Below are 143,418 nucleotides of genomic sequence, written 5' to 3'. Positions count from 1 at the left end.
AAAACAATAGCACATATAACGAACCTTGAACCATTGCTGGATTTGTTCGGATTTCTGAGAATGAACATCAAAGGATTGCTTGTTACTGCCAAAACATGCAACCTGCACGTCAGATAAGTCTATCCAGGACATGTTTTATGTTATTTTTGAAGTCTTAGAAACAAAATTTAGACGAGTTGAAGTCATCCAAGCACTTCGCTTTACAATTTGATAAAACATTGGATTGTTTAACAACAGAACAGTTGGCCGTGCCTGGACGGATTGTCGACGAAGAGAGCGCGTTATTGAGGTCGCACGATTTGAAAATAATTGACGTCTTACAGCCTGAACTTACTGATGGAGCACCAGTCAATGAGTCTTATGACGCATCTAATACTTTAAGTGCAGAAACTATAACAAAATGAATTATTGAATAGACTGATGCCGCACAGTTGGACATGAAAAAGCTGAAAGGGATTGGGACTGATGGCGCTGCCACAATGACAGGTGTTCGCAATGGTGTTGTCACTCGGTTGAAGGCTGTCTCACCATCATCAATCGGAGTCCACTGCGCAGCACATAGGCTTAATTTAGCTGCTTCGCAACCTGGAAATGCGGTTTTCTATGTAAAAAGTTTAATATCATTATTCGTTAGATATTTGATTTCTTTGACAACAACTGTGTCAGAACAGCTGGATTGCGTGCGGTACAAAGTCTTCTTCAGGAAAAAGGCAAGCTGACTGCACCTTCCACAACGCGATGGCTGAGTCACTGCAAATGTGTCCAAAAGCTCAAGTCTTCGTTCACGTCCGTGGTGTTGAGTCTCCAGAGACAAGGTGAAGAACGATTAGATGCGAAAGCTGTGGGGCTGGCGAGGATGATCAGCGAATATCGCTTCGTGTGTACCATGCTTTTGATGTGTGACATTCTTCCAGTAATTTCTCATCTGTCAAGATGTTTCCAATATGATCAATGAGATTACATCATTATACCAAGCATGTTGTCTTTCACCCTCACATCATTGGAGCAATTGACTGTCTCTGGCGGTTTCAATTTGCAAAATCTGCCAGCATTCCTCAAGCAGCTTGAAACTTCAGGTATAGAAATTAAGAAAGTCGCCAATTTAGACGAAGATTACTTCTTAGGAAGCGTGCGAAGTCCTTTTCTGCAACTCTTCGTCGTAAATGTGCAAGCGTGTTTTGCTGACCAGTCCATCCTGGCATCATTTAATGTCTTCAACCCGAAAAGCTTGCCTACAATCATAAACAAATCAAGCAAAAGTCAAACTGACAAAGAAATGGCTTACGGCAACAACGAAATCGAACTTCATTTCTCTCAATTTAGTGAAGCTCTCCCTTCAAGATCATCGGCAGAAGTCCTCAGCGAGTGGAGTGTCTACAACAGTTTATGATGGAGAACTGTACCGAAATGAGTTTGGGTCAAATCATCACTGACCTTAGTACCGATTCCACGAATGGCAGAATCTTTTCAACATGACTACTCTGGTCAAGATTTGCAGAGTGATTTCAATGCATACAGCAACTGTAGAGAGAACATTCTCGCAGTTGAAACTCATCAAAACGCGATTGAGAAATAAAATGAATGAGAAGACTTTGGATGCGCTACTAAGAATAGAAATTGAAGGCTCAGCAGAAGTTCATGATTTCCCCGTTAGAAAAGCGGTTGAACTGTGGTCGAAAAAGAAAAACCGACGGATTTCATTGTTGTAAATAAACTGTGTGACACTGTGTCTGTGTGTCTTGTGTCTAAGTCAGCCTCAGGGTCAAGTACAATAAAACACTAATTAGTAATTTAATTATAGAATCAGACACTCTGACTCGTGTACTGTACCACGTGTGACCACGCCCCCTTTAAGCCCGCAAACTCTTACCACCATCCACTTTTTTCTGGGCAGAACCCTGTTAACTTAACGTAAATTAATTGACTTAATCTAATAAATATTGTATATACACACATATCCTACGCTAATGTAAATTGTATAGTATTTATCTGTTAATAAATATTTTGCAGTAGTTTTGAATAGAATTCAATTGCCTGAGTACTTTGCACTTTTCTAATTGCATGCATGTACTCTATTATTAATTCTATATTATTCAATCACACACCGGAAATAAATTTGCAATGCATAGTACACAATTTGATGTACGCAGTGGATGCAACAGTGCAAATATTGACGAACAATCCAGTTACTAATGTGCACTCAAAAAAATTCAAAAATATTAGAAATTTGTATAATAGTAAAGAAGAGCAATTATAAATCACTCTACCTGCGGTCGAATTTTATTTGAAGTCGATTTGTGTTCGAGAAAGCAATGTTCAGCAGACGACGTTCAAAACTGAGGTCCCTTTGAATAAACGGTGCACGTTACTGCTCGAAAGGTGCGCAGAAAGACAGCACTTTGTCTAGGTCAAAACCGCGGTTGTGACGTGTCCACTAACTACCGAGAATCAAAGGTCGCGCCGCTAGCCTCGTACACAAAAGCACGTTCGCTCCAGCGGCTAAGTCGAAAGTGATTCCAAACATGGAATTCGCCCGGACCGGACAGTGCAGTAATAATCCCAAATCCATGTTCTTTTTTCCAACCTCAATATACTTTAATAGGTTGTTGAAAGCGAGAGGCAAACAAAACCGCATGTCCAGCAGCAGACACGCATGCAGCATTATCATTGCCGCAAAGGTAAGTTATCTTGGTACAGTAATTTATTACAAAAGAAATGTGGTAAAATTTTTATTCACACTTGTACGTAGCTGTTCGTTCCGTAAATGGTAGGGTTTCTAAGACAACACTCAAAGTTAACAGAAAGTACCGAAGAGGTCTTCTTGACAGTGACACAGCAGCTACTACCTAGACAACACATCATGGTCACACGGACACATTCTAGACCTTCTCCATTGACAGCAAATGAAGAAAATGCTGTACTTAATGCTACTCCAGAAAAGTCAGGCAGATGTCAATATCACAGCAGGAGCCAACTGAGTCTTGTTCGTTCAAATGCTTTTTAGGTTCTGAGTAGGACAGCAAGTCCAAGATACATGTATATTATTAACCCGAAGCGTAGCGAGGGTTATAGCAGTTGTCTAACCGCAACTAGCGACTCGATGGAAATACCAACCTGACGAAAACGACCATGTAAAAACAAATTTGGAAACTATAGTAGCCTGCGTTCACTCGTAAAGTGTAGCGTTTGTGTAATCTCGACATTATCGTCACATATGGCTGTTGGAGCTTGTCCGCCAGTCTAGGCGGAGTCACGTAGGACGTTCCTATTTTGATTACATGCGGTACTGATCACAACGTTTGAGTATATATATCTTCAAAGTCATAACTGAGAGTAGCCTGCGACAAAACGCCCAAGTGAGACGGTTTGATGATAAGACAATCTGTCCTGTCTCAGCCACGTGTATAAACAAGTGTTTGCTGTGACTCAGTCATCTGTTTAAACAAGCTTTGGAATGCTTGTGTCTAATTGTAGTGACGTCACCGTGGTCTTTTGTGCATGCTTGCAAGTGCATTAGGTGCTTGCCAGTACATGTGCAGCAAATGCTTGGTGCTGTTAACCCTATGCGTTGTTGCGATTGGTACGTACACCTGTGCCTCGTTGTTGAGGCTAAAATCAATCGTCGTGTGTTCTAAGAACACACACCAAGGTAAGTTTCCAGCTTTTCAGTGCGTTTGGAAGCACATTAGCAATTCTACTGTACATCTAAAGTGCCCGGAATTGAAAAGAGGTCAATTTCTCGTCGCCTAGCGTTAGCGCTCTATTTTATATATGAAATTCGCAATACAATAGCGGAATCGAGAGTAGTGTCGCTCAATTTGAATTGCCTTACGTCGCTGTATCAACGCTTTCCACAAGTAAAGAACCTAAACGTAGACGTCTGCTATCAGTCACGTGATACCGAAAAAGAGGTGGAGATATCGCTTTCAAAGTTTAGTGTGGACGCTCGCTATCCCGAACGGATCGCGATCAAATCACGATTAATTTCTAATCTAATGTAGACACGGATTTAAATCGAAGGGTACTGTATGCTTAATAGCCTTAGATAGTTGATGGTCAGTAGAAGCGCAGTTGGCCAAGAGGCAGATTTGGGAAGCACCTGATCTAACGATGTAATCTATTAATCCCAATTGATCAAATTACCACTTAATAGTAAATATCGATGCTGTTACTACGGTGTATGGATCGTAGCCTTGTGAGTACTTAGCACAGTCATTCTGTACTTTGGAAATTTATTAATTATTTATTGTTCCTGATCTGGTTCTTATCATTATGATATAGACAAAGTTGATTCTTTGATAGGATAGAGTTGATTTTTTTACAACACAAATTTAAACTATCTAATATGTCCATGTCTGATCATAGTAGTGTTGTTAAATATTCATATAATGTAAGGCTTAATACAATAATTATTATAATGTGGTTACCTAAAACTTGTTTTATCAAATGGAACAGCTAGCACAGTGGTTTTGTGTCAACGTCTTGTTTACCTTAGATGAATTTGGGGAGGGTTTACAGTTTGAAGCTTCGAACTTTGCTGTTGACAATGTGATCAGTAAACACCATCCTTGCAGTTTGTTTTTACTACAACTCAATTCAAATGTTTCATTGCCCTTCGGATGAGGAGAACGAGGAAGGCTGCCAGTCTGATGGTTACAGCATAACCTTTGATGATGACATCAATGAAGACAGCCTAGGCAATGATCAAAACAGTCAAATATTAGATCTAAGTACAGAGAGGGAGACTGACATCCTATTTCAGTGTGATGATAAATATGAGGAAGGGACTGCATCTGACAGGCTAGAGACTGGCACTGGTTCATTTTCATGCGATGAACCCAGTCTTGCTGCTTACGAGGATCTCTTGTTTCCTGGCTGTCCTCTAACAAAAAGGAGCAGCTCAGTTTTAGTAATGTTGTTCATTTTGCAGCATAAACTGTCTGCTCAAGCTTGTAAAAACATAAGGCAGGTTATTTCGGCTCACTTTCCATTAGGTCAACATGCTGTCACCTCGTTGTACTGCCTGAAATCATATCTTAATAAAACCTGTGCTTCTAGGAAACGAATGAAAGCATTTGTATGTCCTAGCTGTGAAGACTTAAGTGCAAACAGTGCAGACTAATTTAGCAGGGAACAATGTCAAGAAGCAATTGCAAAACCATATGAATTTTTGTTTTTTTTGATGTGAAAAATGCTCTAGCTCGACTGTTTAAAGGTTGAATTCATCAGCAGTGTTTAATTTTATTTTTTGTTTTGATTTGTGTGTTTTTAGGCAGTGAATTTTGTTCAAAACTTTCTCCTAGTTTAGAGAAAAGAAATAATGCTGATACGTCTGATCTATCAAGCGGCAAAAGATACAAAAATATGACTACTGGGTTATAATCGAAATGGAATATCACACCGACTTTGAACACGGACGGTGTATCTGTTTTTAGAACTTTACAAACTGGGTCTCATTGGCTTGTGTATCTTGCAATTAGTGAGCTTCCTCCTGAATGCAGGTAGGCAAAGAAGTTAAGTGCTAATTTGTCTACTTATTATGCGACGTTATAGATTTTCAATCAAGTATGCCATTGTCTGTGCTCTTTGGTTTCATCCACCGAAACTGCCTATACAAGCATTTTTACAACCTCTGATGAGTCAGCTAAATTGACTGTCCACAAATGGTAACATGTCATGTCTTGCTATTTGAACTTTATTAATTAACCCATTGTTCAGGTGCAAGAGAAACTTTCAAGACAGCTGAAGGATTGCAGCACTGCAAAGTTAATCTGATACAAATTACTTGTGATTTACTAGCTCAGACAATGGTCTTTTGCATGAAGCAGCACAATGGACAGTACGCCTGTCCTTATTGTTATAATTCAGGCATTACTATTGGCAGTGATCACCTTAATCGATATTGGCCAATTAAACACGATGCTATTGCCAGAATCCGTGCCTGTGTTTGTTATTGATGTGACAGAGGCTGTAGATCTACGACATCCAGTACGATTGACATTATTTATTAACAATATGAATGTATTTTACAGTTACATTTTGTTTTGATGCAGGTCAAGGGAACGCTGAATGTAGTATCTCCACTCTTAGCATTACCGGGATTTGAGGTAGTAGAGAGAACAGCTATTGACTGGATGCACGTAGTTTGCTTGGGTATTACTCGATCACTGCTTGACAGGTGGCTGACTTTTTCTGATGAAATCTACTTTATTGGTGAGAAGGCAAATACCTACATTTGTGTGTATACCTACTGTAAACTGTGCCATGTAAGAGTCTTAATTTTGTGCATGTAACTTTCCTCGATAAGAGTCCCCATTCAATTAAAGCACCAGACCACTTTAGTCGAATTCCACATATGCTGAAAAAATTTTTCACATGAAAGGGTATTGTTAGTAATCAGACAATTTATTGGTTGCCTTTAACAGTAAGATAATATTTTTGTAGCTAGTGAATATAGCTCATGGCAGTTTTACTGGTCTCTTCCAGTGCTGAGAGGAATTCTGCCAAGAGAATACTATATTCATTATGGCTTACTTGTAGTTGGATGTCGTCTCCTCTGTGGAATGAAGATATCTTTCAGTGATATTGATAGAGCACGACAACTTTTGCTGAAGTTTTATGAAAGACATGAACTGCTCTATGGTATGTACTACTCTTTTGAGATACCTTTGCACATACAGTCAAAGTAAAGGAACTTAGTTTGAATGCATGTTTGTTTGTGACCTAAGTTTTTTGTAGATGTTGCATGCACTGTGAAACTTTGCAGGGTTTTTGAGACACCATTTCAGCAAGGCATGCCACCTTGTTTGCCCAGGATCTATTTCAATGCTACTGTCTATTTTTTGATTTGATTAGATGGCAAATGTTTGCAATATCTCTGTTGTCTTTTAGACATATGACATGGTTTTTAGAAACTACACAGCCAAGTTTTTGTCTATTCAAGTATCTCCTAGATGCTTTTAATGGATGGCAATGAATATGGAAATAGTTATTCTTATCAAAAGACACTCAATCTATGATTAAGTGTATCAAGAGACTAATGGATGCCTTCTGTAACTCATTAAGTAACTAAACTATTTATTATATTTTTTGTGTAACATGGCTATTACATACTATGTAGCTGCTCTTACTGGTAGCACACCTGCCACGTTTTGTCATTAGATAATCACGTACAATTGTCGACTTGCGGAGACTATACTAGAGCATACTATTTACCAATTTACACCATCTGCTGTATATGAATACTATTAGTGTCATTTGATTATAATGTGTTACTCATTAATTTGATAGCGTTTTGGCATTTACAAAAATAAAGTATTTATTCAAATATTCTTGGACTATTATGTGGTATTTTTTTCTTTCAGTTGTTATGGAATCACAATGGCCAAAGTAGGTGTTTGTTTTGAGCGTGAGATATCATAGCACGAACTCTTTGCAATGCTAACACAGGTGATTAAATTTATTGCAAGGAAAATGATCAGAACCTTGCATGTTATTACTGTTGTGGCAGTAATTTTACACAGTGGGTAACTCAGAACTGTTATAAATGTACAAAGCTTTTCAGTTGCTGGTATTCAAAAACTATAAAACAAGAACAGCCATTTCTATTCTTGCTAATTAAATGTCTTTTTAGTTTAATTTCTTGTTGACTCAAATGTTATTTGAAGAAATATATAGTATGTCTTGTATCTAAGAGAACTAACTAATTAATGAATGAATAAAAATTTATTTAATTAAGAAAAATCTTGAAAGAAGGTACTAAAAAGTTTTGTTAGAATTTTTTTGTACACACCTGGTACAGTAACTAAAATCTGTGTATTTATGTGATTACTTATGTGTAGTGAAAGTAATGATATCCAAACAGTGGACACTAAGTTTGTAATGCGTGCTAGCTTTGTTTGGCTGTCATAGCATTGTATGTATCAAACAATGCATAGGTACAACATCTTGCACTATGAAGATGCATATCTTGCAGCATCTTTCAGAGTTTGTGGAGAGATCTGGACCATTATGGGCCTATTCTGGTTTCTTTTTTGAAAATGTAAGTGGAGGACTAAAAAAGTTTGTGCATGGGACAAGATTTGTGTCTAATCAGGTGAGAATTATTGGTATTTGAAGACAATTAACTATTTGAACTTGCTGATAATGTCATAATGTCGGTTGTATTGTAAAGATTGCAACTGCAGTATCATTGGTGCAGTGGATTCCACAATTGTTTCCTTCTGTAGAAGAGGATGTGCTTTCACCTGAAGCTGTAGCATTGATTCAAAAATATGGCATTTTTCAGTTCAGTCACTTAATTTGACATTCAAGAGTTGACATTCACAATCTTTATGGTTTTGGGTTTCTTTAGCACTGCTGGAAAATGTTACAGTACTTTTTGTGATCATCCAATAGGAGCTTTTCTTGATGACAAGTACATTGTTGCCATCAACAAGGTACTTCATAATGAAGGGAATTACCCAATTGACGGCGGAAGTCTTGTAAATAGAAAGTTATATGTGAATGGTATCATGGTTCACAGTCGAGCTACCCAGAAGTCTAAAAGAAATTTGTAAACTGTGTAGTTTCACGATGGAGATACAATTTTTTTGGCTATGTTGAACTATTTATTACTAATAGGGCCAAGCAGTATGCAGTCATTCAAAAGTTCGCACTAGAAGAACGGTCAATGCGTGTGCCTCAAGAAAATGATCTTTCAGATATTGTTTCTACATTTGGAGAATTCCAGGAGCGTTTGGGTGAACACTGTATGATAATCTGGTAGCAGTTTCACTAGGCAGCCTTGTTGCTCAAGGAGTTTGGATAGAGATGCATAGTTCTTCTGTTTTGTATTTGGCACCTATGTCCACTACAGTTGAATGTGATTAGAATGATATGGATTTTCATCTGATAGTATAAAATAAATGTGAAATTGCTGACAGCACTGTAATTGGTTGTGTTGTTTACACACACACACACACACACACACACACACACACACACACACACACACACACACACACACACACACACACACACACACACACACACACACACACACACACACACACACGCACACACACACACACACACACACACACACACACGCACGCACACACACACACACACACACACACACACACACACACACACACACACACACACACACACACACAAACACACACTAAGATTGACGTTGGGTAAGAAATATATCGACGTTGGGTAAAGAGAATTATGGCAAATCATGTGATATCAGGCCGGTACGAATTGGTGCTTTGTGATGTGTGTCAGTCAGTTGCCTCGGTCTGTTGGTTTCTCTGCTGTTTGTTTAGAAATGTCTGTTTGTCTGCTTTTGTTTGGTACGAACACAATTTGAAGTCTAACAAAACACGTATTAGAGAATGTTACATTATAATTTGCTTGTAAATAATTTATTATTTGTTTGTATTTGTGTCTCTGTGTTTATGTGGTTTTGTGTGTTTCTGTTTGTTCGACTGTTTGCTTGTGCACATGTCGTGTGTCTGTCCATTCATCCTTTTACGTGTTCATATTTAATTAATCTAAAACAGGCCCGTGCGAATAGGTGGTTCAGAAGTTTTGTACAAACCATCCCGCAAGAGTTGGAGGTCCACTTTTTGGCTGCGAAGAGTTTTATTAAACAGTAGGATAGCATTACTAAATATGCGGCAACTTTGCGTATATCAGCTCATGCAATTTATTAATTAATATATTTGTGGCCTTCTAAAATAAATTATCTTAGTAATAATGCATAATTGATATTGACTAATTAGCTACAAGAAATTACAACAAACTGACTTTTGAGAAAAATTGATGTATAGTAAATAGTTGTTACAAGTTATTTAACATTTACTACTATAAGTTTTAATTGGTGGGATACTTGATTGCGTCCGTTAAACTCGAGAAACACTCGTCCTTTTTATTGCTTTATTTTATTTGTTGATCGCGCAAAGAAAATGTCTAAATTTGAAATGTGCGTTCTATTAAGCTACACAGCGATAACTAACATTCATACAGTAGCAAGCTTGGTTTTGTGCGCTTTATTAAGCTACACAGCGCTAACTAATATTCATACGGGAGCAAGCTTGGTTCAAACATGTATTGTTCATCTCAACGTTAGCGTGCCATGATATAGCCAATTGCTTTGATATTTGCTGCACCATTGTCTGGTCTGTAGGAAGAAGCAGCATAATTTCCAGCGCTGTTTCTGGCCTGCTTGTGCGTGTACCGTGTTCCGAAACCAACGAAAGAGTCCGGACTGTCACAATTGTTTTCTTGGTTAGCAACAAGTCCCAGACGAGCTCGCCCCGAGACTGCAGACTTACCTCTAGCGTTAAATCCTTCCTAAAACGAAGGTGACAGGTCAAATCTAATTATATACATACATACCGTTTTGTAATTCCTGGTCTACAAATCGTTGTCTAGTCATTGAGCTGATATTGCAATTTTTCCGCATCAAACTATCAGACATTTAGACATCTACACTGTTTGCGAGCCATAAGTGTGAGAACTGGGGCACTGGGGCACGTGCCTCCTCAACTTTTCTAGCTGTCAAGTGACCTTATAGTCAGAGAGATGACAGACGTAGAAACTGATAACATTGACGTGACATACTGCACTACCACACTAATCTTAACTTTGGTTTCCTGGTTTTTGCTCTGCTATAGCATGCACATACTTATGACAAATTTAATAATACGTTTAGAGTTGTTGTGCAGAGCCACGCTCTCGACGGAAAATGTGTGGCCCTCAGCCAAATCTAGGTGTCTTTATATGATATGCCACTACGAGCCATAAAAATTTATACAACAACCTTGTATAGTAATAATGGCTTGTTTACATGTTTGTTTACAGGCACCAACTAGTGTTTGCTGATGGCAACGCTCACCTTGTTGCAATTTGTCTGCAGAGATGACCTTGGCAGTAAACTTCTCCACTTACTCTTACCAATACTTGTTCTTCTGTACTGTCCATCAGCAATAAGACTGTAGAGAGATGGTGCATTATAGTTGAAGGTGATCCACCTTATCTTTCCATCAACTTTCATTCCCAGACGAAGTTCAGTAAATGGTAGTGTCCAATACGAAGCCAGTTTCGTTTCCTTATCATCCAACGACAAGTTATCGGGCTGAAATGTTTTCTTGTTTGACCACAAATCGCTCTCGTAGTCAAAATTTTGCTGATTCCCATCTATTTTCATGATCAAAGTCCAACCTTCACTCGCATCGCAAAATGTCTGTTGTAGACAGAATATCCTAATAAACTCTCAATTCAATTATCTGAAATAATTGGATTGTTTCCAACCTGAAATGGTGGATCGTTAGCAGTTGGCTTAATCCAATACTGTCCATTGTTGGAAGATGATTTAAACTTGAATGCTATTTGCTTACATGACGACGCAGGCTGCAGAGCTGAATGTAATGTCAACCATTTTGTGCCGTCGCAATATTCCACTTCGTTTATTGTTTTGTTAAATCTCATCATTCCTGCTCAAACAAAAATTAAAGAAGTTTTTAGTTAATTCTTTGAACATTTTAGTTACGCCATTGCCTTCAATTACCTTGTCTCTTATCAGAGCACTCGTCTAGATCAAAATTGGCTGGAGTTCCACTTGGCCCAGTTAAACCCCTAGCCCCACGGTTACCAATTCTTCCTTTGTCGCCTAGGTATACGATATTATGTACATAAATAGATTAGAGTGTGAATCATATATTTAAAGTATTTAATGTTTATCAGTTTACTTTCTTATTATATTAGTACCTAGTTTATATTTAGAAATATTTAACCAATTTAATTTTAGCAGCACATCTAATTTGTGAAATTTAGATATCGTCTGCACACAGCTGGCAGTTGTGTCACTAATAGTTAGAAAGGCAAACAATTTGTAACGCTGGCAATGTTTGTATCAGCATCTCATCAAAGCTGCAAACGATTATTCTTTCCATTTCAATCGCTTTTTGTTTTACTGTACCTTTCTCTCCTTTCGGTCCGTATCCGCCAGGTGCCCCAGGAAAACCTTGCACACCTGATACTGATACTGTAGACACAATACCTGTTACAAATCGTATCAGTCACTGAATGTAATCGTGATCTTACAGGAACAGCAACCATTCTTGCAACTGCTGCTTTCCTACAAAGTAGCAATCGGTTAAAAAAAGAACTTATTTTAATAATAATTATATAGTTTCCTTCGCACTAATAGTGCAGGTCCATCAAAACAATCTAAAACAAATAAACCAACACCGAAACATAGACAATTTAACGCAGTCCAGATTAACTAATACACAAATAAAAGCGCAGTTATGGTAGTAAAGAACTTTTAAGTTGTTCCTTTCTTCAAGTCTCTGTCAGACCAAGAAAACAATTTTTTACAAGTCTCTCTCTCTGTTTTGTCATCCACGAGATTCCCCTCACCAGAGTATTTGCTGAGTGCAGTCCCTTTTATTAATCTACAATGTCTGTTGCTTAATTATCTTCTCGGACGCTTCAGTAAATGAATCACCCAGTCTTTGACTAATAGAATCTTTCTCCTTCGTACCAAGACTTCTACTTACTCCTCTTCTGTAAGCTCGATTGATCAAATTTCCCGTGCTAGACCCAGTCACATTCCACAAATTGCTACCATATGTCAGTATCGGGAATAATTTTAATACCATCATAAAGAGCATTTACAGAAACCGTGCATACTTAAATAAATATAATGATTACCAACACTCCTGAATCTGACGCTGTTGTAGCAGTCATCATTAGAGATAAGAGCACAAACAAGACTATTCCCTGCATGATGATCCAAGACAAACGCATCAAAGTATACCTCAGTAGAGTCACAGTAGAACTACTTGCTCGCAGGTTAGCAGATTCCTCTTACTGCTTACAAAAAACGGAATATGACATCATATCACATCAAGCTCTATTTCGGTCCAGTTTGTTTATGTGATTGAGATACGGTAGTTCGTCATTGTGGTACTATACAAAGGAAGGGTCGCTATCATTCTACGTAGCGCTGTATCCATTTCAATTAATAGCACGTGCACTAATTATGACCGTGTAGCAAGTCTGATTATAATTAGCTACGACATGTTTGGATGTGGTATGATGTTAATTAATTACGTGCACACCTTGACCTTTGCCACGGACTTCGTCTGCATCCTGGAAGTACAACACTGATATGTAGTGTAGAACAACTTCCAGGAAGTTCACTCTCTAGGACTAAGACGTCAGTTGCTAATGACGCATTGGATGTCCACAAGCTGGATGTCCACAAACTGGATGTCCACAAACTGGATGTCCACAAACTGGATGTCCACAAACTGGATGTCCACAAACTGGTCCTGGATGTCCACAAACGTAGGTAGAGTGATTCATTACCCGAGACTCGGATTTCCGGACCTCAAGTATAGTAGTCGTTCGTACGACAGTACGACCCGACGACCCGTCGACCGTATATATAGTTGGTTAGCGGAGATGCAAATGAAGCTATTCCGACCAATAGACGAGAAGTGGTGTCATTACTGACGAATAGACGAACGTAATGTCATCATGAGGCTCCATTTCTCTTTGTTTGGTAGCTGCTAACGAGAATTCGGCCATCGGGCGTCCGTCCTGTACATGGTGTTTAGTCCTTTGCTTTAAGGGTTTAGCACATACATTTGTACGTGTATGTTTCAACAACAACAACCAGGGCGAGGTGTGTAGCTGTACCTGACTTGTAACATTTTGCTTGTTCCACAGTGTTTCTGCGTAGTGGTTCTGCAGTCTGACAGCTTGAATTTTGGGTGTGCGTGGCTGAGCGGCCGTGGTGTTGCTGCAAAGATCACTAGTGTCGTCTTCAACAGAAATTTGGCGTTTGACGGGAATTTGCGAAGGAGAACGTGCATTGTCCATGACAGCGTCTGTTTGTCGGACAAAGCGGCTCGGCCGACCTGTAAGTACGCTAGTGCGTCTCTATTCATATTTGATTTACGGTATCCAAAGTCAGAGCGAACAGACGCCAGCTAATCTACATGTGCACGTGCATGTTTCCTACATTGATGTTTTGTTTTGGCTCTGGGGTCACCTCATTACAACAACCAAAATTGCGGTTAGACGGATAGCTGTTTATATACGGTACAGTGAACAGTAGGCGACGTCTAGCTAGAGAAGCGGCACAAACAACAAGAGGCCTAGAGAAGCTGCACAAAGAACGAGACTTTTACATTCTTGTGAGCTGGAAAATCGGTGGTGAGCTGCTTGTTTGGTCTCCATTTGTAACCTAGGTTTCCCACCAACAAACAGAACAATGATCACGCCCGTTACTTCCTCTTAAGGCGAAGATTGCCAGCCGGCCTAGCGTCGAGGCTCTCCGACTTGTAACCTTTGGCTTGTTCCATCATTTGGAAACAACTACATTTGTAACATGCATTTAGAAACTACGCCTAGCTAATCTAGCTGCATTTGTAACGTTCCCACATCTAATTTCTTTTTGGCTCTGGTACCTATGCCACGCCTAGAACCGGCCATAGTTACGACCTCAAAAGCTGCACAAACAATCACCTGCACAAGGAACCGACGAGCGAAGGTTGTAAAAATAGAAGCGAGGTCCTACGGGACGTTGGCTGACGGACTGCGTAGCTACCCGTTGTACACGGTAGCAGCCAGTCACGTGACTTACCTCAAGCTCGACCTGTGACCATTTCAATAAGGCTCTTATTTATTACCCACATCATACCATTCTGTCATACGATTTTGTCATAGCGCGACTAATTTACTTTCAAGGTGCATACCGGCCAAGGGTTTGCACTTCAAGTGATTCTTCATTATTGTCTGAAATGAAATCACCGTAACTAGTGCAAGTACTTAAAGACACAATTAACCATATAATTAATGTCTCTGACTCAACCTGGAAGTACTTCGATCGACCAGGACGAATCGATCGACAGCCGTTCTACAACCGTGTCTATTTGCAATTGGAAACTAGCCCGGTTTCTATGTTGCCTTGCCCAAGAGCAAACGCAATTAGAAGAAACTGTACCATCCGAGCTACGAGATATCAGTGAAAGTCTAAACAAGAATTTATTTGCTAACGCATTTATATCAACAATTAAGTCAGGCGCCTGATTTGTCTGACTGCACGTAGTAATACGGTCTGAATTCGCACACCCGTAGAATCTCGCGTGCGGCTAGTCTTCTACAATTCTTTCTCTAGTCAGTACGTGAATAGATGCCGACAACAGAAGGAAGCAAACATAATACAAATCTGCCAAGACTCCTTGCAGTATTGGCAAAGAATAATATCGAAGCAACGATCTCAGTTCATTTGCTACAAATTTCCAAGAACTGCATGTTACAAAATTAATGCTGCATTACATGTAAACAAATCAAAACCTTTCCAAGACTTGTGTTCTGCAAGAGACCTCGGCTTCCTACTAAAAAGTCTGGAATGATAATTTTCAATAGACGACTATCAAGCTGCTGTACCTGTAAGATGCAAGATTGAATTTATTAGACCTAAAATCACGCAGAATGAAGTTAAAACTGTGTTGCCCAAACATGGCAGCACAAATCATACTTTGTAACCAAGTTCAAACAAACGCTAATATCCTATCATCTGGCTGTCAATCTAACTCTCCCTCCATCACCACTCAGCCTTCCATTCAATTAGTTCATACAGCCAACCACTCAGACACCTCATCAATAGATGCAACAAGCCATGTTTAATACTATGCTGCTACAACTATAAGTGTTGCTTCATGATCGAATAATGTAGTTGTCTAGGCAGTAATCAATCATTTGCATAAACACAAAAAGTATGTGAGATGGACATAAACACAGTGGAACCTGTAAATTACGGCCACCAAAGACACTGTCCTCAACTGACCATAATTCTCAAGTAGTCTCAATAGTCAGACTAGCATTCATACATGTATTTTGCAAGAAACTCACCAACTACCCACATTTCCCAAGTGTTCACATTTTTCTGATGGATTGTAAAGACAGGTTCCTTAGTATACATTAATTAAATCTTTCAAGAATCAATTATGTCTGTAGTTGCGTCCTATGACTCATTAGCTAAAAACACAAACATGTACGTATGTACCGGTAGGTAGGTATGTACGTATGTATTACAGATGTATGTATGCATGAATCTGTGTATGTATGTATATATAATATTTATTTACTTATTTATAACATATCACGTGACCTTTGGGTCCTCTTATTGGTCCAATGCAGGTGTTATATCAGCGATAAAACACCCAACGTCAACGCTACAACAGCCGAGCTCAACTATATAACACCACTTCAAATGATTAAGGAACAATAACCATTTGCTCAATTAATTAAGGCGGCACTAAACGGTCAAGTTGATATGTTATAAATCAATTATAACATGGGTGGTCGGGATGTTGGCATAACAAGACACCTCATTGGTGAGCGCTTAGCACCTTGATAATTACACCTCGCCTGCCATCAATTGTTTTAGTGATAAGCCCCCCATGGCTTCGGACCTTATAACACGCCCACATCCCTACCACCAATGTTATAACTATTAGACATATACCCTGTCACCATTATAAAATGGATTTCCTCGATTAGATGATAGCATCCAGTAGCCAAGCATTTGCTTAGTAACACCAAGAAGAACACAATGGATTCAGTAGACCACAACACCATTGACAACATCAAACTGATTGACTCTAAGCAACACCAATACACCTTTCACACCACAAACCTAAACAAACAAAGTATCAAGATATACATAAACTTAATAGTGTAATCACCATCCGCATACTGCATGCCTCGTCTCTCTCCAGAACTGCTCCTGGATGGCCTACAGCAGACTGATGAGTTCAAAGTCTCCTCAATTCATATGGCCAGTATCTGTGCATGGGATTTTCAGCAAAACTCGTTCCTTCTTGCTCACAGAAGAGGCAAGAACACTTTCCAGTGTAATGCTTCATATGTAAGAGCATGGGTTTTGCTGGGAGATCAGTGCTCACTACAACAAGAAGTGCTCGACACCTCCGACGACAAATAGTTTTGTTACAAGAAACCTTAACAAGAGCATAAAAGTTATACTTATATACGTTTAAAATCTATGTGTATGCAAAGCCTACTAACCAATTCAAAGTAAAGGCAACTCCTTGCTTTATAGATAGATACTTAATTAAGTGCAGCAATAAAGCATCGACTGCACAAAAATTATACAATGCACTGCTCACAGTTTTTACACCTGCAGTTCATCAAGCCTAAAAGTGTTTGATAATTTTCAAGTACAGAGTCAGTTGAGAATGATCAAGATGTTTGAGGAAATGTGTAACCCAACAAAACTTGACCACGCTGTACTTCAAAACTCTGAAAACATTACATACAGATGTAAGCTGATTTTTTTGCATACTTGACCATTCTTGGCACAATCACAAATTAAAATTAATCATTTGAGTAGACTGGCATTAATAAAATATTTATGGTTAAGAATTAAAGTACATAGTTAATTTAATTCAGACAGTAGTATACCTTCACTGGAGAGAAAATTTAATTTCTGAGTCAAGTGATGAAGAAAAATCTTGATATCGAGCTTTACCTTTTCTGACCACAATCCATATAGAATCATATACCTTTTTGAAAACTTAACAATTGACAGATAATATAAATACAACACTGCTTACATGGTTAAATTAGTTTACTCTACCTCAATTTTGCAGGAAGCTCATTCACAACCAGGCACACTGGCCACAAGTTACCCTTACAACTTGAACGAAACACTGCAACTCCATCAGTATTCAAACAAAGAGAAACACTCCACTTGTTGCTAAGATAGCCTTCAGATTGAATCAGTTTCTGGTATTCTGTACCTGACGAGATATCACCACGTTTTGCTACCTGCTGATTGAACCTATCTTCCAAATGACTGTAGAAAGTTGACTCTATTAATCAAACACAACAAGGCCATCTATTCATGCACTTCAGTATTCAAAAATTTAGACACATAATATTACCCTCCAACAAGTTGATTAGTCTTTGCTTGACATCCATCTCATGGAATTGATAGGTTTTTGCACCAGCATCCTGACACATAGAATTCTAACATTGTCAGCAGGCTGTTTTGCTGTCAAGCTCTGATCGACAAACAGAACAGAACAGAGTCAACTTAATGTCAGCTACTTCAAATGATTGCATGAAATGGTTTTTCAAACGGGTACAAAGATTGAAAGCCAGTGTGGTTAACAGGAAAATGAGAACGCAGCAGTTTAACTAAGTCTTCAGTTGCTCTTTGGGTCAGCTTATGCTGCAATATAAACTGCATTAGCAGGAAACCACTGAAACTTTTGGTAAGAGGACAGCCTAAGAGCAACATAGATGTTGTACACTGCATAGACTAAATCATGAAGTGTTGTTACTATATATACTGTTAATAAATTTCTAATAACTTTCATGTAGCCATATGTGCTCTGCATTTGCCATAGGAGTCATAATTTATATTAACTGAAATTGACTAAAGTAAGACCACCTCAATATTAAGATCAGGTCAAGCCAGTCCCAGTGGCGTAGGAAGCGTGGCCGGCCATGGCCGCCCCACTTTTCAAAAAGTGGCTTTCCGCCAGCTGCTCATTGCCGGTAACTTCCGTTGTTAGTTGTGCCGATTAACTAGGTAAAATATTTCAGCATGAATGCGAACAAACTTAACGTGCGCTACATTGCTCGCTGTACAGCGCACAGGCGCGTCCGTTACATGCACGTGATCACCGCCACGTGGCCTTTTCAGATGGTGCTGGCTACGTGTACTTGATCCTGGCCTAAGACTCTGATTGGCTGCGTGGAAGGCGTGACTAAGCTTCGTTTTGGAAACACAAACGTTCTAGGCTGATGAGCTTCCTTTATGCTGGATACATCTATTTGACCGCTCATTGCAGCTGTTTACGATCTATACAGCGAACCCGGACACGTGTAGATGTCGAGCGGCAACACATGCGCAATCACTTCAGTTTTAGTAGACGCGGATTCTTTGGACTACAGTGGAAAGGTCAACTGAGTAAGTGATAAGTAGGGCTACAGGGTCTTAGGATTTGCGAGTCGGTGCGACCAGAGGCTGCATGCGTGTACAACTAGGACCACACTTTTGTATGTTAGCGCACGCTAAATGACCACGCCTTCTAACGCGCGTTAGGCCGCACCACTTTTTAATTGCTTCTACGCCACTGAGTCCTAAGGATGGTCGTGCATGGTAGCAAGGTTCCACTATACAAGCAACAAACTTGACCAAGCTTCACATATTAGTATTGTATATATTAATTAAAAACCAATTTACCACTTTAGGCTCATTAGGAAACCAGCAACACCAATCTAAAACTAGTGAAACCAATTATAAGTCAGCCACATTTAAGCCAATCCATAATAGCCAGCTAAAACTATTCACTTGATTTGAAAGACGTGTCAAGTGTAAAACAATGGCAGTAGCATAAAGACATACCTCAGGTCTGTGTTGACAAAGACTTTATAAATAAAACTGAGATTTGAAATCGATCCAAACTATCTCAAAGTTGTCTGAACAGTATTAAAGCCAGGCGACAGCTTAAACAATCCAAGTTGGTCAATGATCTCTAACATATATGTATAAGACTTAAATTTAATTAATTAAAGGAGAACTCTCACCAAATACTAAAACTTGTAGCAAAGAAAAATACAAGGACTGGTATCTTCCTGCAGGAAACCTATGGTCCAGACAACCACAGAAGCAGAGAATCAGTAACGAGTTGTTCAGACAATTCCCCGTATGTACACAAAGTCTTACTCTCTTGAAGTAACTACTTTAGGTTTAACCATACCAAGTGCTCGTAACTCACCCAAAATTCAGCGAGACATGATCTATGAACTAACCTAAGAAGAGTCTCCTTCTGAGGTTGTATTGTCACAGCCGATACTAGAGTGATAACTTTGGGATCCCAGTTTGCTTTAGTCAATAAATCACAACTTGACATCATATGTCTCACAACCCTTTCCTTGAAATGTGCAGATATCGGTCTTCCTTGCTAACCAACAATCAGAGGTACGCATATGCCACATACGGGTACTAAACATGCCTACGCAGATAATTTCAATGCTTTATTTCTTCGTTACGGTAAACTTCTGCAGTAAACGGTTGCAAAGGGTTGTGTCATGAAGTGACAGCTTTCATCTGAGAGATAGTTGATTTTGGTGAGAGTTCTCCTTTAAGTTAAGACCCCACCCCCTTCGCATTTCTTGTCCATGTACAAAATTCATAATGTGCCCAACACATTAGTATAAAATAGCATACATGTATGTACTATATGCACTGCACATATATGCATGCACTGACATTGCACATACCTGGAAACGCTGGTACATCAATATTGCTGTCTTGCTGACTCTCTTTTATCATGGTCATCTGTATTGTGACTATCATCCTCCAATATCTCATTAAAAATCACTGATGTTGCCACTGCCACTAGAAAAATTCCGAATTTACGGACACCGGTGAATCTGCCGCCTCAGTTTCGAATTCACTGAAAATTCTAATAGATGAACTGGAATTTCCTGTTTGTTATCAATTCTATCGTCCTATTCAGCCGCATCGTGTTCACCAGCATCCTGTTCTTCAACAGCATCGATTCTGCATTTCAACATTGTCCAAAAGATCATCCACCCACTCTGATGGTGACTGTCTACCACTTTGAGAAGGTGTACGTCCACGCTGCACATAAGATGGATGGACTGGAATTTGAGTCGTTGAGGAATGTCGCTTAGATTATCTAAACATGAAGTACAGCGTCTCTTTCTGGTAGACAAGAGAGAGGGTCGTTCCATTTCACTTTTGTAGTATACCAGCTAGGACGGAAACGAGTAGCAGAAGCTCCTTTATTCCGCTAGCCGCTAACGGTAATACAGAACTCGAAACTCAACATGTACAATGTCAGACTACGACATCCACGCATGCGCAGTTCAGATATCTAATCTACTACAACTTTCTCTGCGAACGTCACTGCCACTATGATTTTCTTTGGTTTGTAATATAAAATCCAGAGAAGAATCTGAATCTGTCGAATCCAAAGAAGCAATTCCAGCTCTCCGGTCAGCCATTTAGCACTGATTTAGTGCACTTTAGTTAGGCACTACCACGTGTTATCGACGTTGGCAGTTGCTGAGAGTATAATATACTAGTATTGGACACTTTCGGTTCATCGTTTAGTCTTAGACCAATGAATGAGCAACATCGTTTTGTAACCTCATGCCGCGCCAGCCATACGTTCTTGTTCGTCTACGATAATCGCAAGCTCTCTAACTCTGAATACTGGATTGACTAGTTAATAAAAGATCTGTAAAACTTTCTGGAAATTTGACGGACTACGATACACACCGAGAAACGGCTGATTACCAAGAAACGTGGTATTCTAGTTGTGCTTACGTTTGATTATCTAGTCACTAACTTTAGCTATATTTGCTAGACAGCAAAATCTACCGTCTCCGTTGTGTTTACGAAGGATGGGGTTAGGAAAATTGTCACTGGACGGTGGTATCACCAGCTGACTGAACAAGACGGGATCACTTTCCCTGATCCAGACTTTCTCTTTGAAGGACAGATGTTACAATGCTGGCACACTCCGGTCCATCAAAGAACAGATTTCTTTGCGTCGTTCTTCGGGTCGAATGGAATGGCAAAGACGGTACATGACTCTAAGAGCTGAAGGTTGCGGGCGGGAATATGATGACGCGACAATTATGAGACGCGGATAAGACGATTCTACCTGAGTAGAAGACAAACCGAGATGACACAGAAAGGTACAGAGAAAAGAAGGAAAAGAAGACAACAGAGAAAAATAAATTCAGCAACCTATGTAAGAGATTACATATATGTTGTGTGTGTGTGTGTGTGTGTGTGTGTGTGTGTGTGTGTGTGTGTGTGTGTGTGTGTGTGTGTGTGTGTGTGTGTGTGTGTGTGTGTGGATGTTGGTGCGATAGATCAGTTGGTTAGACAGTCTTATGGCGTGTTTACATCGGGAAACTTGAAGGCTCGCTTGTTCATGTCACAGTGATCGCGAGATATGGCATAATTTCCTTAGGCAAGGAACTAACACACATTTGCTTCTCTCGACTCAGGAGCGTAATGAGTTCCTGGTTATTGACTGGGGACCTAAGTGGTCGTCAGCTTTGAAGGTGACATCAGCCACGGGGTTTTGGTGAGACTTGGGTGCTCACACCACAGTTGGCTTCACAAGTCGGTGCTCCTGTGAGTGCCTGGCCCGGCTCCAGGAGTTTGCTAGCGCAGGCCCAGAGTTCCCTGAGTAGCGCACAGGGCCCAGCTTATAACATCCGGGGGTATAACCAGTGAAAAGGCTACCCCTGATGTTTAGATTTTATTTTTAGGTGTGTGTGTGTGTGTGTGTGTGTGTGTGTGTGTGTGTGTGTGTGTGTGTGTGTGTTTGTTGTGTGTGTGTGTGTGTGTGTGTGTGTGTGTGTGTGTGTGTGTGTGTGTGTGTGTACGAATGGCGAGATAAAGAACAATTTTGTGGAGTTGAAAATTTGCGATTTCAAGAGTTTTTGGCAATTTTGTTATGTAAATTTGTATATAAAATACAGTACTCAATACGGAGCATGCGCTGCATGTCTCCAAAACTTGAATTTTGATAACTAGTAGCCCTATAGTCTTGCTCTTGAACAGTTAAATGACCTGTTAGTTTCTATATTTATTAATGACACATGCTATTTGTTGTGTATTACAGATATACAGAGGGAAAGAAGTTATGAAAGCAATTCGACACAAGAAACTTTCTGAAAGCAAGAGAGCAATTGTTAAGTTTGATAAGAGCATACGTCTATTGACAGAGCGAGATGTGTCTCCATGTGCACACAGTGACAGTGAATTTGAAAAAGAGAACAAAGGAAGGGCTAACGCCAAGCACATGCAGCGTAAGAGAAAGCTGCAGGATAAGATGTGCTCTAATTGGAGGCAAATAGCTTATGACAAGGGATACCTAGTGACAAGGGATACCGTGTAAGTGGTAAGTACAACGTAAGTACAGAGAAAGCACACGTACAACTACCTCTTTCTGTAGTTATATTGTTAGTTTTGAAGATATACTAGAATGACTTTACCATTATTATTAATCACATGTTTGGCTTTCAAATAATAATCACTGTTTTCCTACAAATATTTTAATTTTACTGTCTTGTGTCAGAGTGGAATATAAGGCAAAATCTTTGGTCGGACATTGTGCTGTAGCAAAAGAGGTTGACTAAGCAAGGCCTCCAGAGTAATAACATGAACTGATCAAGAGATGAGCAAGCTATAATCAAGAGCATGTTCAACAAAACAACTTACTTACCAGCAAGTGGCCCTTCCACCGTTTATCCTATTCGACTGCAGCTCTTGCAATAAATGGTGTTTAGAGCAATAAATATGATATCACTCTAAAATGTCAGTTTGCACTTACGCATCTTGAGATCATCGACTCTAGATCTTGCCTGCTTCCGTCTGTTGTCTGGACTTTTAGGTCACTCATTGATTCCTAACCGTTCATGTAATCTAATATATAAAGCTCAAATTGTCTGTCTGTGTATGTGTATGTTCGCGTTTGGAGGCCACGTCTTTTGTCCGTTTGCAACCGAAATCGGCACGCACACTCGGAACGCACAGAGAAAGGTTTACGTAAAAGAATTAAAAAAATTACGCACCGGGTCTCCTTTCGAGGTCGACCCCCCGCGTAAAATTTCTTGATGACGCAAACGCTACACATTCCGGTTCATTCGAACACACGCCCACACCAGTTCTGTGTAGACCGTATGCATCGGCGTCCTTCGCAAAGCTTCGAGTGATCGAATATCTCTTGCCGACGAAACTTACTCTTCTAGCGCTTTCGTTTCTCTCCAAATTCTGATTGCATTTGCACCAAATCCAACCTACACGTTTTCTGCAGCAAGCGCTACACGGCGAGTGTGTCGATTTCTATCGAAACAAGCGCGAACAGCAAGATTCGAATTCATTCAGAACATCCGGGACCTCGCAACAAAGATTGCATGTGACGTGTCCACAGACTCATCTTTACACTACAGTATCTTGCCCGTACGAAGAACGGGCCATGGATCCTAGTAACTATTATGCCTTGAACATTTACAGTCATGTAGGTATGTCCGATCAAAGCAAAATTGTGGTTCATGAACCGACCGTTCTATTCCACTCTGCCTATCGCCTTGTGCATTTGAAAATCATAATTTAAAATGGAACTATAGTTAATTTTTGGTACGTTGACATGTATTGCTGTATGTGTGTTTCTACGTCAGAAGATTAATAAATTAATGATAGTTGCTTTGTCTCCCACAGATACAGTACACAGAACATCAAGTGATGGAGGTTTGATGTAACTCATTGATGAGGGTGACAAGATAACGCTTTACACAATAAAATAAGTATTGTAATTGGTTATGGTAATACAGGAACAGAGTAGGTGAAAGCATGATCAAATACATGATGGGTTACAAGATGCGTCTTTTGACGGTTCAAGAATAGGCTGATGTTTGTTTGTGTCTAATAGATGAAGTGAATACTATTGGTAATCCTGGTAAGAAGACAGCTGGAAAAAGTCGAAGATCAGGTAAAACAATGAAATTTAGTTAAGTGAACCCTGAAAAACTGCACGTATGTGGTTACACCAATACCTAGTAACACATTTTCTTTAGGTTATAATAATTAATTATGCCTTATTTTGGACATTCCTATTTTTCGTTCTAGTTTTGCACAGGCTTCATTCCCAATTACTACTGGTTAACACTGCATGCGCTATCTGTTATGGATGTAAAAAATTCCAGTGAGATAGAGATGGAGTTAGATGATGAAGCAGGTACATTACATGTAAATGCAATTCAGTTTTTCTTACTAAAAACATACTACATATAGTATGCAGTACAGGTAACTGGTTACACTAGTTAGTGCAAATCAGAATGTTGTCTTTCAACACATGTCCTAACTGTCTTCATTGCAGACATCGATCATAATCTGCATTATGAAAGCGACAATGAACTAAGTGAGTTTTGTTGTGCCATCAGATATTGACCTCCACAATGCATGCACATCACTGATCATACAAATGCATACTTTATGACGTTAGCATCTGTGTAATATATTAGCTGTTGCTGTAGCTTGCATGTAAAATGTTCTGTCATCTTAGTGAATTCAGAATATGACAATGACATTATTCCACAGACACCACCTGAACATAGCAGATCTAGCTATAGAAGTGAGTACATTTGTGTCATGCGCTCTAATATTAATATTTCTGCGAATGTGTGACTAATACGTGCATGTCTACGAGTTATAACTTTGTAGGTGAAGTTCATAATTACAAGTAAACTAAATATTTCATGACTCTAAGAAACATATATGTGTGCTAACTTAATTTAATTGTATTGTGAGGTGACCTGTGTTGGAATGATTATACAGTGAATATTGATAACTCCATTGTTGTAGCACAAACAAAGAAGATTAGTACTCTAACAAGACTTAGTAGTCAATCGTCAGGTGATGTAAAATAGCACCTGCTATACATCCTGTAATACATAATGTAGCTCGTGGCGATATATTTTATCTTTTTTTATGTTGATAACGTCAGGTGATGAGCTGCAACAGCTATTGCCGCCTGCACCACCAAATGGTTTTACTGCTTTTCACAGTGAGAATTATTTAGATGAGAGTTTTTCAAGTGTTTACGTAGTTAGTCTATATATTAAAAAGTGTTTGTAGACTCTTTCAACCTCAGTAGTCGTTTGTGATGTTATGTATATGAGGTGTATGATACACTCACTGGCATTTATGAAACAGGATGAGCAAAAATTAACTAGTGTATATTTATTTCTTAGGTCTAACAAGGGAGACTGCAAGAAAAAGTCCATCATCAGGTTACTTTGTTGAACAGTACTTTTTATTCTGTTAACTGTCTTTAAAGTCATGTCATTGACCAGATGATGAATTTCAAAATTTGAAAGTCACTCCACAATGCAAGACTAAGTTTAACTTATTTCAGTCTTGTCACCAAAGTAATGACTGCATGTGTGGTTACTTCAATGACATTAGTTGTTTAACTTTTATATTGCTTTGCAGAAACAACGTTTAATGCCACAAAGCCTTCAGGTAATGTTGTTTGCTAGTTTGTTTACTTGATGGTGTGTGCACGTCTGTTCCAGCTTGCATGGCAAGGATTGATAAGCAAAGCATCATATCTATGTCTGTATTTAGACTACATGTACCCATTTTGTATTATCTACTATATAGAATGAAAACTAGCACTTCGTAGATCTTACAGAACTTGTACCTGTTGGAAGAAACAGGAAGTCTTCTTTGTCTCTAGAGACTTCATCAAGTGCTAAACATTCTCTAATGAGGAGGAATCTGGAATCACATACCGTGAACGATTTTGTAGTTCATAACACCAAACCCTGGGCTGCACCTGCACCAAGAAGCCCCGGCATTCTGCACAAGTCGTTTGTCCCTGAGACAGAAGGATATGACACTGACTCTTATATATATTAATTCAATTTTGTTTTCTCCTTATACAGGTAATGGCTGTCTGTTGCTATCTAGCTTCTCGATCAACAGTTTATTTCATTTTGTGTAAAGTCTTTCAAGAGTGGGTTGCTATTAATAAATTGTAGTTGTGTTTCATAACAATATTGATGTTTGGAATTGTGAATTTGTGTTGCAGGTTTTGTATTTTTCTACAAGTCATTGGTGGGATCAAATTGTTGAGTTTGACACATTATAAATTAGAAGTCTGTATTACTTGGCAGACACGTTTTACAAATTCTATGAGCTCTAACCTGTATGAAAAGTTGGCATTGTTGGCAGATGGAAAGACAAATGCTTTCCTTCTTTATTATGTCTGTTTGTCAAGAACATTGAGATAGGTTTCATGCTTGTAGTTTCTGTTATCATGTTATCAAAACAATATAAAAATCATATTACACTATATATATATACATATATATACATACATACATACATACATACATACATATATATATATATATATATATATATATATATATATATATGGATATGCAGTAACTGTTCTGATCTCTATGTGTAAGATTTCAATGCTAGAAGCAACGACATACCAAGGCTTGTCAAGCAGGAAGGAATTGCCAGGAACAACATGAAGTAGCTGAGGTAATATTTAATTAATACTCAAAAAGACCTTGGATGTAATACAGTATACATCTTACCTAAAGGCATCTGCGTCTATATTTCAGTGTCACTAAATGTCAATTTCAAGACCAATCCTAAACAACAGAAACAGTGGAAGGCTGAATCTTGAAATATATACACTGAAAATAGAGGCAGATGCATGGCATTTAATTGTTTGTAGGATTGACAGAACATCTACTGAGAGAAAACAAGTGGTTTCTAAGTGTAAAGGAATTGCGACAGGCTGCAAGAGAAGAGAATATGCAGTTGGCTAATGGCTGGCAGTAATGGAGAACACAAGCCGAGCCAACAGGATTCAAAAATTCGTAGTCTCTAAACAGTGAATAATCATGATTGAGACTCAGGGACATATACAACCATGACATATCTGTTACTTATATACTTATATATATATATATATTACAAATTTATTAATATTAAATATGTATACTCTTTGATGAATAGAAGAAACTCTACATTTGTGTCATCAACTTAGGATTTGAATCATACATGGTATGATTACAGAGTCATTTCAAATCTACTTGTCAATCACACAGGGTATGATTTTAGAAAGTTCTGCACAAATCAGCTAGGGTATGATTTTAGAAAGTTCTGTGATCTGTCACAAATCAGATAGGGTATGATTCTAAGAACCTGTTGCAAGCAAACACTCGTGGTACGATTGTAGGAAGTCAAGAAATCCTATCCGCAATCCGGTATATGATTACACAGAGAGTTTTCCCTGTGTACGTACGGCTCACGTGATTTTCGAAGAGAAGGGTCACAAGGGTCATGCGATGAGTAATACGCTTCAGTCGAAACGTTAACACTGTTTACACGGTTGGTTGTTGTCTCGATACAAAGAGAGTGACGGAAAAGCTGGCAGTCAGGCCAACGGCAAGTCATCAAGCTTTCAGATAGGAGTACAAGAATTGACGTCACGATTGAAAAGTCTGGAATGGCAAATGGATCAACAGGTACTAGGAAAGCAGTTATGTTTTGCAAGTGACATAAGACTTACGATTTGTTACATGCAGACTTAGAACGAATGGAAAACAAACAGAAAACTAGAGAATCAAACCAGACGCCTGTTCTGCTTGCCAACGACGAAGTTCAAAACGATCCTAAATCGAGGATTGCTGCTACATTTACATCACAAGGTAGCAACGTTCAGCAGGGTTCAAACAACACCATGATCATACAACGTAATCTTCATTTTTGTGCTAATTTATCAAAACCATGGCTGATGGGCTTTGCAGCTATCATTGTTTTTAGTGCTATACTAATTCCACAAGGAATCGAATTCTGGAGTAGGCATCATTCCGTCACGTCTTTGTCTCTACCTCGCACAGATCCAGATTTTGTTGGGAGGAAGAAAGAAGTTGAACGAATATGCCAGTTGTTGTCATTCTTGGGACCCACAGGTAGCAATAGCGAGAATCCTAACATTGTGAATATTATTGGAGCTCCAGGATTTGGAAAATCAGCTCTTGCAATTGCTGTTGGAAACGAGTTACTGAAATGTGGTGTACGCGTTCACTATGTTGACTTAAGTGGTGTAAAAACAGCAAAGGATGCTATTGCCAGAATATTGCCAAGAGTCACAGACAAATTGGAATTAATCAATAACAGTGACTATACTCTTTGGGCAAGTAGCATCTACGCAAACACTGTTCTAATTTTGGACAACTGCAATGGTTTGATGGAAGACGAAGAGTCTATTAGAAATTCGTTCCTCAACATTTTGTCTAAAATGTCTTCAATGAATCACAGTTTGAGACTGTTGACGACGGCACGGTATGACTACACCGTGTTGGATGTGAAATCTGTGCCGTTTTTAGTCAAGGAACTTTCCACAGAGTCTGCAACACAACTTCTCTTTAAAATTTCACCACATACAAACTCATCAGCAACGGCTTTGTTTGCAAATCTGACCGGTAAAGTAGCTCTGGCAGTTAAAATAGTAGGTGCTTTGTTGAAAGAAGGTGAAACGGAGGATCGTTTAGCAGATGAATTGTTTAGGAGCCCTATAGAAGCTCTTAGTCCAAATGACTTTCGACCAGAGGAACGAATCAGAGTAGTCATTGCTTCTTCATTTCGTCGTCTTTCTGGTTACTTCAAACGATCTTTAGCCATTTTGGCTTGCATGCCCGGATCGTTTGACGAGAATGGTGCTGCTGCTGTTCTTAATGTTACGACAACTGCAGTTCGAAAGCAGTGTCTGAAACGTATCACGAGACGTTGTTTGCTAGAATCAAATGATCATAGTAAACGATATCACATACACACATTAATCCACGCGTTTGTAAAAGAAGATCTGGGTATACACGTGGATGGCAATCTTTTTAGACATCGATTTTTTCGTCATTATTTTCAGAGACTTCTTGATCTAGCTGAAAAATTTGACAACAATCCAAGAGATGTTTTAAGAAGCTATGATTACGACCAACATAACTTTTACCAAGTGCTTGTTTACTGTATGAATTCACATCTTGTTTCTGTTGCCGACGAGACTATAAGAGAAAGTGTTGTAAGACTCGCTGAACAGGCTGCGGATTTGTTTACGGTTCGTCTGTCTGGTAGTCAACTTTTCCGGTGGTATCGTCATGCCTTGTATTATGCGGCTGATCTCACAGATGACCGAAACAAGAAGAAGTACTGTAATATCTTACTTTTGCTGGTCTCAGCAGCAACGATGCATGTAAACAAAAATCGTAACATCACCGTTATTCTGGAGAGAGAAACAATATTGGTTCATCAGTGTAGCACCGAGGTGCGATTTCGAATGATTGAACGTATTTGCTTTAGCCGTTATGAACTTCACGTCGATATCCCAGACAATGTATTGAATTGCTATCATACTTACGCTCAACTGTTACGTCTTCCAGTTTCTGACGCGCGAAACTTCTGGTGGCTGGGACATCAATTCTACAAGCATGGGATTGATAACGCAGCTGTTGCTTGTTTTATGAAAACTGGACTTCACTTTGAAGATATAAACCTACGAGACCAAGTGATATATTTACAATCAGCAGCCAAAGTGTTTTCTAAAAATGGCCAGAAAAAGGAAGAAGCAATGGCTCGAATGTCACTTTCAAAGCTTGATATCCACAGATTTCTTCGCTATCAGGATTATTCTACTTTCGTGGACACTGGAATGCTACACCTTAGAATGAATGAACCTGCTATTGCTCTGTTATATTTTGATTTTGCCTACATTGGTATCAAAGATCTTCTGTCTAAAGATGACGAAAAACTTTTGAGGTTTCATTTTTTACGGGGCAAAGCCTTCTTTGCACTTCACATTTACCAAAATGCTACTGAACATTTTGAGAAAGTTGTGGTGCTATCGAGAAAGTTGTATGGAAATGACAGCGTAACGGCAACTTTTATTGAGGAACTTGGCGACTCCTTAGATAAACTTGGTCTTGAAAACGCTGTTGGACATTGGATAGAAGCGGCCACAATACTTGAAAAATTTCCGAAAGAGAAATATAAAGTTTTTCTTTTGTTTTTAAAGATTGGCAAGTGGCAAATGCTCAACAATTATCTCTTCTCCGGAGCTAAGTACTACAATAAGGCATATAAAATGATTCATGAACTAGAGGAAACTAACGAACACGTGCCGACAATTCCAACGAGCTCGACAACAGATATTCAATCACTTCCACCTACAATTACTATTTTTAGTGTAGTGAATTTAGTCAAGACATTACTTGAACTTTATCTTGGGCCTTCGCCTGATCAAAGTAATGATCCTGGTATGGAATTTTGCATGTCTTTGTTCGAGACTGCAAAGTGTTATGTACTTGAGCATTTCATTAGTTGTATTTTAGTTCTTGTTTTAGTGTTTTGCGGCTACATACGCATCTGCTATTGCCGGTAATCAATTACTTTCAAAGCTTACCAACATGTTGTCTGCGTATAAAATTAATTTCAGTCCTGGAAAATCTGATGGACTCGCTGTCACATGGCGATCTCATTTAAGTAGTTGACGAGTAAATAAACTATGCAATTGCTTACTTGGAGCAGGGACGTAGAGTGGCATGGGCTAGACCCGGCTATAGATCCTCATCATTTGTAGGCTTGGCCATAAAAATGGAGGATTGTAAATACGTGTAATTGCAAAAGCACTAAATTGTTAATATAGTATATACATGCACCACCTTTTTTCCAGTCTGGATCTGCCACTGATTCTACCGTATATCAGTCCATTAGAAGCCAATAAAGGAGGAGTGTCTGTAAAAAGTGGGCTTATTCCGTAGCATTTGTGAAATTTAGCCCCATTTCTAGAGGTCACGCTACGCCCTTGCTTGGCGACTTCAATTGTTTGGCTCAGCTGTTAATGGCCTTGCATTTTCTATTTTCGTCCTAATGTCTTTCTCCTTAGCTAATTATAACATTTGTATGTACAGGCGCGTAGACGTAGCCACGCTGTTCGTCCGGTTGATCAAACTATCAGGGGTGTAGCATGGCATTGACTAGACCGGGCGATAGCCCCATCATTTGTATGCGTGGTCATAAACATTGAAGACTGTATATACGTGTGAGGACCAAAGCTGTTTAGGGTATATAGACAACCCATTTCCAGTCTGGATCTGCTATGATTCTAAAGTATCAGTCAATTACAAGTCAATAAGAGTGAGAGTGTCCCATAGCATAATGAAGTTTAGCCCCCATTTCTGGAGGTCACGCCACGCCCTTGAGTCTATGCAGCAGCCAGAGAGTTGTATACACCTTTCTTAAACCTTATGTCAATATTAGATTAAAATTGCAAATAATTATTCAAGTAGCCTACTGATATACAGTGTGTATATAAGTGATTCCCCACAAACAATTCCCTTATCATCCCCAAACCAATATCGTCTTACAGTACACTAGGTATATCTCAACTATCAACATCCTGTACTTGAAGCTGGATTCTCTTGGAAGACATTCTTACATTATGTTTCCACGTTTCAATCGGTTTTCGATCATATTTTGAAAAGCTTGGCTAAATTTTAGACCGCTGACTGCTGATATTAGAAGCGACGGCTTTCATAGTTTAATTAATTCTAAATGTAAACCCGAGCCCTAAAGTCTTACCACCATTGGGTAAAAACAGAACACCAGCAGCAACGACTTTGTCTTCATGGTCAATATCTTTTTGTTCTTTACTTGCTTCTGCTGCGGCTCTGGCTCTTACAGCTGCTTTTGTCCCATATAATGGCTGTAATGAATTTGTGACTGTTATACTAGCATAGGGCCCGGCTTTTCCCGGGCAAATAGAGCTGGATTTACATTAAATTAACACACAAATTTACGTGCGGTTGATTTGCCCGTTCCCAACACGTTTAGCAAACAAAAACTATTTGAGTGAAGAAAACACAAAACTCCTGGATTATTTGTTCAACATACATTCTAGGTAATACTTCGACTGTTCTGTTGGACGTCGCCCCATGAAGAGAAGAGGTGTATGAAATGCGCCAAATATTACGTCCCCAGTAAGAAGCGACTCACTCTCTTCATACTGTCCGAGGCAATTCAAATTTGGTGGAGATCCAATGCGCCGTTTTAGGGAAATTCGAGCGCAAGTGAACTCTGGAAGACGGAGACACTTTACTGTCGACTTTCGGCCAATTCGGCGGGCACTCACGGTTCTTCATGCAAACTTTGAGCAATAACAGCAGCATCGATCGTTAATACAGTCGGGTTCGTGGACATCGAAAGAGGCTCTCTTAATTGTTAACTGGCACAAAGAATCGTGCGTTTGCATTGTGGTGTAAAATGCAGTCTTCATGCATAATTTTGTGGCGATCGGTCAAGCAGTTTGGCGTGATTGATGTTACAGACAAACAGACAGAATGGGCGATTACAGAATGACTCATTTTTCTGTCAGTGAAACAACCAGCTGCTGTTGCATCCTGGGCCAACACTTTTACAGAGCTGCCATTCCGATTCCTTGGTTTACGATCTATCATTGATAGTCTCTTAACTCTTCAACTTTTCCAATCAGTTACGCTCCACAACAGGTAAGGGCTCTGAGGCTTGGCTTAACGCTATCCTTACATTGGAAGTGTTCGCACTCAATTTTTGCGAATTTCGCGTGGCGTCCTTCCTTCGTTTGGGTTTGCCCATAGCTTTCTCCAGCTGGACAACGACATTCAATTGTGCATGGAGCTTATATGTAGATGACAGTGGATACCATTTGCTGACTTGTAAGACTTGTGGCTGGCCGGTATGGTCTCACGAATCGATTTTGTCCGTCTGATCTGATTATTTTTGTGTGTTGCATATTTACTAACGCAGGAAGCCGAGGAGTTGTTAGACAACTACAGACAACCGACCGGAAATCGTGTATTTTGACTCGGACATTGAAGACAACGTTGACCTAGATATCTTCCTTGTCCACCCTTGGAGTAGTGACATCTTTTCATCATCTACTGGTGTTAGTGGTTCTCGCTGGAGAGAGAAGAGCAGTCAGAAAGAAATATAAATACAGCAAACTGCAGTTACCAGGTCGCATAATTTCCACTGTAACCCTACTGGTAATGGAGCATTTTGGAGTTTGGGTATCGATAGGTGAAAACTCTTGTGCAAATTATCAAGGAAGTCATCGGACAAAGTGGAACGACTGAACGCTGCGGAATTTATCGACTTCTGGTCCAAACGCTTTTTTGTTCAGCTCCAGAAGTGTAATGCTAGAGTCATCTCTAAAAGGCTATCTTCGCTGTCTGAAGGTAACAGATGTGACCTCTTTACCACCCCGTACCTTAGCCACTAGCTGGTACTGGAGGCTTTGCTTATACACTGTAGCTTTTAAGATCAGTCCTTATTTTTTGCGCGAGTTTCAATTTTAGCTTGGTTTAGTTGATGAACACTACTACAGTATTTCCCGCGCAATCATCCGGTTGTGGCAACCAATTATCCGGTTGGGGTAACCAATTATGCGACTCAGTCAATCAATTATCTTCTTGGTGCAACCAATTATCCGACTCGGTCAATCCATTATCCGCTTGGGGCAACCAATTATCCGATTTCGTTCTGCCAACTGTATTTCGCGAATCAGATGTTGCGTCGATGGTTTGTTGTTTAGTACTTTGAGTCACTGTCAAGAACTCTGTCAAACCCAGGCAGGTTGTTAATATTAGCACCGTGAGAAACGCTACGTGACGATCGATCCCGCTGTATCCGCAGCTGAACAGCTCTGCTCTGCCGTCTTTCTACAAGATCTTTTCGAAACAACTTTATTGACTTGAGAGGAGGAACCACTGCACCACCGACAGTGACACTGGTCATTCAGCTAGAAAAATCGCCTAGTGAGAATACTCTGAGATCTGTCGCATGAATGAAGATCTCCTAGCCTTTATTGCACGGTATTGAAGCCAAATCGCCACTTTTCATGAGGATATAAGCTCTACATATGTAACTACAACCTGAAGACCAAATGCAAGCGCCTCATGTACGTGCAACGCCTGGTGTTAGCCTAGACATTTTTATGTTTTATGTCGTTGCTGTTAGGTGATGCATGGAGGTTGCTACCATGGACGTAAAATCTTGCAAAAGCACTTAATTTTCACTGCATGTCTACCACGTGCGAGCATTTGTAGAGGCAGACATCTACTGTAGTATAATTATATACACTTCTGTTCTGCTCACCTGTCAGTGAGATCATGACTATTATTGATGGTTCTGCTAGACATAAAATTTACTTTAGCGATTAACAAGTGCTTATGCTTCACTAGCTAGGTATGTAGGTCCCTCACAAACGAGAGACTACATACAGTAAACAGACGAGAACATGCACATACACAACAAACAGAAAACACTACTTAGTATTTAGAATATGAGTGTTCTACATATATTCTAATTTTGCTGATTGTGCAGATTTGACAGTAAGTACATGATGAAAAGAGTTTAGAGTTGAATCCTTTGTTACTTTTTGAGTGCGTCAGCACTCAAATGTAGCAGAAGTTTCCGTCTTGCTGTGACAAGAGTCTGAAACTCTACCGCAACAACAGGACCCTGCTCGCTCAATTTTTTCTTTATATGAGCCTTTAGACTCTGAAAGCAGTTCTTGAACGGATTAAGGGTGCAGCTTTAGGGAGGAAAACGAGCAAGTTTACAGTCCTTTGGCTTATCGTCACTAAATCTTGCTTCCACACCGCCATGGCATGGGGCATTGTCAAAGACTATGTACCGATTCTGGCCATTACCAAGTACCATTGACTACCAAAGTCACTTTCAAAGAGTGATCTTACAAACTGGTCAAATTGATCTTGTCTAGCTCCACCTACAATTGTTGTACTATGTATGGCTCCTAGACCAGGACAAATTGCACACATTAATGTATTATTGGGCGTTCGTTGATTTTCAGCTACTCTTCTGGCAAGAAGATTTCTACAGACTTACCTCGTGTTCTAGCTAAGTGCAAGCCGTACCCACATTCATCCACGTAGCAGAACTGGCTACTTGCTCATACTCCCTTTGCAGCCATTCTGCGTGCCTTTCTTGCTTCTTTATTTTCTAGAGAATTTCTTAGCCCTGGAACAAGTTCAATCCTTTAAGGTGATGAAATGGCCTTCCAACTTCCTAGCGATAGTTGACGTAGAGCTTTAGAGACTTCTGCTGTAATAGTAAGGTTTGCATTTGAGCTAGAGTCAGGTCTGGGCGATCTTCGATTGAGCTCAACAGAAATTCTACAGCTTACTGGTTGAGTTTGTGCCTCTCAGTTCTCCTCGTTGTTTGGTCGTATACCGACGTTGGCTGCAAATTCAATATGCGGTATCTTCTGTAACACCGTAGAAGACTGCCATTTCTCGGTATGATAATCCCCGCTGGTCGGCATTTATATGCAAAGCTCTTACTTCATGCTGATGGATTTTCCTCCGCGTTTGATTGTAGCGGGAGCAACGGGGACAACATCAATACCAAGCACTCTAGGACGCAAGAAGCATTACCGCTATGCCTAGCAATGACTAAATTATTGACTCGTTTGGTAATCTGTTAGGTGCTAAACAGCGCTTCTCTAACTATACTGCTCCTAATTGAAATCATTAGTCGGATAATTGGTTGCAACAAGCTGATATTGATTGGCTGAGTCGAATAATTGTTTGCCTCAACCGGATAATTGATTGGCTATTGGTTGTCCTAATCAGATAATTGGTTGACTGATTCGGATAATTGGTTGCTCCAACCTGATAATTGCGCGAGAAATACTGTAGCACGGACTTGGAAAAAATTATAGGGGCACCTGGCATTTCTGTGTGTAGTCTAACTTTGGCACTAAAATTTTCTCTAGAAAATCCAAATGTTTTTCAAATTTCTTTATTTATGGATTGCGCCATTGTCCGTATGCAACATAGCTTGAGTTCATGATTGCAGCTGTACTGACTATCTACTGCGCATCTAGTTTGTTTTGAAGAAGGAAGACAGCCATTTTTACTTTTCTTGTCTTTGTAGACGCTCATCGCTCTTAGATGGTAATTTTTGGCATGCAATCTAAGAACGCTCTGTAGTAGACAGTGAAAGCAATTTTGTGGGTCCCCTTTTCAACATTACGGAAAAGGGGCAAATCATATGTTATTTGCCTATTGATTTCGCGCATGTCATCAATATTTGAATTATTTTGCCATTTTCTGAAATAAACAAACTTGCTCAAAAATCACGTGATACTAATAATTACAAAACAATCCTGCTGTCTAGAGATAATCTACAAACGATGTTGCATGGCCGTTTCTTTTTCCTTTTGGAGGGCTAAACGATGAGCTATTTAATGAGTTACTTTTCGCTAGAACAGAGCTTGATACAGAGCCGTGCCATGCCTAGTCCCTTGCACAGCTCCTGTCAACGCGCGCGCGAGGAGTGGAGAGGGGGCTTTGCGTGCGAGAGGGGGCGGGCGGTGCGTGCGGGACCCGTTCCCTCTCCGCTTTTTCCACGCGTGTCAAGAGGGGCTGTGCAAAGACACTATGCCATGCTATCAAAACGGCACGGAATTTTCCCGGATTAGTTAACAATGCATGCGCGAACTTTGGAATTACGAGGTTAGTTTCTGTCTGTATTCAGCTATCGGACACAGTGAAAACAAGCCGCCGACGTCACAGAAAAACTGAAGATCTACTAGATTTAGTGGAGCAGCTGCTAGATTTTGTCTTTGCAAAGTCTGAGACCAGCCGTTGACCTATACTCTATAGTAATTAGTAGTGCAAATGTGCAGTGCACGCGTTGCATGTCTCACCTGACATTGTGCTTGCATCAGGGATGTAGCTGCTAGTCCTGTTGGTCAGGTTTCAACCGGATCACTCTTCAATATTTGTACTTTCACCAACGGACCATTCCAGCAACTGCAATGGGGCATAGCTGATTAAATAAATATTACTTAATTACTCTGAAACAGCCTCATATCAGGTGCCTGCAGATTTGCAAATTAGGACGCATACAGCTCGTGTTCATTGGTTTTAGAATACTAGATAGTAAGTGAAACCAAATGGTGCTGTTTCTGTCACCTCCCTTATTTGGATGCCTCATCACCCTATGAACTTTTTTGCTTCCTACGAGATCCTTCTGGAAGTCTAAGAATTACTCGTGTGCTGCGTCATACTCTGCATAGACCCAATGCATAACCTTTTTGTTTCTAGGAGACCCTTCTGAAAGTCTAAGAATTTATGTGCTGCATCGTACTCTGCACAGACACAACGCATGATTTTATACCTGACCGCATTACTACTAGGGCGTCGATGACACTCAAGACGTTGCATTCTGTCACTTCATTACTAGTTAACATGAGAAATTATCTTTTTGTCTGTCTGCACATTCGCGTCTGTGCGTCACAATCGGACCACTCCAAACTGCCGGCTACGTCCCTGTGCATGGCTACTTCTATTTGCAATTTATGTCTAAAGCTGGTCAATTTCACTATGTTCGTCAATTACATGAATTTTGGCTGCTAATGACAATTATTTAGAGTGTTAATGCAACCTGCATGTTGATCCTCTACTAACATCATAACTAATCAACTGAAGCACAGCCAAATTTGGGATTTTAATTGAGATATGCTTCTACCACTATTTTATGTGTTCAGTTGTCTTTCTGTTGGTAGGTCATTCTCTTTGTATATTTTCACACACACACACACACACACACACACACACACACACACACACACACACACACACACACACACACACACACACACACACACACACACACACACACACACACACGCTGTTATATTTATCATTGATCTGGCTTAGATTTAACTGTACGTTTTGTGTGCTCAGTGGTTAATTGCTTTCTACGTGTCTTCTTCCAAACTTGGTCTGTTTTTAATGATTTTTGTTTGCCAACGTGATGCAATACTAACTAGTTTCTATTAGTTGCATAGGTTTTCTAGGATTTGTTAATACCAGAGTTATTGTTCTTAATATCTAGCTGTGTTGGTGAGCTAGCAATGTTTGTTATGTTTCCATAGGTACAGATTCTAGCAGTGGTGCCAGTTGCGAGAGAAAGCTTGCATTGGAGAATCAGGTAGGTGCACAGTTAGCAATTGACTTATTCAGACATTGTGGCTAAGTTTGAAATTTGTCACCAGACTAAAATAGGCAAGAAAGCCAAGTTGTCTAAAGTAGAACTTGCAAGGAGAAAGAGGAAGACATTCAGTTTATGAAGAGTCTACAGGTTAATTCAATTGTGTTCAAAGCTAATCATTTGAATTTTATCACTTTTGTGTGTTCTAGAGAATTACTCTAGCAATTTGGGCAACGTAAGCAAATCAAATACTTGTTAGCTTATTGTGTGTCAATATTATTAATTCAAATATGCTTTGATAGACACCTTGTTGCAGCTACACAAGAGAGAAATTGGCTACCGAGGTATGTAATATAAAATAGTTTCATATTTGACTGTGACTGGCAGTTACTTTACTCTCATTCTCATTGCCAGGCTACACCTCCTGACCACAATTTAACGAGTGTAAGTTGATTTCATTTTTTGAATTACTATTAGTTAAATTACAGTTTGTCGATCCATTTACAGACTGCTATCAGAGGTGATCTTTGGGCCATTGTGAGCTGAACTACAAGACCAGAAAACGACTTTAACAAGGCTTACTGAAAAATTCACGGAGATCCACACGCTTCTGTTTGTTAGAAATCAGAAAAATTTAGAACAATAATAGATATAATACCAACTGTCAACATTAACATAGGTTGTGTTTATGTGGCATATGGCTCATGATACAAAGCACTCTTTATATGACAGTCCAGCTGTACAGACACAACAACAGAGACAACAGCCACCACCTCCACTTTTGCTGCTGCAAATGGTCACAAATGGTCACAAATACTGAGCCATTGTCTGGCGGCGCATGCTATTCTATTGCTGATGCTTCTGGAGAACGTATGTGCATTGTAGAAAATTTGTAATACTGAATAGATGGTTAGTTTTAGGTATGCTTACTAGTAATAACAATAATATAGTACATACTCAACTATCTAATACTTGACAGACGTTCATTATAGTAAAATTGAGTTCTTACTGGAAAGTATTAGGAATTTTGTAATAGCTGACTACAGTATGTCTTGTAACATTTTGTATTTTTCAAGGAGTGTGTGTTGGGAATCGGCTCTTTGCCGTGACAGCTCCCTATCTGGCAGTGAAGCTTGTATCGGACAAGGCTAAAGACAGAGGACAACTTGCGAGAGATCTTCTAGATGTACTGGTAGATAAAGATCGAGACACAAGCAAGGTACTCAGTTACAGGATCATCAGCTAAGACGTCACTAGTGTCTAACATTGTTCATCCCATTCGGTGTAACCAATTTTGTTCTATTAATTAAGAGTTTGTTCTTTTGATTATATACATGTAATATGGTGTTACAGAGGTTGTTATGCAGAAGTTTTCTTTACAAGCAAGAGAAACACAGCACAGCGTCTACCAGAATATGACCACCACACTAAGCGACAAATGTTTCTCAATAGAAGACAGTAGTCTTTTAGTTGACATGCACGTAGTATGATTGGCTTTGTGACTGGAATAGAAAGCAGAATAAATATATGTACTGTTATTTACAGTAAGCAACAGTAATTTATTTATTTGCTTATTTTTACTGCGTATTCCCGCCAGTGATCTGTCTAGTATTCACTGTAAATCACAGACAGACAGACAGACTGATAGATTTACACACAAGTAGACAGACAGACAGATTGACACACAAGTAGACAGGCAGAAAAATGGACATACACATACACAGACAACCAGGCAATCAGATTACAGTCGTTGAGTGATTGGAAGTTGACGATTGTAACCAAATTGAATTAATTTCATTATAGCTCCAAGTTCTCTGATGCTCATCTTCAGCTGCTCTTCACTCTACTTGAGAATGTCGTAATAAATCACTCGGTGTTTTGACGATTACGCATTTGTGTGTCTGTTTATGTGCTTTAGCCATCCAGGTATTTACAAGTGAATACCAGTAGGATTACATGCACCATTATTCCCCAGATATCACGCGAGTTGTTGGGTGAATTCTGCCGTTATTGACCTAATACCACGCGACTTCCCGAGTGTGTGTGTGTGTGTGTGTGTGTGTGTGTGTGTGTGTGTGTGTGTGTGTGTGTGTGTGTGTGTGTGTGTGTGTGTGTGTGTGTGTGTGTGTGTGTATTATCATGAGACAGTACTGAATTTTAGTCTTTACGCCTTGTGATTGCGAATCCGCCAAGCTTGACGGTATTATTTTCCACTCTAATATTGAAGGAAAACGGGAAACTTGCAACGCAAAGAAATAGAGTTGCTACGTTTAGGCATACCTTAAAGGAACATTTCGGCCACATACGCTAGAAAATTGCGCCCAGCATACACCTTTGATTGTTGGCTACCAACATTCAAATTGAGACATTTGACGCATTCGCAGAACAAGATATGCTTACGTACGCTTTTAACTGATTAAATGATAAATTCTATCGGACGCGTTTGTAACTTTTTCGATCGGGACTCCAACTTCCCGAATATCTACAGTAGATCACAGTTTGCAAAGCGTGCTGTTTGGTTCAGTAGCTGAAATACTAATGCACAACTTACTCATACTTATCAAGCGGGCAACGCTTTTCTAAAGTGACGCTGAAGAGGGTTTTTTCGCTATCACGTGTAACATCACGTGACATCGAAAGCACTCTGTGAAGCGCGCTGGACGCCGAAACAGATCCGGACGCCAATACCGCTTGCCTCTCTAGCCTTTTAGTTGTGTTCATGTGCGACAGACCACGTATGAACAGCTGTTTTTACTACACACCGAAGGGGGCCCTGTTATAAAAACTGGACTAAACTGTAACTTCGCGTTGCAGTTCTGGTCACCTCCATCAGCACATGCAGTCATTGCTTTTTGCTGCAAATGAACGTTAGCGCGCGTCTCTGAAATGTTGCGTTAACGCAAATCTCCGAAATGTCTCTTTAAGAATGAAAATACATACAGACGAAGAGAAACAAGGCAAACGATATATTACTACCGGAGACCATTTACAGAAAGAAAACCGAAGTCATAACCATGTGTTAATGTGATAATGGTAGGCATGATCGCAATGTAAACATTTTATACTAAGTCTCAATTGAGGACTTATTCAATTCGTACAAACAGACAACATGAATGTATGTATATGCATGTATTTATCTATTAGAGAGTCGTCATCAAAATCTGTTGACATATACCATCGTGTATCTAACACCATTAAATGTTTAGTATGCATGCAACATTATACCACTAATCATTAATCATTAATTAGCGCATAGAGTTTAGGAGAAGCCTGTCGTCTACCCTTGTACACGAGGCTGCAGTTACCTTTAACTATAAAACACTGTTACACTAAGAGACTGTAATTACTGCTAGTAGATAAAACAGACAACCTGTATAGTGTAACCATCAACTGGTTACTCTGCAGAATTGGATTCACGTTACTGAGGTCCTCCAAAATGTAGCTACGAGGGTCCAAGTGCACCCAGGCCATCCTGCTATAGACGTAGTTTTGGACACAAACATCAGTTTGGGTACCGCTGAAAGCGGTCGGGCTCGCTAACCGTCTGACGTAGATATCTGGGAATAATAGTAGTAGTAATTCTTGTCTGATTTGTTATCGAGATAATTTTAAAAGGTTAGGATATCCTATTTGCTACTACAATCTGTACAGTAGTAGCTGTCAAATATATCAGTCGTTCACAGTAGTAGTAATAGTAGTAATAGTGGTAGCAGTAGTAGTAGTAGTTCAATTGCTGCAATTGAACGTCTTTCTGTCATCGTCAAGACACAGCCACATGCAGCTTACTCGGCTTTCACTCATGGAGTAAGCAGTAAATAGACCTATATGGCCAAGACCAACAGCAACTTAACCCAATTTCTGCAACCACTGACTAAAGCAATCGACTCAGATCTAATTCCTGCATTAACGGGTCAATCCGCACCTGGTGAAACGATGACAAAAGTATTTGTTCTTCCAACTCGACGAGGTGGACTTGGAATCATCGATCCTTTGTCCCTACACAGAGAGTTTACTTACTCCTTGAAAGTTGCAGAGCCTCTTACCAAGCTCATTCTTCAGCAGCAATATCAAGTAACTGAGAAGGTTTTACAACAACAAAGCGTATTGAAAGCCTCAGTCAAACGTCAGAAAAATCTTGTAATCAGTGTCACTGATGACGAAGTTCCTGCCAACCTCAATATAAATCTCAAACGTGCTGTTGATTTAGCCAAAGAGAAAGGTGCTTCTGTGTGGCTGACAGCTCTACCTATAGAAGAGCATAGTCTCCTTCTGACAAAATCTGAGTTTCACGACGCACTATGTCTACGCTATGGCTGGCGACCAAAATTTCTACCTGATTTTTGCCCTTGCGGAGACCATTTCTCAGTTGATCACTCACTCTCATGTCCTACCGGTGGATTTCCAACACTGAGACACATTGAGACCCGAGACATTGTGGCTAACCTATTGGATGATGTCTGTCATGATGTTAAGAAAGAACCAATTTTACAAAAACTGACTGGAAAGATACTGCCTCAGAAGAGTAACAGACTAATGATGAAGCCAGGCTGGACATCTCCGCGTGCGGTTTCTGCGGTGGTAGATTTCAGAAAACATACTTTGATGTTAGAATCTTTAATCCTCATGCTCAGTCATATAGATCATCAGCAATATCATCTCTGTACAGGAAACAAGAGCAAGAAAAGAAACGTAAATACGAGGCTCGAATCAGAAGAGTCGAACAAGCTTTTTTCACACTACTGATATTCTCTTGCACAGGAGGAGCAAGCAACTTAAACATCAACATTCCCGAAACGAGTATCATCTCTTGTCTCAGAAAAGCAAGAAACGGCCTACAGTACAACACTGTGCTGGGTCAGATGTCGACTAAGCTTCGCATTACTTCGATCTGCAGTTATGTGTATCAGGGGGTGCAGATCCAAAACAAAGCACCCAATCACTAAAAACAGTATATTCTTGGCTTCTGCTGAGAGTAGTTTGTCTTACTGTTAACTACATATATCATATCTCTAAATATGCAAAATGTCGCTACCTAGTTATTGTATTTGCCTTACAATCGTAATAGTAAACTTTGTGGACACATTAGTGTATGTATATTTTATTCATAGTATATGTACGTAATACTTTTATTCAAATACACTATGTCTTTCAGTAGTAGCAACACCTATCAACAAGGACATACTCTTGGCTTCGGCTGAGAGTAGAGTACACCTTGCAGTAGTTAAATTTGGAATTAAATATGTGTTTAAGGTAATCGCTTTGCGTATGTTGCCTACAGTATCTTTGCTTAATTATTTAACTTGTATGATAGAGTTTGATTTTCAAATACACCAGTTCTCAGCATTTATCAAATACCATGTCTTTTAGTAAGAATAGAAGTAGTAGTAGCAGTGTGTATGTTTGTGTGTGTGTGTGTGTATGTTTGTGTGTGTGTGTGTGTGTGTGTGTGTGTGTGTGTGTGTGTGTGTGTGTGTGTGTGTGTGTGTGTGTGTGTGTGTGTGTGTGAAAGTTTAGTGGCGAATCCAGGGGAGAGCCCAACGAACCCGAGCCGTGCTGTTTGCTATTAACTTGCTGTTAATTTGCCAGACTGAGAGACAAAATGCTGCTATTTGCTATGGTTCAAAAGGTGATAGAATATATAAGCCTGAGGGCTGATTTTACATCAAAAATATTATTGTTTTTGACTCCGTCAGCTTCTGTAGATGCATTGTTTTATCTCGCAAATTTTAACTAATATAAATTATTAAGTATTTTGCAAATCTGGAAGGGTTGGGGGCGTGGTTGAGCCCTTTCCCGCGCGTGTAATAATTAAAAACGTAGACGTCAAGCAAGTAAAGAAACTGTTAAAGTTGTAATTTATTGACATAAATAAACACGTAAGCCTACAAGACACCTTATAGACACTTAGATTGGAGTATAAAAGTCGCTATAGTCTTGGACCATCTGAAATGTTTATTACATTTTGCGTAGTCAATCAATCTTGATGAATATATTGGACAATAATTCCTTAAAGTTATATTTTTGCCCAAATGTGCTCTTTTGGCGTGTACTAGAATTACCAGTATACAATGACAAATCACTTTACCCTGATCTAAAGCTAAAAACAATCCCTTCAATTATTATTGCTCCAACGTTACACAACTTGTGGCGAGGAAACCTTACCCTACAGGGACTTTAGCAGTAGAAACAGCTGTTTCGTTCGTTAAGTATGATCGCCGTCTCAGTTAATTAGCTTAACCAATGTCCTCTACTACTCTAGATTTATTCATGCTTGGAATAAAATACGCGCGTGTACTTAACAAGAGCAATCTAGCAACTAACAAAAAAATTTACTGTTGCTCTTTGTTCCCTATTGAGTTCAAGATTACATGGTCGCGTGAGGGTCCGGATGACAGTCCTCCAAAGAGTCCCTCAAACAGTCCCCCAAAGAGTCCCTCAAACAGTCCCCTAAAGAGTCCCTAGTCTTGATTGAAAACCAAAGATATATAAAGAGTAGGTACAAGAAACATTACCAGTCGCTTGAATTCTGAAATGGTCACGAACAACGGTGGGAAAGCGCTGAGATGGCCGATCCTCGTTGGGAAACTACAGTGAGACCTCGACTGGCTGAACTGAGCAAACTTGTCAATCCGCAAGCTCTCCGAGCAGCTCTATACTCCTTCAAACTTCTCGATAAGAGAGAATGGAGAAAGATCTTGCATATGAATAATGATCAAGAGGAAGCTGCAGAACTGCTTCTCGTTGAGATTTTGCCACGGAAGGGTCCTGAAGCTTTCAACAAATTTCTTGATGTTCTCCGGCAAACTGAGGGACAGAAGTATATAGCAGACACCATCTTGACAAGCCATCATGAAGTAAATGATTAGACTGTTTTGCTGATTAAATTTGAAAAAACTTGTAAATGTGATTCAGTGCATACGCTTGCGCGTGCTCGCGTGTGTGCGTTGTGTGTGTGTGTGTGTGTGTGTGTGTGTGTGTGTGTGTGTGTGTGTGTGTGTGTGTGTGTGTGTGTGTGTGTGTGAGTGTGTGTGTGTGTGTGTGTGTGTGTGTGTGTGTGTGTGTATGTGCGCGTGTGTGCGTGTGTGTGCGTGTGTGCGCGTAAGTGTGTGTGTGTGCGTGTGTGTGTGTGCGTGTGCGTGTGTGTGGGTGTTTGGGTGCGTGGGTGGGTGTGCGTGCGTGTGTGTGCGTGCGTGTGCGTGCGTGCGTGTGTATGTGTGTGTGTGTGTGTGTGTGTGTGTGTGTGTGTGTGTGTGTGTGCGCGCGCGCGCGCGCGCGTAGGAATGTTCGTACGTGAGTGTGGCTTGATGCATGAATGTGGTAATTCCAGCCGCAATGACTTCTATTTTAATAAAGGTAACTGCAGAAGTACACCAGAAATTCAATACCTCTGATGTGTTACCTACACCAACAAACCAGACGCAGTGCCAAGAGTCTACGAAAGAACAGAGCCATGACGAAGTAGCAAAGTTGGCAGACAAGATGACGATCTGTGCATTACACTGTGATCGTTCAAAGAACGGATATCATCCTGCAGCCACTCAGGTAAATCCCGTAATTCGTTAATGACAGGAAGTTTGAAACGTTTCTACATTTAGCAACAAATTAGATATTTTATGTTTGTATACTTTCTCTAACCAAGTCAACTTGTGATCTTCAGGATGATTTTTCTCACCTAATGTCATGGAAAACATGGGATATAAATTTGCCTTCCGATAAATTTCTTCGAGGCCAAGTGAGTGCAACTCTCGATTATCTAGTTGTAGGAGGATTTCAAGGTGAAGTCCACCTTCTCCCTCTTCATGCCAACAAGAGCACATGGACGACATTCACCAGACCTGGAGGCGACATCAGAGCTCTCACCTGTCATTCTAGCGTCTGCTTCACTCTGATCTATGATAAAACGACACAACAGACTCTCATAGAAAGTCTCGACCTTTGCAATCCAGAGTCCGGTTGGTGCGAGGTCGCCGTCCTTCCAGACGAATTGCAGGTGCGCGACGTTGCCATAACTGTTTCTAGACAGTATATTTATGCTCTAGGCGGCAGAAAGTGGTCGGCATCTAAACATGCTGTTGCTACTGCTCGTGTTTTTGATGTTACGACTGGAAAATGGGACAAACTTCCAGACATGAAGGAAGAACGGTCTTCTTCCTCCGTCGCCATAGTCAACCATACCCTGTTTGTTGGAGGAGGAAGGTACAATGATGGAAGTTACAGCAACAAAGTAGAGGCTCTAGATCTTGATGAAAGTTATGGTAAGAGTGGAGAGTGGCGAACGGTTACACCCACTGAAAGGTATGATCCTACTCTGGTTCAGTTCAATGGCAAGCTTCTGGCTCTTGGCGGTGCGGAGACCTGCACGTGGCTTAGCCCTACTTCGTCGACGCAACTGTTGGACGAAACTGTACATCCTGTGTGGCTCTCTCTTCCCAATTTGACGCATCATTGGATGTCGCATGGCGCCGTTTCTTGCGGAAACTTGCTTATCGTTGCTGGCGGTCTGACTCCAGCACGGTATCTCATTGAAAGCACTAAACTCATGTTAACCTGATTGTGTTGCAGTTGTGCAATATCTGTAGTCATAATTAAATCGAAAACTGTGATAGTAGATTGCAGAAATTTTGTATATTTTATAGCACAATTACTCAAGAGTGTCTAGAATGATCTTCAAGTTTTTGAAAAAATCTGCAACAATGATTAGTAACTGTAGTATATGGACACAGAAAACTGAGTACTTTATGCAAGACAGTTGTACAGTGTAAATTATATTGTATGGACTTGAATTTTGTGGTAAAGTGACCGTATCGTGAGCGCATGCGCAGTGAAGTACCTGAGTATTGAGTTGTGTTCATTACACGGATTTTTCTGAGAGCCTGAAATGCGACAATTATATTATTGTAACCTATGAGGTGTTGTTTTATCTCATTTGAATAACAACATAATAAAACTACAACGTGCTCTCTTTGCGTCGCCGTCTTGAAACGATAAAAACTGTGTCTAGTTATCGACTCTGGCTTAATTCGTACTGAACTGTGGCTGTGTCCGTCTGTAGCTCGTGATGTCAGTTGTCTCTACCCAATAACCGAATTGTATGATAACCGATATGCAGGAATGTGTGTTTAAGTAACCATTAACAGGTTGCTCAAATAGAAAGTTTGCGTAATTTGCAAAGTTTTCTTAACGAATTTGTTGACAGTTTAAACTTCTAGAGTGCGTAAACATTCAGTAGTTGCGTTTAGCGATAATAGGGACCAATTTATTCGTTAGACTACCATAGTCTCGCTATCCATGCTCCTTTCAAGAGCTAGGCATCAGTGCGTCTGCTTGTTATATCGTTTTCTGCTACCTAATACATTGGTTGCTGAGCGATCTTTTCTTCTTTTCGTCTTGTTACTATAAATAACAGCGTTAATTGTTTGTTTTGCTACTCTACTGTTTGCTTGCTAAGTCATCTATGCATGGACCAGGATTACTTTAACTACGCGACGTGCTCTGTCAGACGTCCACATCAAACATCGATCAAATGAAATGAATGTAGATCGAGCCATCATCGTCTATACATCGGAACTATCTCCCTCGACAGCTGATACTGAACACTCAGTAAGCACTCAAGATCGGCAGCCACAATTGACATGTAGTTTACTGACAACGGGACAGGACGTTTGTGTGAAACATCTCACAAGAGTGAGGCGCGATCTTCTTCGCACGGGTGTCAAGGACTCGCATCAGTGGCAATTTTATCTCTATAAACCATTGATCACACAACTAATTTGATCACTACAAATATATCATTAAACTTCATAACAGAAGGGCACAATGAGTATTATAAGCTAACTCTAGTAGCACTGATATATTGCTTCAATGAATCATGCAATAGCTTGCTGGAAAAAGCGTTTGGTCCATGGTACATATATGCGTAATACAAAAATTGTATTAGGATATAATAGCAATATGTTTCACAATGAAATGTAAAATCAATAACCAAAATGTCACAAGCACAATCATGCACAGACTTAGCTAGCTAGATTAACAAACGTTACTAAACTAGTTGACTTACTGAATAGGGTTACGAGTAACTCGATTAGCTAGTTTACGTTTTTTGACTTGCCGAAATCGTGTAAACCGAGAGAGTTGGACTCTGCGACGCACATATTTCCTCAGTTGTCGCTTTTCTGAAGGCTGGCAAGGTGTGGTAACGTCAGCGGCTTGTTCTGCCGGGTTTGGAGGTCTAGCGACTCTAATGACGTTACGTTGCGAACTGAATCTAATAGAACGCCGATAATGGCTGGATTTGACTTGACAAGTCACCGTACGTCGAACGGCTTGCCGTGAATGCGACTTTGTTTTTGTCTTTGTCTCCATTGTTTTCGCCTCCATTGCTGGGAAAGTATTTTTCTTTCTCTGTTTTCTTTCTTTGCTCTCTCTGTCTCTTCTCCCTCTGTCTCTGCTCTTTCCATCTCTTCTCTCTCCATCTCTGCCCTCTCCATCTCTGTCCTCTCCATATCTGCCCTTTCCAATTCTGCCCTCTTCATCTCTGCTCTCTCCATCTCTGTTCTCCCCATCTCTGCTCTCTCTATCTCTGTCCTTTCCATCACCGCTCTCTCCATCGCTGCTGTCTCCATCTTTTTTTGTCTGGATCACCACTGTTCCCATCGTCTTCATCTCTGCTGTCTCCATTTCTGCTATATCTATCTTTACTCTCTCCGTCTCCGCTTTCTCTATATTTGCTGTCTCCATCACTGTTGTCTCTACCTTTGCTTTTTCTATCTTGACTGCCCCTATCTTTAGTGTCCCTATCTCTGTTGTGTCTACCTCTGCTGTCTCCATCTCTACTGTTCCTATCTCGGCTCCTCCTATTTCTGCTGTCTCTGTCTTTGCTGTTTCTATCACTGCTGTTTTCATCTCTATCGACCTCATTTCTGCTCTCTTCACGTTTGTTGTCTTTATCTTTGCTGTCCCTATTTCTGCTATCTCTATCTCTGCTGTCTCTATCTTTGCTTTTTCTATCTTTCCTTTCTTTATCTCTTCTGCTCCTTTTTCTGAGGTCTCTACCACTTCTGTCTCTGTCTTTAACCATTCCATCTTTGCTGTCTCTATCTCTACTTCCGCTGCCTCATCTGTCTGTATTCTTGCCGCTTCTATCACTGCTGTCTCTATATCTGCTCTCGCTATCTTTGCTGGTCCTTTTTCTGAGGATTCTATCACCGTTGCCTCAATCCTTGCACTTTCTATCTTTGCTATCTCTACCTCTGCTGTCTCTGTCTCTGTCTCTGCTGCCTCTATCTTTGCTCGTTGTGTCTCTGCTGGCTCTATATCGAATGTCTCTCCTGTCTGTAGTCCTGCCGTTTCGCTCACTGCTGCATCTATCTTTGCTGTCTCTATTACTGTTGTCTCCATTATCGCTGTTTCTATCACTACTTTTTCTATCACTGCTTCCTCTATTTCTGCTGCCTCCATATCGGTTGTCTCTATTTCAGCGGTCTCTATCACTGTTGTCTCTATTTCTGATACTTCTGTCACTGATGTCTCTACCTCTGCTCTCTTCATCTTTGCTGGTTCTCTTTCTGAGGTTTCTATCACCGCTGTCTCAATCCTTGCACTTTCTATCTCTGCTGTTTCTGTCTCTGCCGTCACTATCTTTGCTTGTTCTGTCTCTGCTGCCGCTATATCTGATGTCCCTGCTTCCTGTATTCTTTCTCTTTCAAATAAACTGAATACACAGTCAATAATCCAAGTCAAAGCTTTCAGTAAACCTTGTAGGACATAACATATTGGTAACAACATAGTTCGAAAAACCAACACAACCGTCGAGGAAACACCAAACACAACGACCCATACACAGTTAATAGTCCAAGTCCAAAATTGCAACAAAACTTGTGGCACACGACCTAGGATTGAGAGAAGATGTCGAAAAACCCACGAAACCGTCGAATAACCCCATAATACAACTAACGATGCACCGTCAGTAGTCCAAGTCCAAATTTGCAACAAACCTTGTGGGACACGAATTAGTACTGAGATAATAGCTCGAAAAACCCACAAAATCATCAAAGAAACACGAAATATAGCGAATGCTATAGCATTAGTAGTCCAAGTCAGAACTTGCAACAAAGCTCGTATAGTCACTCGTAGACTCGCAGATACTTGAGGCCACGCCCATCTAAAGAATCTTGTCGTTATGTCCCATGAGTATGACAACGCCATGACGCCGCCGATGAAAGCAGGCTGTGCAACCGACCAGAAACAGCGTTTAAGCTGAAGCCAATAGCGTACTGTTACATAGATGATCAAAACCGCTGCTATTGCCCCCACTATGAGCCACGCTGCTGCGTAGATTGCAAGAAGTGCAATTGATACCCTTTCGTATAGAAACTGAGATGAGGTCGCGGTGACGTTCCAAAGGTTGTTGGAAAGCGGTTTTATGGCTTGCCAAATATCTTCCACCGTCACTTTAGCCATGTCGGTTAGCGTAGTCGTTTAGAGCCAATTCTCGATCCCTCTTGCGACGTCCAAGTAAAATATGAGAGATTAGTTGGGGGAACTAGCCTCGCGGAAAGTGTTGAAGATTTCTGGACAAACAAAAATGTCACGGGAAACAATAAAAAGCCTACTCAAATCGAAGTTATTGCACATGCGCGAGATGAGTAGCGACACAAGCGGCTCTTTATCTGTATATATAACGTCAAGCCTTATAGTTGCCTTAAAGCTATATCTGTAGAACTTGAATACACACTATTTGTATGCCAGTTAGCTAACTTCATTTTTAGCGGCAAGTAGAAAAACGAAATCACTGAAGTCACGAGACAGGGAAGCGTCTCAGTGCAGAGTTCATTCCAAGGCGTGTGTCCCACGGCATCACGTTTTCAGCAATTTACAACTGTGCACGTGTGTGTATATATATATAGTTATATGCGATGTTAGACTGTCTCATTGTGCAAATAATTATTTATCTCTGCACGTAAACTACAAACAGACCGCGAACTAATGGCATTCCAAACATCCTATTGCTAATTCTAGTCTGTTGCTTAGCTAATTAGCCGAACCACGTTCGCATCTACTTGATCTGTAATTATCAACCTTCTTTCGAACCGTGTAAATCTTCTTGCTATACATAGCTCACGTGCTCCATGCAGAGTCTGGGATTTCCCCACGGTTTCTCAGTTTTTCAAACAGACTTTTTAGTTATCAGAATAAAGAATTATTAACCTGAGAACGCATGCGCTAGAATTACAGTAATAATGCAGATGATAATTAGAGACCTACGGCCAGACAAGCGACGGCCGGGCGGCAGCGCGCATGCACCCATTGCTAGCGCTAATGTTAATTAGCGTCGAGAACCCCACGTGCCATTCAATGTCTTTAGCATCCTTCTAATGCTCTTCACGTCAATTAGCAGGTGCCAGTAAGCGTGCAGCAGCTCTTCTCTGATTCGTGGTTTGAATTGAGTTGGCAGGCGCACGCGTGTATAATACCGACAATATTATACAAATTGCATTCTCCCATGCCTAATGATATGCGTAATAGCAGATGAGACTGATATGTCAGGTTGTCTACCAATACGCCTTGGTCTTGTAATCTCCTATGTTTACTGGTTAGCTAGAAGCTAATTCATGATGACGTATTTGCGTGTGCCCGTTTGTTTAAAAACGGAGTGACCGGGAACATCGTGGATTAGTGATAAGATTAGATAAAGAGGCTGGACGCAAGACTACACTGTACGTACTCCACAAATCCTTATCTCTACTGAACTATCACTGTTACATATCTTTGCTGTCTCTATCACTGCTGCCTCCATTTCTGCTGCCTCTATATATTTGCTGTCTCTTTTTCTGCCGCCTCTATCACTGATATTTCTATCACTGCTGTCTCTATTTCTGCTGCTTCTATAACGATTGTCTCTACTTCTGCAGTCTCTATCACTGCGGTGTCTATCATTGATGCTTCTAAATCACTGATGTCTCTATCACTGTTGTCTCTATTACAGATGCCTCTGTCACTTGTGTTTCTATCTCTGCTGTCTCCAAGAAGATCAAATACAACGAACCATACACCTTCAACAGTCCAAGTCAAACTTGCGTCAACCCTTGCGGGACACGACAATTCCTGCGGTCTCCATTACTGCTGTTTCTATCACTGCTGCCTCTCTATCGGCTGTCTATTTCTGCGGTCTCTATCACTGATACTTCTTAGCCTCGACACTGGGTCTTCCTTTGCTTTCGGTGGTCCTTCCACGCAAGGATGGCAACGGCGCGTTATCACGCGATGCTGTCTCCGTAAATGGAGGCCTAGTAACTCTCTTTGTTACGTGATAAACTAGTTTGTCACCTGATGTGCTTTGCAAATGATGATTGGTCGACTGTAAATCACATTTGAGTTACTTCTCTGAAACCTGGAGAGATCAGTAAACAATCGCTCACGTCACAGGTGTCATTTAGTGTGTTACAACAGCTTGTGCAGAATATCGTTTGGGCGCGTTGGCTGCAAACAGTTCCAATATTCTTCCTACATCGCAGCGAGTGAAGCTATATCTGTTAGTCGCGTGCAGCTGTTGCTTCTGGAGTAGCTTCAGGCTGCCATAAACCACGTAGAAATTTCACGCGTAGTCGTAATGGCTTTCGATTGATTCCTGGAGCGCGATGATAGTTTATTTAGAACATAACCGTACATATAAAGTAGACTAATTGCTATTGCGTCGTCTTGTAGTCAACGACAAGAGAGGACAGAGTCTGTGCGTTGCCTTTTTGCGCGCGAAATGGCCGTACAGTCTTTGCGCTCGTTTCTCTACGCCAAATAGACACTAAGCAGCATCGCAATGGTATAGTTATTGACCGCATTTCGCGACTTTCCCGTTTCAATACCCTTGCTATAACGGCATACCATGCTGCAAACGGAAACACACCTGATCTCTTTGAAACAAAGCAAATAATCGTCTGCTTTCCTAATGACATAATTAGTAAAGCTGCGTAATGACATAAAGAGTTACTAGGCCTCCCTTCGCTTTACGGAGGAAACAACACGTGATAATACCGTCCCGGTGCTATCCTTGCGTGGAAACACCACCGAAAGCGAAGGAAGCCCTAGTATATAGGTTAGATACTTCTATCACTGATGTCTCTATCATAGCTGTATCCGTCAACATTCAAAGTATAATCCCGCGAAAACCTTGTGCGATACGACCATTTCTTCGGTCTCTATCACTGCTGTATCCGTCAAAATTTCAAACCCAATCTCGCCAAAAACCTTGTGGCACACGACTATTTCTTAGGTTTCTATCACTGTTGTATCCGTCAAAATTCCAAGTCCAATCCCGCGTAAAACTTTGTGGGACACGGCTATTCCTTCGGTCTCTATCAATGGTGTATTCGTCAAAATTCCAAATCCAATCTCGCAAGAAACCTTGTGGCACACGACTATTTCTTGGGTCTCTATCACTGTTGTATCCGTCAAAATTCAAAGTCCAATCCCACGAAAAACCTTGTGGGACACGACTATTTCTTCGGTGTCTATCACTGCTGTCTCTATCACTGATAATTCTATCACTGATGTCTCTTTCACTGCTCTCTCTATTACAGATGCCTCTATCACTGGTGTTTCTATCTCTGCTGTCTCCAAAACGATCAAATACGGGCGATACCCCGTCAATAGTCCAAGTCCAATCTTGCAAATCTTGTGGGACTTGACTATTTCTGCCGTCTCCATCAATGCTGCTGCTATCACTACCGCCAACAGTCCAAGTCCAAACTTGTGACAAACCTTGTAGGACACGAATTATTACTGAGATAATAGCTAAAAAAACCCACAAAACTGTCAAAGAAACACCAAATATAACTAATGCTATACCTTGAATAGTCCAAGTCAAACCTTGCAACAAAGCTCGTATACTCACTTGTAAACTCGCAGATATTTGAGGCCACGCCCATGTAAAGAATCTTGTCGTTAGGTCCCATGAGTACGACAACGCGATGACACCGCCGATGAAAGCAGGTTGTGCAAACGACCAGAAACAGCGTTTAAGCTGAGGCCAATAGCGGACTGCTACGTAGATGATCAAAACCGCTGGTATTGCCCGCACTAAGAGCCACACTGCTGCGTAGATTGTAAGAAGTGCAATTAATACCCTTTCGTATAGAAACTGAGATGTGATGATGGTGAAGTTCCAAAAGTTGTAGGGTAGCGGTGTTAAGGCTTCCCAAATATCTTCCGCTGTCACTTTAGCCATGTCGGTTAGCGTAGTCGCGTAGCGCCCGTTCTCGATCCTTCTTGCGACGTCCAAGTAAATGAGAGAGACTAGTCGGGGGAATTAGCCTTGCGGAACGTGTTGGATCAAGATTTCTGGATAAAAAATAGAGTCACGGGAAACAACGAAAAGCCTACTCAAATCTAAGTTAATGCACATGCGCGAGCCGAGTAACGACACAAGCGGCTCTTTAACATCGAGACTTAAAGTTGCACTAAAACTATATCTATAAAACTTGTACACACACTATTTGCATGCCAGTTAGCTAACTTCATTTCTAGCGGCAAGTAAAAAACGAAAGCACTGAAGTCACGAGACCGGAGAACGTCTCAGTGCAGAGTTCATTCCAACACGCGTGTCCCACGGAATCACATTTCTAGCAATTTACAAGTGTGCATGTGATGTTAAACGGTCTCATTGTTCAGCTAATTATTTATCTCTGCACGTAAACTACAAACAGATCGCGAACTAATGGCATACCAAACATCATATTGCTAATTCTAGTCTGTTGTCTAGCCGAACCACGCTCGCATCTACTTGATCTGTAATCAATCATCCACCTCCTTTCGACCCGTGTAAATCCCCTTGCTATACACTAGCTCAAGTGCTCCATGCAGAGTCTGGGATTTTCCCACGGTTTCCCAATTTTTCAATCAGACTCTCTACTTATCAGAATAAAGAATCATTAGCCTAAGCCCGCATGCGCTAGAGTTACAGTAATAATGCAGAGGACGGTTAGAGACCTACGGCCAGATAAGCGACCGCCGGACAGCCGCCGCGCATGCACTCATTGCTAGCGCTGACGTTAGTTAGCGTCGACAACCCCACGTGCCCGTAATTGTCTCCAGCAACCTTCTAACGCTCTTCATGTTAATTAGCAGGTGGCAGAACGCTTGCAGCAGCTCCTCCGTTATTCACGGTTTGAATTGTGTTGGATGGCAAACGCGTACATAGACTCACGTGTTCCAGAACCTGGGGTTCCAACGGTTACTCCGCTTTTCGAACAGACATTTCAGTCATCAGAACGAAGTGTTAGCTTATCCATATTTGGCAGCAAAAACACACTCACCAGGCCTCGGTCAACCCCGAACAGCATGCATGGAGTAAAGATCCAACAAGTCAACGGTATTGTGTCGGTATAGTATACTTCTATTTGCACATACTGTGATTAGTTCGTAATGAGTCTATTTCATAACACACATGCACTGCATGCCTCTCAATCTCGCGTAGCCAGCCCCTCCTGTTTTGACTCAAATAGCAAATTGATGTCCAGGATCCCATAAGGCACAAAATCATGACGACGATGTGTGATCAGATCAGTGAGCATTACACTGATCAGACAAGTTAGTATTTATACTATAGAAATGAACATCAAACATAAATGTGTTTGAACACTTAATTGTTTAGGCTCAAAAACTACTGCATTTCAACTTTTCCTGCTTTCACTTCTAGTTGCAATACATATTGTGACAAACTCTAAGTTGAATAACAAATGCGGTCGACTTGTAAGATGATAAGTTGGAAGTGTAACAAATTATTGCTTTTTGGTTAATTACTACTTTTGACGTATAGCATGTGCACATGGACACACAAACACAGTAAAGGCTGATTCACACTGAGCACGTAACGTAACGTTACGTAACGTAACGTAACGTAACGTAACGTAACGTAACGTAACGCAATGTAACGTAACGTGACGTAACGTGACGTAACGCACACAAGATCGATGTCGTATACCGTACCGTACTGAGTTTCGTAACGTAACGTTAGATGTAGAGATGGATTCAACGTTTCCCGATTGACGTAGACAATTATCCAATCATGGAACCGTGCGTGGGTGTCTCTCCTGAGCGTCTCACTGCTGTAACATGTCTATCGACGAAAGGCTTAATGACCTCGTACGCGAGTACCCATGTTTGAATAAACAGTAATACCACAGATGCAATTCAAGCCGTTCAGTTATCTCCCTGAAAGTCCACATCAATAAATGTTACCGCTATAACGATTAATATCAAATCAAGTTGACGGACACTGTCAGCTTGTTGGCACTAATTGCGTGCCAACGTGCACTTATTGTGCCAACGCGTGCAAGTTGTATAAATTCAAGTGAATTCATTGTTATTAATCAGCTAATGTTCAATCTATTTGTCTTCAGTTACCGTTATGGGAGCAATCGCATCTCTGACGACAGCATTCGTCCAACTCTTTGCCAGTTCAGGTACCCTGTCCTGATTGGGAAGCACCTAATTTTTAAAGACTTCTATAAATAATCCTTCTAAACAAATCAATTTATCAAACTTGCCTCAGGTTCCGTCAGAAAACCGCGTCGTCCCGCTCGCCAGACAGCTTTCGGAACAAACTTCTGCCAGCATTAATTGGTATATATCATTGACCTCTAGAGAACGCAGACAACTAACCTGTTTCAAAAGTCTTTGCTGTGCCTGACAGTCTTCTATGTACAAATGACACGATTCCAAAGACAAAACAGTCACGTCGGCTTCCCGTCCGACCTTGAGAGATCCTATGCGGTCTTGCCAGCCGATAGCGAATGCAGGAGTAGACGTCACGGACCTTAGGATCTCGTTCAGCGGCATGCCAACGCACAACATCTAAACAAATACCGCATACAATTTTTAAATTATAGAATTTCATAGGAAAAACTGGGTGTAGGTGTAGGTTTGTGCGTGCGTTTGTGTGTGTGTGTGTGTGTGTGTGTGTGTGTGTGTGTGTATGTGTGTGTGTGTGTGTGTGTGTGTGTGTGTGTGTGTGTGTGTGTGTGTGTGTGTGTGTGTGTGTGTGTGTGTGTGTGTGTGTGTGTGTGTGTGTGTGTGTCAACTGACAGACAAAAACTCACTTTAGACATAACTGTAGGAAGGTCGTAGGCTGGTCCTGCTTGACTGTCTGTATGTAGGTCTGTGCTCACAGTGTCAGGCCAAAAACCCGACTTTGCACATATCTAAAATGTACAAATATAGAGTCAATGCTAAAGGCTGCATGTAGCAATGTGTACCTCAGCAACTGTCCAGTTGAATGAACCCATACCGTGTCCAATATCGAACAAAACGCCTCGCTGTTTTGCCTCCCAAACTCCTAATAAACGAGAATAATAGCTATATAGCCATTTACGGTCGGATAACGGTTGCATGTCCTATACCCGAGTCGATGTGTCCAGTGTGCGGGTCAACAATACAAGATGAAAATCCATGGAAACAATGAGTGTAAATGTCACCACGCGCAAGACTAAAATATAATAGATAACGACTTACATCAGTAGCCGTTCCAGAACATGACCACAGCAAGGGATCAAACAAAATACATATAATGTCATTAATACCAACTCGTGAGTTTCTATGTATACTCGGCTTATCCAGCTCAAATGTATGTGTTACGGAATACCGAGTGCCAAAAGTTTAGTGTAATGACGAATTTGGTACTAAATACAATTGCAGATGTAGAAATCTTTAGTTTGTTCTTTGAGACAAATTACGTTGAACCCAGATTGGCTGCATCCTTGTCCTCTGAATTAACATGCTGCAAGCTAAATGTTCAAGTAGCAAGTGCACGTGGTCAGCTGTATATTCAACAGATAGTAGAGCCCAGATACAGCAACTGAAATTGCATGTTAATTAAATTGAACGCCTTCACGCTGTTCTATCTGTTATCATTCAAATCAAATAAAAAAAGGAAACGAGTGTCAGTAAAACTACGACAACTACAACGATAAATCAAACGTAAGAAAACACTGTCCCAAAGTTAATTAACCAATTTGTGTACATAATAAAAATTATACTCACAATTTTGTCTGTTTAACGGAAGCAGAATCTATTTCTAATGAAGGTAAACACTATGAATTTCACTTACATTAATTGGTTTCCCTCCGCGGTGCCATAAATGCTACTTACGTAGAAATTCTAATTTAGTTTAGCTCAGACAATACAGTACAGTACAGTACATCGTTTTACAAACAACCAGTGGTGTAGACCCTATTTATGCAACCGATTGGCGACTACAGTATTGTACAATACTGCTATGCTAAATGTACTATGCCAAAATGCATAAGCACGTCTAGAATTCTAAATTTGCAAGGAAGACCCTCAGCTAATAGGAGTTTAGGTGCTACTGGGCATGCAGCCCTATTCATATATGGTAGGCCACTGCACACAGAATCTTGTTGTCAAAAATTAAGAAAAAATACCTCAAATCATTAAACACGTCAATCTTTGTGAATTCTTATCATAAAACTTGTTAATTTTTGTGCCAACAGCGATTTTTACTGGTTCAAAACACTAAGCAAAACGATATTAAATAATCAACGCATGCAGGTTCGCTACAAACCTAAATGCTGACCTCTAAAACCACGTTACATTCACAGAGCACAATTATACCACCACTATAAAATACTAGAAAGAAGGCGGTCAACGGTTGAGTGGCCCTGACTTACATCAACGTATAATCAAAATAATATCATGCAGTACTGAGTATATACCACTGCTGTATGTGTAAGCTCTTACCTTCCGGGACATGACAATACCTCGGATGACTGACCAGTCACCGGGATTGACGAGAAAGCGTGATGCGTCATGATTGGAACACCGCAATTGCGAGCTGCTAGAATTGCTCTCCTACAGTTAATTAGCACAAATGCAGTAGGAGACTTGTACGCTTTCAACGAGTACTATAAGCACCTGTATGCCTCCACTTCATTCCTACCGCCATCTGCAACATCTTCTGCCAGCCTTATTTTGACTCCAACTACGATATCTCGGTTTGACGATATGCCATCGATACAGGCATCAGTTGACACTTGATTGAGGCTGTCCAATTCACCTCCTCGTCCCGCTCTGTCGATCAGAAAGCATGCCTCGCTGACAACATACGCGAATTGCATTGTCAGGACATAATGATACTTACTGTACGCATCCAGCTGATGCCAGACCATGCTGGGCAATGTTCAAGAATGCCAGTAACCTCGTAGAGCATTTTTCTATCACGTACTTCCTCAAGCCAAGAAGCGTGCTCGCTCCAGCACTATATACAAAACAAAATATCAATACAACGATATGATCCATTACACAGCGATTTCGCTCACTCAAACACACGAAAACATAAAAACGCGAAAATGTAAATACCAGCTAATATATTAAAGTATCAAGAATCTTTATTGTGCAATCCTTTCCTAGCTGAACCCGGCAAGCACCAACTACATGCATGACCTCGGCACCGGTTACACTATTGCTCCTACACATAAAAGAAATTTCGTATGCATATAAAATGACAATTTCATGACAAAATCTCTCACAGTGACACTGTTAGTAAAAGACAAGAATATGCTCTTTTGGCAGAATAAGACGCCCTAGCTTGACCTACAGACAGACTAACAAGTCTAGAAGCAGATCATTGACAGACACTTACGCGTGACCTGCATGAACGGCGTTTTCACTGCAACTGAAGTCACCGCTGCCGGTGCGTGTACTGTACGTACTTCAATTTAACGCGCGTTAATATCCCGGAAAACAATAGCGCGCACTCCTCCGTTGCTAAGGATAATTTCTCTAACGCCGATTGTTACGTTGACGGATGCCCTTGACGATGACCATTCACCAACAAACAATTCTGTGACAATTGACAAAAAGCTAGTCTGACCACACAGTCAGTCAAGGTTTTCTTCCTAACTAAAATTTCCATTTCACTATGAACTTGGAACAACAGCTAGCCGCTTTCTACCGACGTAAAGACAAACGTTTCGTCGAGAAACTGTGGGATCTCGTCGAGAACAGCAGTCTGGACGACGTAATTCGCTGGGGAAAGGATGGTACCTACATTGTCATCCCCAACACAACCACATTTGAAGAGCGCGTCCTCAAGGTCTACTTCAAAACCAAAGTCTATTCTAGTTTTGTCCGTCAACTCCATATGTACGGTTTCCGCAAGAGAACTCAAGACGTCGAGTTGATCACAGCGGGAGCTTGCAATTTTGAGCACAAACTGTTCATTCGAGGAAAGTTTGATCAGTTGCTAAGAATTCAGAGAACACAGCCGAAGAACAGAAAAGAGAGAGCTCTGGCTTTTAGCGCACTTCCATTCATGGGCAGAAGTCAACGCGTGTTTCAGAGACCAACGGGAACACTAGTGACCCAACCGGCCCACTGTTTGACCGCCAGATTCAACTATCAGGTCACTCCACCTGTCAGTCTACCAGAGATACTGGCAACTCAATTGTATAATCGACCGAACACGCAACCTGTGCCTCCAAGCAGACTTACAGCTTTGCCAGCAACTCAAGACGAGGACAACAAAGAGAACCGTCTGACCAAGTCTTCTAAGTTGCCACCACTTCTTGTGCTTGCTGAGATCTGCTCTGCTATTCTTACAAAAGGACACCCAGAGAACGATGAACAACGTCGTCAGTGCATTCAAGTTGCCAATGAAAGCATTCAACGGCAGTACAGACGAGAGCAGTTTCTGTACACGAGAAGAGCCAGTGTCAAGACTCCAGGAGTCATCACAACTTCACTCAACAGCACCATGTCGATACCCTTTATCCATCGAGCAACACAAGTCAAACTGGCTCAGCTGATGACCCACCCCTCAGATATCTATCGACGACCTCAAGGCAAACAAATTACACAAGACAGAGAAAAAACAACAACAGCACCCCATAGCACACTACAACTAACTAAGAAACTGACTACTGCAGCAGCAGCAGCAGCACAAAGCTCCAGATCAACACCATTGCCAGATGACAATCAAGAAGACGAGAGTCCGCTGGTAATAGACATCGACTAGGAAACTTGCCCGACATCAGTGTGGTTGCATCTCAAATTCAAGCCCAACCAAATGCAACCATTACAAATACACTGAAACAGCTTCAATCAGTGCAGATAATGTCGAACTATTAAATTCAACTAATAAGTTATAACCTAATGTAGAGCTGGACTCATTGTATATAGAGAATTTTACTTATTGAAACATGTACTAATCCCAATATTTACCTGCCAGCATCAACTGCCGTCGTCACACCTCGTCCCAAACAATAGTGATCCACATCAATACCCAAGGGCGTGGCATACTGGTATCCGTGCACGTGCAGATCAATCAACCCAGGGACGACCAAGAAACCTAAACTAAACGATCAACAATAGTCTTACTATATCTACGCGTTGTATACACCGTACCTGTGCAATCAAATGCTTCTTGGCCGTCGAGATCTCGTCCAATTTCGGCGATTCTGCCGTCTTCGATGAGCACATCGCACTCATCGTCCAAGCCGCTGCTAGGATCTATCACTCGTCCTCCTCTATCGAAAAAGACAAGCTATAAATGGCGACAATTGGACGTTCAGTGAATTTTTACCTAAGAAGCATTAGCCTCGAGTTCCAGACACACGTATGCGCTTTCTGTAATTAACTAATTAATAATATAAATAAAAATTAAAACGCTTGCACATTAATTGAGCATACGACATTTGTCAAACAAATAATTGTACTCTTAGCGCCCTAACTAGATTGGAACATATTAAACTGAGACTTCTAGTCACACACACACACACACACACACACACACACACACACACACACACACACACACACACACACACACACACACACACACACACACACACACACACACACACACACACACACACACACACACACACACACACACACACACACACACACACACACACACACTCGAAAGGTACTCCCGCGACTAGGAAGGCAAGCGGGGCTAGTTGACTTCCTTACGTCACCGTCACCGAACCTGCAGTCATTTTGTTTCACCGGTCAAGTTTAGCTTCTGCTGCATTCAGCTGGCAGCCAGATGATGGGAAAGCCTAAACCGGGCGGAACAATTAAAGACGGTCGGCAACTTTTAGGTTCTGAAACAGAATCAGAAGTGCAGGAGTTTCCACTACCGCCAAGAAGGCCATCGAGAATGAGGTAGGTACGAGGTGTCGTTTTATGTGCAAGTTAACAATTTAGGTCAACAATGTGCGTAAAGGGTCCCCGTAACAGGTAACTTCAGCGTTTGCGCAAGTCGTTGTCCAGGGCCTTTACGGTACAACGTTAGTCGTCACTGCTTGTGTTAATGTGGCCGTCTGGCGAACTGTAAAGTTTAGAAATGCTGTTCATTACACGGTTGTTCCGGCTGGGATGTTGTGCTAACATGTATACACGTACTGGCTTCAGTGTGTCGTAATTGCAGTAATACGTGTTTTGGGGAACGCAACATGAAGCCTTACATATTACAGGCACGGTAGGGCGGATACTACAGTACACCCTCGATTATCTTAGCCGGACTTCTCTGGAGACTGGTTAGAAGACCGGGTAATCAAGTGTCTAGATAATCAATCAAACGTTGGTGAATATCAACTGATTTTCCTACACTACACAGTCTTTTTCCACACTTGCTGCTGTGCATTCTTTTTACCATAAGAGTCATCAACAGCTGCCTATTTCTGGATATAACATTTATCTTAATTCATACTCAACATAGAGTGGCGAGAAAAATCCTGAACAGATGGCTGTTTCTTATATCTTCTTTGATCTTTCTGTTTCTTTGATGCAAAAGGCCGGGAGACACAGAAATGGTCCGGATAATCAAGGGTGTACTGTAGAGTAAGGGCTAGTTTACAATAACTTTCGCAAGCGAGCATCAGTCTAGCATATACCTTAAATGTAGTCAGACTCTGAAACTTATTGATTTACAGTAACATGTTTGAGCACCAACGGGCAACGTCTTCTCAGCTGATAAAAGTGTCTGGTATTGAAGGCCGTTCTTAGTGCACATGAAGCAATCACCACTACTGTTGCTGTATGCCTTCTTACCAAGATTCCCTGCTTTTACTATTTGTCGAGATCTTTGTTGTCCATATTAGACAACTGGATCCCGTGAGTGAAAATGCGACCGCCAATTGGTAGTTACAAACCGTACTATTCCCGGTTTACGTTACGTAGACGCTTGAATAGAAGTCAGGGCTAGTCGAACAGTAGGACGTTGACGTTCCGTTGGCAATATGCTGGGCTGATGCTTGGCTTGCATAAGTTACTGTAAACCAGCCTTAATTAATGCAAGGTAATATGTGATCTGTTATTCTATATGAGGGAGGAACAATGTGATGCGACCAAATCGCCTTACCAGTCACTGAGTGTCAGGATTTATAACCTTTTTCAATGGTTTTAGTTTCTATTGATTACCATGATACATTGATCCAAAAGTAGATACAATATATTATATATGTTACAAGGTGTTACAATGTACAACTGTTGAAACTGTTTTTGTGTGTGCAGATCGAAGAAGTCTGGTAGCCACCATTCTGATCTCTTTTGTCGAGACTTTTTACGAATTGTTATTGTGCTTGTCGTTTTGGCAATGATGGCGGCTATTGGCTTTCTTGGGTTTGTGTACTACAAGCTGAATGGCGAAATGGAGAAGTTAATGGAAGAATATGTGAAAGTTAAAGGTGATTGGACGGGTGAGGGACCAATGGCACGAATGCTGCAGGCTGCTGCTAAGTCAGTTGACTTAAATCAACTTACACAACGGCATGACAAGGATTGGGTATCACTGAAGGGCAAATTCCAACTCATACATAATCATGTGAGCAAAATGTGATGTTCTGATGTCCTGGTGCTGCATTGTGCTGATGACTGACATGTATGCACACACACACACACACACACACACACACACACACACACACACACACACACACACACACACCAGGGTTGCGCCACAAAAATGTCAAGGTGTATTGGATGACGTCATTAATTAAAATAATATTTTGTTTTAATTTATATCAACAAGAAGTACAGCTAACATAAGAAACTAAAGCAGCCAAACTTTTAGGGGTCGATGCACAAGTACAGTTTCCTAACTGCCACATAAGCTCAACTTGTTTGTAGCAAGCGAGACTGCATGCTTCAGTGATGCAAACATTTGGTTTCACCTACGACCAGATCGTAATGCATGCATCATCTTGTTTTCAAGCCCTTTGAGATAGCTACCGCTCTGGACTGGTTGCAATCGCTTTGAAAGTCAGACAGCATCCAGAACGTATCCAGTTTTCTGTTGTGAAACGAGACTAGACTATAGCTACAATGCATGATGCTACATCTATGTCAGACGTAGATCGAATCCTGTCGATGTCTATGCTCCCGTGGTTGCATTGGCTCTTTCTCCTCCTGGGGGGAAGACGACCGGCTGGACTCTTGAGCCTACTGAATCATAGACAACAACAAACGACTACCGCGTATGAAACAAAAGAAGATAAGTGAAGGGGCATGCACGCCGTTCATGCCAATCTGGTCTATAGTGAGGCATTTTTAAGAAACCAAATCTTTAGTTCACTAGTGAAATGAAATGAGGGGTGCTACGCCTTGAGATCACTGGCAACAACACACACACACACACACACACACACACACACACACACACACACACACACACACACACACACACACACACCTTCAGTTTTTAAGAGTGTAACTGTGCTTGTGCTGCTGCTCGCACTTTATTTTATAGCTAGGAGTGCATTCTGTATTGCTCGCCAACTGTTTGGAACGAGTACTGCTCGAACACACATGGAATAGAATGTTCATACATGATTGACTCTTGTGTAACGTGTCTTTGAGTGTTGGTTTATTTGATACATTTTTATCCGTACGTAGTTACTATGTGCACATACTCTACTGTCTAGACATCTGTGTACTGTGCCACATAGTGAAGCTGTCAGTGCATTTTCATGTTCACGTTATGTGTAGTAGCTGTGAAAAAGCCACCAACTTGCATACAACTTGCAGCTGGCAATGTCTGGCAGTCTGCGACAAGCTGGCAGACACACACGTGCAGCGAGTGGTGTGCGCACAGTGCTATGACATACTTAGTAGTTAGCTGGGTTGACCAGTCAGTGTCATCACTGCATTCTTGAGGTGAGACGTCAGCCATACCTTTGGATAACAGCCGAGCAGGGTGGAGAGCAGAGAATTGGTTGTCAAATCTGGTGCAAGCTATATGCAACATGAAATATGGAAAAATGCAATCATTCTTCTAGATCTCTTGAGGACGGGTCAGGAGAGCGGTTCATCACACTCCTGCCGTTTTTAAAAGTGAAGCTCTCTACACGTGTGCACGTGCGCGTATGCACACAGGCACAGCAGAGTAGCTTATATCACAAGTGTATTCTGCTTATCTGGTAACACAGGTGTTATGAAGTTGCCTATACCTTTTGTCTCTTTCTTAGCAGTGAAATGGTTTGCTCTTTGTGGGTCAAACTGTTTAGATGTGAAGGTGCACGGCAGATATTTGTGGTTACTAACTGTATTGCTTTGCAAAGTGGCATCTTGTGTCCCTTTTTGTGAGTCTAGTGGTGAATGTTTTGACTTCAGATTTTGTGTTTTGTAGTATTTCAGTAATTTGTCTTATCCTTGTTCAATTGTGTTATTAGATGTATTGATCGGTTTCGTTGTTTCAATTACTTGTGTTGCAAAATAGGTAAACGTGATTGGTTGACTGCATGGGGATTTTTGTCTGTATTTCCTCGTTCCTTTTTGAGGTTGATGACTATGTAGTCTAACTACTGTAACTCCTAGTCTAACCAACTACTACACATGAATGTCTTCTGTTTTATTTCAGCTAATTACTGTCAACTCAACCGTTTCTGATCTCCGTAAGGATGCTAAACAGTGGGCTATTGTACTAGACAGCACCAGCCAGTTGCAGAAAGTGGGAGGTAACGTTGACGGTTTGACACAAGAGGTTACGAAGATGGTTAGCAATGTAGAGAGGATCGACAGGGACCTAGCAGACATGAAGAAGAGCATATCCGTGTTAAAACGTGACAGTTCGGAAAGCACTAACAAATTGACAACGTTAGACGCTGGATTTAATTCAGTGAAGGTTTCCCAATAGTACAGTTGTACTTGTTGCAACATGGAGATGTACATTTGCTTATAGGGAGACGTCCAGACACACAAGTCAAAAATTGATGAGCTGGAGCATTCAAGCACCAAGTTGCAGCAGAGGACAGGCAGCTTGGTCTCGGTAGGTTTATGTAATTAGCGTCTTTCTATTCCGCATACATCAGTATTTTAAATGTAAAGGCCTTTTCATACTGTACTTCAAAACCCATTGAATGCGCATTGGTCTTTCATGTCTAATGAACCATTTACGGTGTGGTTTGAAGTGGATTCAATGTGTGTTGGCCTCTGCACGGGGCATCACGCCTACCCACACAGCTCTTCATATCAGATAGCACTAGAGCTACGCTCGCTCATTCTCTATTCTGTGCTTATGTCTTAGGTGTACATACTAAGCAAAGATAGAGATTTATCATAGCAAAGAGACTGGCAGCCATGATGACTGCAAGTATGGATGCACATTACACTGTAGGCATGTTTATGACAGTTACGTGGATTGCATTTTCCTTGTGTGAAATGGGTCAATGCATATTGAATGCACATCCATTTTACTTCTGCTGCAAAGTGGATTGAATGCAGTTTGATGCGCTTTAAGTGTGAAAAGGCCTTAAGATTATGAAACACGAAAGGATGTTACGAGTACAGACGTCTTTAGGCTGTTTTAGAGATTTTGTGAATTTATCGAGTTCTTTACATGAAATCTAGATTTGTCATTTTGAGCGTATTTTGCTTTTATTGGTTGCTGTTTTGGAAGCCCAATGTGTCTTGTACTGCAGTGGGTTGTGCTTCCCTTTGACTGCGATTATTTGAGCATGGTAGACACCATCACATGAAGTGCCATTTGCCGTCTAACATTAAACAATATAGTAATGTTTTATTGGTAGCCACAGGGTCCAAAGCACCCATTGTATTTTTATTTTGATGTTTTACCATCTTGTTCTCTCATCGTTTCATTTTCTTTGTTCTGTCGCTTTCCATTGGTTCTTGTGACCTCTTGTAGTTTGCCTTTGTTTAATTCTTGCTTCCATTTACTAATAAAGCCACACCAAAAAATTCGTGTTTTGGGTTGGCAGCTCATAGATATTTGGGTCAGTCAGTGGGGAAATTTTTCCCCATAAAATATTTTTTATGTGTAAAGCATGTCAAAACGACTAATTTCTACGAGTAAAATATGTCATAGTAAAACTACAGCGAGTTCCAAGACAGAAAGGCGGTTGTGCCACAACAGCAGATTCAGAGTTCACTTCTTGGCCTGAATCACAACAGCTGGCTGGCAAGTGCAGTTAATTCACTGGAAGGAAAACTTTGTACTTTTTCAGCTGTTCCTGGGTATGTGCTGCATCTGGACTACTGCAGTGACAACAAACCAGAGAGTTGAAGACGGCAAGCATAGTAAGCAAAATCAACATGGTTGCTGCAGCGAGTTGCCGCTGACATAAAGTCTTTGTCATGAAGAGAGCTATCTTCAATTGTCAACGGATATCGAGCCACAGGTACAGTCTACAGACTTCAGAACAGCCAAGCATCCTCTTCATCCTTTGACAGGCTGTTGGAGAGTTGTTTCCGTGACGTTTGACACACTCAACAACTGTGGTGTGAGACAGTTCGAACCTTGGCAGCATTCCACGCAGATTACTTGCCCTGCCATAGTTGAGCTTATGCTCTAACAACCCGGATATTACAGAGAATCGCTGGATATAATCTTGGTAGGCATAAACACGACCAGGACACACAGTACACGAAAACATCTTTGTTTTGGGGTTTTGGAAGACTTGTGGCATATATTGAGTAATATTTCAACTTGTTCATTGCTTTAGATTGCTTGAAATTTGATTTATCTGTCAAAACAGTCCTCAAACGTAGTATGGTTAGTGTGCCTTAAGGCAAATCGATAATAAAAAAATATTTGCAATCCTTGAAAAATCTGGGTCGGCGAAACACGATTGTTTAGGTGTGGCCTAAGTGGCTTATTATTATTTTTCTTGTGTCAAGATGAGGGTCTGGTAAGGTTTTTGCTGTATTGGCATTTTATGGTAACTTTTGTGCAGATAAATGTGACTGAAATGGATCTCACAATGCAGCAGATGTCTCATGAAATGAGTCGAGTTGTTGAAGCTATTGATCTCCTGCAAGCAACAGCCCATCATGGAAACGATTCACTAGGTTTAAAGCCGGTTTTAGCAAAGCTTGATGTGATCAAGCAAGGAGTATTGAGTAGTCAGGCACATTCTGAATCTTTGAAACGTCGTCTGACAGCTGTGGAAAAGATTGAAGCACAACATCAGGACGATATTGACAGCCTGGTAAGACTAAAGTGTGATCTGTTGTATGTAAGTGATTTCATGGTTGTAGTTGAAATTTCAACTACAATGTAGTATATTTAGGTGTATATTTAAGTCAACACACACACACACACACACACACACACACACACACACACACACACACACACACACACACACACACACACACACACACACACACACACACACACACACACACACACACATGACTAACACACACAACAACAATAACAACAAAATAGTAGACACAGTGTCTCCACGTTGTCTTAGATTATGCCAATGAAGTGATGATAGTAGATGTTATGTTGCTGGAAGCTGTTATGATCATGTTGATATGTAAAGTACTATATATATCTGGGTTTGTTCTTTAACATTTGCCTCTATTTCTAGACGTCTACTGTTAGCCAATTTAATTCATCTCTATTTGCTATGATGATTGGTAGTCAAATGACAACATCTCTCATGGAACAGCAAATGCACAACTTTACTTTACGAATTGGCGCACAACTTCAACAGGTTGGTTAGTGTTAGTTGCAGACTGTGGTTTGGTTGGATTCTAATTTTGTGAATAATCGCTTTTCTCACCAATTTTAATTTTAAAAGGTAACTGCAATGCAAAAAATAAAAGTTATTTTATGTTGGAAATTGATAATTCTAGTTGCATACATGACAAGAAAAATAGTTATAGATGTTTAAGTTAAGTCATAGCAGGTCAAAGTTGCTTCGGGTAATGGGTGTGGTGTGGTGTCCACATCACAGAGGGGAGACTCCACACTAGCGTGTACTGTAAACAAAGGAATCTGTGGCGAAAAGCATGGTTGGGTGCTGCGTGGCTGCAGCATGCACCAGTTAACGCAAGTCATACACAAGTGTGTTTCGATTTCCGAAGATCCCAAGCTAAGAAAATAGTGGAAATTGCAAACAACGTGGACAAGAGACGTCTCGTTTGTGTCGTCCAGATCGGGGTGACTGCTACTGAGTATGACGCATCCTACTGAGTGGACAGGAGTCTGTAGTAGCCACTTTAATTAAGCATGATAGCTTTGCGGTACATTCAGGTCTATTCAAGAGCTTGCTCTGGGTTGTAGAAGAGCAAAATTGAGGCCACCATTGCAGGACCAAAAGTACTGCAAATGGCAGGAGAGGTCACTCTTGAGGAGACTACTAGTGACTAGACTTGTGCATGGTGCTCCTGGTGTGTAGTGGATGTTGTTGTACGCATTACAGTGCAGTGTGAAGTCAAACCTTTGTCAACGTTAATTCAACGCACGAACGTCAACTCATTTGTTCTCTTTCTCACAGCATTAGCTAATTTTGCATGAACTCACCAGTGCACTGTTCATTATTGTCACTAGTACTCGACATTATTATCACGTCATTATTTAAGACAACCTCAAATACGTTTTGACAACATACGCACTCCACACGAGTATGTATCTGTCATACAACGACCGCAGCTACACCTGTGATGGTTGTTTACTTACTCGGATGTGCATCGATTATTTTTGCTAGTACTACTACTTACGATGGTAACAGGCTATCTGGTGGCCTGTCCTCTTTCTCGTTCACTTTCAAGACGGCAGACCATCTCTCAGCTTCAGAGATACTGTCACTGAGCTTAAACCTGTATGGTCTAATGACTCCCGACAGATCTTTCTCATCCTGTGATTCATGCAATGACAGAACAGTAATATCACTTAAAAACCTTTGGAGGGCTCTCCAGAAGAATAGCTGTCACTGTCGTCACCTCTGCCTTAGTAGCGTTGCTTTGGATATGAAGATGTAGTTATTTTACAAGCTGCAGACTATACAGACGCACACGGATCTCCCCTCTGACGTGCACACTACACCACGCCCGTTACCGGAACTTGAAGAACCGGAAGCAACTTTGACCTGCTATTTCTCAGCAAAGACTTTAACGTAAAAGTCTAAAACTGTTTTTCCAGTCATGTATGCAGCTAGAATTGTTGATTTCCCACACAAAGAAATAGAGTCAGTTGAAAGTAACAGCTAACCCAACTCACAGATTTCACTCTTTATTGATATTAGAAATAGTAATTTTAGTCTATGACAACAACTGAAAATTTGAAAATAGGTACACGGAAGAAGTAATTGTTAGTGTAGCACCGATGAGATTCATTAGAGGGCAATCACTGGTGTGCATCCGCTTGAACACAAGGCGTAACTTGGTCGTAAGCCTTGTTCACAATATGTGCTGTTTAGCTGAGTGGGGCACGCCACTCATCAGAGATAGACAGAAACAGAAACATTGTGAACAGATGGTGCACGGCAAAAACAGCAAGATCGACATGTGAGCAGCATGCCTCTCATGATAGGTTGGTGTTCTATCTTTGCAGAAAACCGCATGCTGCTGCTGAACTTGGCTCAATCATAATCTAGCATAAAATCATGTTGATAAGTTTATCCAGGTGCTGTAATTACCACACCTCGGGAAACAGACAAAAGACACACTGTCGCGAAATGTTTTTGTGAACAGACTGCAGCACGGCAACATGTTTGTGTGGCAGACGTCAACAGCCAGCGGTTTCCCGGTCCGCATCACTGAAGAGAACAGCACATATTGTGAACCAGGCTTTATTACGGAGAATTATTGAGTAAGGTGGTGATTGCAAACAGGGTTGGTAGTGTTATGTTATTATGGACATTGGTGACAATGTACTGTAATGAAGATATCAACAGTAGTTCCATTGCATATTATGTTTCACTTGTGTTAGTATTTGAGGCATCTATAGTACAACTCAAGTCTTAAAATAAATTAATGGACATCCTTTATGAATGGTTTTACCTGTACAACAAATATGAAACTTCTGTATTCATTTAATGTTATTAGCGTTAGCTAATGTAGGTTAATTAACTTTGGACAGACTCTTTGTTTTAGTTGCCATAGTAGGACTATGTTGCCTAGATTTAAGGATAATAGCGAATCAGGTTGGGTAGTAATTGATGCTGGCACAGAGGTAAGCCAGCTATGCAGCTGCTTACCTGTTCAGTGTGTAGTTGATTATCTTGTCATCTGCTGCTTTCCACTGTGCTTTGCCCTCTATATATTGGCGGGGTAGACGCAACTTTCGGGAATGACACTGCGCCAGATGGGTAGTCGCCGTTTTAGGCACGGCTGCTGGAGTGATGCACATCACTCCTGCCAATCGATCAAGCTTACTACTCCTGCCCAAGTTAATTACCCTCATTGATTTACATTGCTGTGTCTATGGTTTATTATAAACTAAGGATAGACAAAGTTAACTTCAGTTGCTTGAAATATACAAGTAGAATGAAGTTACAAACCACATCGTCAAATGTTTGATGATTTTTTTGTAACATAAGTTGTCTACATTCATGAACAGGACTGGGTTGTGTGACAGACTGTTCATATGTAAACATTATGTGTTGCAGTATTTGTCCTCTGTTCTTGGCATGATAAAGAGTGGTAACCATAAGAGCTCCAATCTGTCATCACTTATCGGAGCAACAGTCAATCGTGTTGTGGTGTCCATGAAAGACGAGATTCAGAGGACGACCGGCATCTTTCTAGAGGGAATGAACATGTTGCAGGCAACTATACTGCTACAGAACGAAACAATAACAACTTTGCAGCATGAGATTCAGAGAGTCTCTACTTCCGTATGGCGGCTGAGAGCTGAAGTAACAGCAGAGAAATTAGCAAACAAGCACGGTAAGTTGTTTTCTGTTGATGGTTCTTATGGTAATTTATTGTTAGATGTTTGTATGCCATATAATGATACTGAGTTTATTTGAGCTACTGCCTGTAGCAGAATGCTGAGAACCCGTTATAGACTGTGGGAACTTGCCACAGCTGACATAGCACATACATCACACTGCATCATGTATTCAAGCACTAATACAATGAAGACACTGCAGTGCAAGTTTCGGTGCACACACAAATGCACACTCGTAGAGTATCTGAGACGTTAGTCTAGAGTATCTAAGGTTGCTGCAGCAGTCTTCAAATGAGAAAACTAGTAACAAGAGCTAAGTCCCAGACTAACTAAATGTTTTATGCTTTCTAAGAGACTGGAAAAGATAAAAAGTAATGATCATGTGACAGTTTGAGCATGCACAGTTCTCACTGCCATTGCCTATATATACTGTAAAACTTGAGATAACAAAATGGACATTGAAACAAATTTGCTGATTTCAAGTGGAATGCGGCAGCAGTGGCTGTACCTAATCTTTTGCAGCAAGCATATTATTGCACATGCTTACATTGAATTTAATTTTTTTATTTCAGGTCAAGCTCAACTGGAAGATTGATTTTGGCCTAATCCGGTTTGCACAGATTTGTCAGTTGAAATCTAGGAAAAGACAACCTTATTCCCTTAGAAACACATAGTAGTCCTTGTAATTTAGTGTGTGTGTGTGTGTGTGTGCCTCTATGTGTATGTTTACCTCGCATGCACACACACACACACACACACACACACACACACACACACACACACACACACACACACACACACATGCATGTGCACACAGACAATCACAAGAAATGTAAATGGAGAAATGTCAAGCCCTCCACGTCATTCATGAATGACATCAAAGTTAAGGTCAGTTGCGAAGATAGCTCCCCTGCCTCTAGAGACAGGGCTACAATCCACTTGGAGTTTGGCCCGGAGTCATCCAGGGGCAGATCTGGGACTGGACACCAAGCCCCCCACAATACCGGTCTGCTGCATGAGTTTACTGCCAACCCAGCTGACCGTTGAGTTGACAGAAGCAATTGTGTGTAAGTTTCTTGCTTAAGGAAATTATGCCACAGCTCGCCATCACTGTGACTTGAACCTGCAACCCTGCAAAATCCCGGATGTTTTCATTCTCCAGATGCACTCTCTAACCAATTGAGCTACAGCATCACACACGACACACACATATACACGCACTACTATTAGCTCTGATAGAGAATGAATGACATACATTTTGTTGTTTAGTCGAGCCTACTGATGACAAGCCAAAGCTGCCCACTGAGACAAAGAACAAGACGGCTAGTCTTGTAACAGAGATGACAAATCAAACAACAACCGAAGCCGCTCTTGATGATATCCCTGTGGCTATCTCTGAAACAGTATCTGACGAACCTGTCACTACTAATTCAAATACACCTTTGCAAGGAAATACAGCTGGCAGCGGTGACATAATCACAACCGACACGGTTGAAGAGACAAAAGTTGTAACCATTTCCCCATTAACAACTAAGCAAACCGAGTTGGCAGAACACAGTAAATCATGTGACCTTGACAGTGTCACATTCTCCTTTTTCAGGCGTTATCTCTTTTTGTAGAAAGTACTACTGCTTCTGGTCATTTATCTACTACTACACCAGAAGTGGCTGTGCAGGAGCAAGCGACATTTTCATCTCCATTAAATTCGGCTGGTGGAGACAGTGTGCAGGGGCAAGCAACGCCATCTGTTTTGGCGTTTTTGCCCACAGAGACAATTACGAACATGTCAGACACACTTTCACCAAACGGTAGGTCTTGCTGTGCTTGAAATTTGAATAAGTAAGTATTGAATGTATGAGTGTTAAATATGTAATTACAATAGTATTTTTAGTATGATCTGTTGTGTTCTTCTTTGTTTGCCTGCTTACGTCCTTCATCGTTGACAATGACATGTGAAGACAGCTTTCTGATTGGCCAACAAATGTTGCATAATGAGAGTAAACTTCACAATTTCGGTTATTTCTTCTTAACTATTTTGCATGATTTATTATTTTGTAATCTTTATTTAATCGTTTTGTGTTGATTGTCAAGTAGAAAGAAATTTGGAGTGCACATGACAAGTAGTTGTTTGTGCCACAGTTTAGTGTGCAACCGTGGTTACTGTATTTCTGCGAATATTGCTCCATAGGGTTACTATTTTTCGGAGTTGTAAAACATGGGGCATTATTCGAGCATGGGGCATTATTATTTCGCATGCATAGAGACTGTTGCATTGTTTGCGTACCATCACACTACACAAACAAACTACCTAATCTGAGAGTGCGGTAGTACTCTCTATGTAGGGATGCGACGATTCTAAAATGGCTGCCCATACAAAAGTATCCAAACAAGTGCTTTCCAAATTTCTGATAACTCAGTAAGAAATCTCAGAGCCACTTAATGCTCAACTGTAAACGGTCCGAATGGTAGCCGCACTACTAAAGCTGACATTAAGCGTCTTAAAAGCCATATATCGACAAGTAGAAATGCGATTTATTCTTTCACATTTGCTTTTGTCAGCCAGGCTAGCGCCTCACTAGAAGCAACTACAACAACGAGAGTCATACCAAACAATTTGCTCTTGTCCAAGGAATTGCACTGGCTCAACAGCTAGAACTGTGCAAAGTCCACCCAGTATCAGTCAACTGCTGCTACACAGATCTACGTGTGCTTTCACAACGCCATGTTTTCCGGTCACGTGTGTTTGTGATAGCTCCATGTAATTACCTATTATTAGCTGGTGGAAAGTACGCTTTGGGAGATTGCTGCCACTTCCAGTGTACTTCAGTGATGTAGCCGCCAGTTTGGAAGTTGTCTAGTTGACGCAGAAATGCTTATGCGCACACAGGCAAAGATAAATTTTTCTGTTGCATAGTAATGTAGTGATAGAATGCAAAGTCTTGAGCGTCATTGACGTCCTAGTGAAAAGGCAGCCAGGTATAAATTTAACCATGCGTTGGGCCTGTGCAGAGTACAATGCAGCACAGGGTTACTTCTTAGAACCCCAGAAGGGTCTCCTAGGAAACAAAAAGTTCATGCATTGGGTCTCTGCAGAGTACAGTGAAGCACAGGGTTAATTTTTAGACTCCCAGAAGGGTCTTGAAAGAAACAAGAAGTTCATAAGGTGATGAGGCATTAGAGAGAGATGACAGAAGCAACACCATCTGGTTCCATTTACTATCTGCTATTCTAAAACCAGAATGAGTGAGCCGTATCCATTCTAGTCTGTGGGTCTGCAGGCACTTGATATGAAGCTGTCTCAGAGTGATTAAATAAAATTATTTAATGAGCTATTCCCTTTTTCGGAAGTTGCCGGGAATGGTCAGTTGGTGAAAGTGCAAATATTAAAAGTGGTCCGGTTGAAACTGGACCAACCGGACTGGCGGCGGCTACGTACCTGTGCTTACAGTTGTGTGTAGTTGAAAATGTACGACTATGCTCAATGGAGTGCTGTCTCCGTGCATGTGATCGTCTACAGAGGCTTTCGTGGAAGATGCAAGGAGTTGTTAATTGATGCAATCAATGTTATTAAGTACATCCGTCAGCTGCTATTTAGTACATCACACAGATTGGAGCGAGACAAGAACTACGGAAGAAAAAATTAATAAAGCAAATAAACGTTCTGAGAAAAATGATGGGTATGTAGGAATGGTTATGTACTTATTCATGCTCATCTCCTACGTCACAATCTTTTTTATTTAAATTATTAACTTGCGGCAGTTTCAATATAAAAAATGCAGCAGTCATGTGTGACACTCATAGTACTCAATTATGTAGAAGATGAGCATGAATAAAGCCCTGTCCACACTAGACCAGATATCTCAAGATGAGCCAAATGTATCAAATTAAGAACTCACAGTGGATGTTTAGTTTACATAGTAAACGTTGGTAACGTCAGGAGCAGCTACTACAGCAATTGGTAATGTTATGCGTAGCTAGCTGCAGAACTTTGTATCTATATAAATGGCTATGAGAATATTGCATAGTGTGGACAGCACATATGGCGTGTAGCTTTCTTGATATCCCTCCCTCCCTCTGTATTCAATAGATTAGGTATATTGTGCCAGGGCATGGGCCTTGTTCAGGTTGGTCTTTTCCCAACGTTACGTGCAACTTCAACTCAACTAATGTCTTTGGCTCAGTCCATTTGTCTGATGTCCGATCGTAAACGAGATGGGTCTGTGATGGTGTGTTAAGCTTCCAACGTCAGATTGACTGACCTCTTGTGTTCAAGCAGTGCATTGAACTCTACAACGTCAGCTGGACTGACCTCTTGGGCTCGAGCCACTTGTTTGATAGATTTAAGCTCGTGTGAGATGACCAGTTAAAACCAGCATTCATAGACCTCCTCACCCCTGGCATGTTGTCCAATTGAAGTCCACACTACCACAGGCAGTGCACATGCTGCTTGCAACACAATTTTGTGTGAGTGGTGTTAATTAGGCTTTCATTTGGCCCTTCAGTTGAAGGCACAACCATATTTGTTATCATGTGTAAAGCTTGTGTCTTGGTTATCTGTATGAGTTTCATACATCTCTTAATTCAGACTGAAATCCTTTGACCTAATGGTAACGGTTTGTTTTTCTGTGTACGAGGTAGTGTCAACTAAAGATCTGAGATAAATGTTGTGTGGTTGTTAGGAACAAATAGAAGTGGAGTTTATTTTCTTGTATCTTTGCAGGGGTTAGCGGCAATGGGCCAACAGAATTCAACAGAACGGAAGCTTCTGGATCTCAAAATACTTCGAATATAAATATATCTGATGTCACATCTGGTAGTAAATATGAGATGTCTAACATCACGTTGAATGATACAGGGAGTGCTGGTGTGCAATTTGTAAACAATTCTGAGTCAGTTCGACCAGCTAAGCCTTCTGAAGTATCTTCTACTGTCACTGATAACAAGCTCAAAGGTCAAAATTTTTCAAATACGGACAGTGACCATACAGATCAGCATACAGTCTCTCAGGAAGAGCAAGATAGCATGGCAGAGGCTGTACAGGAGCTTAGTGATTTAGATGAACTCGACACCCCGAACACTGTACCCGAGGATCATAATATGACAACAGCAACGAATGAAGGGGCAGCAGCAAACGTACCAGCAAAACCATTGTTCAGTGATGAAATATTGAAAGATGAAATGAAACGTATGGAACTATTTTATGTAGAGAAACAAATGCCACTGTAACTTTAAGAAAGCTAGTAGGATTTGTTCCCATAAATTAATCGCGTCGTAATAATGTTAGCCCATGCAGTTCCTTGCGGCTTTGAGCAATGGTGACAAGAGGGGATTCAACTGACTAGAAAGTAACCCTGTAGGTGGAAATCACCAGAAAAGATTGAACTATTGTAAAATGGAACTTTTTAGTTAGACTGTCACGTATTGAGTTTGGCTTCTTAAGAGCATGGACTAGATATAGAGAATGCAAGAAAGTTATAACTGACACGAGTCTGAGTTCATGTACACAAAGCAATAATTTTGACTTCACAAAATTAGGAGAATGTTGCCTTAGCTTTCTTAAAGTTATTTTAAACCTTTGTTGAACACTGTTGTTCAATGTTTGTGTTTACTGTTTTCACTGTTGTATAGTAGTTTTGCAAACGTTTGACGAACTAGACAAGGACAAGGATGGTAAATTGTCATATCAAGAGCTTCTATCCGTTATTCCAAAGAATATGGAAGACCAATTGGCAGCTATTGATGTAGATTCTGATGAATACTTCACCAAAGAAGAACTTTCCGAAGCCGTGAAGGAAGCAGAAGTATCGTTCCAGGAAGATGAGGACAGTTAGTTTGGTTGACAGTGACAGACACCGAATACAAGGATATGGTATATGGTGACCCTGAAGCAGTTGAACTGTTAGGTAGTTGTATGGTTCCCTTGAGAGATTATACAGTATATGCAATTAATTGTCAGTAGATATTGCGTTAGAGTTGGTATTGTAGATGACTGCTCAATATCAATATTTCTATTTCCACAGTGTAACCTAAAAATTGTATTGTTACCTGTTTCGAGTGTTTGTCCAGTTGTAGTAACACAGGTGTAGTTTCTCTAGAAATATCTCTGGAGGCAGCACTGGGTCTAATGGTAACATATTCCATCTCAACAGTATGGTACATGTCACTATGTGTGTACATGAGTAATTAACTACAGTAGATTTCAAGCCAGCAATGGTTTTTGTCGTAGAGCATGACAGTTGTACTCTTGACATGTGCGTAGATGCTTAATCAACAAAGAACCCTTGTTTTTGACTACATCTGTGTTGGTGTTGTGCTTTTGAGGTACAATGCAAGTGTTTGTGTGATTTGTTGCCGAGCGTAGCGAGGCTTCTAATCCGGGTCGCACAACAGAAAGGGGCGTGGTACTATATAACTCTCCATCGAGCTCTTGGTATGTGTGTGTGTGTGTGTGTGTGTGTGTGTGTGTGTGTGTGTGTGTGTGTGTGTGTGTGTGTGTGTGCGTGCGTGCGTGTTTGTGTGTGTGTGGTGTACACACACACACACAAATCTCAAATCTCTCCTCCCACGACCATGTTTCATCATAGGACCTACCTTAAAAGATCGTTTTCGTGTCTGACTACAGATGAGTCTAAGAACGATTCGTTTAAGTGAGCAAACGGCGACGAAAACGCTTCATGAACTTCCGTCGCCCCATCCTTTTGTATTGTAGCTAGGGATTGTGAGTTCTTGACAAGCGAGCAACACCTTCATGAGTTGAATGCCACCTGCAGTCAACTATTCACACGTCCCGTACTACAGTATGATCAATCCTTTACTACACTGTGCTGCATATCTAACACTGTTGATAGTCAATGTTTGCCGATATCAATTTCTATGTCAGTAAATACAATACCACTGTCGTTACAACGGAACCGAGTGCATCCCTAGACTGTACATTTCAATTGTCTTGATCACGATCGCAAAACGACGACTGCTAAGCTATACAAGGCCTATATACGTAATCTAAACTACTAGGAAGTTTGCATGTTTACTTGTATGACAGGGTTTCAACAAATACGTATTGTCTAGCTAGGACTCGACGTTTCAGCAGACCGTCTAAAAACTCTGTTGGACGTTTTACTCACAAACGCGAAGCGCCAAAGGATACCGTACAACTAGTTTATCCTATTTAATATGTATATACTACGAGGTGAGCTGTGTGTCTCTGTGTGGGGATGGGTGGGCGGGTGGGTGGGTGGTGGGTGGGTGGGTGGTGGGTGGGTGGGCCAGTGTGGCGGTCTTTCAGATTTCTCTTGGGATGAAGCTAATACCCACCTCCACTCGTTCGGGAATTTCTCCACACTCCACATCGGATGAGTTGCTGATCCAAGGTCAGGAATGGGTTTTAGTAAAGTATAAAAACATTTTGAAAAATGAAAAGATGTAGGGTTGCCGTACGAAAAAGAATAGAAACAAGACCTTGTAAGAGTGTGTTGTGACATCTTTCGTGTACAGACTGACTGAGCAATACATCCCTACATTACACCATTTCTATAGTTAATTAGAGACCTTAAAATATGTGTTTTATACTGTACTAGAATGGTGCAATGTAGGGGTGATGTATTGCTTAGTCATTCTGTACACGAAAGATGTCACAGCACACTCTTACATGGTCTTGTTTCTATTCTTTTTTGTACGGCAACCCTACATCTTTCTTATTTTTCAAAATGTTTTTATACTTGTTTGCAAATTTTTCTGCATGAGCGTCGATATGCGCAGCGGTAACGGTATGCGAGCTGTGCAACGGGCAAGGCGGACAGTGAGGCTAGAAATCGGCACTCTCCCCTTGTAGTACCCGATACAGGAAACGTGTTGGTTGAATTCGGTGCAAATGCAATCAGAATTGAGGGAAACGCTAGGGGTAGAAGAGCAACTTCAATCAGCTTACAGTCTTCGATCGCTGGAAGCGTTACCGAGGGCAATGACTCGTACAGTCTACACGGGACTGGTGTGGGTATGTGTTTAAATGAACAGGAAGATGTAGCGTTTACGTCATCGAGAAATTTAAGGGGGGCGTTTCTCGAGAGAGGACCATGCACTGCAATGACGAATTTGAGTAGTCATGGACCTGCTTCGTTGCAAGCACAGAGGTTTGGTATAGAAATCACCTTTGTAGCCTAATCGGCGGATACCCGCTCTTACAGAAGAACTGAACACGAACTCAACCCTGCATACCAATGCTACAGCGTTGGTGATATTCGTGTTCTTTAGCAATAAAGCTACTTATAGCTTTGTTTGCCAGTGTATGCCCGTCGAATAGCTGCCATGTTCGCTAGACCTGTTTTTTGCAACGGCAGCAACGTCTTCGAAGTGACCATGACCAAGCTGGCTGTCTAGATAGCATTTACGGTGAAAAAATTATCTGGGAGCTTAATTACCGCTTATAGGTGGAAATTTGTGTTAATTTGCTGGGTCAAGTAGGGGCAATCAGATACGGCACGCAGTCTATCCCGGAATTTGTGTTTTGCCCAATAACCGGAGCATATTCATGGGAATTTGTGCTAATTGACTTAATTAATTAATTTGCCCGGGCAAAGAACTGGCTAATCAGCTAGTAGTGCTATAAGTCGTACATTGCATGTTGGAGCCAACGCTAACTGTATTGCCTTTTAACTCCATCTATTTCAGCACGAGAGAGGCAGCATCGATCTGTGCATGCTTTCATTTAAAATACACTTGACACACTCTTGTCTGGAATTCCTCCAGCACAACAACAACGGTGGCACCTTAATTAATCACAGATCTACAGACAACAGGATTATTACGTGTGTCGTCATCATCCTTTTAGTAGAGTAAGTGGGGTCTGTACCCTCAACTGGGCAGTCCCACCATCCCGGCAGGTAAGTCCCAGAGAAGTACATGTTTCTGTGTAATCCATATAGCGCTAGCGACTGCCATATCGATTATTGGTTGCGTGAGCTACGAGGAGATTAACAGCTCTAACCAGCGTGCCCAGTAGATATCAATGACCACTAAGGAAAGCACAGTTCCTGATTGCCAATGCTTCCCACGCCAGATCACAGAAACTCTCCATCAACGGAAACAAGTATACTCTCATTTAGCGTATTATGGTTTGTTCTCAACCAGATCAGTCTGGTTCGTAAGGTCTCTCGTAATTACCCGGAAGCAAACCCTGTCTCAGAGGTGCTTAGACCATCATGGCTGTCCAGACAGAAGATATGGCTTTATGCAGGTTGCGAGTGAATCCAAGAATCACAGTTTCCTGTAAGTGCTGCAGATTGTGATGACCTGGAATAATGTCTAGCCATCCTCAATACCTGTGTGCACTGTGCCCAACGCTCGTAACATTACTGAAACAACCAGTGTCCGACACTGCCACATGCGGCTTACCTCCTCACTGTATTTTGTCAACTTCTCAGCCTGTTTCCTAGCGATGTTGCTATCAGCAGGTCAGCTGAGAAGACAAATGTTTGTTTTCGTATTTCTAAATCAGATGTCAGGACGGTTGGCACCGATCTTCTCATCAGTAGGGATGGCTGTATCCCACATCATAGTGATGTCGTCCGTCTCCACAAACTTATCAGGATGATACCAGTACCATTTCTCAACTGGAATCCTAAAATATCGACAACTATCCTAGTGGATAATGGAGGTCACGTGATGGTGTTTATCAGTGTAGTCCATTTGTGCTAAGGCACAACAGCCTACCACAATGTGATCAACTGCACTCTAAGTCTGCACTGCAGAAGCGGGAAGTGGGACTGACATCTGCAAGTAGAATATTGCGCTTATAATACCGAGCCCGAAGAGCTTAAAAGTCTTGAGCAGCAACAACCAGTCAGTCCCTCGGTTGCAGCAGGAAGATTTGATGATTTAGCCATCTGTGGGTCTCTTTCATGTCCACAAGTGGTTTTTCAGTGAAACGGCGATACTGACTATGTATATGTTTTCAGCTCCAGAACTGTACACGAAGAGAACTGCTGCACCTGCGAAAATGGTTTGCATTCGTCTGAGACGCTTGCTCAAAGACAATATCATACAGGATGGTTCCACTTACGTGCAGGCTCTGCAACTTGTTGTCCCTAGAGAGAATTCCCTGCAACTGTGCAGTAAACTGACCGGCCATGCGTCGGATTCAATGAGAGAACCTCCTAGCATCACATTCCGCCACCATTTGCATGAAGAGATCAGAGCTGCTGCAAAGGTAACAGTTCAGCCCCACAATTCAAGACTGAAGCGTCGACTCGAACTGTTGTAACCTTGACCTGTCTCTGTGGAGGGAGCGTACAGCCGGTCAACATCTGCTGCAGGATGTTGGACACCATAGAGAGAGTTTCTTGGTCTGTCGATCAAGCTGCTGCATGCCCGTGGTCCTCCAATGAATGACACCAAAAGTTTAATTGAGAACCGGCAGTGCAAACCCGTTGATGGCCAGAATCTTGTTCCGACTTTACAACTCGGTCCGGAGAACCATCTTCACTCTACAAAAGTACTCACGACGGAGCGTCTCCCGCATAGTGCTGTTATTATGTGTGTCGTTATGCCCCTCCATGATTGGCAACTTGCCAAGTAGGGTCTTTACCCCATCTGGGCGCCCACTTACAACCCGGCCGGTGAGCCCAGCAGGGTACATGTTTCTGTGTAGTTCACACGGCGATCAATGACTAGCCAATTCCATATATATTGTAGGCATTACGGTGACCGCGAACTCGGTTTAGCACGTCTATGGATATCAATGACTACCAGGATAGCTCTGAACGTCATCGTCAACGAACCTTTACCCTATACCACAGAATCTGGCCAACGAATGAAAGTCGTATAGTCTCATAGACAAAGGTAGAGAAACATGAGAAAGAAAGAGAGACACCTTTCATAGTTTACTGTCGTCACTGGGGTTTCAACCTCAAACCATGGAGTGGTAGCCATTGTCACTAACCACTAAGCAACGGCGGTGACTTTAAGTCGTCATCACCTTTACGTAGAGTAAGTGGTGCTTTTACCCTCACCCGGCAGGTAAGTCCCAGAGTGTACATGTTTTCGCGTAATCAGCATGGCGCTAGTAGCTGGCTTATCTATTATTGTTTACGTGCGCTACGAGGATTTCGCCAGCTCTGAACAGCACACCCAATAGAATATCAATGACTAATTGCCAACGATCCCACTCCAGCTCACAAAAACTCCCCTCTGACGGAAACATGTATATATATATATATATATATATATATATATATATATATATACACACACTTTCACAGACATAGCCAAATAGACAGTGAGAAAGAACCAACAGACTCGTTTCATTATATGGCTGTCACCCCCCGGGATTTAACCCATGCCACCATGGTCAAAGAACCAGAACTCTAACCACTAGGTTAGTATTATTGATACTAGTACTACCCCGCCCTATGGGCGGTGGCTATCTGAGCGGTGGCAATCTATCGTTGTACGCCACTTCTGCGAAGAAGAAGCACCTTCCGTGACGCACGGACGGACGCACGCACACAGAAGCGGGTCCGGTGAACCAGCTCACTCCGACTGCAGCCTGCGCATCTAGCACTCTGGGAATTAGAGGATGGCGTACAGTGGTTGGCAAGCGCACTTAGAAATTGCGCTAAAACCTAGATTGTAGCTACGTCTAAGCAAAGAAAACGTGAAAAATTGACTTTCACCATTCGTCCATTATTTGAAAAGTAGAGTAGCCCCATCTCACAATCCCACTGTAGAGCGAGTCCACGTGTTACTCTAGAGACAAAATCTACACACACACACACACACACACACACACACACACACACACACACACACACACACACACAAACACACATTTGACAAGTTTTCAATCTACTCAGCGGCAGCGCGCGTTAGATCGTACAATACACATTGCTTTAGTTAGACTTTGACTGCAGCGGGCGCATCTTACACTCTACTATACCGTTAGAGACTGGCGAGCCACGTCACATCGCCCCACTCTATGGGCGATAGCAATTTATCTGCGTCCTATTACTCTGCATCTTTGACTCCTTACTTTGACTGAACGAGTATCATTTGACTCTTTACCTTGACTGGACGACTATCATATCTGCCTGATGCCAGACTGCATACCGGCAAATACAAGTGGGTGGAGCCCAGTCAAAGCCCCGTATATTCCTCACTTTGGTGCTTGAGAAGGCAGGGCTCTCCAGACCAGACTCCGTCTCCTGTCTGTCACGTGGAGTTCATATGACCCCTACGGAGAGGAGAGACAGTGGCAGAAATCACGCTGCTCGTGGCGCCAACGGAAACTATGCGGATGAGAACTGCGCAAGCCCGGCAGGAAATTGCACGCATGCTCGCGGACATCCCCTTGTCAGGGAGCCGCGGCAGTCAGGCGCCGCCAAGGCGAAGTCAACTTTGTGTAACATTATTTAACTCCTTACCTTGACAGGACCTGAGAGGAAAAGCGGCAACAACGAGTGGGCGGAGCCCGGCCAAAGTCCGTATACTCTTCATTTGGTGCTTGAGGAGGCAGGGGTCTCCAGAACAAGCTCCGTCCCAAGCAGAAGGAAGGGCTCAAAGAGCCAGCCTCGGTCGACCCATGCCCCTCTTTACAAACATTCTCCAGTACTACAACAACTCTTTAATACTTTGCTGCTTTTGCCGCACTATGAGTGTAGCGGCAAAAAAATCACAACACCGCATTAAAGTATTCAAGTAACTCTGCTCAAACTGCTAGCGTGCGAGTTACTTCTGCTAAAGCGTTGGCGTCCAGCCTTATGTACAGGTGGTAGGCGTCGCTGCCCCGGCGACCCGGTGCACTAATAGTAGAGTCGTCCACTCTCCTGGCGGCTACCGTAGTCGCTGCTACGATTCTAAAACTATGACCCAAGTAGAGTTTGCCGTTCACCCTCGTTGCAGAGAGAGCTTGCAGTAACTTGTCCACTAGTCGACGACGTGAGAGTAGAGAACCGTCGCAGAAACTGAACAACGGTGCATGTCGGGCGCCCCTGCGAGCTGCATGCGCAAGGACGGCTGCTAATGGGCAAAGCGCATTGCCTGTCCCTCCAAGGCGAATCGTTCTTCCACGGCAAAAAAAAGGATCAGTCTTGAACTGTTTGATACTCACACTGACCACGCGTGGACCTTCCCTGAATTCGATGAATATGTTGGACGGCGGCAGATATCAGGTGGGATCAAAGTCTCCAAGTGAGTCTACCATACACTCACCGGCTCTGAGGAACCCAAAGAAGCCTAGGCAGCAGGCCGCCCACAGCATTACGACGAAAAATTGGTCTGCACGTGGTGACCAATAGAAATGCAGTTTACGGAGAATGTTTTCGGTGTTATGGGAAGACGGGGTCGTTGCTGACGAGATTTATGGAGACGCTTTACTCCGTGAAGGACGTACTCGAAACGAGGCAACCGAGAGGCAAACCAATCTCCGCGACCTTCGAAAATAAGGAAGTGACGTTCTGCCGAGAGATAACACTTAATGATGCTATGCGCTAGACGTTCTTCATACAGCGATGCCGCAAAGCGACAGAGAGTTTCCTCTGACAACACATAGCTGAAAGGCCAGACGGACGACATAAGTCTAGACAACGGATATGACCACTTCGGTAGGTTCCTGCAGTACTCTTTGCTATACCTGCGGCAAATAGGCAAGAAACCGAAGTCTCCAAGTCTGATGTCCAGTCGAGGTGATCGTCCTGCAACAGATTCTTGACTTCCGGCGGTATTGACTCTGAATTCGATGCGGAGGAGGAGGAGGAGGAGGAGGAGGAGGAGGACCAAGAGGAGCGTCGACCACGCAACGTCGTGCCCTCTCCTCCCGCAAATACGAGCAAATTGCTTCTTTCTGTTCTTTTGCGGATTTCATGTTTCTCTTTGCTGCGCGACTCTGGTACCTGCTGTAGTGAAAGCCGATTCTAAAACCATGATTAAAATCACAGACGACCATAGCAGCAAACTGGGCGTCCGGGTGGGACAACAACTGTTCTTTCCACTTGGCGACGTTAACAGTTGCGGAGATCGTCATGGACCCCGTGCAAAATTTCGGACGGCACTGGTACAAAGCAAGCAAGTCCGCTATATAGCGATACCAAGCGCCAGCCACCTTGCACGATGATAGTACATTGTCTGGTAGGGCTGACTCACCTGCAACAAACGCACGGCCAACAGAGGAGACCAAGCTACCGACAGCGTCAATTCAGCGCACTTATAATTGTTTACTTAGATATATTCCACAACGTCACGGGTACTAACACGTATCTTGGCACCATGCACTGCGTGCCACCACGCATGCTAATGAACCGCACATCGGTGCAACACGAGCAAGCCAACAGCGAAATCTAATTGAAGCGGCTCGACCAGAGACTGACAACTAGTGGCCACATAGTGTTCTGTAACCGGTAAACTCAACACTGGAACGCAAAGAACGAACAAACAAAACAAAACACACAACGGTCGGTGTCAGCGTCTGGCTTGACCCAAAGCAATCAATAGTGCTTTGCTGTGCTGTGGCAGCGTCCAGGGAACGCGTGACCTTTGCACTTTCCTCCCTTCCAACCGACGGGGGAGTGGACCTCTCGATACGTGCCGACCTTGCGAGACCGCTTGCCACACTATAAGCAAGCATGGCGAAACATGCAGCTCGGATAACCCTTACACCCGATTGGATTATAGTTCTACCTCGTGCAAATCGGGCGATCTGCAAATCCTGGCCCGGATCCACAAGTATCCGTTTTCTGCGGAGTGACCCCGGCGATAAGAGGCACCCTCCCGACCAGCTTGCACCATCCCTTGCTACCTCGACCACGCGTACGAGACTACGAGGGCTGCCGTGAACAAGGCACAGTCCTCAGACTTATGATCTTCTTCCAAACAATGTTCGCAAACAAGAGGCCAGCCGACCGAGTTGGCATTAAGAAATTGCGTACAGCGATAGTATGGGCTGATCCCATTGCAATGCCGGGTTAGTAGCAGCCGTTTTTGCGAAATAGAACGTCGAAGGAGCGTCAACCTTCTACTCTATTGCGCCGTGCCTCTCTTGCAATAAGCCGTGCGTACGCGAAGAGATCGCGTACCCGGTGGGGTGGGCTTTTGTGAGGACTGCTGCGTATGTAGCGAAACATGGCACCCACGTGCCCAGATCGAGTACTCTCCTCAACTGCCGTTGCCCTTGGGGCAGTTCAGAATCGGCTCATCGCTTGAGCTTCATATTATCTGGCAGGAGCTCCGCAGGGTCAATAAATTCCAACGACTGTATTCGTTCAATTTCGCCTGAATAGGTGAGAATGTCTCCGCTAGCGAGAACCAGTCGGAATGTTTGCTAACCAATTGGCGATCTCCCGAAATGGTCGGGTCTTTATCTACTCCGGCCTGCTCTCGGTCGTCTACTGCCACATGAACCAGATCGATCGGGTTCTGTAGCACTCCCAAACCTAGAAAGTACAGACGTTCAATCCTGAAGAGCCTCGTCGCGCCCCCTCCGGCCCCAACCACATCATTTGCATAATGAATTATAAATTACGACCCCGTCCACGCGACAGCGATACGCTCTCTCAACTCTGGCTAACCGATGTTGAAGTACCATGCAATCTGAGGGGCGTGCCTATTAACTTTATTGTCTTACAAACACTAAGGCTATTGCCATTGCGGCCAAAACTTCTGGAGATACAGGCTTGCCAACTTGGGCAGCCATGCAACAGCTTTCCACTGCGCCAACCACATCATTGCATTACATACCGTGAGGTGAGACTCTATACACCAACCTAACTGCGACACACCAACACTAATTAACATCAAGCAACGAGGGGCTGCATGCGGCCATACTATCCATAGGCAATCAGCTAGTGGTCGTTGCAACCGATCTCTCGTCTAGAAGCGATCGAGTTTTATAAACTTGAGATGCCGTGCAGTAGCTGGCGACTGTCCTCACCCCCGTGATGTTTCATATACCATGGATTGCATGTTTGCGACAAAGCCAACGTGATTGCGGCAAGCCAACGACACGATACGTGCTTGTGACCGTCACCCAACCACTGTTAGAGCATTATGCCGTCAAGGGCTGCGGCCCTGCTATCAGTGCTTGATTGTTGGCGGCTGCGCCCACGCCCTGCTTAGCGCGCCATTGTCCGTGACACGCTTCTTGGCCATGTGATGTACGCTACCCGGGCTGCGGCCCAACCCGCGTTATTAATTAACGCGTGCCGATTTGGCTACAATCGAGTGCTGCTCCTGCCTAGCAATGCCTTGCGTGTCATAGATGGTAACTCTGCATAGTGCTATACGTCTCTGGGCAGCAGTCCAACTACTGTTAGCTAATTAAAGCGGACTGCGTCTGCGCTGTCTGTACTCGATTGGTGGCTGCTGCGGCCCGTCTTCCTTGTCGCGCCATTCTCCATGACAGGCCACTCAGCCACGTGATGTAGGTTTCCTGGGCGCATGCTTACCCAACGTTATTAACTTAATTACTGCGTACCGACTTGGCTACACTCAAGTCTGCTGTTGCCAAGCAATGCCTTGCGTACCATATACGTCTCTGGACTGTGGTCCAACTACTGTTAACTTATTACCTAGGGCAAGGCTGCGGCCCAATCACTGTTAGCCACTTAGAGCAAGGTTGCTGCCCAACCATTGTTAGATCGTGCCACCCATGAGATTCGATGGCGGAGGCGACGGCCACGCCCTACCTTCACGCCATTATCCATGACAAGCCACTCAGGGATGCGATCCCCGAGCTGCGGCCCAGCCAACGTTAGTACGCATACGGACTTTGGCTACACTCGAGTGCTTTTGCTGGCACGCAATGCTTTGCGTGTCATAGATGGTAGCTCTGTACGATCAACCGTTCCCGCCATTGTCATTACGACCATGCCCCGATTAACGCGTCATGCCCCTGTGCTGCCGAGTGGCGGGGAGTGTGTTATGAAGTATGATTCATAGTCGGGCTAATACTTCCTCGCACTTGAGTCCCACCACTCTTGGCCTCCTACGGTGTCACCAGCAACGGCCGCGGGCTGCGGCCCACCTATCCTAGCTCTTGCGAGTCCAGATCCAGATTCTTGCATTTCTCTGACGCATGCCAACGCTACCAACACAACTAGCCTGTTATTCGTACCCACTGATCTGTGTTGGTGTCTGGTGGATTGCCCGGATCGCTGATGGACCTCGCGGAGAGAAGACTTGTTTTGCTGCCTATTTATCTGTTGCTTGCAGCAGAGACACTAGCTGAGCTTCGTTCAGTTGTACAGTTCCGGTAGCAGTCGTTCGTGATCGGACATCTGGAAGCTAGCAAGAAAGCACACCGCTCGTGGCGCCAACGAAAACTATGCGGATGAGCACTGCGCAAGCCCGGCGAAAAATTTGCACGCATGCTCGCAGACATCCCCTTGTCCGGAAGGCGCAACAAGCTCGCGCGCAGCCAAGGCGGAGTCAACTTTGTGTAACTACGTTAAACATCATTTCACACTCCAGACTACGCATTCCCAATCTCAGGCTGTTCCCACATTAAACGTCATGATCTATTCATGGAGAATGACGTCGACGCCACTTCCGTGACATACGGACGGACGAACGCACGCACGGACACGCGGTCCCGGTGAGCCGGCTTAAATCCTCTGACTGCATCTTGCACTCTACTTTAGACCAGAGGATGGCATACCGTGGGCTGGCGAGTGCACGTCACAACGGCATACTCGGTTAAGTAATTGAACAAACAGACTCCGGCGCATCTCATTGCAGCCCGCTAAAGTCTTGTTTCTGGCCGTCGAAGGCAGTCCGGGCGAAATCCGACTCGACCGTTCGTCTCGGACGGCCGAACTCGACCGGGCCGCCGCGTTTCACGACGATCCGAGGGCGGCGTCGTGTCGATCGGTGCGTTACAGACATCCAGACAGACGGAAGCGTAGTTGGCGTTATAGTATAGAATTACTACTACTATTACTATTATTATCGGTGACACGAAGTTGGTATCAGGTACAGTTTGACAGCGTGGTTCAGCAATGATTCTGTAATGAAAAGTCAAAACAAAACGCAAACTTTGTCTAATCATGCAGCATACCGCAGCAGATTCATAGCTAGATATATATGTTCCTAAAATGCAACTACACCGCACTAATCAATTCAAAGTGCGTATTCGTGTTTCTAAAGTGTCGCATTGACTTGAGCAGTTGAAGCTCTTTGTCCGCTTTGACGTCTATTTCTAAGAAAAGCGTTGTTTCGATCCATCTTGTACGTGCGAAAGCATACGTTTTTTTCAGCATACCGGTTGCCAAACTTTTGAATATTAGTTTTATGTAATGGTTTCAAACTGTAAGGTAAACATCACACACTGTTACGTCCGGTATGTATCCAATGAAAAACTTACAATTGAATTGGTTTGACAATTTTCTTTAAAGTTATCTCGTCTGGACAAAAGAAGAGAAAGATGCAATCATCATGAAAGCAGTCCGCCATGTTAAGAAGAACGGTTTGAGCTACAGACATATTAGTGGAAGTTAAGTAAACAGAATATGGTAAAATAGACATAATGAAATTTTACTGGTGGCTATCCTGTCCGGAGGTTCCAAGCGAGACACTACAACAAAATCGTATTTCGAATTTCGTGATGTTGGTGCCGTTTTCAATTGTTCCAATAACTATATAACATATTACAGAAAAATGGTTTGTACATAGAAAAGCAAAATTTAAATGTAATTAATTAATTTGTCTCTGATGTCATTAATTGTATACCTAATAGAAAAACTGTATGTCCGTTTAACAAACGAGTACTGATTTGGATGGGGCTACTGCCTAGTTTGCCGACTAGCGAGACGAGTAGAATAAAGTACATTGTTGTTGAGACTACATTTCGGGTGCTGTTAAACGTCACAATTCTCAAACTGTACACATTCAAGGGTGCACACTCATCATGCTAGTCACAAGACATCTTACCACTAACAATCTTGATGCATCTCTTGCCATCATAATTGTGTCGGGAACGGTAAATATCTATACCAACGGTCATAAACAGGCATCATTTGCTATACTTTAATACATAAATGTTTAAAGACTGTTTAAACTTTTAATTACCTGCAAAGCACCGAAATCTTCTCGAAACAATGTTTCCTCTTTGGTAGAAGTCATCAGAGTTGCTTGTTCTTGGTCACGTAACGACGCCACTGTAGGAAATGCATCCTGATCGGGTGATCGCTTAGAACTTTGTGGAGGATCAAAATTTGTGTTAAAGTCAACAGAGACCAGCTGTATGCACGAGCATTTCTAATTGCAAATTATATCGCACATGCACAAAAACAAAGTATAACTTACGAAGCGACAAAGGTAGGACAAATTTAGTGTAGCTCCTCTGCTGCCGCAGAAAAGATGTAAACCACATTTATAATAACATTTATCTTTCCTTTTAGCAAGAGTGTGAATAAGATGCCAAAAACCAAGCTTTGTAGAAAAGATAGCAAATTTCTGTCACAAAATCAACGTCTGTTGCTATTTTGATGCATATTGCAAAGAAACCCTTAAATTTACCTCATAATTATTAGTTGTTTGAGAAAAGATATCCTATAACATGGGTCACGTTTCACACAGTTGTTACTTACTGCACATGACAAAGAAGCTGTTTACTTCATATTCACTAGCGCCAGATCTTTGAGCAGAGGCATCCTATGATAAGATTTACGGTGTAGAACGTTGCAGTTTGCTAATCAGCTTAAATTTATTTTTGGTTCTTACATATTGGAAAAACGCGTCGTTGTCAGGATCTAGAATTTCTTTCAATTTCTCCGTGCGATAATCCCAATCTGAACAGTCACTTAACAAAAGCAATTGATTTTGAAATGTAACGTACTCTTTATAGTCTTTTTCCCACAAGCTGTGCAGTTCTATATCAAACTGCACTTCACAAAACGTGGTACCATACCCTTCGTCATTTGCAAACAGCATCATAACCATTAGGTATAGATCACTCCAGAAAAACCGGAGCCGTTTCTTTTCTTTCCATTCTGCTTGACGAGAACAAACATAATAGAAAACCATTGCTTTTATTTCATAGTCAAGGTCATGCCAATGAAGATCATATACGTTCCCACACGTTATCTTTTGAATATTATCATTGAAACGCACTATGAACCAAACCGGTATACAATTGTATAGACACACAAAAAATATGAACAGAAGAATAGAATAATTAGCCGTGTGCAGCCAGCCGAGAAAGGTAGCATCTTCAAATGTACAACGAAACTGAAACGGTTTATCCAAGCAAGTCCTCGTGATATTTGTAGACAGTTTGAGCGTAAGGTTGGTATTTGGCAAATCTGGCAAAACACTATCACTGCTGTTAAAATCACTGAAGTTGGTACATACCACTCCCGAGATTTCAGCTAAAAACCAATTTGGTAAATCAGAAAAACCAACAAATTCGCACTCAAATAGTTCTTCAAAGTTTCCGTTGATATACACCAACCCAGATACAATGAGACATATCAATCCTACTAAAACTTGACAGAAGTTCTTTACCAGGTACCTCAACACTAAATTTCTGGTGTTAGAGAATTTGCTTTGCAGACACCTCACTGTTTCTATTGTGTCCCCTGAAAATAGCCCAGTTTGTTTGTCTCTGTACCGATCAATGGTAAAGGCCATTGAGAAGAACTGCTCTAGTATTGGTTGATTTAACCGTTTCCATACCAAATGCGGTAGCAAAATGAATAACCCTTCTGCAAGCAACAAGAACGGAACCAATTCAGCTGTACGAGTCGTCTTTGCGCAATATCTGTTGACGAAAGTAACCTGGTCGCGACTGAAAGCAGCGGGGCACAAACAACTGACGTCTCCAACCTCAAATAATTCCTCACCAAGTCCAATTACAGCGATAGCCAATATCAGATAGCCAACGAAAACCGGGATCTGATCCGAGAAGAAGTCATTGTACTTAACTCTCTTACTGTCGTTTCTTGGAGCTTTTGCCGAGCTGTAAATAAAGGTTCTTAGCATCTCGACGCCTGTTTGGAACTCCTATTTCGACTCTAGCTAGAATCACAGCAACAATCCACAGCGGGAGTGTCTGGTCTGGCCCGGTCGAGCGTAATCTAAATCCAACGCTCACGTGACTACAAACTCGATTGCATTCTCATGATAATATATAAACAGCCGCTGAATCGGACGTGTAGAATGCATTTTTAGACAACAAATTTCTAATAACTCAGGGCCCGCATGCACTTTTTTGGAATGCTCTCAAGAGGCTCGAAACGGATGTCGACAATTTCAAATGTTAATTAAATCAAAATGTGTCCAGCCCCATCCTCACGTTCTTGATGTAAATTAGCAGCTAGAGCACTGCACATTTAGCAGTCTGTCGTCCCACGTGTCGTTTCTTGCGTGAGGAGTAGCTGTTTCGTGTTGTTGCCGGCCAAATCAGTCGTAGCAGCCGAGGGTGTAGCTAAGCACCAGTGCTTCTTCATTGCTCTAGAGTGGGTTTTCTACGCGGTAAAACTGTTACACACACAAGTCAATAGAACGAATTAGGGGCGTGAGAGCAACTGATTGGTTTAGTTTACGCCCCTCTAGTATTCCGTAGAGTGCAACTCCATACTTTCATTTAGTCTAGAACAAACGAAACAACCGTAAACATCATGCAGACGTCGACGTGATCTGTCCGTGGGTTATTCGCACGGACCGTGAAGACATGTTCTGTGCAAATGCACGTTGTACAAAGTCACAAATGAAAAGGGCCCCTTTTGAGGTCTAGGAACCTAGATCGTAACCTACCATTACCAAGGATGCTGTTACTAGCCTAAGCTACTCACTCAAGTTCAACTTAATAATACGTTAGTGCTCATTTACGGCCACAAAGTTTGCACGACGATTTACGTCTTTTAGATCTTCCCTACATCCCGCTACCAAAATGATACCATTTGGCTTCATTCCACCTTTTGCCCGTCCCTATATTTTTAAGCGTGCTTGGAGTCAAACTGATACCACCTGCCCGCCCCCGCATTTCAATCGTGGCTAACCGAATGTGCAGCTGAACGTGGTACCCTTTATACTGCAGCGAGCACACTCACTCTGCGAATTACCATCGCAGAGTATAAGTGGAGTTACCCTCCCTCAGTGTGCGAAATAGTTTTTGTCAATTTAAAATTTGCCGGACATTATGCTCGAATTTCTATACAAAACTAGCATCAGATCTCCATCAAATTTGAAAAGCCCATTCGTGACCACGGACGAAGCGTGTTGTTTGAAACGGTTTCCTAGTGGGAATGTCAATATTTTTCGACTGTACATGTACCGCCTGTACCCAGAGCCATATACGGCTCTGCCTGTACCCAGAGTCGTATCTCTCTCGGCCTCCCAGACCCGTGTAGCGCCGATATAAAATGGACGATTTTGAAACGGCGCTACACGGGTCTGGGAGGCTGAAGCTACTGTACCTGTGTTTATCTGCCAGGGTACGGTAAAGAACAAGCTAATCAGCCATAGCTAGTAGCGTTCTAGATGTCTTTAATAGTACAGTACACTAGTAGCTACACCGTGATAGAAGAGCCATCTCACTAACTGTATTGCCTAACTCCATCTATTCAAGCCCGAGAGAGGCTTGCAGCATTGTTGTGTCCTGCTCCGAGGTTTCATAAATAATACACACATATTCACACTGCAGTCTGGAATTCCACCGATACAACTTCATCACATGTTATTACACATACCTGTCTAAACATACAACAGAAGGTATCGATTAAATGAGACATCCTACCATTACAGTCTTTCTATTAATCCAAGTACAACAATCTAGGTAACCGTACTGTACGTGTACCAAACAGCTATGCAGAATTCACTGAATCTGGAAGGTCTGTCGAAGACCAATTGTGTAGTGATAAAAGAGTACATTCAAACCCACAATACTCCAATTTAGCTAATAGTATAACAAGCATTCTAGTGATAGTTCTGACAGAATTTCTGAATTATGTCTGGATCAGTACAACTGCCATGCTTACTGACCAGTACAACTGCTATGCTTATCCATCAATAAGACTCATAGTTCCAGTTCCACACCTTAAATAAGTAGTGAAGTATAACAATTACTAGTATGGTTAGAATGCTGGATAACGAGGGAGTAGTTGGGCTGTGTCTCCACTTGTTGCTCTTTAAACAGGTTTAACGTTAAACACGTTTAGACTCTAAACACGTTTAGTTGACAGTGTCTCCATTTCTTCATTTACTCCGGGCTATTACAAGACTTATCCGGGACTTTGCTGTATCTCGCAAATTCGTTTTTTGTGAACCAGACAGTGAGAAATCGTCTTCTGGTCGTCTGAAGGACAATCAGAGACACACAAGTCTCTGTCTTCGCCGAAATCTCTCTCTCCTGACACTCAGCATCAGTCTACGCACTCTCTGACATTGCGTAATTCTGTGTTCTTCCAATAGTCTCCAAAGAAAAGAAAGAACTAACAACCATTGTCGTGGAACGCGTGTTACTATCACGTGACCGTTAAACCTAAACCACTTTCGTTAAACTACCTCTGAAACATGTTTAGCAAAAGCTGTTTAGGTTTACAGTTAAACAGGTTTAACGCTAGTAGAGACGAATTATTCTTAAACACGTTTAGACTTAAACAGGTTGTAAACATGTTTAAGTCCTAGTGAAGACGCGCCCCTGTCAAATGATGGGATTCATTAAAAATTATATAAATGTATGGCATTTGTATGTAGATATTACATTGCAAGAGCAATAGACTTGTTACAAGTTTTAGGTCAACGAGCATTTCCTCATCCAACACATTTGACATAATGTTGTCCAGTTGCATGACTGCACTGTGTACCTAGTTTGGAATTGCTATGATTAGAAGTATGGTTGCAAGGATTCTCCTAAGGTTTCTTCTAATGCCTTGATCACAGACCGACATTCTTTCTCAACATCCAAAGATTCGTCTAACAATTCACGACAGTAAGACAACATTGTATATCCACACAAGTGACAGATGCTAACCTTCCATCAGCTCCGAAAGAAATGGTATAGTTTCAGGTAGCAGCGAGACAAACTCATCGCCCATCTTCTCGTACAGCTGTTTCATGACATGTAAGGCACCCAAGCGAATCTAACAAAGAACAAACTAATGACACACACCACACACACACACACACACACACACACACACACACACACACACACACACACACACAATCCTAAATCCTAAATGTCAGGAGCTGCCTCTCAGAGGTCACACACCTTAGCTGCTAAGCTGGGCCCTGTGCGATACTCAGGAAACTCTGGGCCTCCGCTAGCAAACTCTTGGAGCCGGGCCAGGCACTCGCAGGAGCACCGACTTTTGAAGCCAACTGTGGTGTGAGCACCCGAAGTCTCACCAGGACCCCAGTGGCTGATGTCACGTACACAGCCGATGGCCGCTAATAGCCTGTTCACACTAAAGGATGAAAGCGCGTAGTCAAAGAAATGGGCGTGTATTCAGCTAACTGTGCATATCCGGGTAGTTCTTGTGATGGATCGTAGGCAAAATGCGATTGCCCTGTTTTAATTGGTATCTCAGCAGTCCATCACAGAGATGTACAACATTGAGGTCTCAAATACGATTTTCCACTGGACTACCAAACCAAACCATGGTGGCACAGTAGCTTGAGGTGAGCCAGCTCAACACGGTTTGGTTTGGTTCGGTTCGGTTCAGCCAGCGTTACCACTGCGAAGTGAAGCTGAACCAAACTGTGGTGCACCGTGCTGGCACAGTTACAAACGCTAGTGTGAACGGGCTATTAGGACCCCAGTCAATGACCAGGTACTCATTTATACTCCTGAGTCGAGACAAGCAAATGTGTGTTAGTTTCTTGCCTAAGGAAATTATGCCATAGCTCGCCATCAGTGTGACTAGAACTTGCAACCCTTCAAGGTCCCGGAAGTAAACACTCCGTAAGATGACTCTAACCAACTGAGCTACCGCACCACACACACATACACGCACACACACACACACACACACACACACACACACACACACACACACACACACACACACACACGCACGCACACACACACACACACACACACACACACACACACACACACACACACACACACACACACACACACACACAGTAGTGACAAAGGACTACAAGGCATCGAGACATTCTCTCTTACCTTTGCTGACGAATGCCTTGTCTTGAGAAGGACTTGATAGTTCAAAACTTTCCATAAACTCTTGTCAACAACAGCGACTGCAAACTGACTAACACATGGAACAAGATGGCCACAAATCAATTCACGATAAGCATCGCCTCCACCAAAATCATTCTCAATCTGTACAAACCATCAAACACTACTCTTTGCTACCAAAAAAGGACCGGAAAGCATCATTCATACTTGATCAACTAAAGGCATCAAAAGAGACTGAAACGTTTCTTTGTTGACGAAAGACTCCGATGCATATAAGAAAGATTTGTGTAGACAGTCGAGGACAGAATGCACAAGAAGTCTAGACTTATGAGAAATCACTTCCAATGATTGATCAATAGGCCGCTCATCGTCAGTCTCTAACTTGGAATCGAATGCTCCATCAAAGTACAAAGAATCTAAATGCAAAATAACCTATAGAAAGGAACCCTAACAACACAATGAACTTATTTTTGAAACCTGTCTTTGAGCAGTTGCTTGCGTCCAGTATTTGTGCACAGTTGTCGAATATGTGGCCGATGAATAAAACTACTAGACCCTTCAACTTCTCTGCAATGCTGTAAACAAAACCAACTCACACCTCGTTGAAGATACGGTATGATATGAGGCACTACACTGCTGCACTGTGATCATGTACACTTAATCTCCCCTTATTATAAGGCACATCCGTCTGCAGGATACAAGACATCTAGTTGCGTTACGCGTTTCTTGTGAGGACCACGTGGCCTATAGAAGGAGTCCCTCCAGCAAGAACCGGACAATTCCGAGATACAGACAATGGCCCCAAGCTGACCAGATAAAGGGAGTTTGAGTATGTACCACCAGCGAGCATGAGCATACCTTGGATGCATCAAACTACACATTTTTCTGTTATGTTTCTGGTTACAAAGCAGTACCGTTCCTGCCATGCCTGCCTTTCCAAGATCACATACTGTTAATTAGTACCTTATTGTGAGTCGGTAGAAAGTCAGAATTCTGTCTCTTGGAGAGCCTTTGCCCGAAGCCCAATCAAATAGCTACAAAATATCAAAATCTAGATGGAATGCATTCAACACTATCGATAAGTGTTGCATTTGCCTTACCTTCACAAACACTGGACGAAATGCGTTTTCTGACAGTTTTACTACCAATTCAAGGAAAGCAGCACTGATGCAGTCCTCGACAACGGCTACTTTACTGAGCGCCATCTAGCAACACACATCACACATTCACACATCAATGGATACACAAGCAACGCTGATCAAACTATAACCCTTTTCTTATTTGTTCTATATTCCAAGGCAACCGTAAAAATGTCAACTAATGACTGAGTGTATGCTACGACGTCTTCCTTCGACATTTTCTGAATCGATTCGCCCAACATTTGAAACAAGACAACAATCGACTCCTTCAAGAGAAGAAAGAAACTTACATCAGACATAAAGATTTCATTAATTAGTGATTGTTTGCTCACTGGGTCCAACTCGTGACTGTAGTAGCTGACGATGGCAGGATAAAGAACACGAACAGGAACAGATGCAGCAAGTAAAGATCTGCCAAAAACACCATACTCCTAGTTGACGTCACATCTAGGATACCGCTAATTGATGTTTACCCACCTGACACTCTGCACCTTGTCAGACAGCTGGGAGTTACTTTGCAATTGTTGACAAAACGAATAGTGGCAAGTCTAAAAATCAACTAGGACTCAGCTGCTATATCAACAACAGATCATCATAGTAATCTGTTTGTCCCTATTTGCCACTCTAACGCCTGCCTACTTCAGGAAGGTGGTACGTACGACTACAACATGCTCATCTACTTCTGTATCACTGTATGTCTCATCCATGTTTCTAGCTATCTGTTGTCTTATCTTGGTGGCGACCTACTCACAATGACTCATTCGGTTTGTCTGTCTTTGTTACGCTTCCTCGATTTGGATGCATTATATTAAATTTACAGAGTACAAACCCGTTGCAGAATATCGACCATGTACGGGCTGAGAAACTTCGACAAATGCTCGACAACTTTTAACAAACAAGTAGCAGCACTAAGCTGCAAAAGATCTTGCCTACAAGTGCACACAAATAACATCAATCATCAACAAACAGGAGCTGCCATGATAGAAGATCACATCCAATACTTTGCTTCTGCTGAATTCGTAATATCTAGAAGGCAGTCCAGTGTGGTAGGCAAAAACTGTGGAAGATATGAAATAAGATGTGGTCCAACAATGACACACAGCTGTGCAAGACAGAGAAGAGAACTTGAAACAACCTGAGCAAGAAAAAATGAAACTACAGAGTGTTCTGTACATTGAAAGACTTCTATGATAATCGCCAGAGCAAACAGCAAACACATTGTTCTCTCAAAATTATTGACAACTTGATATCAAATGGACAAGCCAATAAACAAACAAACAGATATGTTTCGAGTTAACAATAGCAAACATGTCAATTACTAACACATAATTAATAAATTACAGTATTGCAATGATTAGCTCTTGGAAACAACTTACCATAACACACAACACTATCACATGCTTCTAACACCTACAAGTCAGTTGCCATTTTACCGTCAACTAAATACACAAAAGCATCTCTTCTAGAAGAGTCTCCAACAGAACTCAAAAATGAGAGATTATACTGTGTTCTTTAGATCCCTCTAATGCTAAAATTTATAATTACCTCTCATCTGATTTACTGGATTGCTGCCTAATGCATAAGCATTCTTCTAAGGTATTGTTGGTTTGAAAACTACCAGGTGTGATAATATTCTAATTGATGAAGATGTACATAATAATTAAACTGGTTACCAACATTACTAATACTGAAACGCAGTATAGTAGCATATCCTCAATTAAAAGATATCCACTAGCTCATCACAAAAGCAGTATTTAATTAATTAATAATTATATATTACATTAGATATGCGAAACAAAATCTCAAGTTTACATAGCACATATGTGCTCGTTAATCATCACCCAAACTACACACCGTGTGTCAATCCTTCAGTATGAGATTGCCTTACTACTGTTATCATATAAACCATGCTAACAACAATCTCACTTGGTAAGTTTCTTCCTTATCTCCTATTATCCGACAGCACACTTTCACTAGTGGAAGAAACTCTTGTTGCTGATCGCTTCCTAACATTTTTGCAAGCAACTTCAAGCTCAATAACGCTGTCTGCCGATTGAGTGGAGTCTCCAAAATCTCATTCGCATCTTCAGTCACAGAGGCCACTAACGCTGTCAACGTAATAATGAGATTGAGTAAAGCAGGAAGCTACAAATGTACACAATGTTTACATCATCTTCAAGCAGTTGCAATACGTTCATGTTGATCTACCTGGTCACTTGTATACTTTCCTCTGGTTATAGACACATGGCCATTAAACAATTCCATTGCTTTCCGTCTGACAGTAACGTTAGTGTGTTGGAGAAGCTGGCAAACAACTTCGACTAATGCAGTGTTTGACAACAATTGAGTCAGCTAGCATACAAACCATTAGATACTGATGCTAGTATGCTTCAACTACATCACTATTATTACTATTAGACCTTTTCAACAACTTCGTATTCTTTAGACAATAACACTCTCCAAAATTTGGATGTTGATTCTTGAGCATGTGTGTCACATGATATAGCGGTCTTACTGATCAAGGTTAGTGTCACTTCCAACAACCTGCATGACACACAATATACACAAAATTGTTAACATTTTCTTCTAAGCACAGACACTCCAAGTAGAAGTCTGCCAAATCCAAATCAGAATATAACATGCACAACTCTAATGCAATACAATTAATTGTCAATTATTTTTACCAAAACTATCGGTCATTACTGAAAGTGTGAGAATGTATATCAAATAACACAGTCCAATAGTACAGTCATTGACAATAAGTACAAAAATGTGGCTATGATGCAGTTTGAATCACGAATCCAACTCACTGGCTTTCCAAATTTATTGATCATAAACAAAACTAGACACAAACGAGACTACAAATCCAATCAGACTACAGCAATGCCTTTCTTGTAATACACAATCAAACACAACATGTAATCTATGTTTTGTTATCCAACGTTCCTGTTCCAAATTATAAGAAAACAAGCTCCAGCTATATTATGTAGATATCAAATGAGCTTGCTCCATGTGCATACACAAATGTCAATATTTGTACGGTAACATTGCAAAGATAATTTAGTGTCAACTGGCCTATTTGGTAGCATCACAAACTGTTTGTCGCCTAAACAGCTTTGCACAAATCTGTATGCAGCATGTAGAAGAAGACTTGTGCCACAGCACAGAACGTATGCAGATATTTGACTTACTGATAATAGTTTGACTCCAATTGAAGTTCATCCTCACTGCTAAGATCCAACACCTGATAACAAACAGTTGTAATCTTAACTAAGTATAGCAGTAATGAATGATATGTAGCAGTCACCTTAGCTGCGTATTGCTCACTAGCCAAGACAGACACAACCAAACTCACACAAACCAACTTGAAATGCTGTAGTTGTTTGGCCGTGCATCTCTCAATTGAAAACAGTGAAAGAGTAGATGCGTTTTTTCGTTTTTGCTTATATGTCTTAGTCACTTGAGCAAAGTCACAAAGTTAAAACACTCATACCATATGAACGCAAACCAAACACCTGCAGGCTTCTCTTCTGGAAGCTCTCTTACATAATCTAAAAGTCTTGTCAATCCTGTTACCTATATAAAACACAGTAAAACGTAACTGAAGTATGACGTGAAACTCGTTACATACTTGATCAAGCGGACTGGCAGTGACAATCAGAAAGACACAAAATTCTTCACTTATTGGTGACACAACCTAGCATGAGAAACATAGAGTGCAATATTCAACAATTTATATTACTAAATACACTAAATTAAAATTAGGTGTTAGTTTATCATCACCTGCTGTTTGGCTTGTTTGTCTCCTGAATGGAAAACTACCTGCTCCAAAAGAAGTGCTAACACTTCGTGAAGATGTTCTGCAACTCCTAAAGTCTCAAGCAAATGCTCCATGATAGGCAATTGTCGATGACTTGGTATGTGAGGTAATGCGTCAACGAACACTCGCAGCAACGTTCTAATCAACTCTGTAGAGTCAGCATATGACAGTTCAGTGGCCTGTAACAAATACAAATAATGCACTCACATATAAATGGTATCACCGATACAACTATCGAGACCAAATGGGTTCATTTCACTGAAAGTATTGATACACTGACTCACTGAAATATAAATAAAGTGCACGTGCCAAATACAAACAATACTTTTGACAACAACTGTATAGAACAAAACAAAACATCAATACCAGCCATTCCAATATAAATAAACCAGTCAGACTGGTTATCACCCCTGCTTCTGTATTTTTCAACTCTAGCAATACATACTTTTTGTACATTTAGATGCTACATTTTGCTGCACAAGACAGTACTACACATCTTGTTATTGAGTATTTCAACGTCGTTTAGCATGCAAAGTTGATTTCAGCAAATATAATATATCAGCAGCCCATGTCGAACATCTACACACAGCAAGTCTATGTTATTGTCCTAAGTAATCAGTACATGATTAATTAAATTAAGAAAAGGCTACAAAAATTTTCAAATTACTCCCAAATCTAAACAGATGCAACATAGCAACAGAAAATGATAACATATCACATACATAGCTAACCTGATAATCACATGTACAAGACCAACACTGTACAGCCCAAAAAAGCACCTAATGTTTGCCACATATACATCAACTTCACTACCTTTAGAACAGCAGGAACAACGGTTTCCACTGTCTTTCTCACAATCTGCATGCTGTAAGTGTCATCCATTCGTAAAAGGCTAGCTCCCATAAACGTAAAAATAGGCATGATCTTGTGCATGACACTCTCCTGTAAAGCACACGACCACTTAACAAAGAACCAGATATAAGAAATTGAGAGAAACGTACAGGAAAAAGTTGAGCAGCTACATTTAACAAAAGTAAAGCATGCTGGTGAGTTTGAGGACTTTCTGATGACCGAATACATTGCACAACCAGCTCGACGCTAAACTGATCTTCACGTAACAAGTCTACAAATGCACATTGCCAGCAGATTCAAACACAAATCAAAATGAGAAGACATTTCAACAAACTTGGATCTTCTAATTTTCCATTTGGAGCAATCTGTTCGCAGCAACTCAAAATGCAAGAAAGTAAAAGCTGGACAACATAGCCTATATTGATGTCATCAGTATCTGTCAGAACAAGGCATCTAGTAACAGCACAAATGTGTTAATTATTAATGAAAGGCAACAATACTTAAACAATGCACAACTGTTTAATCGATAAACCAAATTGAATTTAATGTATCTATTTTTTCTCATTCTGGTGTTCTCAATTAAGTGTGTGTGTGTGTGTGTGTGTGTGTGTGTGTGTGTGTGTGTGTGTGTGTGTGTGCGCACACGTGTGACACGTTAACTTCAGTACCAAAGTTTGCCAGTCACATTAACATTAATAGTCCTCTTGTGAATCAGTAATGTCGCACAACAACAGCCTGGGGGCCCTAGCTCCCCAATATCAAAAGGCGTAGCCTTCTAGACAAATGTCAATCTTACTAGTCAAGTGTTATAAACATAGCAACTGTCCTCCACATTTTTGAAAGCCCAGCAATGCCACTAAGTAAACCAGACCATCATTCATTCATACATTACTCATACTGTGCTTACAACCAAACTAAAATGGAATAAACACCATTTTTAGAACATCATTCTACTGCCTCTGCTGTTTACAGATCAAAGTGGTAGCAAAATGGCACAATGGCAAAAACTGGTTTATACAACCATGTGTCAGAATCACATTTATGTCCCTATAAAATACAAACACCTAACATAACAAAACACAAAAATCATATGTCCATGCCTACTTGCTGCTGAACATTTTTCAAGTACTTGGAGTAATGTCAAAGAAACAGTAAATAAAAGTACCAACTGTATTCTAATGAGTATATGACATACTCTACTTCTCACAATTACTACAACAGAGAATTTCAGTGAACATAAAGCAACGAGTAGGTGTAGTATTAAAGCAAAATACACCGCTGTTGCTATACAACATACATACGACTTACTGGTTCAGCATTCCAAACAGTTGTGGCAACAGCAGATGAACCCCTTTTACATTCCGTTCTTGTTGTATTATTTCTAGTAAAGCCAATGACCTTTGCAACTGCTTCACCATTGGTCCTTCCAAGCCTGACTGCAACCTAGATGACAAACCATAACGTAAAACTGCAACTGCTCCTGTCCAGCTAGAAACATAGTCACTGTTTTGCTTTCTTTCTAGGAGTTGTAGAAGACGACCCCAACTTAACCTTCTCCAATTCCTTTATTACATGAGAAGCCTTCAAATGAATCTAGAAACCCAAATGCTGAATGAAAGCAGTTCAGTACTAGCAATTAGACAAGCATACTCTAGACATGACTTGCTTTACTGCAAATGAGACAGTATTAGTATCACTAATAGCAAGATCACACAAAACGGAAAAAAGGTGCTGCTGAGTTGTAAAGCCTTTCAGTGCCTTGTAGAAGTCTCGAGTAATCTATATAGCAGAATAGCAAACACAATGCATTAGACAAGATACACAAACAATTCCATACAGGACAGTTGCAAATGTTTTAATCAGCGGAAAGAAATTTAGTAGGCAAACAAGCAAGAGCAATTGAGTGATAGGCAAGCAAGATCCTTTGTATGCCGACTAGCAAGTAAGAAGTGAATACACGGACTAGCATGCAAGTGACCAAACTAGACGACAAAAGAATTGCCTACAGTGCACAAACACCTACTGTAACCCTCGCATCTTTAGAGACATGATAAAGGTGGTCATGCAGATTTTAGACAACGTGAACGCTCTGCTTCTCAATGCCCGAATTCCAATGATGCAAACACTACATGCACTTATAACATACACGACAAAACCTAGATGAATGTGCACACAAACATAAGATGATGAATCACTAGACATTCTTTCAATGTATTCACCAATAGCTGTTAGATGTTCTGATCTACAGCCACCGTAACAAGTGATAAGAGTGAGGTCAACAAATGACATTCAAAAAATGTATGACATTTTCTGTGTGCCCACTAGTACTTGAGTTTTCAGTTGCAAACTACATGTATGTATGCAACTACATCACACACTCAGGCAAAAACTAAAGCACTAAACAATGTGCAGATATAGCAGCTGCTATATAAGCATAATAATGTGGAAATTGTTAATGTCTTGAAAAGTGGTAGCCTGTCAAAAAGAGAAGCAACGGCCAGTCTTCACAGACAGAACAGCAGACAGTAAATCATGGGCCCAACCATATATAGCCTAGTAGATTGGTTCTTTGACAAATTATGCAAGGTAGTTGTAGATTAGACATACCGTACATTAAGCATCATCAATATACACAAGGTACATGCTGTAAACTTGCAACTAAAGGCTAGTTCACAATATGCAACGAAGACGTGATGAACCGTGAAGGATCATGACGGACAGCTCTCTGTCCTGTTCAAATACGTGTAAGTTCCGTTCTGATAATTACCATTTCCATGCTGCATGATCATGTCATCCTCGTTTTGCACTTCGCTAATTTCAAATCATTTCCTGTTGCGGTAAATCAACTTCCGACGGAGTCGACAAAATAGAATCGATTCTATCCATCCGTCAGCTCCGTCAAGCAATCAGTCCGTCGTCCGTCTTGAGCGGGGCTTTTGATGTAGTTGGACGGATTCTGACAGACAGCTCTCCACTGCATATTGTGAACCAGCCTTAATGGTCCAAAAGACCAACTACAAAATAGTAGGTTTTTTGGGCCTTATTGTTAACTGATTCACATTGACAAACAATTTACTCCACAATCATAAAACATAACATCTCAATCTGCCCACCTGATTCAGACACAACATTTGAGGAGATGGAAAACCTCTGGTAGCGTGTAGGCATTTCTCAAACACCGCCCATGCCCCATTCTCATCCGAACCAATTATTTGCACAATTGCTGGTTGATATTGTTGAATCAAGAGCTTCATACAGCTTGTCTCCAGTGGCAAAAGAGCTACAAAATAACAAGTCAGTAAAACCTTCGACAACAATTACATGTGTATTCAATCAGTACTATCAGGGTGACTGCTCTTATCCAGCAACCACTCCAAAAAAGGCAGCGAGCAATTCAGCTTGAACTACAACAAAACATAATCTCTCTGCTACAAATGACTTCTAAGCAGTGCTAAACTTACTACACTTTCAACATTTTTCAGAAGTTCCAGTGTTGCCTGCCTCATATACAAAGGTGTCTCATCGTCAGTTACATAACGCATCAGGCACTTCAGCATTGATGTTCGTTTCAACAACTCTTGGCGTTGACCTTTCTTTTTCTTCATATGTGTTGTAGACAGCGAATCAGCAAGAAGCCGACAAACAAAGTTAGAATCAAAGGTAATCTCTGCAGCAGCTTGACACACAATCCCAGTCAGAATTTGAAAGGCAGAAGGTGAGTTAACTTGAGAGCAAGCTCTATTGATAAGATTCAGACAACGCAGTACCAGCTCTCTGACAACTGGAGTTGGATTATTTAGAGCAACAACGAAGGCAGGAATCACTGGACACACATAAATTTGTTACTTTTCCAGTAGCATCTGATAAATGGGTTTCTACCTGGACAATCATCTGAAGCCAAAGCAGCTGTAAGGTCTTTATCCATGCTTTGTAGGTACTCTGCAGCCACAAGCAGACTTCTAGCTTTAGTTATAGAACTAACAAGATGTCGTTTTCTTTGTGCGGATTGTTGTGAATTGGTCTGTTCTTCACCCACAAAATCAATAAATGACGGAAGTTGTAACTGACAGCTGGAGTCAGGAAATGTCCAAAGGAATGCAAGAAACCTCATGGCAGACCCAGTGTCACTAAGCTGATTCTAAAAAGATATTACGAGTTACTGTACAGCTATACTGTACATACAAAAGAAACAAGTACAGCTAACAAGACACAAAAAATTAAGCATAGTTGAAATCAATTACTCTGTCCACGGCTAATGTGATAAGATGCAAGTGAGATCAACAGAAAAATTGGTCAGTAAAAGCATTCTTTAGTAACAGACTGAGTAAAATCTATTCAAAATCAGAGCTCTCATTGAACAACCTCAACTCAATGAACAGAACTTAGACATACCTCTGACAGCAAGCAGTCTTGTACAACAAGATTAGACACATACAAACATGGACTACAAATCAAAAATGCATAGACCCATTCCAACCAACAAAAATGTCAAATAAAAGGTTTCAGCACAAACGATCAAAACCACTGCTACTACAATGTGCTTATCTAAGTCTAAGTTAATCTGAGACCAAGTTTACACAAACAGCCAAATTATTTCCTAAACAACAAAGACTAGCAACCATGCTTCCTCAAACTTCGAAAACTCTTTCATCCATCTTACAAAATGCAGCCACAAAAGAGACTGGAACAATTACATAAACAGAAATAACCTATAAACATACAAATAAATAGGCACTTGCTTGTAAAAAGCCAACTGCATGAAAGCAAACCACCATAACACCTACATCCTCATCATGTAAAAGTCCTAAGTGTGCCCTTAGCTAGATGCCTGTATGTAAAGATAAGTTACCTTCATAAAAACACAAAAAAGCTCTTGAAACAGAGACGACAAACCCGAATCTGTACAAGCTTGAGATCCTTCCAACAACAAATCAAACAACCGCAGTAAAACCTGAAAACCACCAATTTAAATTACATCACTAGCTAGCTCAACACGTAAATAGCACGACACACTTGCGTGTACTGATGATCAGCAGCACTTGTCACAGGAACACTCAACCAAATTTCTATGTCACAAAACATATTGAATGTTCTGTTTGTACTCATAAAGCAATATGACACACTTTCATCGGCACTGGTAGGTATGCATAAACCACAACAAACTGCCTGAGCAACTCTCAGTTGAAGACCAGATAGTTGGATGACTCTGTAGATTTGACTTGAATGATGCTTAACCATAAGAGGCAATAACGCTTCCCTCAATGATTGAGGAATGTGTTGAGGCACCAAAGCACTCCTGTCATCGCTCTAGAGTTCAGCCCAAGAACACAACCGTAACTAAACGAACGCATAAGCACAAGCACACTATTACACATAAGCACAAGCACACTAGTGCACATAACAAATGCCAGTACTTGGAATATGATGAGCCATTGGTGACTACAGTATAAAGAGGCCCCTTACAAACATGCTAACATTTTTTGTCGACTAAAGCAACAATGATTTGGAGTTGCAAGAGTCGTCCACTAACGATAGTCCAATTGCCCTAAGACAATGATGGCGGCAACCTTTGCATAGTAAAATTCCCACTTTTTAACTCATCTGAGATTTCGGAAAGATATTATGAAACTTTCATATTGACATGTTAAGCCATTCAAAGATATCAGACAGACAGACAAGCATGCACGTTCACACACACACACACACACACACACACACACACACACACACACACGTGCGTACACATACACACACCACCTCAAACACATCACAACTTCACTATGTGGGTTGTAACAACAACAACAACAACAACAATCTGAACTACATAACACATATACAAACACTGCATTAAACAACAGGCTTCAAAATTATTTCTGTCATTAAATACAGCAAGAGACTGACCAAAAAAAGCAAAGACAAACACATTGACTGGCTACTATTTCTCACCTTTACTTTAGAAGAGTCACCATGACTGGATGTTAACAAAGCACAAAGAGACGGTTCAATAAGTTCTACAGCTATTCCACAGATAAGAAGAGACTGCTTATTCTCAGCAGAAGACAATAAGCAATCCATAAAACCAAAAGTCAAAATAGTCAACGGGCTGGCGTCTAGAAACTCTTGTCTGTAGCTAGCAAGAACATTAATCTAATGAAAAACACAAACAACAATCACGTGATAATCAAATTGTCAGCATCAAAGTGAGAGTCAAGTTATATAGAAATTTTCTTTTCATGTAAACTCAACGATGCAAACAGGTAGTAACTTCACAGCATGCCCTATTTCTGTGAGGAATGAGTGAGCCAAGATTACTATTAGACAGTTTAAAACCATAAAAACTAGTATTTGAGCTTGAGTAACCACTTCAACTGTCGTCCCATATTCATGTATTTGTTGTAATGTTCTCAAGTCTATTGACTAGATCCTCACAGAAATGCACCCAATAAACAGCTTTCACCATCATCAATGCCAGAGCAACATCGCAGCAACAGACAGTCAACATAATCAAATTTGCTGAAGCATTCAAATGCATAATCATCAAACAAGCACCAATTAGAACTAGCTAACAACATAACATTCTTAGAGCCTAATACCCCATTTATAAGAGCACGCATAGTGAGCCGACTCGAGCCGAGCCGTGCCAGCCCAGTATTCCAGCCCATGTCTATACGACACACTCTGTAGAAGGAAGCCAATGCATGTCTTCAATGTGAGTTAGTTACTTGAGCTTGACATAGCTCGCTTTAGCTCACGTTTGCAATGGACAGAAGCCAAATTGCTCGCGTCTTTTCTCTATGGCTTTACAATAGTCATATCAAGAATGCATACGACATATACGAGACGCCGTAGGTCTATCGCCAGGCGACTGTTGCGTGCATCCAGCAACGAAGTTCAAAAGCTAAACGTCTTGCTCATTTTGGTCTCTCCATAATTGGATAAGACAGAGTCTCCGTCTTGCTCCACGCTATTTGTCCCATTTTTGTCCAGAAGTATAATGCGGCGGAAAGGGATCTGGCTACCGTACGTGAGGCTACAAAATGAGCATTTGTGGCTCGTTTTCTAGCACGTTTTGCTCTTACACGATGCACTTGACCTGAGCCAGCCAGGGCTGGCCCACGCTGGCCCGGCTAGAAATACCAAGCTGAGACGGCTCGGCACGTGTTTACATGTACCATAGAAACCGAGCCAACACAGGCTGGCCCACTTACAAGTGCTCGTGTAAACAGGGTATAAGTAGACACTAAGTTTAAAAATTACTTGAACCACAAGGTACAGTCCTTTTCAGTACAACGTTGTAGACAGACAAAACAGTAGACCGATCATTAAAAAGATGGAACATACACACACATAAAACTGACAAACTAATAAATAAGCAAAGAAACAAACAAGAAATATCCATAAATAAAAGCAGAAAACCAAAGAAGAAATAGCACTCAGATCATTAGAGTCCATTAGAAAACCAGCCCTATAAAATATACATGTACTCACGACTGACCATCTTTATTCCTTCTTCTTCCTCCATTTTACACCACCCATGCGACAAGCAGCCGAGTAACATTTCATTACACTGGGCCAGCAAGGCAGGAGATGGTCGCGATCCAACCAAACGCAACCAAACTACACAAAAACGATCCCAAATCATTCGTTCGAAACCTAAAACAGCCCACCAACTGTCAACTGACCATCACTTGCCACTAGCTGAGACAAATCAGAAATCAGTGGAAACTTGTGTGAAAACTCTGAGGTAGCCAAAAAGTCGACAATTTTCATTCCATATTTATATGTCCTTGGCAGTAGTAGAATATGAGGAAGCACAGCAATAAGAACTTCTTGTTGAGCTCGGCACGAACATGACGACAAAGACACAGAAATGAGCTTAGTCATCGATAAACACACTTGCTGCCTAAAGAAAGATTTCAGTCAGGAGACATTCAAAATTTTCAAAAATGTAACAAGAATGGTAAATGCACACTTTCCTTGTGCCTCCGTTAAAGTGTACACAAAAATTGTTGATGACTAAGTAAAAACTATTGAAACACTTTTATTTTACATCATTAAAATAGCTTATTACCCTGTGTATGCAAAATGTTACACCTGACTGATTACATCTATGTCACTAGATGCACTTATTACATCATGATACGTAAAATTCTACTGTAGCCAATATTACAGGTGCACACACACCACACAAGTTCTACGTAAACCCCCCTCCCCCACTTCCAACTGACATCAACTTTCGTAACAATGTTCCTAAGTAAGCCTACTAGAGAGAGAGTACATCCTGTTAACAAACATATATGTGTCCAACAAAACTGAGTTAAGCACTAGAATGTTCAGTATTTGCCAAATTTCCGGTAAAAATGTTGAATGAGTATAATGGACTCTCTTTGCCCACTTTGCAATTTGCATCCTAATGAAATTATCAAATATCTTGAACCATCAGTTAGCATAAAGACAATAAAATGTTGTCATGCTGTCCAGTTTACTTGAATGTAAAGACATAAATAACTTAGACAACAACAGCTTACCACAGTTTATCTCTACATCTGTCCTTTTCCAGTTGCCTTGACATAATGTAAATGAACAAAGCTAACAAATCTTCATAACCAACAACCTCAACAAGATGCTACACATATGAAACTGAAGCAATGCACATTAAATTATTCCACTATATACCCACCTGTCCCATATCTATAACCGTTTGTACTACTGCTGCATGATCATCACGTAGCCTTGCTAGGAGAGCATATTTATAAAACGTAATATCAATTGATGCATCCTGTAATAACAGTAATGAACGATGTGAAAGTGGTACAACGCTCAATACAAAGCAATTTATTAACTAACCTGTTCCGCGTCACGAATTGTTTTTTCAAGTTGGAGAACTGCCAAACGCCGAACCTCAGCTTTCGGATGATGCAGACTTACTGTCAAAGTGCTAGAAGATAATTCGCTGACAATCTACAATTTAAACAACTGCATTAATATTCGTCACACAAAGTACAAATGTTTTTGCATTCAATTAAAAACACACACACACACACACACACACACACACACACGACAAACCTACAGCGTATCGAGATCCAGACAAAGCAATTGAAAGCAGCTCTTGAATCAAATCAGATTGTTGCTGTATTCCAGTCACTCTTGAATGTCCTTCAATGTCTTCATCACCAACCATTTCCTCAACATCAACCAACTGTTGGCCTTCCCTAGCAAGCTCTTTCAAGTGCTCTTCAAGAGCAGCATCAAACTCTAGCGAGTATCTAAACACATGTTGCCTACATCATCGTACACAAAATAAATGAATTGCTGTCTTACCTTGTTTCAAGCGTTCTTACCAATACTTGCAACCTATCATGCAGAGTTGCTAGAGATTCACCTTCTACATTGCACCGCATGCTAACATAATGCTGAAGTAAGTCTCTACAGGCAACATAGTAATCACACCAGATGTTAGTAAATGCAATTTGTAAAAATCCATACTTTACAAAACGAATAACCAGATCCTTCTTCAGTCTCAAATTCTTTAATACTTCAACCAGAATCGTACAATACATCTGTTCAGACTTTGACGTCTCATTGTCTTCAATATCGTTACATTCAGACATTATGCTACTACAAGTCATGTCCATCAAGTGAGATGTAAAGAGTTCCAACAAGCAATCAACTTGGCACATAGAGGCAACCTTCTGCAGTGAAGGCATTACATAGTCTTTTCTGCATAAATACCGTACAGCCCTAAATTCGAACACATCAATGACATGATCCACATGACAAAATAATCTAAAGACAGCTGACTTTCTTGAAAATTTCTTTATTGATTGACTTAGACATATGTAAGCAATACAAGTTAGTGACTCATCAACAGTTTCCTCTCTCATATGCTACACACATTACAACAAAATACACAACTTATTAGGACATAAAATGCTCAGTAACTACAACTGTAAAATTGCCAGTTCAGCTGGGTACTGTAAATATACATGAAATGTTTACAAGACGAAAATGCCTGAGACGCCAACAGCTAACTACCAAATAATAATGGTAAAGACCGTGCGTGTAAATGTCATCACGTGCGACCACAACAAAATATAGTCTCCTTTGCTGTCTTAGCGTTGAATGCCCACACTCACATGCCATATACAAACCAGAGGCCATTGTGACAAAGCATTACAACCTAAAAACCATACTCTAGGTAGTTTTAAAATGCAAAAATTAGCACATTCTACCTCACTCATGTTTTTATACATACTTCTGCCTTTAGGTTGGGTAAATAGGCTTAGATGTGCCACTTGACGCTGATTTAGTATAGTGTTACAACCTAAAATCTGTATTAGAGAGCTTTGTCATACAAAATTGGCTCATTCTATTGCAATTGTGTTTTATACATATAATAGTTGATTTGTCTGTTCTTTGCCCAAGCAAATTAACACAAAAACACATAACTACACGTATGTAGCACTAACTCTCAGATATTACGCAACGACAACAGAAAATTCTAGATAGCTTATTGGTGGTGTTGTCTAGTACTGTAGTCTTGCAGCTAGTTTGACATTACCCCTCTCATACATTGTCACTTCAAAGATGCTTCTGCCGTTACATGGAATGAGAGTAGCAACCCTGGCAATTCAACCCTCATACAGAGGCCAACGAAAGTTAGCCGCACTTTTTAAGATTCCAAATATATTCGAAAAATCTTGCTTTCATCCACATTGCTGGTGACAAACAGCACTATCTGAAATCAGGAATAGGCATTTCAGATCTATACAGATCCAATGTGCCATGAAAAAATTGAGTGCAAGAAGGCAGGTTCAATTGGTGAATTGGCTTGCTAACGCTGATTTAGGGTCATGTTACAACATAAAATCTGTATTAGACAGTTTTACAATGCAAAAACAGTGCATTCTATCGCAACTGTGTTTTTCCACACTTTACTGTACCTTTACTTACTACACAGCCTGATGCCGATTTCAACACCCATCTGCAATATATGGGCCAGTGTAATACACAGGCCAGTGTGACATCCTGTGATGTAAGGGTAACAACAAACAGACAGACACAGCAGAGTAGAGCAGAGCAAAGTAAATGACCAATCGGTTTGTGCTATCGCTGTTTGAAAGACCATCGCTACACATCTACAAGGTAAATTACACAGTAAACACTTCGTACTAAGCAGCTAGAGACACTAATGAGCTTGCACTTGCATGACGACAACTATTGCTAATAACCGTCTACTTGTCAAGGTAATTGCTACTCAATTCATTGTAATAGGATCATACACGTGCCTTTGTAACAACAATTTTAGTCTCGCGCTTTACAGTTTTGACCAATCAACACACTGAAAACCTACCACGTGAAGAACTAGTTCCTCACATGACATAATATGTTACCAGTCCTTCTCCTGGCAAGTGGAACAAAAAACACGTGGAGTGCTCTCGAGGAGGAGGACTGGGTACGAGTCTACGACTTCACCACATTGTCTGTCATGCCTCAACTACGCCAACTTACCTTGGCCACAATTTCCACTAGTGACATCGCTAACTTGCCATCGAGCTGAGCTTTATAACAGAGCTGTGAGACGACCATCATCACACCCAAGCTCCAGTCGACATTCGACGACCTCAAACCCTCCAACACAAACGGCAGCAGACGAGCCACTGTGTCCTCCTTGATCTTAACCATCAACTCCACAACCCCAATCACAGTCGAAACAGAAAAGGTGACCAACGTTCTAACACTAGACACTCCTGTCTGCAACGCACGTGACACCATTTCACATATAAACGTCAGTGTAGCTGGAACAGACGCACAGTGTTGCAACAGAGCAGCTCTCGGCAGTGGTATTCCTTCTTTCTGCAGAGGAAGAAGCCAATGCCAACGAGATGACTCGTCGCGCAGAGGCAGCAACTGCACAACACGTGCAAACAAATTGGTCTCGTGATGCGGCAAGACGCACTCGATAAGAGCATCCGCATTGCACTGATGGACGTTATACGCTCGTATTAACCATTCTAAACACTTGTGAGCAGGTTTGAGCAAGACGTAAGGCGACAAACGACGTAGAAAACGCTCCAACGTGTCGTCCAGACTCCGTACGACGTCTCTTGTCTGCTGAAGACGCTGGAAAGTCTTTGATTCTTCGCTAAATATGCTTTGTTCGAATTGTTCAAACGCTTCAAGGTCGATACTCTGCAGCTCGTCGAGGCCGTTCAGTGCGAGAGAGAGAATGCTGGTGTTACTCACCTCGGCTGCTTCACGAGCGTCAAAGAGAAGAGAATGACGACGCACCAATAGCTCATCGTAGCGAACGGATTGCCCAGGAACGGCGAGCTTGTGCAGCTGGCGAGCGAGCGAGCTCATGGCTGACAAAACCCGGATATAGATGACGTTCCCGGATATAAAATTTTATTTTCATTGCATGGAATGGACTTCGGATACAGTACGTTGTATCTACATGTTTGGAATACGCAGTAGAACAGGTAATGTAAAATTTTAAAAACGTTAAGGGTAGTAAGATTTAATTAATAATATATGCAAAATAATATATCTAGATTCATTTAGATACAAATACATTTTTATTACAACTCTTTGCTCTAGATAGTGTAACGAACGCGCAGTTTGTACTGGCTTACACAACGGGGATGAGAAAAGATACAAGAGTATCTTGCATATACCTATCTAGGTAACACGAGGCTATAATCTAATTACATACACTTTTAACGCGCTACATGACCGTTTTTCCTAGTGTTCTCATTAGCGGACTAAACTTCTAACAAAACACCAAAAACTAAGTAAAACGAACTCAGTGGTGTTCAAAACTCGTAGTCCGCAAATCTTGAAGGAGTCTTTCCTGCTGTGGCACGTTGACGTCTAGGAGGTTGACCTACTACAGTAGTAGGCTTTGGTCGTCCTCGTGCTCATCTTCGGAATCCTCGTTCTTTTCCCCAAACTGAGTGGAAACGGCAGTAGCTTGCGGGGGTTGCTCGTCGTCTGCTTCATTATCTCCCTCGTACCGGGAGGAGAAATTAACGTTTAGATATCTGATGCACTGGACGTGGGCCGTAGTGCGTTTATCTGTAAGAAATGTGTGTCAAATCGTAATGAACATCAGACAGGCGGCGCAGAAAACGGTACGGACCGTCATACGATTTGCCGAGCTTGGGCGACAAACCTGATTTTCGCTACGGAGAGTGTACTATGACCAACTATCCGAGTTCAAAATTGACTACATCATGCTTGAGATGGTAAAATCGCTTTCGTGTGGACTCTACCTTTCCTGGTAACACCTGTCGGTATCAAATGCGTCCTTGATGTTGCTCGTAAGGGCTAGACCATACTGGTGTACGTCTTCAACGACTCTGTGAGGACTGGCTAAAGGGTCAGTAAGAAGCTGAGGATCTTTTCCATGAACGAGATAGAACGGAGTGTTACCGATGGCGTTCACAAAGCTCGTGCGATAGGCAAACGCGATAGCTTCAACAAGTCGTCCAAGTCATCTTGATGATCGTTAACGTAGGCTGATAAGGCAAAAGAGCTATATCGGTTTAGTGGCTCAACTTGTCCGTTGTTTTGGGGTGATACGCGCTGGAAAATACCTTATATGGTGGACATAAGTTGTGACCCCTTATCCGACAAGAGCGCTGTGGGACATCCGTGGTGCAAAACAATGCGGTCCACAACGGCATCAGTGACAGTACAAGCGGTAATATCTGGCACAGGTGCAAGCCCGACTAATCTGGAAAATCGGTCGACCATCACGACGATGTAACGATTGCCAGTGACAAGACGTGGGAACGGTCTGAAACTGTTGACTCCAACTACTTCGAATGGGCGAGTAGCGCTGAACAATTGCAATTTGCCAGATCAGGACGGTTTGGGAGTCTTCTTGGACTGGCATTCCCTAGAGCAACGAACAAAATCTTTCACCTCCTGTCCGAAACTCTTCCAGTAATATTGAGACCGCACCCGATAATATGTCTTCTTGTGTCCAAGATGCCCAGACATGGGTAGATCGTGAAACGCTTTCATGACTGCCACGACTGCTGAGCGACTAGCGGAAGGGAGTATAGGAACGTAATGTTTCCGACCGTTGAGTATCGACTTGTGCATTAGCAATCCAGTGTTTTCATCGACGGAAATTGTGCCTGTGTTTCTTAGAGCTTCTCTAACTACTACGGATATGTCTTGTTGTGCACGCTGTGCACGCTGTTCTCGAGACTTCAAGTAACTTATGACCTCACTGAGGAGAGTGTCGGACTTCTGTTGCTCAAGTAGCTAATCTTTATCAGGTAATTCAATTAGGATCTCAGTAACAGCTGTAAGTGGGACTATAGAAGAATCCGACGCAACAGTCGTGACAACGCGTCAGCATTCTCATTAGATTTTCCTGGTTTGTGAGTTTTAACAAAATCAAATCCTTGTAAACGTAAGACTCAGAGTGCGAAGCGACCCGTCCGGTGCTTCACTGACATAAACCATCGCAAGTTGGCGTGGTCGGTTTCCACTGTAAAGCGCTGACCAGACAAATACTTTCAAAATTTTTCGCAGCCCCAGACGATGGCGAGCAACTCCTTTTCCCTCTTGTCAAACTTTCTTTCCGCGTCAGTCAGGTGGCGGCTAGCATAATATATATAGTACCTTTTCGGTATACGTTCGTCGTCAGAAACTTAAGCCAGAATTGCCGCTATTGCATAATTCGAAGCATCTGTTTGTAACTTGAATGGCTTTTCTCAATCTGGGTGAACCAGTAAAGAGGGCGACGTCAAACGTACTTTTAAATGTTCGAACGCTTGTTGATGTCTTTCGTCCCACTGAAATGGTATGTCATTACGAAGTAGCCGAGTCAGAGGAGAAGCGACTAAAGCATACGAGCGAACGAATCGGCGGTAATACGCTATTAAACCAAGAAATGACCTAAGTTAGGACTTGTTCTTTGGAACGGCCATGTCGCGAACAGCACGAATCTTTTCAGGATCTGTTAGGATACCGTTTGGAGTCACGAGATATCTCATACTGCAAAGCTGTTGCTGAGCAAAATTGCATTTCTCTGTCTTTAACTTAAGATTGTATTTATGAAATCGTTGGAAGACAGAGTCGAGATGTTTCAAGTGTGTCTCAAAATCAGAAGAGAAGATCAGGATGTCATCTAGATGAACAATTCAAGTCTGCCATTTAAGACCAGTAAGCATGGTATCCATCGCCTTTGAAACATACAAGGGGGTTTAATGGTTACGTAACCCGAAAGACATTACCGTGAATTTAGATAGATCAACCGGAGTGATGAATGCAATCTTTTCAATGTCTTTTGGCGCCACAGGAATCTGCCAATAGCCTGACTGAAAACCGAGGCACGTAAAATATGGATTGCCTGCGAGCAGATCTACTATCGTCTACACATCGGATCGGATATCTATCTTTCTCTGTCAATTCATTAACTTTACGGTAATCGACGCAGAACCACCTGAAACGGTTTTTTTGGTCAACGAGAATTACGGAAATGCCCCACGGAGATCTAGATTCTCTGACAATTCCTTGCTTCAGCATAGTTTCTATCTGACGTTGAACGTTCTCTCTGTCCGATGGAGACAATCGATATGGCATCTGATTGGCAGGCGCCTAGTCACCATTATATATCAAATTTGTGGTGAGCAACAGTTGTTCTTCCCACATCATCAGAATTGCGAGCGAAAACTAAATAATACTCATCTATTAAAGATGACAACCTCACCATTTGATCGACATCGAGAGTTGCAATGGCAACGACAGCCGTGCTAGGTTTACACCACAAGTCGTTTATAAGCGGACAGCCTGAGACTCGCGAACAGAGTATAAGACGGAGCTTATCGAATGAATGTGTATACCATGAAGTGTTTATCCGTGGTATCTAAAACGAAGGCAAGTCGATCTTGAGATCTGAACTCGCATATCCTGCCTGTAGCATCGCTAAACACGGAAAGAGTCAGTCCACTCTTCTCGGCGACGACACCGACGATTGATAGCTTCACCTTGCTCGACGGAGAAACCCATTGAGCAACCCTTCCATCTTGATAATCGAGTACAGCATTAACGTCTCGTAAGAAATCTGACTCAAGAAGGACCGGAAAGAGAAAATCGCGAACAACAGTAAACGGATGTGATACCCGTACGTCGCAAATAGCTAAGGAAACATGCATGGTATTACCGTTTATTCAAACACGGGTACTCGCGTACAAGGTCATTAAGCCTCTCGTCGATATTAATGTTACAGCAGTGAAATGCTCAGGAGAGACACCCACGCACTGCTCCATGATTAGATGATTGCCTACGCCAATCGGGAAACGTTGAATCCATCTCTACATCTAACGTTACGTTACGAAAATCAGTACGCTACAGTATACGACAACGATCTTGCGTACGTAACGTCACGTTACGTGACGTTGCGTTACGCTCCTTTACGTTACGTTACGTTACTTTACGTTACGTTACGTTACGTGCCAAGTGTGAATATGCCTTTACTGTGTTAGCGTGTGCACATGCTATACTCTAAAAGTAGTAATTAACTAGAAAAAGCAATAATTTGTTAATAATCTAAATAAGAATCTATATATCTAGATTTCTTTGCCAAATACACACACACACACACACACACACACACACACACACACACACACACACACACACACACACACACACTGTCACAATATGTATTGCGACTAGAAGTGAAAGCGGGAAAAAGTTGAAATGCAGTAGTTTTTCTAGCCTAGACAATTAAGTGCTCAAACACATTACTGTTCGCTGTTCATTTCTATAGTATAAATCCTAACTTGTCTGATCAGTGTAATGGTCACTGATCTGATCACACATCGTTGTCATAATTTTGTGCCTCATGGAGTCCTTGGACATCAATTTGCTATTTGAAGTCAAAACAGGAGCGGCTGGCTATGCGAGATTGAGAGGCATGCAGTGTCTGTGTCAAATTGACTCATTACAGACTAATCACAGTATGTGCAAATAGAAATACAGTATACTATATCGACACAATACCGTTGACTTGCTGGATCTTCACTCCATGCATGCTGTTCGGGGTTGACCGAGGCCTGTTGAGTGTGTTGCTGCTGCCAAATACGGATAAGCTAACTCTTCGTTCTGATGATTAAATTGTCTGTTCAAAAAGTGGAGGAACCGTGGGAACCCCAGGTTCTGGAACACGTGAGCCTATAGGAACGAGAAATTGACACATCGTGGATGAGGTATAGGTGGTTTCAGAACAGTAAATACGAACTCGGATTGGCTAAGTAGTAAATAGCAATTTTGTAGGTATCATGTTTGGCATTACGAACTAAACGCTATATTTTAATAGACCAGTTGTGCGAACGTGTGCAAGCAATGTACACTACTAATGCAAAATCTAATTATGTTTCTCGATGTCGTCAGCGTGGTATTTGAAAAGACATTTTTGCTATTCGAAGATTTTTCTTCTCGTTTTATCACTACAACACTCAATGTAGGAAAGACATAATTTTATCTAGTGCAGACATAATTGGTTGCACAATGGGACCGTCTATCATCATACTCGCGTATTAGGCTGTTTTACCAGGCTAGAATTGTCTGACCTTTCTATTTATTATTGAATAGTGTTGTCATTGATCGAAGGGGCTAACAGGGGCGTTCTAGTTTAAATTTTGGGGTGTCTAGTCATGGGGTATTAAACCATTTGTCAGTGCGTTCTGAAAGTGTAAGCACTTTCGCGTCTGTGGACGTCCAACCGTTTTCTAAGAACGCTCTTGGTTTTTTTATTTGGAAGATCTTGTTTTGAATCCTAATGCCGAGTCGCGTAGTTGAAATAGGTGAAAGGTCTGTGCATAATTACGATAGTAGGTAAAACGTTCGATCAGACTTATCAGCTGCTGAAAACGTCTAGATATATAGAAGTCCTGGGAGTTACAAACTTTGGTTCTGTAGAGATAAGGATTTGTGGAGTACGTACAGTGTAGTCACGCGTAGCCAGCCTTTCTATTTAACCTTATCACTAATCACCGATGTCCCCGGTCACTCCGTTTGAGCAGACTTGCACACGCAAATGCTTCATCCTGAATTAGCTTCTAGCTAACCAGTAAACACGGGAGATTAAAAGCCCATGGCGTATTACTAGACAGCCTCACACGTCAGTCTCATCTGCTACTAAGCATATCATTATGGGAAGATGTAATTTGTATATTGTCGGGATTATATACGCGTGTGCCAGCCAACACAATTCAAACCGTGAATTACGGACGAGCTGATGCACGCGTACTGGCACTTGCTAATTAACATGGAGAGCGTCACAAGGTTGCTGGAGACATTGACTGGCATGTGGGGTTGTCGACGCTAACTAACGCCAACGCTAGCAATGAGTGCATGGGCTGCGGTCGTCCGGCCGTCTCTTGTCTGGCCTTAGGTCTCTAACCGTCTGCTGCGTTATTACTGTAACTCTAGGGCATGCGTGCTTAGGTTAATAATTCTTTGTTCTGATAACTAAAATGTCTGTTTGAAAAACTGAGAAACCGTGGGAAAATCCCAGATTCTGCATGGAGCACGTGAGCTAGTGTACAGCATGGGGATTGAAACGGTTCGAAAGAAGGTGGATGATAACAGATCAAGTAGATGCGAGCGTAGTTCGGCTAGACAACAGACCAGGATTAGCAATAGGATGTTTGGTACGTCATTAGTTCGCGGTCTGCTTGTAGTTTACATTCAGAGATAAATAATTAGTTGCACAATGAGACCGTATAACATCACACCCACGAGTCACTCCTCCTCTCTATTCCTTACCACACAAACCCACAATGCCGACGGTAATCTCCTCAGTTCTCAAATAGATCTATAAGTATAGATGTTGAAGCCAAAAGATGTCATTATAAATTAGCTTCTAGCTATAGCCCCGCGCATGAAATACATTAGGCGATTACTAGTAGCAGCTAGCACCGCCCTATGACGTGCCCACTCTTCTAGACAACATGTTACCATTAGCAAAGCGATGTTGCTGAGCAACTCCAGACTTTGATCTCATCTGTCTGTAAGACAGTAAATTTTTGCATTAGCTATTCGAAAGCGTACCATTGTGGGCTGATTGACTTTGTTAATTTTGTTGAGATTCTAAACGCACTTGCAAAGCCAGCAAACAAAATTCTAACCGTGAATTAGACGTGTCGCTCTCATCTCAAATCAAGTTTTCCCGTTGTTTGCTTGATTGCTCCGTGCCAATGCAGAAAGCTTGTTGATTGGTTTTTATTTCCAAGTATGGTCAACCGTTGTTATGTGCAATATACGGAATGACATCATTGTGAATGACATCATACAGGAAGTAACTCCCTTGCAATGGTATATAAACGACGCATCAGCTCCACACCACTGTATACAACAGCTAGACAAGCGGAGCAGCATGCGTATGGTTAAAGTCTGTCTTTTGCTTTTCTCTTTCCCCGGTTTTATCGAAACCGTTATTTCTGCTGCAGATCACGACGTAGCGGTATTTACTTACTGTCGAGATGTTATCTCTTGCAATGTTTACTAGATGTATGCTCATACAGGCTGGTGGTTGTTCTGGTGTTCCTGGTATTCCCGGTTTGCACGGTGCCCCTGGACGAGACGGTAGAGACGGAGCTAAAGGAGAGAGAGGAGAAACGGGAAGAGGAGAAAAAGGGGAGAAGGGAGACGTCGGAAGAATGGGAGAAAAGGGGGGAGAGGGGCCCCAAGGGGTTGTTGGTTCCAAAGGAAGCAGCGGAAAGGTTGGATTACGTGGAGCAATGGGACCAAGGGGAATGAAAGGAGACGATGGAACTAAAGGTTCCAAAGGAGAGCAAGGCAAGGAAAGTCAGGTCAACTGGAAACAATGTGTGTGGGATAGAAAAGACGACAAAGACAGTGGAGTTATTCAGGTTTTTAGCCACGCAGTTTTTTAGTGTCAGTAATCGAAACTTCTTTTACGTAGGAATGCAGATTTACGAAACGATCAGGAAATTCGGCATTGCGTGTAGCGTATGCTGGAAACTTAAGAGTCGCCTGTGGCAGTCACTCTTCTTGTTGTTCCCGTTGGTATTTTACATTCAATGGAGGTGAATGTTCTGGTCCCATGACCATCGAGGGTCTCGCGTATTCAAACAGACAGGGAGACAATGTTCATCGTCACAGACAGATTGAAGGTTATTGTGAGAACATACCAGCAGGGCAAATCAAAGTTGCATTTCACATTGGAAAATGCGCCAGACACAGCAGTACAACATACGACGGTAAAACAGGATGGGCTTCTACATCTCGCATTATAATCGAGGAGACTGCACCTGCACAGCAATAATAGAGCGCACTGATGATGTATTAACAGTTTGCAATCTATTGTTGCAGCAATTCTTGTGTCTAACATATTATGATCACAATTGCTTGAGCTCGTTACGTTTGAGCACAACAAACCACTGCTCTATTTGCTTGTAATTCATCATTATAGTATTATCTTACATCTATCGCAAATACATTTCATTCTAATCAATTCCAATCATCGAGGCGCTTTCAGTGTCAAATGCGACATTGGTGTAGTGATCACTCGTGTGAAAGAATTGCGACCTTTCACAGCTTCTTTGATGGCTGACAATTAAATTGGTGGTTCTTAAACAGGAGTTGGTTGCTGATTCATCTAAATCTATAAATTAATGTTGTGCATTTATTGGGTACAAGGCAGTGCTGAGAAATGAGTTTCAGCAAATCATTAGAGCCACGTCTGATAGGCTATGCCTGCAGATAAAGAGAGAAACCAACAAAATACTGTCCGCTTCAGTCATTGGTAATCCCATATACAGCTGTTCATCATAGTAATTCAGTTACTTATCATCCTGTACAATACAAGTCGCGAAAGAAAACCTAAGAAACCGACTCTAGTGCGTTGTATTAAGAACGATGATTCTATTAAGAATCTATTTAGCAGCAGTGAAACAACCAAGAGAAACATGCAAAGATAGACCTGATAGAATCAAAAGAAAGAGCTAGAGCATGCAATTCCTAATAGTCTGATAAAATTTACTTATGTAACGCAAAGAAATCAATTATAACCGTCTCTTATTAAACAGCATAATGATCTGTCTTATCACATATCAAAATAATCTCTACAGTACTTGATTTTCTTCATTTTCAGAAAGTCTACCATCAACCTCTTCAACTGTGTTGTCATCGCCCGACCCACCTAGGAATGAACATATCTGCTCTAGCACACTCCACCCAGGACTATGTAAATACATACCAAGCAGTGGAATATCTTCATTGTCCTGCTGGCAAGAATCAGAACCTTCATCCTTGCTACTTGTTTTTCAGAAACACTGTCTTTGTCTTTGTCATCCAGTTGACGTCTAGCAGTGGTCGTGATGCTGATTCCCGTATAGAGATTATCAGTAGCTACACGACCTACTTTCTTGATATAGATCATCATCAGTGACGAGCTACTTTCTTGCTATAAATATTACAACAATGTAGGACATATCGCGAGAGATGCACAGCATAAAATATTTGACAAATTGGGACATATCATCGGACGGAAATATTTGACCATACCACATTATTACAAAAACAAATACTCACTAAGTACATTAGTCTAACAAACATCATTATGTTGACTAGACAATTCTCCGGGAAATAATAAAAAATTAAAATGTAATTTGTAAAACTATACTACTTATATCCAGAACTAAATATATTTGATATTAATATATTATTTACAGATTGAAGAGTCTGGTACGGAAGCCGACAGGTGCGCATTTATATCAACATGCACATCTCGGCCACTGCCATGCGACCGGTAGGTGTACGTTGATATAAACAAGCCAAAATGCAGCGCACGCTACTAAAATTGTAACGCACTTTAAAATTTGGGTTGTTTAATATCAATGTATCTTATAAACGAATTGTTATCAACAATGTACACAACATAACGTGCGTTATTTCATATTGGATAGACGCGTTAGTCTTATATTCTTGGTGCATTCTAAATGGAACGTGCGTGCGGTCTTCGATCAGTAACTGCAACGCTTGTTTCAAAGGGGTCCCCGTTTTGGAATCGTTGTCTACTATAGCTACACGTCGTGCGAACGGTACGAATCGACTTTCTAGTAAACTGGATACGAGTAATGGGTTTCTGAGGCCATACTCTTACGATGTGATGATTGGTCATTTGTTGAAAGCTTTTTGGTATATTTATATAATTAATTAATCTATTTATTAATTGTTTAATAATAATAATTACGAAACCTACACAAATACCCACAGTTGTACAGGCTGATTGCTGTTTTCATTAATGGTGTAATTGTTATTGCAGAGTTTCATAGAGTTATACTTTGCACAAATTTTCAAAGATATTTTTAAAATTGATATACCCAGCTGAAGAAGAACCTTGGATTGAAACATCGTGTGAACTCATGTTACTTTGTTATGCTGTGTATGAAAGCTCTACAATAACCGATATATTATCATATCTTATACGTGCATGCACGTGTGGGTGTGTGGTTATCCGTGGAAGTATATGTGTGTGTGTGTGTGTGTGTGTGTGTGTGTGTGTGTGTGTGTGTGTGTGTGTGTGTGTGTGTGTGTGTGTGTGTGTGTGTGTGTATTTTGTTTCATACCACTACGGGTACAGTACTATAGGCCAGACAAGATACATACACTAACAAGAAAAATAGATAGTCATAGAAAAATAAACGTAGAAGAATTAATAAACAAACATAAATTAAGGTTTAATCCAGCTCTTAAAGTCCATGTAGGACAACACCATGATTCTTGTCCTTGTCTCATTGTCCACTGATCGCCACAGATTGCCTTGAGTATTCAGAATGAACCCGCTCACTAATTCATTACTAGAATGAACTGCTCTTCATAAGAAAGAGAGCTGGCTAACACGCAATAGATCTGGAGCTTCTCTGATAGGTTCTCCAAGAGTTTCACGCAAGGATGTTCTGTTTGAGATCCCTAGCCCTCTCCAATATTCTCTTCTCCACGCTTGATGTAGTAACGTTTGGTACTTCCCATTCCCAAATCCCACAGTTCGCATCCATAGCCGAATAGAGGTAACAATACAGAGTACATTATCGTTGTCCATACTGTAGGATTACGACCCCAGTGGCGGATCTAGGGTAGGGGTTGTGGGGGTTGTAACCCCCCTTTTGTTGGCCTCGGAGTTAAAGCACAAGGTCTTGAAGCCGCATAGTGCTCATTTCCAGTATTTAATTAAAAATAACTAAGCGGATTCTTGACGAAGTGAGACATCTGGCAACGAAACTCCAGACTCGTGACCAGGATATCTTTGTTGCGTAAGGAATGGTTCACTCAGTACGTAACTGAAAGAATGAAGGCAACAAGGCAGGATATACACAACCTCTTTGACATCTGGTATCAAGACATTCTGCGACTCGCAGACAGGATTGTATCCGTTGAATCTGTTCCAAGAAAAACGATCTTACCGCGAAACCGAAGCAATACACCTACTAGTAGTCGCAGTCCGATTGAGCACTACAAACGATCCGTTGCGATACCCCTCCTAGACTTCCTGCTTCTTCAGATGCGCGAACGATCTAATGGTAAGCAAGATAATGTCCGAGCATTGTTGTGTCTGGTGCTTACCCTTTCGGTTCGTTCCGACGTTGACCCAATGGAAAGCCAATCTTCCATTCCCGAAGTCTCTAGGAGGTGAAGTAAGAAGATGGCAGTCAGTATGGCAAAGCAAATACCAGGAAATGCAAGAAGCAAGGAAAAAAGAGCAAGAGTGCAACAAGGCCAAACTCAACAATTAATTAACCTTCTCCTGGCCTTGGGAGCCTTTGACTCTCGGTTGTACCCGAATGTTCATCGTCTGCTATTGATAGCATGTACACTGCCTATCACAAGTGCAGAAGCAGAGATGTCATTTTTCTACTGAGGAGACTGAAGACTTAAGCAAGGTCTACCATGGCAGAGGAGCGTCTTGCACACGTATCAGTTATCGCCATGCACCGTAGTTTACTTAACATTTATTTAGCAGTAGTCTATGCATGACGCAGTTAGATTCTGTTAGACAGTTTTGATGATGTAGGGAGTTTATAACAACATGACGCATTGCTAGAGATATGTTGCCATAGTTGTTGCCATTTACTTTAGCTAAGCTTTAAGAAGCTTGGGCCATTTGCACCTCTAACGATTTAAATGCATTGACTGAAGTAGGCGTGGTCTATCAAATTTGCAACCCCCTCTTTTAAAAAATCCTGAATCTGCGCCTGGACCCACACCTTTGACAGCCCCTACAATTGACTATAATGAAGAGTAGAATTTCCGACACCGCTCTTCCACCGCACCATTTGTTTCTTACGGAAAAGCCGATAATTTATGACCTAAATGAATGGCATCATGTACTTTAGGCAGACTTTCTCCATTGATGGAGAAAGCTGTCTCTTTACAGTAAATGGATCGCCTCTTCCTAAAACTAATTGATTTAATTTTCTGGATATTAAATTTCAGGCAGTGGTCTGTTGCAAAACTCCCGCAGATCTCCAATAACCTTTGCATGCCCTCTCTGCTTGTACACAAAAGCGATAAATCATCCGCGTATGCGATGCCATCACTAAACCTCCCGTTCATTCGAAAACCTACTCCCGATTGTTCCAATCCAGTAATAAGGTCATCAATGTAGACATTACATAGAGCAGGAGAGAGTACACTGCTTTGGCGAACTCCATTAGATGTTTTGAAAGACGCTGATTTTGACGAGTTCCATTTTACATTTATGTCTTGTTCTTTATACCAGTTCCTCAGGAATTTCACGATAAAATTAGGGGTATGCTGTTCCATCAGCTTCATAAACAATAGAGCATGATTAAATCTATCATACGCTTTCGATAAGTCAAGAAAGCATCCAAATACAATCTCGTTTCCATTTTCAGGAAAATAATTAATAGACTCCTGTACGACAAACGTAGACATATCACAGCCATGATCAGCCTTGAAACCGATATGTTGCTTGTTTGTATGCCAAATTCTTTGATATTTTGCCATGATAATTTTCTCTAATAGTTTTCCCAGCACTAAAGATATCGCTATGCCTCTAGAATTGTCTGGATTATTTCTATCTCCAGCTTGATCTTTCAGGATGGGGATTATTCCAGTTTCTCTAAAATTTCTCGGAATACAGCCATGCTTGACCAATCCTGTGAACAAGCCAGCAATATGTCTATTGAGATTCAAGGAGCCATTCTTGATATGTTCTGCCTGAATACCATCCAAATCTGAGGCCTTATTGTTCTTCAGTTGTAAAGAAGCCTTCCCACATTCTTCTCCATTGATAACAAAGTGCCACCGCGAGGTTCTTTTTCTCATATCTTCTTCTTCTACCATTCTATCAAGCTGGTTGTTCAATACATCGCAAAAGTTTGATCTTGAAAATTTCCTAATTTTTGGTAATACTCTTTCCAATAATTGCTAATGTCGCTGTCCGTTCTTGCCATCCCTATCTGAACACCATTACCATTGCATGATGGTAGACCTTGTTTCTTAATTAATTTCCAGAAATCGTTCTTGTCTGCTGAACAAAGTTTTTCCATGAGGATCTCACTCTCTCTCTTTTCACTCACCTGCTTAACTCTCTTGAGTTCTTTTCGGAATATTTTCCAGCTGTCCCTCATTTCATCAAAGAGTGTACCAGATCGACATCTTCCACTTTGCTTCCATTTCCAGTATGCTTCACTGGCTTCCTGTTGTCTTAGGCCAATATCGTTATCCCATCCATAAAGCCAAAATCGTCTGTATTTCTTCTTTGGAATACTATTTTGCCCTGCAGTACATAGTGAATAGATAATACTTTCGCAATATGGTTCCAAGAGTGCTTTGTGACAACAACGGTCTGGTTGATTACATAGAATTGCATCCCACGGTATTTCTATATCTGATAGGCGTCTATCCAATTCCCATTGGTATCTAAGTAAGTCCAGCTCTTTACACTGTTGCCAATTACAAACCAAATGGTTACGTCTGACATTGGAGGTCTTTACATTATGTTGACTATCATCCAATTGAATGAATAGTCGCACTGGCCAATGATCAGAACCAGAAACTATATCCTCTATTACATGAAAGTCTCTAACCTGAGATCGGGCGGTATTTGACACTAAGGCATAGTCCAAGCAACTGTACTTTGAGAGATCCACTGATACCCACGTCATGAAATTTACATCTTTTTTAAAGCGATCTAGATCTGCCATGGCGACATCATTATTTGTAGCAAACTTTCTCATCTTCTTTCCGAACTTGCTGCTACTGAATGAGAGAGGGTTACCATTAAAGTCCCCGATTATTATTTTGCCGTCGAACTCCGGGCTATTGACAACACCATCCAAGTATCCAAGTTCTTCTTCATAATCATCACTTGATGTTACATCTCCCAAATCACAGGGCATATATACTGACGCAACCAGAATTTTCCTTATTCCGAATTCAATGCTAATAGCACAAAGTCTGTCTGATGGGGTCTTTGTACTTGGATATTCTTCTGTAAATCCTTCTTCCACATGATAGCAGCACCACCATAGGGTCTCCCTTGACCCATTAAATTACTCCTCATTGGGGAGACAGCTGTGAAAAACATATCCATTTTACATGACCAAGTAGATCAAACTGTTCTTTCAGCAACCAGTGCTCCTGGAGGCAAAGAATATCTGCTTGCTCAGCAAGCACTCTAATATGATCTTCAGAAGATCTAAAACCTCTACAGTTAAAACTACTTACATTCAGAGTAGACTCCGGTATCACTCACTGTTCGATTTGCTACTAGAGCCTCGAGGAGCTGTAATCCATTATCCAACCTTGACATATAGTGGCCAGAATGAAGGATCAAGAACCTTTTGCTTATCTTCCAAACATACTCGAATTCGGGCACTGATGGGGTCCTTCACTTTAGAATTCAGGAGAAATAGGTGGATTGGCTGTACTGCATTCTTTGACAGATATCCTTCAATATCTTCCTTACTGCTGTCTTTCTTTACATTTCCTACGAAGATATCCCAATATGCTCTTCTTGATTCAACTCCTTTCAAACTGCCAGAAGAAGTTTCTCTTTTTCCTCGAATCACGTTCACATTCTTTTTCTGCATCTGTGACACTACAGTCCAATCTGCTTGGTTATACTTATCCTCTGTCTTTCTGATATTGTCATCCTCGCTGTCCTCTCTCTTTGTAACACTGACGTCACCACCCTTCTGCTCCTTAACATACTCAGGTTCTTGCACTCTGCTTCCCGATGTTACCTCCGCATAACTGGCTCTGGCTTCGTTCTTTGAGGCTTCCAGGTACCCAGATAGCAGATCCACTTTCTTCGCTAAAGCGTCTACCTTTTCCTCTACAGACTGAAGGAGTTTTGAGTTCATCTCTTTCTGAGCCGATGAAAACTGTTTCACTGGATCAGCTGTTTCAAAGGGCATCCGAAGCAGAGCATTCAGATGAATGGCGGCAAACTTGGCAAAGAAAGCTCAAGTCTGATACATTCAGTAAAGATCTTCAGTATGTCTTGAACGTTCATTTCACCAACTGACGACTTTCCAGTTTGACGGTGAATTCGCTTCCTCACATTCATTTCCTCGTGACAGTCTCGAATAGGATGTCGCGAGCCGTCATTACCGCTTCTTCCTTGAAGCCACTCACTAAAATGGGTTTCAGCTTTTCCATTGGAACACACTCCAATTTGTTCTGAACAAAGCAGAGCAAATCGTTTACGACAACACCGACGTCGTGATATATATATATATATATATATATATATATATATATATATATATATATATATATACATACATACATATATGGGTGTCACTCAAATATATATATATATATATATATATATATATATTTTTTTTTTTTTTTTTTTTTTTTTAATTTTTTTTTTTTTTTTTTTTTTTTTTTTTTTTAAATTTTTTTATAACCGCCCAATGGACGGAACACTACTGAAAAACACCACAACAAACACTTGCTACAGACAAAACATCTAGATGTTCAGTTATCATGCGAGAGTTGTATTGCCACAGTTTCACAGACAGTTGTTCATGAAGGTTAGTAATAGCTCGGCTGAAACTGTGACCTGTAGACAGAGTAGACTTCTTGGCAATAGACTTCAGCAGTTTAAGACTATGTTCTGACCAGACTCCATATGACTCAACAACCAAAGGATAGAACAAGCAACCATACGAGGAAACATTTGAGTCGTGGCGTTCGTCTTTCTCCATTTCCCCAGCTTGAGCAGCAGCACCAGCCTTTACAGCTGCATTGATGACATGTGAGGGAGAAAATGAATTTCGCACTGAGATATCAAAATAAGCAGCCTTTCCGTTAGAGAAGTCGGGATGAAAAACATCACCTGGTCTGTCCATGGATTGAGAAGAACACCGCTGCTCTCTTCGTACCCCAGAATTATCCACAAGCAACCAGTGATAGACGGTGTCACATAAGGCGTCATGTCGTCTGATTCGCAGAGAGCTGCTACAGCCAAGTGCGTGGTCGCCAAAGACATCTAAAATATGGCCACAGACACAGCGAATTGAACGTGGGGGAGGTGAAAACACTGGAACTCCTAAGCGCAAACGCAAAGCAGTCACGAATTCACGCGGGGACATGGCCAGGCTGAGATATATATATATATATATATATATATATATATATATATATATATTGTAGATTCATATTGTGTAATATGAACAGTGCCAATATGTCACTAAACGCGTAGAACATCTTTATATCACGTACTTCCTCAAACCAAAAACCGCTCTCGCCAGTACTTTAGTTAAAAAGTTAGCAACACAAAATATCAGTACAACGATAATAATGCGTTACACAGCGATATCACTCACTCAAACACACGAACACATAAAAACGCATAAACTTAAATATCAGATAATATATTAATTAAAGTATCAAGAATCTTTAGTGTGCGATCCTTTCCTATAGCTGAACACGTAATTCCTTTCCATAATATTCGTAATTGTAACACTATATGTCTCGTTGCCTGTCTCGTAGTTTTCTGTAAACCTGCATGTAGAGTCACGGATCTAGTCTCGGTCATTTCCTAATCTCGGTCACTCGTTCTCTACAAACTAGGCCGTGGCGTAACTCAGCTGCTATGCTAGCGTCATAGTCCTACTGGATAGCAACTAGGTAGAGCAGGTTACATCAGCAATCGACGTAACGTCGCTGCTCTAGAACTCGAAAACCAATCGCACCTATTCTCGGTCACAGAGTATCATATCTCGGTCAGTGCCTGCCATCTCGTTTCCAGAACTCCGTTTGAGACGTAAGTCATCTCTATCGATAGGCTCATCCTAGGGCTTTCTCTTTATCAAATTGTTGATTTTGCCTTGTCCACGTCTACTTTTGCAGACAACGAGGAGGACGGATGACTCACAGGACATAATCTCGGTCACCTGATCTCGGGTGATTTCTCCATTTCAGACGAAGATTTGAGGCGTTCTTCTTGGCTAACGTAATAGTCCTCGCCTCTAGCTACTATATCTACCGGGTGAAGTCAACGTTCATCGTGTTGTAGCTACGGCAGAACGTGAATTGTGAGGGACAAATACTCGGACATCCGGGATCATATCTCGGTCAGTCGCTCTCATCGCTTTTCTACAATACGGATTGAGACGATAGTTATGTTTATTGAAAGGTTAGCATTTCGGGTTTCTGCCATTGAATAGCCAGTTTTGTCTCTTCTATGTTTACTGTCTCAGGTCAGTGAGAAAGGTGTCGTCGTACGAGACATAATCTCGGACACTTTATTTTGAGAACAGACGCGTGAATATGAATCTCTGAGTAGCATGTGTGGTGCAATTTGTAGTGTACTGTTCTTCTAGAGCTTTATTGTCAAGAATGTGTTTGTCAAACTACACTTTGGCAAGCGTTGCACATCTAGGCTGCAACTGTACGTGTCAATGTTACAAATAGATGACTTTGAATTTCCACATTTCGTGGCAATTACGACAGTTTTCCTACCTGTTTTTATTTTTCTTGGCTGATATAATAATTCTTTAACCTGGATGGGATGCTGATTTTATTTAGGAGAATTAATTGCTCCTTACCAGATCTAGGTAATTTTAAGTTAAGAGCTCTAGGAGAAGTTGACAGTTGTGACTAAAGAGAGCAAGGCTTCTCATATTGCAGTTATAAGGTTGTGAGACAGAATCATAATCAGCTGCAGTCTGGTGAAAGTACCTGATATGCTGTTCTGTCTAAATCAACAGCAGTAATGTATTAAATGTAGACAAATTTTACATTTTAGACAAGATTGCAGTTTAATGCAGAGATCTGGCAAGCTGAAAGCGCATCTTGTGATATTCCGTATGCGCAGTACCAAAAGGAAATCAATGTATATGTATAACAACATATGCCATTACATCACTCTATTTTTCAATAACTACCAAGAATTGAAAATGCTGGAAACATCAAGTCACCTGCCATACACCTGTACATTTGCAGTACCTGGCAAACAAAAGGTGATAATACAGTGCTAAAGAGCTCCCAAATCACATACTGCCAGAAATTAGACAATCTGAGCTACGTTAACTAAACTTGTGTCCACAAAACTACTGTGAGGTGTTGCAACTGGCATACATCCGATACACCTGCAAGTACCTGGCAAAAGGTTAATGCAGTACAAAAAGTCCCCAGATCACACACTACCAGTAAGGGTACATAAGCTGAGTTACATGCGTTCAAAAACTACTGTCAGGTGTTGTCAACTGGGATACATCTGTAAAAGTTTCTCATACACCTGCAATCCTTGACAAAAGGCTAATGTACAGTGTAACACAAAATATTCCCCAGATCACACACTACCAGTAAGAGTAGACAAGCTGAGCTAAATGTGTTCAATAAACTACTGTCCAGTGTTGTCAAGCAAGAAAAATGTTGTCACCTGGCATACACTTGTAAAGTTTCTCATACACCTGCAGTACCTGGCAAACAGCTAATATAGTACGAAATAATCCCCAGATCACACAATGTCTTGAATTAGACAATCAGGGCTACAACTTGTGTTAACTAAATACTGTCAAGTGTCAAACAACTAAGTGAGTAAACACCAGACATATACACCTCACCTGTAAAAGTTTAGATCTCTCATACACTCCTAATACATAGCAAAGAGCTAATGTAGTAAAAGAATTCCTCATATCACACGCTACCAGTTCTCCAGTTTGTTGTCCAGTGAGAAGATCTGCTTCATACCTACAATGATCATCAATGGTACAGGCTTGGTCTGTGAACAACCAGATGCCACTCAAGAACAGGACCATCCAGTCCAAGAAAAACGACAAACTACAGCAAGCAGCTTCAGTCGAGCGGTCACAGAAAAACTGGAAATATGACCCTAATATACGGCGAGCTGTGGATGAAATAAAACGAACTGGGAAAAGTGTCAGGAAAGTAGCCATGGAATACGGAACTTCCAAATTCTACACTTCAACCGTACGCAAGTGGGAAGATACTAATCGGCTCTTCTCAAAGACCAGTCAAGTACCTTACTGATAAGGAAGAGCAAGCTCTAGAGCAGTTTGTGCTTGGATGTGCAGATGTGGGATATACACAAACTGTTATACAGGTATTCAGACTATTACTACATAGAAGTCACCAAAGTCTTTGAAACTTTACATCCTGTTTCATGTAATGCTTAAATACTGGCTCATGCTCAGGCCATGCTAGAGCAAAAAGGAATAATGAAAACCCTGTCTAGAGGATGGTGGAAAGGCTACAAACAACGACACCCAAGAATTACGTGCATGAAAAGTGAAAGTTTGTCGCAGGCAAGAATGCAGAGTTCCACACCAACAGTTTTAGACAAGTACTTTGGCCATCTTCATGAAACACTGACAAAGAATGATCTTTTAAACAAACCCGGTCAAATATTCAATTGTGATGAGTCAGGATTTTCCCTAAATCCTAAGCCGCGATACATTGCCACCCGAAAGGGCCAACCTCATACCTACTCTGTAACATCAGGCAGCAAAACACAAATAACTGTAATGGCTTGCATCTGTGCTGCTGGATATTCTATGCCACCAATGGTCATTTTTGACAGAAAAGGATTAAATCCAGACTGGAAAGAAGGAGAAGTCCCTGGCACTAGCTATGGCCAAAATGAGTCTGCGTGGATTGATAGTGACATGTTTGATGGGTGGTTTAATCAACTGTTTTTAAAGTTTATTCCTGCTGCTCGTCCAATCCTTCTGCTATTAGATGGTCACTCTTCCCATTATAACCCTGCTGTAATCAAGCAAGCGGCAAGTAACTACATCATTATATTCTGCCTACCACCAAACACCACCCATCTAATGCAGCCACTAGACAGAGTGTGCTTTGGTGCAGTCAAGCAGTTCTGGAACGAAGAATGCCACAGTTACATGCAACAGCATCCAGGTAAAGTAATTACACGAGGGCAATTCTGTCAGGTATTTAGACTGGCTTGGATGAGAGGAATGAAAATGAAAAATATCTTGGCAAGCTTCAAAACAACAGGAATTCAACCTTTTAATAAGCTTGCCATTGCTCTACCAGGTGAATGCAACACGACCTCAGACGAGAAATAATCAACAGAGAGAAAACCAGTTAGTTACCTTCCCTTCTTTGCTGAAAATCCAATGACAGACCAAGGAAATGTGTCTAGTCACAGTCAATTTGATCCACATACGACATCCAATCCAATCATGGAGCTGAAAATTCAAACACAGCAGACGAGGATTACAGACTCCTACACAGAAAGCGAGTTGGCATTATTTCAAACAAGATATGAAAATGGGTACGACCTGCTTCACGATGACCGATATAACACATGGGTTCAAGAAGCACACCCCGATAAGACAGTCATTGCTCAAGCTCGTCAAGCTACCACGTCTTTGATAGTACGGTTTGTTTCTACAACCCGTGAGCAAGAAGTAAAACTTCCTGCAATACCAGAAGCTTCAAAGATCCGCCAAACTCCCAAAAGCAAAGTACTGACAAGTGAAGAGAATCTAGCAGAACTCCAAAAGAAGATACATAAGAAAGAGAAAGGTACTAGAGAGAAGCAGCAAAGATGAGAAGAGAGAGAGAGAGAAGAAAGCTAGACAGAAAAGGAGAAATCAGCAAAACAACAAACAATGCAAGAAGAAGCACTATCTGCACCTGTGCCAACCACCTAACCAAAGCCAACAAAATGCAAACCATCTGAGAAATCCTTGCAAAGTTTGTGATCTGATCAATTTGTCTGAACATATGTTTCAAAGTGCAATTCTCTTGTTCACTTTGCAGAACCTGTTCATCAGCAGTGTAAGAGCATGGCACATGGCAAACAAAGAAAAAGAGGGGTAAGTCATTGCATTGTCAATAGTTACATTTCACTACGTAATCAATCTCAATTGAAATAGGAGGAAGACTAGACCCAGCACTGTCAATATGTGAGCTAGACATATGCAATCATTCCAAATCAGAAGACTGAATCATTTGCTACAGCTGCCACCATGCCTGGCACAGTGATTGTGCAGAGCAAACTGCTGAACCTTCCGGCTGCATCCATTGCAGTTCCAGCTAGTTATAAAACTAGTTATAAGACTTTAGTTCTACTTGCTAAAATTTAAGGTTATTTCAACTTAATGCTAATTAGCACTAAACCAGATGTACCAATGAAAATTTTATCTCAATTCTTACTAACACACTTAATTAATTAACTAATTAATTAAGGTTTGCATCATCTAGTCATTATTGCTAGATCTAGATATAGAATCTGTTAGAAATATAATTCAATACAAAACCTTTCCTAATCAGCCTCAGTCCAGTGTAACCGTAAGTGAAATGCCCGATATAAGTAAGACGACTTAGATGAAAGCTTTCGAACCCAACGAAAGTGCAATAGCGTGTGACCGAGATAATGTCCGCACACCACTTAGACTTCTCACAGCTCTGTGACAAAAACCACCAGCACGACAAAGCCAAGCAACCGAGCGAAAGCAAGCCATAAGATAACCCTTCAATAAACATAACTATCGTCTCAATCCGTATTGTAGAAAAGCGATGAGAGCGACTGACCGAGATATGATCCCGGATGTCCGAGTATTTGTCCCTCACAATTCACGTTCTGCGTAGCTACAACACGATGAACGTTGACTTCACCCGGTAGATATAGTAGCTAGAGGCGAGGACTATTACGCTAGCCAAGAAGAACGCCTCAAATCTTCGTCTGAAATGGAGAAATCACCCGAGATCAGGTGACCGAGATTATGTCCTGTGAGTCATCCGTCCTCCTCGTTGTCTGCAAGAGTAGACGTGGACAAGACAAAACCAACAATTTGATAAAAAGAAAGCCCTAGGATGAGCCTATCGATAGAGATGACTTACGTCTCAAACGGAGTTCTGGAAACGAGATGGCAGGCACTGACCGAGATATGATACTCTGTGACCGAGAATAGGTGCGATTGGTTTTCGAGTTCTAGAGCAGCGACGTTACGTCGATTGCTGATGTAACCTGCTCTACCTAGTTGCTATCCAGTAGCACTATGACGCTAGCATAGCAGCTGAGTTACGCCACGGCTATTTTGTAGAGAACGAGTGACCGAGATTAGGAAATGACCGAGATTAGATCCGGGACTCTATATTGTCAGAATTAAGTAATGTTTTGAAAGAACTTGGATGTTGAAATTAGCTCACCATTCTCTGACATACGCGTAGGCCAAATGTGTGATTGGTCTTCTCGAGCTATTTCGTCCCATTCCATGTTGCTTGTCACTTCAGACTCAGGGCCGTAGGAGCCGGTGCGGCTGGTGCGGCCATGGCCGCACCACTTTTTGTAGCCTCGCCTAGCCAGACCCTTCTCTGCGCCCATGGCCGCACTTTAACGCGCACTAAATTAAAAGCCACGCCCTTTACCGTGCGTTAGGCCGTACCACTTTTTATTTGCTTCCTACGGGCCTGAGACTAGTAAAATAGCTACAGCTACTTCACTTGTTGCTAGGCCAATAAAGTCTGGTAAGATCATTGCCTCCGATCACGTGTAACCGTTAACATCATCAGTAGAGGAAGCCACTACAACTACCTGCTTGTTTGAACTACCTATTGTGCATGAATAACACTCCAGCAAACCGCACCAATCTATGGTTTAATTAAACAAGGAACGGCCGAGAGGCAGATTACATATGTGTTAGTAGTGCTTGCATGCAAGCAACGTCTTTGACACCACGTAGGGTTGGCGCGGCTTAGTTTAAATCTTGCAAATTAAATTGTCGGCTCCCGGAGCCGTTTTTAGTATTGGAACAATATACGTCTAATAAACTCCGCATCGTTGTGAACGCTGACACAAATCGGTAACAGATTGGTAACATGGGTACATATCGGTAGCAAGGTGCAATAATGGCCACGATTAGTGCACTTAGTGACATCAATGGACAGTCTGAAACCAGTTTCTCTCTTCGTCGAAAATTGACAATCCGAAAAAAATCGAGGGCGGAGCTAGAGAGCCTGGGTCGAGTCTAAGTTTTAGTATGTTAGCTATGCATGATATGACAGAAAAGGGTAGTGTGATGAAGTGCCAGTATAGTGAGAGCGTGCGCAGTGCATTACCTGAGTATTGAGTTGTGTTCATTACACGGATTTGTCTGAGAGGCTGGAATGCGACAATTATATTACTGTAGCATAAGCTGTTGTACGCGGCCTTTTCTCACATTTGAATAGCAACTGATAATAAACTGCAACGTGCTCTCTTTGTGTCGCCGTCTTGAAACGATAACAACTATGTCTAGTGATCAACTCTGGCTTAATTCGCACTGGAACTGTAGCTGGAGCGTCTGTAGTTCGTTATGTCAGTTGACTCTGCCCAATAACGGAATTGTATGATTACAGATATGCAGGAATGTGCGTTAATTAACCTAATTAATTTGCCTCGGCGAAAAACGGGCTGCTCAACTACAAAGTTTACTTATATTTGCAAATTTGTTTTTCGACGATTATGTTGATAGTTTAAACTTCTAGAGTGTTGAAAACATTTAATAGTTGCGATTAGCGATAATTGGGACAGAGTTATACATTACGGTAGTCTCGCTATCCAAGCCTCTTTAACCTTTATGGTCCGGAGAGCTGGGTATTGGTACAGCTGCTTGTTATCGGTTTCTGCTACCTAATACATTGATTGCTGCGCGATCTCGTCCTTATTTCGTTTCGTTAATATAAACGACCGCGTTGATTGTTTGGTTTTCTGCTGTGGTGTTTGCTTGCTACGTCATCTAACCATGCATGCATAGACCAGAATTACTTTAACTACGCGATGTGCTCTGTCAGACGTCCATATCAAACATCGATCAAATGGAATGAATGTAGATCGAGCCATCATCGTCTACATCGGAACTGTCTCCCTCACCAGCTGATACGGAACACTCAGTATGCACCCAAGATCGGCAGCCACAGTTGACATGTAGTTTACTGAGAACGAAACAGAAAGTTTGTTTGAAATATCTTACAAGAGTAAGGCGCGATCTTCTTCGCACGGGTTTCGAGGACTCGCATCAGTGGCTATTTTATCTCTATAAACCATTGATCACACAACCAATTTGATATTACAAATTTATCATTAAAACTCATAACAGAAGGGCGCAATGAGCATTATAAGTTAACTCTAGTAGCACCGCTTTATTGCTTCAATGAATCATGCAAGAGGTTGCTGGAAGAAGCGTTTGGTCCATGGTACACGTATGCGTAATACAAAAATTGTATTAGGATATAATAGCAATATCTTCCACAATGAAATGCACAAACAGTAACCAAAATGTAACAAGCACAATCATGCACATGCCAACTTAGATAGCTAGATTAACAAGCGTTACTAAACTAGTTGACTTGCTGAATAGGGTTACGCGTAACTAGATAAGCTAGTTTACGTTGTTTGATTTGCCGAGCAAGTCTTAAACCGATTACAGTAGACTTTGCGACGCACACAGCTCTTCAGATGTCGCTTTTTGGAATGCTGACAAGATGTGCTAACCTCAGCGGCTTGTTCTCCCAGGCTTGGAGGTCCAGCTACTCTAATGACGTTACGTTGCGAAATGAACCTAACACGCAGATAATGGCTGGATTTGACTCGAAAATTCACCGCACGTCGAACGGCTTGCCGTGAATGCGACTTTGTCTCTGTCTCTGTCTCCGTTTCCTCTCAATCTTTATCTGGATATCAGTTCTTGTTTTAGCCTCCATCCCTGAGACAATATTTGTCTCTCTCTGTGTCTGCTCTTTTTCTTTCTTTGCTCTCTCTGTCTCTGCTCTCTCTGTCTCTGTTTTCTCTGTCTCTGCAGTCTTTATCTCTTCTGCATCTGCTGTCTTTATTCTTGCCGTTTATTGCTGTTGCCTCTATCTTTACTGTCTCTATCACTGCTGTCTGTATCTCTGCTCTCTTCATCTTTGCTGGTCCTTTTTCTGAGGTCTCTATCACTTTCTATCTTTGCTGTCTCTATCTCTGCTGTCTCTGGCTCTGCTGTCTCTGTCTTTGCTCGTTTCGTCTCTGCTGGCTCTATACCTGATGTCCCTGCTGTCTGAATTCTTGCTGTTTCTATTACTGCTGCATCTATCTTAGCTGACTCTATCACTGCCGTCAGTATCTTTGCTGTCTCTATTACTGCTACCTCCATTTCTGCTGCTCTATATATCTGCTGTCTCTATTTCTGCAATCCTCCATCACTGCTGTTTCTATCACTGCTGCCTCTATTTCTGCTGCCTCTATGTCGGCTGTCTCTATTTCTTGTGTCTCTATCACTGATGTCTCTATCACTGTTTCCTCTATTGCTGATGCTTCTATCACTGGTGTTTCTATCACTGTCGTCTCTATTACTGATGTTTCTATCACTGGTTTTTCTATCTCTGCTGTCTCAAAAAAGATCAAATACGCGCGATATACCGTCAACAGTCCAAGTCCAAGTCTGCGACAAACCTTGTAGGACACGACTATTTCTGCGGTCTTCATATCGGCTTTCTCTATTTCTGCAGTATCTGTCACTTCTGTCTCCATCACCGATGTCTCTATCACTGATACCAATATCATTGATGTCTCTATCATTGCTGTCTCTATCACTGATGCCTCCATCACTGGTGTTTCTATCTCTGATGTCTCGAAAAAGATCAAATGCAATTGACGATACACCTTCAATTGTCCAAGTTCCAACTTGCAACAAACCTTGTAGGACATGACTTATTACTGAGATAATAGGTCGAAAAACCCACCAAGCTCTCGAGGAAACACCAAATACTACAATCGATACACCGTCAATAGTCCAAGTTCCAACTTGCAACAAACCTTGTGGGACACGACTTATTACTGAGATAGTATTTAGAAAAACCCACAACACCGTCGTAGAAAGACCGAATACAACGAACGATACACCGTCAACAGTCCAAGTCCAAATTTGTAACAAACCTTCTAGGACACAGCTTTTGTCTTGAAAAATAGGTCGAAAATCGAACTCAACCGTCGAGGAAACACCAACTACAACGAAAGATACACCGTCAACAGTGAAAGTCCAAACTCGCTACAAACCTTGTGGGACACGACTTATTGGTAATGGTCACGTGAATTTTACGCATTTACAAAGAACTACAAATATATCTGATCTGACTACTAAGTACTCTATACATAAGCCAAATCTACACTTTCGCTTTCAATCAGTGCATGGCCTCAATAAAGCAACCTCTCTTGTAAGGTTCTCCTCAATGTTGCAACATAACCGACCCCCTTTTTTCCATTTCAATGCTCTATTCTTCCGTATTTGGAAAGCGTAATACTCTATTACGTACATTATGTGCACTTCGCAATTTTACAATGGATTATTTTAATGAGGGAAGAAAAATGTTGGGCGAGTAGCTATATATGTTTTGAGAAACTGGATTTTCAATATCAGGCGCTTCCAGTAACAACCGGGTGTTCGATTTAATAAGTTATTGATTGATTGATTTTTTTAAATATTAGTAGTCTTGCATTAGGCTACTATTCTTGTAGTTAAAGTCTCACTAAGAGCGGTTTCACACTATTGGCTAAACCGTAGCAAATTTTCTGTTAAGTTATGTTATCATTAGCAGTGTGAACCAACAGGTTAAGTTTGCTTAACTTCGGTTAGAACGTGGTTAGAGCTTTGTTATCGTAACCAACCTCCAGACCATGGTTAGCATTGGTTAGACTCGGTTAAGATAGCGCTTGCGCCATAGGTCAATCCAAGTGTTCATCTGGAAGCCTTGAGAATGACAGGTAAGTTTCGTCGTCAATGTGGCTACCTAATGTCTGCTAAGGGTTTTGCAGCTAGAGAAAAGGGCTCAGAAGAGGAGACGTCAGAGGAGACTCCTTCGTAGGCAGGAACGAGGAGTACGTCCTTTCGTTTCACTCTTTTTACTTCTGTGTGCTTTAATAGTGGTGGTTAGAATGCGTCCCGCCTGTTGCACATAATTGTCAAACCGAATCCAGGTTGTGGGATACAATGCTTATGGAAGAATCATATACTGATTGGAGAGAGAATGACAGGTTTCAGACGGGTTCCAGTCTAGGGAATATCGATCAGTGATCTCTGCAGTTTGTAGATGCTCCTGGCTATAAACGGTGAGTTTGACTTTACTTCAATGTGTTCTAATAGTGGTGGTAGAATGCGTCAC

General features: G+C 41.4%; 13 protein-coding genes across 16 annotated transcripts in view; 6 read left to right on the top strand and 7 right to left on the bottom strand.

Annotated features, from left to right (window-relative positions):
• Window positions 1–27,974: 27,974 nt before the first annotated feature.
• On the top strand, window positions 27,975–31,113 carry LOC134185797 (uncharacterized). Its single transcript, XM_062653677.1, has 2 exons — window positions 27,975–28,146; window positions 28,207–31,113. Exons 1-2 carry the CDS (start codon window positions 28,128–28,130, stop codon window positions 31,053–31,055), a joined length of 2,868 nt encoding a protein of 955 aa, XP_062509661.1. The 5' UTR covers window positions 27,975–28,127; the 3' UTR covers window positions 31,056–31,113.
• A 14,078-nt stretch (window positions 31,114–45,191) lies between these two features.
• Window positions 45,192–47,452, top strand: LOC134185804 (uncharacterized). Its single transcript, XM_062653684.1, has 3 exons — window positions 45,192–45,528; window positions 46,028–46,216; window positions 46,332–47,452. The coding sequence occupies exons 1-3, from the start codon at window positions 45,238–45,240 to the stop codon at window positions 47,223–47,225; spliced, it is 1,374 nt and encodes a 457-aa protein (XP_062509668.1). The 5' UTR covers window positions 45,192–45,237; the 3' UTR covers window positions 47,226–47,452.
• Window positions 47,453–48,602: 1,150 nt separating this feature from the next.
• Window positions 48,603–50,464, bottom strand: LOC134185817 (uncharacterized). The gene has a single exon (XM_062653696.1). The coding sequence runs from the start codon at window positions 50,456–50,458 to the stop codon at window positions 48,728–48,730; it is 1,731 nt and encodes a 576-aa protein (XP_062509680.1). The 5' UTR covers window positions 50,459–50,464; the 3' UTR covers window positions 48,603–48,727.
• A 3,180-nt stretch (window positions 50,465–53,644) lies between these two features.
• On the bottom strand, window positions 53,645–55,000 carry LOC134186070 (uncharacterized). The gene is made up of 2 exons (XM_062653979.1): window positions 54,515–55,000; window positions 53,645–54,460 (listed from the first exon to the last, which is right to left on the bottom strand). Exons 1-2 carry the CDS (start codon window positions 54,891–54,893, stop codon window positions 53,892–53,894), a joined length of 948 nt encoding a protein of 315 aa, XP_062509963.1. The 5' UTR covers window positions 54,894–55,000; the 3' UTR covers window positions 53,645–53,891.
• A 1,851-nt stretch (window positions 55,001–56,851) lies between these two features.
• Window positions 56,852–62,285, bottom strand: LOC134185820 (deacetylase Oant_2987-like). The gene is made up of 12 exons (XM_062653698.1): window positions 62,265–62,285; window positions 62,087–62,208; window positions 61,904–62,030; window positions 59,823–59,939; window positions 59,597–59,752; window positions 59,423–59,533; window positions 58,066–58,151; window positions 57,922–58,001; window positions 57,766–57,867; window positions 57,329–57,520; window positions 57,214–57,273; window positions 56,852–57,154 (listed from the first exon to the last, which is right to left on the bottom strand). Exons 1-12 carry the CDS (start codon window positions 62,273–62,275, stop codon window positions 57,053–57,055), a joined length of 1,266 nt encoding a protein of 421 aa, XP_062509682.1. The 5' UTR covers window positions 62,276–62,285; the 3' UTR covers window positions 56,852–57,052.
• On the top strand, window positions 60,571–61,888 carry LOC134185821 (uncharacterized). Its single transcript, XM_062653699.1, has one exon. It carries the CDS (start codon window positions 60,603–60,605, stop codon window positions 61,695–61,697), a length of 1,095 nt encoding a protein of 364 aa, XP_062509683.1. The 5' UTR covers window positions 60,571–60,602; the 3' UTR covers window positions 61,698–61,888.
• Window positions 62,286–62,648: 363 nt separating the features above from the next.
• LOC134185550 (serine-rich adhesin for platelets-like) lies at window positions 62,649–78,880 on the top strand. 2 transcript variants are annotated; one of them, XM_062653362.1, is made up of 11 exons: window positions 62,649–62,851; window positions 64,202–64,511; window positions 66,546–66,809; window positions 66,867–66,953; window positions 68,878–69,132; window positions 69,523–69,648; window positions 72,547–72,826; window positions 74,100–74,387; window positions 74,450–74,638; window positions 77,551–78,015; window positions 78,462–78,880. In XM_062653362.1, exons 1-11 carry the CDS (start codon window positions 62,733–62,735, stop codon window positions 78,659–78,661), a joined length of 2,583 nt encoding a protein of 860 aa, XP_062509346.1. In that variant the 5' UTR covers window positions 62,649–62,732; the 3' UTR covers window positions 78,662–78,880. The 2 variants fall into 2 exon arrangements, with proteins under 2 accessions (XP_062509346.1, XP_062509344.1); XM_062653360.1 differs by having other exon boundaries at window positions 78,459–78,880.
• An 11,925-nt stretch (window positions 78,881–90,805) lies between these two features.
• Window positions 90,806–93,867, bottom strand: LOC134185808 (uncharacterized). 2 transcript variants are annotated; one of them, XM_062653689.1, is made up of 10 exons: window positions 93,639–93,748; window positions 92,535–93,573; window positions 92,427–92,465; window positions 92,331–92,363; window positions 92,118–92,267; window positions 91,881–92,051; window positions 91,743–91,799; window positions 91,351–91,447; window positions 91,177–91,285; window positions 90,806–91,119 (listed from the first exon to the last, which is right to left on the bottom strand). In XM_062653689.1, the coding sequence occupies exons 2-10, from the start codon at window positions 93,441–93,443 to the stop codon at window positions 90,954–90,956; spliced, it is 1,731 nt and encodes a 576-aa protein (XP_062509673.1). In that variant the 5' UTR covers window positions 93,444–93,573; window positions 93,639–93,748; the 3' UTR covers window positions 90,806–90,953. The 2 variants fall into 2 exon arrangements, with proteins under 2 accessions (XP_062509673.1, XP_062509672.1); XM_062653688.1 differs by having other exon boundaries at window positions 92,535–93,867.
• Window positions 93,868–96,470: 2,603 nt separating this feature from the next.
• On the bottom strand, window positions 96,471–115,558 carry LOC134185900 (HEAT repeat-containing protein 1-like). The gene is made up of 44 exons (XM_062653783.1): window positions 115,288–115,558; window positions 113,578–113,663; window positions 113,263–113,517; window positions 113,098–113,202; window positions 112,847–113,042; window positions 112,621–112,734; window positions 112,454–112,552; window positions 112,302–112,399; window positions 111,456–111,676; window positions 111,269–111,390; window positions 109,720–109,920; window positions 108,897–109,080; window positions 108,787–108,839; window positions 108,623–108,724; window positions 107,653–107,911; window positions 107,235–107,596; window positions 107,114–107,177; window positions 106,887–107,053; window positions 105,424–105,552; window positions 105,278–105,366; window positions 105,082–105,216; window positions 104,108–104,226; window positions 103,923–104,044; window positions 103,735–103,863; window positions 102,885–103,100; window positions 102,733–102,798; window positions 102,617–102,677; window positions 102,409–102,560; window positions 102,293–102,345; window positions 101,522–101,645; window positions 101,310–101,453; window positions 101,028–101,246; window positions 100,103–100,236; window positions 99,931–100,030; window positions 99,579–99,649; window positions 99,434–99,512; window positions 99,233–99,367; window positions 99,063–99,167; window positions 98,926–98,996; window positions 98,440–98,537; window positions 98,170–98,378; window positions 97,948–98,106; window positions 96,787–96,895; window positions 96,471–96,728 (listed from the first exon to the last, which is right to left on the bottom strand). The coding sequence occupies exons 1-44, from the start codon at window positions 115,549–115,551 to the stop codon at window positions 96,640–96,642; spliced, it is 6,069 nt and encodes a 2,022-aa protein (XP_062509767.1). The 5' UTR covers window positions 115,552–115,558; the 3' UTR covers window positions 96,471–96,639.
• On the bottom strand, window positions 115,553–116,139 carry LOC134186062 (HEAT repeat-containing protein 1-like). The gene is made up of 2 exons (XM_062653971.1): window positions 115,655–116,139; window positions 115,553–115,574 (listed from the first exon to the last, which is right to left on the bottom strand). Exons 1-2 carry the CDS (start codon window positions 116,137–116,139, stop codon window positions 115,553–115,555), a joined length of 507 nt encoding a protein of 168 aa, XP_062509955.1.
• A 6,211-nt stretch (window positions 116,140–122,350) lies between these two features.
• Window positions 122,351–124,090, top strand: LOC134186061 (collagen triple helix repeat-containing protein 1-like). Its single transcript, XM_062653970.1, has 3 exons — window positions 122,351–122,377; window positions 123,327–123,674; window positions 123,728–124,090. Exons 1-3 carry the CDS (start codon window positions 122,351–122,353, stop codon window positions 124,088–124,090), a joined length of 738 nt encoding a protein of 245 aa, XP_062509954.1.
• An 11,461-nt stretch (window positions 124,091–135,551) lies between these two features.
• LOC134186060 (uncharacterized) lies at window positions 135,552–136,358 on the top strand. The gene has a single exon (XM_062653969.1). The coding sequence runs from the start codon at window positions 135,552–135,554 to the stop codon at window positions 136,356–136,358; it is 807 nt and encodes a 268-aa protein (XP_062509953.1).
• Window positions 136,359–140,490: 4,132 nt separating this feature from the next.
• LOC134185756 (uncharacterized) overlaps window positions 140,491–143,418 on the bottom strand; it is a 10,432-nt gene continuing 7,504 nt past the window's right edge. For both annotated transcript variants that reach the window (XM_062653625.1, XM_062653624.1), the window contains exon 4: window positions 140,491–142,264. In XM_062653625.1, coding sequence (XP_062509609.1) covers window positions 141,651–142,264 — 614 coding nt within the window. In that variant the 3' untranslated portion in view covers window positions 140,491–141,650. The remainder of the gene's footprint in view (window positions 142,265–143,418) is intronic.

Source organism: Corticium candelabrum, chromosome 10 (genome assembly GCF_963422355.1).
Source record: "Corticium candelabrum chromosome 10, ooCorCand1.1, whole genome shotgun sequence".
Lineage (NCBI taxonomy): Eukaryota > Metazoa > Porifera > Homoscleromorpha > Homosclerophorida > Plakinidae > Corticium > Corticium candelabrum.
This window is presented reverse-complemented; position numbering and strand designations above follow the sequence as displayed.

What these genes read in the sequence shown, in the direction of transcription:
- LOC134185804 (XM_062653684.1), top strand. Translation starts at nt 45,238, where the DNA reads ATGGCCGATCCTCGTTGGGAAACTACAGTGAGACCTCGACTGGCTGAA. An exon ending in TCTTGACAAGCCATCATGAA is followed by an intron (nt 45,529 to 46,027) that starts GTAAATGATTAG and finishes ATTTTAATAAAG; the next exon opens with GTAACTGCAGAAGTACACCA. An exon ending in ATCATCCTGCAGCCACTCAG is followed by an intron (nt 46,217 to 46,331) that starts GTAAATCCCGTA and finishes TGTGATCTTCAG; the next exon opens with GATGATTTTTCTCACCTAAT.
- LOC134185817 (XM_062653696.1), bottom strand. Translation starts at nt 50,458, where the DNA reads ATGTTGTTACCAATATGTTATGTCCTACAAGGTTTACTGAAAGCTTTG.
- LOC134186070 (XM_062653979.1), bottom strand. Translation starts at nt 54,893, where the DNA reads ATGGCTAAAGTGACAGCGGAAGATATTTGGGAAGCCTTAACACCGCTA. An exon ending in TTTGACTTGGACTATTCAAG is followed by an intron (nt 54,461 to 54,514) that starts GTATAGCATTAG and finishes GGGTTTTTTTAG; the next exon opens with CTATTATCTCAGTAATAATT.
- LOC134185821 (XM_062653699.1), top strand. Translation starts at nt 60,603, where the DNA reads ATGAACTTGGAACAACAGCTAGCCGCTTTCTACCGACGTAAAGACAAA.
- LOC134185820 (XM_062653698.1), bottom strand. An exon ending in GTATTGTCATGTCCCGGAAG is followed by an intron (nt 58,152 to 59,422) that starts GTAAGAGCTTAC and finishes ATTATATTTTAG; the next exon opens with TCTTGCGCGTGGTGACATTT. An exon ending in TCAACTGGACAGTTGCTGAG is followed by an intron (nt 57,868 to 57,921) that starts GTACACATTGCT and finishes TGTACATTTTAG; the next exon opens with ATATGTGCAAAGTCGGGTTT.
- LOC134185550 (XM_062653360.1), top strand. Translation starts at nt 62,733, where the DNA reads ATGATGGGAAAGCCTAAACCGGGCGGAACAATTAAAGACGGTCGGCAA. An exon ending in GAAATTAGCAAACAAGCACG is followed by an intron (nt 72,827 to 74,099) that starts GTAAGTTGTTTT and finishes TTTGTTGTTTAG; the next exon opens with TCGAGCCTACTGATGACAAG. An exon ending in AGACACACTTTCACCAAACG is followed by an intron (nt 74,639 to 77,550) that starts GTAGGTCTTGCT and finishes GTATCTTTGCAG; the next exon opens with GGGTTAGCGGCAATGGGCCA.
- LOC134185808 (XM_062653688.1), bottom strand. Translation starts at nt 93,794, where the DNA reads ATGCTAAGAACCTTTATTTACAGCTCGGCAAAAGCTCCAAGAAACGAC. An exon ending in CTGGCGCTAGTGAATATGAA is followed by an intron (nt 92,364 to 92,426) that starts GTAAACAGCTTC and finishes CCCATGTTATAG; the next exon opens with GATATCTTTTCTCAAACAAC. An exon ending in AAACAACTAATAATTATGAG is followed by an intron (nt 92,268 to 92,330) that starts GTAAATTTAAGG and finishes ATTTTGTGACAG; the next exon opens with AAATTTGCTATCTTTTCTAC.
- LOC134185900 (XM_062653783.1), bottom strand. Translation starts at nt 115,551, where the DNA reads ATGGTGTCACGTGCGTTGCAGACAGGAGTGTCTAGTGTTAGAACGTTG. An exon ending in AAGCAACTGCTCAAAGACAG is followed by an intron (nt 98,379 to 98,439) that starts GTTTCAAAAATA and finishes TTTTGCATTTAG; the next exon opens with ATTCTTTGTACTTTGATGGA. An exon ending in TGATGCCTTTAGTTGATCAA is followed by an intron (nt 98,107 to 98,169) that starts GTATGAATGATG and finishes TGGTTTGTACAG; the next exon opens with ATTGAGAATGATTTTGGTGG.
- LOC134186062 (XM_062653971.1), bottom strand. Translation starts at nt 116,139, where the DNA reads ATGAGCTCGCTCGCTCGCCAGCTGCACAAGCTCGCCGTTCCTGGGCAA. An exon ending in CGCGACGAGTCATCTCGTTG is followed by an intron (nt 115,575 to 115,654) that starts GCATTGGCTTCT and finishes CGTCTGTTCCAG; the next exon opens with CTACACTGACGTTTATATGT.
- LOC134186061 (XM_062653970.1), top strand. Translation starts at nt 122,351, where the DNA reads ATGGGGATTGAAACGGTTCGAAAGAAG. An exon ending in TTGAAACGGTTCGAAAGAAG is followed by an intron (nt 122,378 to 123,326) that starts GTGGATGATAAC and finishes ATGCTCATACAG; the next exon opens with GCTGGTGGTTGTTCTGGTGT. An exon ending in AAGACAGTGGAGTTATTCAG is followed by an intron (nt 123,675 to 123,727) that starts GTTTTTAGCCAC and finishes TCTTTTACGTAG; the next exon opens with GAATGCAGATTTACGAAACG.
- LOC134186060 (XM_062653969.1), top strand. Translation starts at nt 135,552, where the DNA reads ATGAAAAGTGAAAGTTTGTCGCAGGCAAGAATGCAGAGTTCCACACCA.